This window comes from Eleutherodactylus coqui, chromosome 6, assembly GCF_035609145.1.
Source record: "Eleutherodactylus coqui strain aEleCoq1 chromosome 6, aEleCoq1.hap1, whole genome shotgun sequence".
Taxonomy (NCBI): Eukaryota; Metazoa; Chordata; class Amphibia; order Anura; family Eleutherodactylidae; genus Eleutherodactylus; species Eleutherodactylus coqui.
This window is the reverse complement of record NC_089842.1, coordinates 175,496,521-175,640,699: the sequence shown is the minus strand read 5'-3', so window position 1 is coordinate 175,640,699 and position 144,179 is coordinate 175,496,521. Positions and strand designations below refer to the sequence as shown.

General features: G+C 42.2%; 1 protein-coding gene and 1 long non-coding RNA gene across 2 annotated transcripts; one reads left to right on the top strand and one right to left on the bottom strand.

Moving 5' to 3' along the window:
- Window positions 1-31,216: 31,216 nt before the first annotated feature.
- LOC136632952 (uncharacterized) lies at window positions 31,217-41,425 on the bottom strand. The gene is made up of 3 exons (XR_010793208.1): window positions 41,298-41,425; window positions 40,574-40,776; window positions 31,217-31,398 (listed from the first exon to the last, which is right to left on the bottom strand). It is a non-coding gene; the product is annotated as an uncharacterized lncRNA (long non-coding RNA).
- TMEM260 (transmembrane protein 260) lies at window positions 41,386-138,088 on the top strand. The gene is made up of 17 exons (XM_066608259.1): window positions 41,386-41,466; window positions 56,449-56,677; window positions 65,135-65,166; window positions 67,411-67,562; window positions 102,025-102,202; window positions 105,021-105,134; window positions 108,591-108,770; window positions 111,355-111,395; window positions 111,916-112,006; window positions 113,688-113,795; window positions 117,253-117,425; window positions 120,974-121,145; window positions 125,895-126,043; window positions 129,489-129,665; window positions 134,085-134,138; window positions 134,469-134,559; window positions 137,106-138,088. The coding sequence occupies exons 2-17, from the start codon at window positions 56,518-56,520 to the stop codon at window positions 137,364-137,366; spliced, it is 2,133 nt and encodes a 710-aa protein (XP_066464356.1). The 5' UTR covers window positions 41,386-41,466; window positions 56,449-56,517; the 3' UTR covers window positions 137,367-138,088.
- The last annotated feature ends 6,091 nt before the right edge of the window (window positions 138,089-144,179 follow it).

Sequence of the window (144,179 nt, the reverse complement as noted above, 5' to 3'; positions counted from 1 at the left end):
TTTTTTTTTAAGTAGTATTACATAAAAATACTATATAAACTTGCTATCACTGTAATTGTACTGGGCCACAGAATAAAGATAAGATGTCATATTTGCTGTACCATAAACGTTGTAAAAGCAAACCATTCTAAAGCCCCCTTCACACAAGTGTATGAGCATTTGTGGCACCTCAGCGCAATTTTTTTGCGCACTGAACGAGGCTGTTTTGTGCGAGTATCAGCATATTTAACTGTACTTTTCCTGCCCACAAGGCATGTTCATTTGTGCACAGCAAACAAACACCCAGTGGTTGCAATGGCCAAGTCTAAAGATGCGGGTTTTTTTTCCTGCACAATTATGCAGCATATTATGCATCTGCTTGCATATTGCACACGCATTAGCGCACTCCTTATTAGCTTCTATGGGGACCTTTGGTGAGCAAATGCGCAGGAAAATAGAGAATACTGCAGTTTTTTTTGTGCAACTGAAATGCGCAGGATAATATGTTCTGAATATTGCGTGTACAAATGTTATGTACACCTGTGTCAACGGGACCATAGAAATGGTGAAATTGCATTTTTTATTAATTATAATAATTAATTTATAATATTATTTTGCATGTTGAATGGCATAATTGAAAATACAACTCATCCTAAAAAAAGCCCTCATGTTGGCAGAAAAAAAAAAAAAAGATTAATTTTTTGAAAGTGTGGAAGAAAAAATGAAAATGACAAAAACAAAAATGGTTGCAGTGGGAAGGGATTAACTTAACTGGAAAGTAGTGGGAGGAACTGGCTTTTCTGCACCCCCTACAACAGGCACGTTCCCTACCAGCCGAATAATCTTGGTTTGAGACTTTGCGCCCATTCCAGATCATTTTCTGAATCCCTTAAAAATGAATGCGATACACAGCCAAAAGAAAAAGTCATAGCCACTGTAATACAGATCATCTGAAAACATAAGAAAGGGTCTTCCTAGGATGAGGCAATGCTGACTACCATTTCTCAATTAATTGCCATGACAAAAACAGAGACAACTTAATTGCACATTTAACAATATTCATTCGGAAAGGACAATTTTGTAGTTCAAAGTAAAGTGCAACCGAAGTCAAGATACTGATTAGACTTGTGATTTTCTCACCAATGAGGCAGGAAAAGACCCTGTAGGTTAGTTTATAGTCTGCACTGTGTAATCTAACCAACAAGATTGATCCAGGTCAGGCATTAAGAGCTAAAATGGATTAAACAAAAGACATTCCCCTTGTAAGAAGACGGAAAAAACTTCAAAGATCGGATTTGTTTCTGTTATGACAAAGGAAGTGGATTTACTAAGTGCCTTAAGGCACACCCCTCTGTGGCTTTCAATTTGCTCAAGTCTGAATTAAGAGGTTGGACCACAAGAAAAATGTCCCCTGGGCAAGAACTTTAGGTTAACAAGATAAAATTTGAAATGTTTGTCTCATTACTAAATAGACAGATGAGAGCTTTCTATTGTTTGTTCTTGCAAAAAGCAACATATCCTAAAGACTTTTATATGAAAGCTTCAGCTGTAATCACTTCTGCAGGGGGTGTCCTCCTAACATGCATTAGGTCCTCTGGTATTACATTTTTGGACTTTTACTATATTCTATTCCCATTGTTATAATTAGGTATGCTTTATTCCTATTGACAAGTCTAGTTATGCCTTATTCACACTGCCACAGCTAGTTATGCCCTATTTACATACACATGGCTGTTATGCAAATTCCCATGAGCATGTGTCAAGACAGTGGATGTGATCCACTGTACTTCAAAATTGACATGACGTAGAGCTAGTCAGGGACGGTACCTGGGTTCCCCCATTTTTCACCCCTTAACATCAGCAATTGGGACCTAGTCTTCACTGCAGAGGACCCCAGACTGTTACCCCAGACACAGTAGCAAAAACATGAGCCTCAGCATTCATAGACCTGTAATAGCTGAATAAAACTAATATTACAGGTAAATCTGCACAACTGTTGTTTATACTAACCACATAAAAATGCACTGTTCTTAACACATATTTTGATCAAAGCATGTGGGCCCATCCGCCACGTTCAGGCAAACGCTATTGGACGGGTTCCTAGCTCCAAAATGCACCTCTCTTTGGGCCAAAGCCTTCCAATGAACTCAGGGAAAACAAGATACCTGGTTACAAACTATTGGGCTACCTGGGACAAATTGGTAAATGGAGGGCAAGACAGAAGTAAGGGCAGCCACCCCCCTCCCACCACCAGCAATGCATCGCATACAAAATACTAAGGTCAGCACTTTCAACAAATAAAATGTGAAGGTGCATGTAAGCAATGGCTCATGCATGCATTGCATTGGTGGGGGAGTGGCACTGGCAGCTGTGAAGTGGGTCCCTGGCGATTAACTATTGCTGACCTATACTGAGGATAGGTCCCCAATAGGTTTTGCCCAGAAAACACCTTTATTAACAATAGTATAGAAAAAGAACTACCGTATATACTCGAGTATTAGCCGACCCGAGTATAAGCCGAGACAATAAGTTTTCTCACAAAAAAGTGGGAAAACGTATTGATTCGCGTATAAGCTGAGCTATACTCGAGTATATACTAGGTAAAAAAAAACAAAAAACAAACAACTCCATACTCACCTCCCAGCCGGCATCTGTGTCTGTGCGACAAGCTGCTTAAATCCTCCTTGCTGTCATCCCCCGCCGACCTCTCTGCTTGGCTCTGTCAGTGCTGTGTAAGTAAGCGCTGTGATTGGATTGAGCGCTAGCCAATCACAGCTGGCGCTCGATTCAATCACAGCGCTTACTTACACAGCACTGACGGCAGGGGATTTGAAAGCCAAGCAGGGAGAATTCTAAAGCAGCTGGATTGGCGGTGAATGATCGAGCAGTGGCTGTGATTGGCCGTCGCTCGATCCAATCACAGCTCTTCCTTACACAGCGCTGATGTCGGGGGATGGCAGAGATGAGCAAAGAGGATGGCAGGGGATGACAGTGGAGAGAATTCAAGCAGCCTGCCGCACCGCCGCCAGAGACACAGACGCCGGCTGGGAGGTGAGTAGGGAGTCTTTTCTTCTTAAAGCCTTCCTTGACTCGAGTATAAGCCGAGGGGGGCTTTTTTGGCACAAAAAAAAATATGCTGAAAAACTTTAAAATGTACAGTAAAAAATCGTTTACCTTTTTAAGGGGACACCTGGGCATGCTGCTTCTTGCACAAAATTTCAATCTGTGGCCCAATTTTTGATATCCAGATCTTGCCCATGTCAATCCCCCCCCCCCCCCACACACACACACACAAACACACCACAACCACTACCAGCAGTAATCCTCTTCAGGGCTCAAATCTCACACTTACCCACAAACAGTAGTCATGTTCAGGGTTTGATCATCACCCTCATCAAACCACCCAGCAGTAATACATGCCCAGGATGTACACAACCCTTCCCCGGTCCCCACCCCCCTATTCACCAGCAGTAGTCATCTTCATGGTTCACACACATTTCCTTCTCCAATCTCCATCGAAAATCATATTCAGGGCTCACACTCCCCTCCTCTCCCAATCGGCATCAGAAATCATGTTCAGGGCTCACATTCCCCACCCCCAATTGCCATCAGTCCATCAGTGATGTTCAGGGCTCAAAATCCACATCCCCAATTCCCATTAGTATTCCTGTTCAGGGCTTAAACTCCCCTCCTTCCCCAATCCACATCAGAAATCATGCTCAGAGCTCACACTCCCCTCTTCCCCCAATCCCTATAAGAAATCATGCTCAGGGCTCACACTCTCCTCCTCCCCCAATCCCTATAAGAAATCATGCTCAGGGCTCACACTCTCCTCCTCCCCCAATCCCTATAAGAAATCATGCTCAGGGCTCACACTCTCCTCCTCCCCCAATCACCATCAGCAATCATGCTCAGGGCTCACTCTCCTCTCCCCCAATCATCATCAGAAGTCATGTTCAGGCCTCACACTCCCCTCCACTCCCAATCCAAATCAGAAATCATGTTCAGGGCTCACACTCTCCCAATCTCCATCAGTAATCCTATTCAGGGCTCACATTCCCCTCCAGTCCAAATCCCCATCAGAAGTCATGTTCAGGGCTCACACTCTGCTCCCCCAATCACCATCAGAAGTCATGTTCAGGCCTCACACTCCCCTCCACTCCCAATCCAAATCAGAAATCATGTTCAGGGCTCACACTCTCCCAATCTCCATCAGTAATCATGCTCACCGTTCACATTTCCCTCCACTCCCAATACCCATCAGAAATCATGTTCAGGGCTCACACTCCCCCAATGTCCATCAGTAAACATGTTCGGGGCTCACATTGCGCTACTTCCCCAGTCTCTATAAGTAATCATATTCATGGCTCATACATCCCCAATCCCCATAAGAAATCATATTCAGGACTCCAAATTCCCCTCCTCAATCCCCATCAGTAATCATGTCCGGGCTCACCCCCCCCCCAATGTCCATCATTAATTATGTTAAGGGCTCACACTCCCACAATGTCTATCAGTAATCCTGTTCAAGGCTCACACTCCCCCTCCTTCCACATCTCCATCAAAAATCATGTTCAGGGTTCACACTCCCCACATTCCCCAATCCCCATCAGAAATCATATTCAGGGCTCACACATTCCCTCCTCCCCCAAACCTCATCTGAAATCATGTGCAGGGCTCATACATTCCCTCCCCCCCCCCCCCCATCCCCATCAGAAATCATGTCTAGGGCTCATACATTCCCTCTTTCCCCAATCCCCATCAGAAATCATATTCAGGTCTCACACTCTCCTCCCTCAATCCCCTTCAGTAATCATATTCAGGTCTCACACTACCCTCCCCAATCTCCATCAGAAATCATGTCTAGGGCTCACACATTCCCTTCTCCCCCAATCCCCACCAGAAATCATGTTTAGGGCTCACACATTCCCTCCTCCCCCAATCCCCATCAGAAATCATGTTTAGGGCTCACACATACCATCCTCCCCCAATCTCCTTCAGTAATCATGTTCAGGGCTCACACTCCCCCAATGTCCATCAGTAAACATGTTCGGGGCTCACATTGCGCTACTTCCCCAGTCTCTATAAGTAATCATATTCATGGCTCATACATCCCCAATCCCCATAAGAAATCATATTCAGGCCTCCAAATTCCCCTCCTCAATCCCCATCAGTAATCATGTCCGGGCTCACACTCCCCCAATGTCCATCATTAATTATGTTAAGGGCTCAAACTCCCACAATGTCTATCAGTAATCCTGTTCAAGGCTCACACTCCCCCTCCTTCCACATCTCCATCAAAAATCATGTTCAGGGTTCACACTCCCCACATTCCCCAATCCCCATCAGAAATCACATTCAGGGCTCACACATTCCCTCCTCCCCCAAACCTCATCTGAAATCATGTGCAGGGCTCATACATTCCCTACCCCCCTATCCCCATCAGAAATCATGTCTAGGGCTCATACATTCCCTCTTCCCCCAATCCCCTTCAGTAATCATATTCAGGTCTCACACTACCCTCCCCAATCTCCATCAGAAATCATGTCTAGGGCTCACACATTCCCTTCTCCCCCAATCCCCACCAGAAATCATATTTAGGGCTCACACATTCCCTCCTCCCCCAATCCCCATCAGAAATCATGTTTAGGGCTCACACATACCATCCTCCCCCAATCCCCATCAGAAATCATATTCAGGTCTCACACTACCCTCCCCAATCTCCATCAGAAATCATGATCATGGCTGATACCCCCACCCCTTCCCTAATGCCCGTGAGAAATCATGTCCAAGGCTTACACTCCCCCACCGCCCCTCACCAACCCACCCCAATCTCCATCAGTAAACATGTTCAGGGCTCACACTGCGCTACTCCCCCAGTCTCCATAAGTAATCCTATTCAGGGCTCATACATCCCCAAATCCCATCTGTAATCATGTTCAGGGCTCACACTTTCCCAATCTCCATCAGTAATCCTGTTCAGGGCTCCCTCTACCCTCCCCAATTCCTATCAGATATCATGTTCAGGACTCACAATTCCCCCCTCCCTCAAACCCCATCAGTAATCATGTTCAGTGCTCCCACTCCTCCCAATTTTCATCAAAAATCATGTTCAGGGCTCACACTCTGCTCCCCCCAATGTCCATCAGTAATCATGTTCACATTAGGACCCAACAGCTGTTTCACAAACTACTGTCCGACTATCACTCAGGTGCTTTACACAGTAGCGATAGTCACTCAGTGAATAAAGGTGGAGTGGGTATGGAGATTGTTCATGCCCACCTGCTTCCATTCACAGTAAAGAGGCAGTCATTCATATCTGAAGACTGCCTGTTTACACGGCCCAACAGTTTTGGGGTTTTAGCGCTGCTAAAAACCAAGCGACTCCGACAAGTAAGAAATGTCTAGCTCAGTATCCTGTCAGCAGCTGTGCGTACACGGGACGATTATTGCCCAAATTTGCTTTTTCCGGTAATAATTCTGGCAATAACCGCCCTATGTAACAGTACCTTAAGCCAAAATTTGCTCGGGTACAACCAGAAAAATGGCTGCCTATATCATGTGTAGACTTGGTGCAACATTAGTTTTCATCATTTCTAAATACATAAAACTGTGGCAAGTACAGGTTATTTGGATTATGCCTAGAAACATCTATTATACTATAATTTGTGAAACAATAAGACGTCTATTCTGTACCAGCAGATGTCCATGCACTACTAATGTGCGACCGCAGGAGGCCATTCTCACAGGTGCTATTACCAAGAGGCGAAACTTAAATATTCCCGGTCACGTTATCATGTGTTGTTTAACGGTAATTATATCCATATCACAGACAGTAAATAATAAATGTACTTTCCCTAACATTTTATTCATGTTCAGTTTTTAATATGGCAAACTTAGAAGTCATTTAATCTCTCGGCAAATTGAGCTGGTGGGGGGTTCTCTACATAGAAGATTGGGAGTTATTAATTCTAGTCAGTCCTGCTTGTACAATTAGTCACTGTTTGCAGGCTGGGAAATGTTTTATTAATTTTCCATAGCGCTTGATTTTCCTCAGTTTTCTCAGTTTAAATTAAGCAGTATGAAATGCTGTTTTTTTCCCTCAAATAAATTTCCTTCTCACAAAAATACATGCTTCTGGCTATGTCAATTTTCCTCCTTGATTAAAGTGCCAGCGGGCAATTAATGACTTAATGCATTTTAAAGTACTTTTTTGGGAGAAGTAATTTGAATAGTCAGACCTGTACATTGAAATTGATTGTTGAAGAAGATTTAAAGCGCACTCCCGTAAATCACGGAACCATACAGAAAGGAAAAGAAAAAAAAAAAGTTAAATAAGAAGAGACTGTGTTTGTTGGACTGTAGAGCGTACGTTCTTGGCAAATAAACTACAACTTATCTTTTGCCTCTGAGGACAGTTGTAATGTGGAACGGCAGGCACAGTAATGTCTTCATAGACAGGTCTGTTCCATCAAATGTATGGGAGCTGAAAATTGCTTGTTATCTCTAAACAGTAATCCTGGGACAAGATGGCTTCTATCTGCATTACAAAAGCAGCTCGCTAATCAAGAATGAAATTTGTTGGAGTGTGTTGAGTTGGAGAGAAAGGTTGAATGTCAGAATTGAGAAATTTATGCAATTTTTTTTTCTTTTAGATGGTAAAAGTTTACAAGAGAAATACTATTGGTGTCGTGAATTGGAAGGTTTTGCATTGTGTGCATCTTATTTAAAAACCTTTCCAAAATACTAACGGAGTATTACTGGGCAGGGATGGGCTATTCATGGGTAGGAAATATTTAAAGGGTCTTATGAGATTGTTTCAACATGATAACTAGAGATGAGCAAGCACGCTCGGATAAAGCAGTTACTCGAGCGAGCATCGCTCTCCTCGAGTAACTGCTTACTGGTCCAAGCATGCTCGAGGGGGTGGCAGGGGTGAGCGGAGGACATCGGTGGTGAGCGGGGGGGAGAGCTTACCTCGCTGCGCGTGGCATGCAGCAAGTACCCAATGGCATTGCGTACTTGCTGCATGCTGCCAATCGGCATGCACTATCTTGGCGTAGATGTGCACGTAATACACACCAAGACGGTACATGCTGCATATTTTGCACAATTCGTGTGAACAGCAACATGGCCACCTACAAGAGATTGGTACAGTGTATTATGCTGCTCACACACAGCAGCGCGGCAAGGCAACGCAATTTTACTTTAGTTTTCAGCCGCAGGGCTTAGCACACCTCATCATTGATGAGGTGCCCTACATGCCAAAAAATAGAACGCCCGAAAAGCCACGATCGAGCGCATGTCTTCTGGCTCCATTGAAAACAATGCGAGCCTCTGACAAAGTTTACTGCTGCGCTAAAAGTGCATCGTTAAACACCGAAGAAAACGGCTGTGTGAGAGGGGCCTTATGTGTGCAAAACCTGCATGTGTAATACGCTGTGACCATAGGCCTGTGTGAATCCACCCTTAGGCTGAAAAAAGACATATGTCCATCTAGTTCAGCCTATTATCTCCCTAACTTTAGACCACCTTTTAGTTGGCCTTGTTTATTCCAAAAATTGGCTCAAAATTTTGCCACAATTTAGGTCCCGCTTCCTTTTTTGTACAAAAAAATACATACAAAATTTCAAAAAAGTCAGCACTTCCAACAAGAAAATTAAATGTGAAAGTGTGCATAAGCCATGGCTGCAACAAATGCAGTAACAGAAACACTCATACACATTTAATATCTGAATAAATATCTTGCAATCATTTAAGATCGTACAAATGAAAGTCCTCTACTTTACGAAGACAGCTTTTATTTGACTCTCTCCCTGTGTCAATCCTATCCATGGTCAAAAAAGGTTTCATATGTTGTATGACCTTTGATAAAGAAGGTTTAAGTCAATGGTCTAAAAATGATCAGGCTGCTACCAGTAAGACACCATCAATAATCAAGGGAATTCTTTCATCTGATGAGAAACCATGGAAAATTAGTTTTTGGTGTAAATGGGAATATAAAAGTCATGCATCCGCGGACAGTTCCAAAGGCAATGGAACAGGCCAGCCTCAGGTAGCTGGCATTTTGGGCAGTCAAACTTTCTGTCTGGGAAAATGGGATGTGAGGGAATGTCAAATGCCAAAACAGCTCTGTGAATGAGGCAAAAGCGAAACTTTCCACGTCTTATTCAAGACTTCCCTTTGTACTTTCCGCCTCCCTGAAAGTATAAGATCTAATACAGCCTCATTTTGTAAGATCTTTATCCAACACTTAAACAGAGAACCGGATATTGGTTAAAATGTCAGAGGCTAGGGAATATTTATCTAGGTGATTCAGGAAAAACAGCCATTGATCTAATATCACCAAAATTTGAATACAGCAGTTTGCAACTAGGGTTTGAACCGATGGGGATGCGAAAAAGTAATAAATAAGCGACCAAGAATTATGGGCATTCGAAAAGATGTTGACCTCGCCATACTTCTGCAAATCTGTTGCCTGAATTAAGCACAGGAGTTGTTTACCTCGTGAGTGTTGCCCCCTGATCTTCAGGGCCTTTCCTATCCTCAGTGGCTTCTACCATGATATTGAAGTCACCGCCGTCCATTTTATATTGCACCCCTTCAGAGTATACCTGGTTACTTAGGGACTGCATAAATGCTGCAACTGGACTATAAGGGCCAGAGACTGAATTCCTCCGATGGTGTTGAGAGATGTATACTCTGCAGACAACCCTCCCTATTCGACTCATCTCCAAGTATTGTGCAGGGGAACTGTTTATGAATAAGGATTTCCACCCCCGCTTTGTGATCCTTATATGTTCTTTAAAGTACCTAAGATGGCATAAGACCATACCCCCAGGAATGAGCTAGGAGTCCGTAGGGTCCAACAGCGCCTAGCTACTTTCTTGAACCAGGAACCAGGAGTATGACCCTAGTGGACTTTACACTTTTTTCCAAGATGCAGTCATGTCAAATATTTGAACCTTTGTATAACAGATGGCTATTAGAACAAGGCCAGAGAGCCTAAACAGTGAAACAAATCATGAATGGTAATACAACCAGGGCTCTCTGCAATCTGACAAAGGCCCCCTGGCCGAAATGCGTCCAGCATTCCTTGTACACTGTGAGCTATATGCTCTTTTAAAACAATAAAGAAGATTTAAAGCTGTTGAAGCTGTCCTCTTATCACATACATTTGGGACAGAAGGAAATACAGTAACATTTGTGTACCGTATACTCATGACCTAAAGGTCATTGAAAGTCAGGTAAATGCATCATTTCTTCTCACAGATTGCAGTGAACACTCCGGGATGGACTTTGTCCGAGGTCCCCAGAGTCTTTGGCCCACGTACCGTTTTTTCCAACAGGGAACCGCAGGAAGGAGGAGCATAGTCAGAGATTCTGCTGCGCCACAGGCGGTGTTGTGTGGGCAGAGAAGATTCTATTTGCGTGGAAGACCCGTTGAGTTGCTGAGTAGAGAAGTGAAAATGGATTTGCCATTTGTAGAGTGTAGTGCAAATGGAAGCAAAGGCTCTCGGACATCTGGAAACTTCTGCTGAGTAGTCGCCAATACTTTACAATCACCTGGGGAGGTTGTGGAGGCTGTTAAGCATTGAAAAACATGTTTTGAATAGGTCCCAGGCGGTGTGCTTGCTTCACCTTGCAGGGTGTAGCAAGACCTAGGAGTTTTGATTCCCATAATGCAAGCAGATCTTACTGGGGATTATTTTCAGGTATCCCCAAAATCTGCAGATTATTCCTCCACTCTATCCCAAAGACATTTACTCTCATCCGAAGAGTCCTGGAGCTGGAATTGTAAATGGTCGCATTCATCTTCCAAGCCCTGTAACCTCACTTCTTCCTGAAATTGCTGCAGTGAGGAGGATACGGTTGCCGTGAGAGCTTCTTGAAGATCTTTAGAAATTTTCTTTGCCACATCCACTGCATGTCTCTTGTATTCCAGGTGAGGTATGAATGCCTTAGAATAATGGTTTTGCTCGTGTTCAGCAAGGCCAGAGGACACATGCTCATGCTCCATCAGGTCCTCTGCCATGGGTACCACTCATGCCCTTGCCGGTTGCTGTTTAGGCTTTGAACTTTTGCCCATGTTAAGGACAAAGCGGTCCATTCAGTTGTTTGGACTGTGTTGCTAAGTCCACCTTAGAAAAATCTGAAGGCTGGTAGTAAAGTTGGGCAATTGAATCATGCAAGCACTGCCGGTACTTGGAGCTCTAGCTACATACGACTATCCATGATGGCACTGGAACTGGAACTCTGAACCTTTGTGTTAATGAATTCTCCAAGAGCCAACTGGCAAAAGGGTTTTTAATTAAGGAGATGAAATTGGTATTATGGATTTAATAGGTGCTTTGTGCTTTAAAGGCACACAATGCTAGATTACTGACAAAACTATTCTTCTCAAGAAAGACAGGTTAATGCAAACGAAGTTCATAACACCTTAGAAGAAATGCATCTCTATAACACAAAGCTGGAATAGGTTACAAAAACACTGTAAAAGATTTGAGGTTACATCAGTCCAAGGTTAGATAAATTATCTACAAAATCGAGAAAATTCAGGACTACTTTCCCTAAGGCTACATGTACACAAGTGAGAATCTCGCACAAGTTTTGTGCATTGCGAGATGCACAAAACGTGTGCAAACTCCATTCTTAAAAAAAATCACTGCAGGTCTTATCTTTTGCCATTCCCTCGGAACACCTCACCCATTGTTTTCAAGACATCTTATGGCACTCCCATGCCATAAGATGTGCATGCAAGTGCGATGTGATGTTTCCCATGGAAATCAATGGTACATAGTTGCGATCCTCTAGTGAGGCCCGTCTGACGTTTGCTCTAGACAACCTGGATGTTCCACAATGTTTTTGAGAAAAGGTCTATGGACAAATGAAACAAAAATGGAACTTTATAACACAAATACAGACACTATGTTTGCGACACACCTTGCGATCATTAAAGGAACAGGGAAGCAATCCATTAGGCTGAAAAGGCTTTACATGATGCAACAAGTCAATGACCCTAAGTACACAAGTTAAGCCACTAAAGAATGGTTGAAGGTTTGGGTGTTGGAATGGTCAAGTCAGAATGCAGACTTTAAATGACCACTAACTTTTCAAGAAGCTTGTGCTTTTGCGATAGCAAAATGTGACAACTAGCAAAAGTGCAAATGATGTTTTTGTGAAAAATCCCTCTACAGTGTTAGACATCAGGTGTCTCCCTATCTTCTAATTTGTTGTCCACTGCTTGTTGTCAAATAAAGTCTGTCTTTGGCAACAGAGATAATAAAATGGAGAATAGGAAATGGAGGAGGATGATGGCTCATGATATCCATAGAAGTTTTTGGAGAAAAGAGGGTGGAGGAGAAGGATAGAGAATCACAAAACATGTTACTGCCAATAGTGAGTTATTTACTATCTTACAGTTACACTGTTCAGTAATTCTCTAGTGATGCGGTTATTTATATCCGTGTGCTTTACAGAGAGACGTTTTCTCTATGTGCAGTGCATAAAAGACTGCCCTTCTACCACCTCGAGGATAACTGAAAATCTGACATACACCCTGCATAGTAAAGTGGTGAAAAAGCCATTTATAATGTACATACATGGAAGCTTATTCTGAAGAGTAAGGGTGGACACTCACTGGCGATATTTTCTTTCTTGCGCTGCGAGAGCACGAGAAAACTCTCGCCTCGCAGCGCAAGAAAGACGCCGGAATAGAATCGGCATATCGCTAGTGCTTTCAACGGGGCCAGCGGCAGCAGCGCTAACCCCATTGAAAACATAGGGAGAATGCCACGGACTTCTGCCACAGCTATGGCAGGAGTTTACTTCATCCCCGTGGGGATGAAAGAATCCTCTGCCACAGCTGTCGCAGAAGTCCGCGGCATTCTATCCCATTGCTAACATATAGCCATTCATGAATGAATAGCTAAGGGCTGTCATTGGCTGAGCACTCAGCCAATAGCTAAGCACTAGCTGCTATTGGTTGAGCCCTCAGCCAATCGGCAGGGGAGCCAGCCGGAGGACGCGTCTGAGCACCGGAGAGGTGAGTAATTTTTTATTTTTTTACCACTTATTGATTATTATCGGGGAAGGGCTTATATTTCAAGCCCTTCCCTGATAATCATACTGCGGGGCTTGGCAGAAAGCAGTGCTTTCAATGGGATCAGCAGCAGTGCCGATCCCATTGAAAGCAATGGGATAGCATGCCGCAGACTTCTGCCACAGCTGTCACAGAGGATTCCTTCATCCCCGCGGGGATGAAGGAAACTCCTGCCACAGCTGTGGCAGACGTCCGCGGCATTCTCCATCTCTTTTCAATGGGGCTAGCGCTACTGCCGCTGGCCCCATTGAAAAGACTGGCGATATCCCGGCGTGATGCCGTTTTTTTCCCTCACACTGCGCTGCGAGACTTTACCTTTACTCTCGCAGCGCAGTGGAGAAAAAAACGCCAGTGGGTGTTCACCCTTAGGTAGGTTTCTAATCCTATTGAGATGCTGTGGCATAACCTATAGAGCACTGTGCACGCAATGTATTCCAAAAACACCAATGAACCAAAAACACTTCCCGAGAGAAAAATGGTCCAAAATTCCTTTTTAATGTTGTGTAAATATTATTTGCAGCGACACAAAACGTTTGGTGGAAGGAATTGCTGTTAAAGGGGGATCTACAGGTTATTCAATTTGACTGCTCACTTACTTTGAACCTCTCCAGTGCAGAGAGTAAATCAATGCGTTCAATACAAGATATGAATGGTACAACTATTATGTAAGTCACAATTGTAGACAAACTCAATCTAACTAAACACCATACAAACATATTTTACTAGTATTTCATGCAGAAATTCATGACATTTTCAGGTTAAAAAGTTATTTTCTTGCAACTGTACATACATATATTGCATTTATTACTATGTACTATCTTGCGCCAGTACTGGACAGCCCCAATGTGATTAAAACACATGGATCTCCAACTACTGAACCAAATTTAGATCACAGGGTGTTCTAGTGATAAAAGGTTTGGCTTAGTAAAGTTGCAGGACAATAAAATGCTTCTGGCAAAACAGGGCTATGATTCGGTTTGAGGTTGCTTTTTCAGAAAGTGTGAGATAGGAGGATTTCAGGGTATAAAGGCATAGATCATTGGCACATATGATTTGGTGTGTTTAGGCTGTGCAGACACCTTTCTATAACTATTACCCTGTTTGAACCCTCTTAATACTTGGTTATAACCTGAATTAATGGATCTACTCACATTACCAATCCCTTCCTCTTTAGGACCGTGCCACCTTATCAGTGTTCTTTTTTCTGTTATGATCTTAGACTATGTTCTTCCATAATCCGACCTGCTCTCATCTCTGAGAATTCTCTCAAGCTGCATCAGTTCTCTGGAATGTGCTACCCTAGACAATCAAGCTAATCCCCTATACCCACAGTTTTAAGTGCTCCCTAAAAACACATCTGTTTAGGGAGGCCAATCACATTCCCCAATCTAACTCTTCATCTACCCTTCTTTTGCCTTTTTTCCTCAGAACCTAACTCCTCTCATCTAAAAGTATCCCCCACACTCCAAATGTGTCCTTACACAGATACTGGCCGATGACTGGCTCTTGCAGCTTATGTACACTATACAATTTAGTTAAATATGGTTGGACCATTGTAAAGAACAAGCACTTTTACCTCCCATCGCCTCTAGTTCCTCAAAAGATTGATGTTCTTGAACAGGTTTCTCACATCTATTATTCAAATAGTTTATTAGTTTAATAGTATATGTAATGTCTGATTTTGTCTGTGCATTTACCTTTGATTTGTAAAGTGCTGAGAAATATTTTGGCACTATATTAAAATTATTATTTGGAAAAAATAAAGCAAAAACAAAACCACTACACTACAACCAAATGTAGACCAACTATAGGAAATATTCTGTTTAGGAAATTGCTAATGAATGCACTACCAATGGTAAACCATCATATATGTACAGGATTCACCATTTGTTTCAAGCTGGTTGTACAAGAGACATCTGTATTGATTTTTATTAGGATGGAAAACTGAAAAGAAAATTGTAAAACACGAAGAACTTCTACTTCTCTTTCTACTGAAAATTGTTCTGAAGTCAAACAGTACCTACTGTATGTGCGAACCATTATTGGAAAATTCAGTAAAAAGAAAAGAATAGCCACAAGGAATCTCTTTGTGGTTACTTCAATAATACCATTCTGTCAACATATATGACAGGCTGTAGACAAAAACACACCATACCCAAATTGCTAATCCAACCCAATGCAAGGTAAGGCCAACTCATTAAAAAGGTTCCTCAGACAGATCCAGACTCTTAACCATTGGTCCTATGGGGACTCAGGGTTGTTTATGATTCACAAATAACCTATTAGACCTTTTTGATGATGTGTTGTGTGTGTGATAACAACGATGCAATTAAAAGGTAGGCATGCACACGTTCTGTATAGCTGGATTGGTGGGCCATCAGAATCATCACAAAAAGAACTCTAGTCTGACACCAGTAACGGGTGTACAACTGGAGATTTCTTCAACGTAATGTAAAAGCATTGAGTCACCAAAGATTAATGTATATATTAAAAACCATAGATTATTTTATGTAGTCTGAAGATCCAAAAGCAGCAGAACATAGAATATCCTAGAGGTATACTCTTCATATGTTTTGCAGGAATCAAAATAAACTCAACGACACAATAGAAAAAGAATAAATATGGTGAATATAATATGATGGTGAGAATTGTCCAGTCCATCACTGGAAGTAAAAGCCAAGGACAGTTCCTTCTAAACGGTTTTTGCTATGAGAAGCTGCCAGCAAACATGTTTTTCATGCTTAGGAGATGTTGCCGGGATTATAGACCCTGACACTGAGCTGATACGTCTTGACAGCCCTAATGTAGATATTGAAGCGACTGGTTACTCTCCGGAGAATACAACGGCCAGTGATGTGTATTGAGTATCACTGTCTGTTTCACACATCTAAGAGTGTAGTGTGTATACCAACTGAGCACCTCAATTCACTTAGTGCAAGATGAAATGGCAGCTGCTTTGGCTTGATAAAAAAAAAATCATGGAGTAATAGGATTAATGCTGACTATGACTGTGTAACAAAAAGGTCATTTTAACAAATGCCATTCTATGGCGAAGCAGGAAAACAGAAGGTGCTTTTTATTTGAATTTCTTGCAGAAAACTTTTTTTTTCCCTCATTGATTTTAATTATTTCAATTTTGCACTTTACTACAATAATGAAAATTATGATTGCATATCATTCTAATCAAGAGTACAAAAAATAAAATAAAACAGGAGCATATTGTATGGGAGAGTATTTTACGAGTCTGTCTCATGTTGAGCTTGATAGCAGTTCCATTCAAAAGACTTAATGGTTTATACGGTAGCAACAATATCACGAAAGAGCAAAAAGGAGTTAAAGAAAGAAAATGAGTGCAAGGCAAAGGGTGGCCAGTAAAAAAAAAAGATAAAAAACAAAGAAGACAATTTCACCAAAATGTTTCTATTGCGCACACAATTCAAAAATAAATAAAAAAAAATCTATTTTTTTAAAAATGTTTTTGTTTGCAAATGTTCCAAGAGGGATCTGTGTGTGGCGACTAGTGAAAATATTAATTGTGTGAAGACTAATTTAAGGGAAGTCATGCACTAAACAAAATAACAAAAGCTCTAATATACCTAGTATAATTAGGAAAAGCAACACTGCATGCACACAGTAGGCGTCAAAACGAAAATAAACATTGAGGCATTCTTCAATACGTGTTCCCCATAAGCAGAGCTGAAGAATTGAACTGAAAGATGATAAGACATTGAGTGATCTTGGTTTTATTAATCAGCCCCGTTCTAAAATCACTTGCATCGTCCTAATTAACATATTAATGAGGGCACACAGACTATTTCACTATGTAGGCACTCATCCAGAATACTTTCAAGGCCTAATTGCTTGACACTGTGATGTGCCGTGCAACTGTTCCTTTTGGACATGTTACAATATGAGTTAATTGCTGAATTTTCTAATATTCAGAAGGACTTTGCGGTCATTCATGCTAGTCTGTAAAACTGTATTTGACGTAGTGAAGTGTAAAGTGACACAAAGTCATATTTTTGCTTCCAAGTCTTTCCTACAAGGATTCCAGAAAAATATGTGAAGACGCAATGGAATGAAAATGTACTGTATGTGTTATGACTGCCTTATTACTATTTTTAATAATTACTGTTATTATCATGACGTATTGAGAAAAGAGAATAAAACCAGATTAGCCAATATTTTCCCTGGAACCAGAAAGCTAGGGCTGTCTGCTGTAGTCTGACAATACCTATAGATATACATAGTAACATGGTAACATGGTATGTAAGGCCGAATGAAGACAATGTCCATCTAGTCCAGCCTGTTATCCTCCCGTGTTGTTGAGGAAGGCAAAAAACCCCAAGAGCAGAAGCCAGATAGCCCTTTTGGGGGAAAAATTCCTTCCCGACTCCCTAATGGCAATCAGACTAATCCTGAACTACGGATTGCTAATCTTTTAGAATGGTCATGGCCGCCAGGTAACAGTCTCCTAAAATAAGTGATGCCCAAGCTGTGATCAAGACAAATAATGTTGTTAATGTAAATTTTGAAGAGGATTAATAATTAAGCATTTGTGGTTTCATAGAATGTAGTTGGAGAGAAATTGCGTTCTTTAGAAAGGTGTGTATGGACTTAGGTCGGGTTCCTATATACATGGCCATCTGGTGTTGTAGTGAAACTGATTACATAGCTTTCTATGGAGTAGTTCAAGGCATTCAGTGCATTAGTTTTGATGCTGGATAGAAAAACATTGTATACAGACCCTTTTTGTCTGGCTATGGACACAGGACTAGTGCAAAAAGTGCAACAAAAAAGGCATCACTTGTGTCCAACTCCAGCCATACACCACCAATTAATGGGAACCCAGTCTTAGTGAGAGACAGATGGGATAATGTGAATGATTGGTATGACCAGCTGAGAAACTATATTTATGTAGGTGGATGTCCTCTGTGAACTCAACTCATACAATTTATAGGTCTGGGAAAAAGTGGTGTAAAGAAAATGATCAGAAGAGGTCTTCACATCAAAAAGGTGGTAGTAGTTCTTTCCCTTAGCCAAACCAAAAGAAATAACCAATCCACAGAAACCATCTGAGCAAACTGGTGGGTCCTTAACAAGAGGGTTGACACTTCTGCCTCATGACAAGCGGGTCAACACTTCTGGTTATGGACCTGAAGTCTCGACCCTCTTGTTATGGACCAGAAGGTCATAAGTTTTGGTACAAAAATGGGTCAATAGTTTTTTTTCCCTAGAAGAGAATCAGCAGTTTTGATTCCGAACAAGATCTAGAATATAGAGCAATAACATAAAGGAAGTAATTTCACAAAAGTATACACAAAGAGCTAAACAAGGCACATACCTGAATAATACACTGTGCCTTTATAATTGACCTCATACAGTTTAATAAGCACTTTATTCTTTCCATTAAATCACAATTACTAAGTCGTACGTGGGAAAAAAATTCACGTCCTTGTGCAGCGCGTTTTGAGACAAGGCTTTTGCTCTTATGAGACATTTGACCAAAACTCTTTCATATTTATGTCTGTTAAATGGATTTTTGCCCTTTTCTGAAACATTTCTGATCACATTTCATGGTATTCAGAATCTTATGTAATGTCCTTATCATATTGTTATGTACATTTAGAAATAACTTACTGTGAGCTTTTCTGGTTTAATACAGCGCCTTGAGCAGTAGTAAGTTAATTATCTCTCCTTTTGGTGTTATAAATGGCTGTTCAATGACACTGTCAGTAAGTGGAATGATCCAAATTACTTTAATTATGGAGTAATTGCACAAAGTGATGGTAATTAAATCTTGATCAGTTTAAGTAAGTGAGAGAATTAATTGCTCCAACTTAGAATGCATAACACAACAGTTTAGTTCTTATCGTTGATATAATGCAGGCAGTTAATGAGTTTTCTGTTTTGCTGTCACCTTAGAGGAAGGTAGGACGGAGAGCATGCTGGGAGAAGATTGCTTTTATAACAGGATGACATCAAGTAAATCCCTTGTGTGCATTTAGCCAACTTAATTGTGATAAAGTTATCGCATTTGTCTATACGAATGCAAAATTCATCTTGGAGCACATTGTATGGTATAGATGCCCAGACTCTACCTGTCTTAGAGCATGCTTAAAAATATTATTCTAAGTGAAATTCTACCTTTAGGGCTCCTTTAAGAATTTTATTATGAAACTGTATAAATAACAATTCCCCATTAAAAAAGTATTTTTGAGGTTTGTAATCCCTTAAGGAATTTCTAAGTAGAAGGGGGATCCGCCGATCAAGACCCTCATCTATTAGCCAGAACCTAGAGTGGCTACCTAGTGTGCCTCTGTTTCTGATGGACTCTGCCCATCTGTGCATTAGACAGCCAACTGATTTCAGTAGGCACTGGGTAATATGTCATCTGTGGTGGAGCCGTAGGAAACTCAACACTTGCTGTTATGTTTGGAGCACATTTAGGGGCAAATCAAGACTTGATTTTCTGACTTTTAGTTCAAAATGTGACAAATTTATCAGGAGGTTAGTAAATTTGGAGAAAATCATTCCAACAACATTCTTTACTTACATTATCATAAAATAAACTAGTCTTAGTAAATGTGGGCCAAAGTGCTTTATTATTTATGATTTATCTACATCATCCTATAAAAACCACTTTAAAGTGATAGCTAGGCAAAAGCTGTCAAAAAAAGCTATTGCCCACATAATGGAGGTGCCAATCCCCACCACAAAATCCTATCTACGTGGCGCCTGTCGACCCTGAGATGCATAGGATAGGAAATGTCTCACTGCACACGCAGAATTTTTTAATTGAGTTATCACAAATTAAATGCTCCTTAAAATGTACCTCAGTTTTCAACAAGTTTTCTAAAACATAAATTCTCCAAAAATATTAATTTGCTGCTGTTTATACTGTTTTTTAGGATACATGCACATGGATGAATAAAATGTTGCAAGCCAACATTCGTGGGTGCAACCTGCATCGGTCAGTATACAGACATCCCGTCCATGTGCTGTCTAATCGAGGTTATGGTCCGAAAAAAGGAGGAAAAAAAAAGTTCTCTGTGCTTAGTGGATCAGGAAAGAAGTTGCTACTATATTTAGGTAGTTAAGTGCTGTACGTTTATTAGCTATAGACATTTATACGGTGCAACGCGTTTCACTACAACAGAGCGCCCTTTTCAAGCACTGTATAAATCTCTATAGCTAATAAAAATGGAATACTTAACTAACTATAGTGACAACTTTGTTCCCGATCCACTGAGTGCAAAGACCTTTTTCCTTTACCCCCTTTTTGTATAATAACCTCGATATATGTAAATGCCCATTAAGTACCAGTGGGCAAACTCTCCTTCACGACTCTCCGGATTATCTGGATAAGGAAGGGATCCAAGTGCTGCTACCTCTAATACACAGTGAAGCGGGACCCAGAGGTGCTGGCGGGGTGTCCTTTCACAAGGAACCCCCGCCAGGCACCAGGTGAGTTCCCTCTTTATATGCACTGAATTCTTTTATATGCAATTTAACTAGATGTTACCATTGCACAAGGCACTGTTTGTTTGTTTTTGTGTGCTGTCTGATGTGTAGGAGACGACAAATTAAGATGTGCAATTCCCGTTTGAAAGTCAGGCAAGAATAGGACATGCTGTGATTTTTGCCATTTTTGATATATTTGTTAGAATAAAAAAAAGCCCATGTGCAGGTGTCTGAAAATTGGATGGAAAAAAAGGCTGTGTGCTTGTAGCCTTATCTGTAAGTTCTGCTTTTAAGGGTGGTCTTCCCAATTTTTCTGTTGCCCTGCTGTTTGCAATCCACTTTCAGGCAGGGTGCATTTAGCAAGCCTAGCATTCTGCCAGTAGTTCACTGTCCTGTACTTCCTTGCCCTGACTTCCCATGCTGGATTACATAGTCTGTGGTCAAATCAGTAGGGGGCAGTACCTGAATGTAAGCACTGCAGTCAGTCCATGATGTAGTTCAAATGCTGAGGTTCGACACAGTGGACTGCTGCAGTGCTTACAGCAGAGGGTTGTTTCTATATAACAATAGATAGATATGAGATAGACATTATTTCAATTGCTGTACTGCAGCCCCATTCTAGCAGTCTAATGACCTGAACTAACAGGTCAGACCAGCTCGAATGTTAATTCAGGTCATTAGATCAAGAGTTGAGCCAGAACTTGCGACTTTCGTAAGAACACTAAAAAAGGGGTCTGTCTGAATGAGTAGATAGATAGGTTTAATGGTGGGAGGATCTCTTTCATGAGTTCATCTTGTAAACCTAGGTACAAAAAAAGAGAGGAAAGTCTCCTGCTCTACAGGTATATTGATTGGTGCAGTGACCCATATGAGTGAGGCTGTCCTGTAGTGGAAGGTGAAGACATAGAATTAAATCAAAATATACATCAAGAACCTCACGTTTACAGGTATAGTAAATATAGTAGTAGTGCAATATAAAATAAAAACATTAGATCTGCATATAGCTTAATAGTGTGTTGTTCAGTCTTTGCTTGCTTTTGCATTACAGTTACAGCAGATGTGCACCTGCTCATTTATTCTACTTGGTTGGTGGTGCTGAGAAGCTTTGTTGTTTTGCAAGACCGATATGATAGTGACATCAGGAGACGGGCAGCAAGCTTCCTATATACGCTCATACAGAGCCACCTGCATGGGCTGCTGATCGGCTTCAGTAGAGCTCAGCTGGGCGCACTTTTGAGCAACCGCTTACTGGTTTAATGTGTGCCTGGCTGGTATCACTTGGAGCTGCTCAGCAGCTCTGCTCTGGTGTATCAGTACGAGTGTCAAAAGTAGTACATAAGAACTTCTCACAACCTCTTCTTCTTATGCACTTGACTTAGCGCTCATAATGAGTCTGACAGCCTGATACAAATTCAGTCTCACGCAAATGACCGAATTCAAAGCATGTAGCATCCTTTACAGGTCTCAGTGATGCATGTAGAGACTTTCCACAGGTTCCTTAGTGGGTCGCTGCCTGAGCCCATTGGCAGGATCAGCTTCCCAGGAGATCCCTGTGGATCCTCTGATCTGTAAGAACTAAAAGAGGAAGTGAGACTTTGGGAGCCTGAACATGCACATTTCCTCCTGGCGGGATTGGTGGAGAGATCTGGTGCCAGGTCACATGCTTATCGTTGGACCAATTCAGTATCTTCTTGTTGGCTCATGTCGTTCCATTATTGTATTAAATGTGAATTAATCACACCATATCTACGCCCATATCTCTAGATAGATCTATATATCAGGTATATCCAATTAGGAGCCTTTTAAATGTTGTGTTTCTATTGGCCAAGATTTTATTTGTGATGTATATATGTCTCTGTGTATCTGGGCTTTGGTGACTCGACAAAGGCAGCGGCGACAGCCGAAACGTTGGCATCAAGCCCTTGTGGCTTAAATAAAGATGAAATCCCTTTAATTCTATGCATTGACGTATTTGGGTACCCTGCTTTGCGGCTCCAACACATCATTCCCATTAGGAGCCTGATGAAGAAACCCAAGTGGTTTCAAAAGCCTTTTGTAACATTTCTTTTTTTAGCAATTAAAAATGTATCATTTCTCCCAGCTTAACTTGTTTCTCTTACTGAAAACAATCATATTTCTTCTAGGAAACATATTTTCTCTTTACCATCTATTCTATGCCACCATACTGTGCATCATAAAAAGTGAAATGGTAGTACGACATAAAAACTACATTGTAGATATATATTGACTTGTTTCTAATTTATGATGCTGTATCAGAATAGTTAGTGCATGAAAATTCACCAAAGTGGTCACTATACAGCGATCAAGAGATTGCTTCCCATTTTCGCACTCCTTTTTCTGCATATGGAAGGCAAGTGCTTCACTGACCTGACCCTGGTTCCTTAGGGAACCTCTCAATGTCTCCGCAAATCACCTCTAAGATCCTACTGTCCTTCCCGGCAGTTCTCAGATGAGTTTTAAATCATTCTACATTTGCATGTTAAGCCATTGTCGATTATTGTCATGCTCATTCTCACTAGCTTTGCTGCCGCCGTTGCTGTGAAATAAATATTAGTCCATTTTAAGAGATTAAATTCTGCTAAACTAAAACAGATTCAGTTGGTTCGTGACCCCTGCGATTTAACGAAAAAAGGCTCACTTCAACCTGCAATGTGCTAATACACAGCCAGAAGGTCTGTTATCCTTCCCGATGTTAAAAGAGAAATTGCAGAATGGATTATATCTCTATTAATCTGACATTAGTATTAAAAGTAGTATTTAATGCATTATTCTCCATTAAGGGAACATTAGGTTTAAGGGTTTTCCTAGTAGTATAGCATATGTTAAGTTTGCCTCAAGCACAAATGTAAAACTAGTCTTAAAAATCCTTGTAGATAAAGAGAGATGGCAGATTATTGATGGCACCGCTTTTTTTTTTTTTCAATTAGATGCAGGGAGGAGAGCTTTGATGGACATATATGAACTGATTAGAAGGACAGGAGATTAAAGAAATGGACTGGGTGTAGTGACAAACAGCCTTCGCGATGACACTGTTTACCTTGTCTGATCCGATGGAGCGCTGTAAAGCATCTGTCACTGGAAAGACTTCTATGCAACTGGAGGCGCTGCTTTGATATTGTGAAGTCAGTATTTGATTTATTCCTAATAGAGTCGTTTATTGAGCTCTGATTTGAAAAAAATAAAAAAACAAAGGATCCAATTTGGTCACCGCACTGTATATTCTAGCACCTGTCAAACAAAAGGATTAAATTGTAGCGTATTGATCTCCACATTCATAACGATATGTTTCAAGTCACTTTAAAAGGGGTTGTCCAGAATTAGAAAAACATGGTTACTTTGGTAACAGCACCACACCTGTCCGTAGGTTTTGTCTGGTATTGCAGCCCAGCTTCACTGAAGTGAATAAGGCCGAGCTGCAATATCACATATAAACTGTGGGCAGCTGTGGCACTGTTTTTCTAATCTGGAAGAATTTTTTTTTTTTAAAGGACTTTACTGGAGATTTGCATAAGTTTTAAATTCCCTTAAAAAATATAATAATAATAGTAATAATAAAAATACTCTTCATGTAAATTTGTCTGCATTTGCTTAATAATCGCCATCAGAAGAATACATTTGTAAGCACCTTGTATATCTGTGCTAAATACTCTAGCAGTTTTAAAGGGAACTTGTCACCTGCCTAAAGCACTATAAACTAACTTATGGTGCTGTTACGGGAGGCGACAGGGAGCCGAGTGCTATTTTTTTTTTTATACTCGCCCACTTCCTGGTTCCCGCCACTGAAGTCCACACACCAGCCAAAATTCTGACTTTTTCAAAATTCTGTCTGCGCGCTCCTCAACACAAGTCTATGGCAGAGAGCGTATATGGGACTCTGAAAAAGAGTCAGAATTTCATCCGGTGAATGGATTTCATGGCGGGAAGCAGAAAGTGGGCACCAGGCTCCCTGTCACCTCACCATGAGGTAGTTTGTGCTGCTAAAGGTCTCCTGCACATGAACGTATTTGCATTGTGGAGTCTGCGGCGGGCGTCCGCCTGCAGACTCCACAGCAAATACAGCCCATAGTACTCAATAGCAAAACACTATTCATCTCCACGAGCAAAAATAGATTGTGATTTTCCGCTTGCAGAGAGTAAATCGCAACATGTTGCGATTTTGTGTGGGTTACACATGGCGTTCCTTCATTTAAGTCAATGGAAGCCGTCCGTCCCAAGGCACTTCCGCATTAAGCACTGCAGACGTATTGCGGGATATGCGTCACCCCCCAGCGCCAGCGGCTACTGCACATGCGTGGAGTGCTGGCCGACACATCTGCAACATGTGCAGAAGCCGCCGGACAGGTGAGCTGGGGTCACCGGCCGGGCACTGGGTTGATCTCCGCTGTGGGAATCCCGCATGCGGGATCTGACCCGCCCGTGTGCAGGACGTCTTAGGAAAGTGACAGCTTCCCTTTAAATTAGTCGGAGAACCCGGCACATCAGTGCATTACACAGACAGCTCATTGCTTGCAGTGGGCACTGTGTAAGGGTATGTACACATGTGGCACATATGCTGTGAATTTTCTGGAACTACACAGCATTTTACAGTACAGACAATGTGGCTATGTTTGAATTCCTAGTCACATGCTGCAGAAAAAAAATTTGCAGTGTAAATGGACCTTTGGTGCAGATGTTAAATCCACATAATGTCAAATTTATGTTGTAATTCTTCACCGCAGATTTCACCTCCGCAAATGAGGGGGTGAAATCCGTGATAAATCTGTATCATTTGGCGGGGAATTTGCTGCTGAGGATTTTTGTTGCAGAAAACATGCAGTGGATTACAAACATGTACACATACATGAATGCTTATTTTCCATGGCTTTGGTGCTATAGGGCGATTGAACACTCGCTGCCAGCTCCCTACATACAACAGCAGAGGTAACCAGTTTTTTTTTGGAGTATTCTTGTAACTTAAAAAAGATTGTCCAAAATCAGGCAGACAATCACCTTCTAGAGCTTGTCCGAGACAAAAAATGTTGTGCATAGTTAAATGTAGTCCATAATTATAAACATTTTTTGCATCTACACTTATAAAAATGTTTCTATCCCCAGATATTCCAGGACTAATGCTAGAATAGCGCCTCCTTCTGTCTCTAGTCTACATCCAAATCAGTAATTGCACCACCTGCTCAGTCTTGCTTTCCTCTCTGCTCCCCTGGGTATGTGGAGGGATCCCTGGGTGAGGTGAGCGGCTGACGTTGCTACATCTTCTCTTGTATCAGAAGAGATGCTGAGCAAAAGATAAGAAAGTGAGTTACTGCAGAGAAGACAGACTGAGTGACCACCTTGGAACATTTATGGTGGCGGAGAGGACACAGAATGACTCTTCAATAGAAACAGCAGGAAGTACTACGCAAGCATTAGTTACTGGATTATCTGGCAATAGAAACTTTTTTAATAAGCATAAATTCAAAAAAATGTTTATAATTATGGTCTGTATTTAAGTATACACAATATTTTTTGTGGGACAACCCCTTTAATCAATCTTTTATTTGACCGTCACATGATATGCCCAATATTTATTGGGAGGCAAGTCTCATACTATGGATGCTGTCACACTGAAGCAGAACACAACCTCGCTCTAAAACATCACATGGCCGAGTTTGATGTCACTTGGATGACTGATATTAGTTCCCCAGAGATCTAAACAGGAGTTTTTTGGGAAAGTTCTTTCTAGATGTCAAACCCCAATGTAAAGTATACGGCCAGTTTTATTTTTTGCTTCCATATAGTCTAAGTTGCCACAGCTCAAATCATGAGGCTACCTTGGGACAAAGAAATGTGGCGCTGGTTTTGATTTTCTGTTGATTACATGGGTTGAATATGTATTAAACATAAAAATGGCCATATATTATGAACATAACTATAGTTGTAGCAGCTGCTATGAGGTCGAGAGACTCAAATGGTCCACTCAAAAAGGAAGTGCAGCCATACTAGTAATCACCTCTGAATTAGCTCCCCAACTACATTGCCTCTTTCTTGTGGAATATAGTGACAAAATGGCATTCGGTCACTGGTTTCAGACAAGCTAATTAAAAAATGACAGTAGGTCTGTACATTATGTTGTCACTTTTATAAACATGTTATTGAAAGTGCTTTAAAGAGCCAAGACTGTGGCGTGACCTGATGGCAAATGCAGACTCAGAAAATGCAGCTGATTATGTGGATAGAAAGATTATATGTCTTGTTTTGATCCAACTGGTTCAAAATAAAGCATATACTCTCTTAATCTACATAATAGGCTCCGTTCTTCCTCCATGTTGGCATTTGCCAACAGGTGGTCCCAGAGTCCTAGCTCTATAAACCACTTTCAATAACAACATCTAACCTGACCGTTGGTCGACCAGCGTACCAGGCTGTCAGTACCTTCTCTACAACGTTCTCTTGTTCACAGGATGTAAATGTACTATCTTTGTCGTGGATACCCTTTTTGGGTTGCTGTGCTCAGAACTCTTTTTTTCATCTCACCTAACACATTTGCAAAAATGGCCACTGACACAAAATGGAAAAATAACAATACTTTTAACGGGTTTATTCTTGCTTAAAAAAAAAATCCTAAGGGGTGTTCCCCTTTTGTAAAGAAAGGGAAACATCCTATACTCACATCTCCTGGCTCTCCACAGCTCCTGCACCAGAGCTCCATTCTTCATCCCAGGTCTGTGTTGACAGGCTGCAGTCAGCCTGTTATGGGACATCACAGTTACTGCATCCAATGACAGACCTTAATGTTTGTGTGCTGAGGCCTGTCATTGGCTGCAGCAGCATAAAACATTCTGTACACAGGCTGACTGAAGCTGTGGGGCTGGAGCTCCAGGGGAGCCAGAAGAATTAAGTATATGATGTTTCACTATCCTACACATGGGAGAATTAATTTTAAGAAAAAAAAATATAACTAGGACAACCCCTTTAAGTAAAAGAAACATAACTAGCACCCTGGGTAACTGCTCTAACACAGAACAACGGTGAGCTTCATACATGATAGTTGCCTGATTTGTGATACAAAGGGAAGGGGACCATGAGCTAACTAGAAAGTTGACTGCTTTTCTCTTGATTTTCTAAAATTATATATGTAGAGGAGAAGGTCATTAAGCGGTCGTTAATCTATTAGGACATATAGACATTATAATGGAGGCCCCCTGCTTAGGACTACTCTCTTTATGTCAGAATGGAGAGTGAACTTTGGAAGTGGCTACTACAGGGGAATTGTCTAACCAGATCCAGCTTCCTTCAGCGATAGTATTTGATTTCCGGAAGCTATAGGAGCTGCGCCAATCAGCCGAGTACTACAACAGATTCTACTTAAAAAAATATAAAATTTGACAAACCCTTTAATTCATCTAATCTTCCCCTTCTGATTGACACCAACATCTGTATCCTAAGAAATTCTGTCTTTACACAGTTAACTTTTCGTATTACAATTTACACTTCCTTATAGCACAATTTAAACCAATTTCAAATAGCCATTGAAAACCTTTTATGATCATACATTCCCTTTCATCCTATAATTAACCATGTATTCTCTATGCCTTCAGAGGCAAGTTATGCTTCACTTAATGTTTAAATGATTCTGACATTATATTGTTCCTTTTTTTGCTTTTCTTTTTGATCACCATTACATTTTACATAACAATCAATTTGACTATATAGAATATGTAAAGCTTGTCCCTTTCTAATGCTAACCAAGTTAAAGTACCTAAATGTATTTAAATGAATCAGTTACGTAAATGCGGTTGAAAAAAAAAATACATAGTAAATTAGTTCTTTTTTTTTTGTATTATCCTTATCAATAAAGAAGCAAAAGTAAAGTTTAACTAAAGCTTAGAGCTAATTGAACAGTATTTTCTCAGGCGGAATCGGTTCTGGTACATTGTTTTTATTTATTTACAATAACTGTGTTCATTCAAGTTTGTAATGACACTGCTACGGGTGAACAGAATTTGCTTTAAGTATTACTACCCCAATAAAGTCTCACAGGAGTAAATATGCGAAAAAGCATATTAAAAAGAGCACTTGACTAATGGCTGGGATTAGAAAACTCACTTTCTTTATGTTGTCAACCATATTTCTCATGAATTTATAGAAGTTAATTTGTCTTTTTTTAAGGAACCACTTAAAATGCATTCACTCATTATAACATTTTCATCCTAAAAATAAATTCAAGTTGATTAAAAATTTATATTACAGAACAATGATCCCTGTAGAAAAAGGAAATCTTTGTCTAAAAGTTTTAAAATAAAATATATAAATTACTACTATTGTTGCCGATTTAATTTGGTTCATTTTTTTTCTGTAAAACCATAGCTTCCGAGCTACTAGAGTAATAGGCCTGGCAATTTCTATGGGTCCTAGCAGGTCAAGTTAGTGGTCATAGTATTGTCGCTAGAAAAGAGATGGAATCTCGATGATGCATGCAAAGAGCAATGGAGAATGGAAGGTAGATTGATGAAAGTTCGAGAAAAATGGGAAAAACAAAAAGGAATAGAATAAAAATCATAACCTTTCCATTAAATGAATACTGCTGATTTGAGATGAGCGAGCATGCTCGGTTAAAGCAAATATTCAAGCAAGCATCACTCTTCTTGAGTAACTGCACACTTGTCCGAGCAAATGCGGTCAGGCGGCGGGGGGAGCAGGTGGGAGAAAGAGAGAAAGAGATCTCCTCCGCTCCCCTCCTTTACCCCCCGCTGCCACCCCGTTTTTGCTCAGACGTGTCTACAGTTACTCAAGAAGAGTGATGCTCACTCGAGTATCTGCCATTACCGAGCGTGCTCTCTCATCTCTACTGCTGATGTGAGTGATGGAAGTGTCGAACTCCATTTGAACTAGTTGTCCTATCTTAGACATGCATGGCATATAAAAAGGCAACAGACAAAGCAGTAGAGAGCTGATTTAACGAAACTGTCGTGAGCAAGGATGAGTGCAATGTGTACTCCCCGGAGGCAGACTGCCAAAAAGAGAACAAGGATATGCCATCAGTTGACTGGTGGGAGTCTGACCAATGGGACCACAGTCAAAGCCAAGAACAATCTGGTGGTCCCTTCACTGGAAAAAAAAAGACCTGAAAAAGAGATCCGGCACTCCAATATAAGCATCTAATACACTTCATTCAGCAGCCAGGACCCTTTGAGAAAAATAACTTTCAAAGTCAATATATACAATAGTTATGGCATTTTTCACCCGAAAGAGATCAGCCGAAGCTAGAAAATGTTTAAAATACTCCAGAAGAGGAAATTTGGCAATTAAAGCTTCATATTCATTAGAACTCATTTTAAAGAATGCACGATCACAGGCACAGTGGATGTTCAGCAGCGAGGCATTTCAGATTTTAGCATAGCATGAAAAAATATGAAGCTTTTATTGCCAGGTTTCTTCTGCTGAAGTTTCTTTTTCCATAATTCTAAAATAAATGGTGCCAGACTGCACAAAAAACCTCAAAGTGTACCACTGTACCATCCATTATAACATGGGGCAATGTACAATTTTAAATAATATATGGGCTGGATCCAGTATGCAGCAGTACTGATTAGATATGCAGAGGTTCATCTGAGGTCTTCTCTGCAAAGGTCAGTCTCCTGGGGCACAAAGATCATCTAATACCAACCAAGCATTATAGGAAGCTTATGAGATTATTAGTGTCCTACACGGAGAAAGTTCTCCCATTGAACTGGAAGCTCCACAGTGTCACTCTTACCCTCTACAAACCAAGTCATATCACTAGTTACCCCAATTAGGTCTACATTTCTTCGAGTTCTCGGCATCATGCACAAGGCACATAGGCATAGCCAGACAATAGGCATTTTCCAAGATTCAAACAAAACCCCCATATTAGCAAATTAAAAAACTTCCAAAAATACTGTACGTTTGGCACTTTGGGTACGTTAAAAACACTTTCTGCTGTGGGGTCTGATGCAACTTTGCTGCAAAATCCATGGGATAGCCATGTGGATTTTTTGCTGCTAGGACTTTACTTGCATTACACCATAATTTGACAATGATTTGTAGTATGGAATATGCCCTGAAAATCAGGAAAAAAATGTGAAGCATCTGAACATTCTCTACATATTAAATGACAAAAACCCACATCACAGGGAACTGTGATAGGTGAATGTGAATATGTGACACAATGCCACTGTATAGCAAAATACATACAAAAAATGGCGAACACGCTCCAAGGTATAAATGGCAAAATAGGGACAGTTTATTGCAGACCCAAGCAGATTTGTAGCAATTGCAACGTTTTGGGCAAAGACCTTTTCTCAAGCAGGTGAAGGAACAAGGAAAAGGGACCAAAGATCACCTTTTTTTTGCTTCTTCGTTTGTTTGAAAAACAGTTTAGCCCAAAATGTTGCAATTTCTACAAATCTGCTTGTGTCTGCAATAAACCGTCCCTATTGCTGCATCTATGAGTATGTGCTTGCCATTTTTCTGTATGCCATTTTGACACGAGCTATTGACATAGCACCAGACTTTTAAAGCCAGAAGGGATAATGCTGCCATTTGGTCGCATTGCTCTAAATAGTGAAATACATACTCAGTAAGAGGGGGCATGATGGGGAGAAGGAGTACTAAATGAGAGAAGATTTCTATAATCATGTCATAGATGTCATTTTATTCACATTTTGTTGGTTTGCATTTATCACATAATGTAAAAGTTTCCAATACACTTTCTGTATCAATTCTTCATGATTTCCAACATTGCTGCTTGCTGTTATTATGTAACAACTTTCATTGTTTGCTTCCATCGGATGTCATCATGTGCCGGCTAGTAGGTACGGTTCACAGAATTCTGTCTTCTCCCCGTTTAGTACAAAACAAACGTGAGATAATTGGAATATAATAGGTATAGTAAGCAACATATAATCCACAAACACACAATTTAAGTCCTATATTTGAAGGACCTCCTGCATCAGTGGAAGTAGAAAGAGTCAGGGACTTTCATTGCAAACTTCATTGCATTTGAATAGCAGAATGGTGACACCGTGTGACTTCAGTCTTGCACTGGGTATTAGGGCAGTTTATTGCCTTGCTGCAGGCTTAAAAAATAAATTCTACAATAGCTGCCCAGGGCTTGCTGGAATGATTCTGAAATTTTGTCCGGAAGCCATCTCCCACTTTATGCCACTAGAGTATGCTATAGTGTCACCAATCTGCCCCTCTTCTTCGGTATAATTAACTTCTGGGGAAGGATCCTAATCCCAGACTCTAAAAGATCAAAGAATTTTAGGCTCCAAATATTTAAGGAAAATGCATTTAATCTAGTTCTAGGCACAGGCCATTGTGCTTCAAATATAATAGTGCATGTTTCAATTAACCCGATGCAGCTCTCCATAGCAAGAGCACAATATAAGTGATAAGGAAGTCAAAAGTTACCCAATAGCCTGTTTAATGTAATTACAACTTATTGCCTTGTTCATTCTCCTGTGCATACTGATAGGACAACACTCTTCACTTTCAGCGCAGGTTAATGAAAAGTTCGCTAGATGTCATAAAAATACTGTAATGTGACCATTGTCAGCTGCCGTAATTAGTTTTTGCTGTACATAGACAATGCTTCATGTTGAAAGACATTCAGTTCTCTCTGAAGAATAAAGGGATTGTTGGAGAATAGACATTAGTGCATATTGCTAGGATATGCCAGGATCATTGTCCTTATGCAATGGCTGATCATTGGAGGGCTGACCTGATACTCCTCCGATCACTAAAATTGGCAGCTGCCTAGGAAAGTGATGCAACACTTTAACTAAAGGTACCTTTACATGGGACAACTGTCGGGTGCATAAGTGCCCAACAGCTGTCCTAACGACTCTTGCTCTTGAGCTTTCACGTAGGAGAAACAGTCGTTCAGTGAATGGAGGTGGAGCACGCTGAAGATCTCTTCCGGCCGCCCGCCTCCATTCACTGCAAACTGGCAGATTGAACGCCTCCTGTTTAGAATGCATGAGAAATTGCTCGTTAGTCACTCTGTTTCCGTAAGTTGAAACAAAGTGACTAGCAACTACTGAGCGATTTCTCACTTAGTGCCCTGCTAGTGGCTGTGTGTACATAAGCCAACTATCGCCGAAAATCATTGTTTCCAAGCAGAGGCGTAACGTAAAGCTCCTGGGCCCCAGTGCAAAACCTGTAACAGGGCCCCAACTATAATGCTTTATTCATAGTACTGGGCTCCCAATATGGAGAAGAGAGGCCTTATGGCCCCCTAAGGCTCCTGGGCCCGGGTGCAACCGCATCCCCTGCACCCTCTATAGTTACGCCCCTCTTTCCAAGTTATTATTTGGGTGATAATTGCTCTGCATAAAAGGTACCTTAAGGCTGGGTTCACGCAGGGCAAATCTGCCGCGGAAATTCGGTGCGGAATTTAGCTGCAGCAAATTGGCCTGCGGACGCTAATCCAGAGACTAGCCAGCCATGTGGACGAGTTTTGTCAAAAATCTCGTCCCCATGAGAAAGCCAATCCGTCGCGGCAAAGCTGGATTTCCTGGCCGTAGCATGTCTTTTGCTACGGACGCTCCAAAACCCACGGGTAAGTGCAGCGGGTTTTGAAGCGGTGCTTTCCCAGTGGAAATCTCATGTTTTTCGCTGCGGCAAAACCGCAAGATTTCTAGCGGGATTCCGCCCTGTGTGAACCCAGCCTAACACCTCTTGGCTCTGCTAGGTGTTCTCAAGAGGCTGTCCGATTGACTCTTTATAGTCATTGACCAACCACAGATGAAAAAATTGAGCAAAGCCAACAGAAGACAAAGTAGTACAATGTTTTTATTGCTTTGCTGCTTTGTTCTATCTGGTCTCATCGGCTGAACATCGACTAGACATTGATTAAATATACCACCAATGTCTGAAGGTGACCCCTTTTAACCCTTTCCAATCCACTGTCTGACCTCTAAAGACATTATGATTTAAGGCTGTAGAGCTGCGATGTTGGAAGACATCCGTTGGGGTTCTCTTACTGTATATTGTCAGCCTCTTTGCTGTGGGAGCCTATCCAACGTATCACTTCATGCAGTACTGGCTTTAGCCAGCAGATAGCACCATTGTATAATGACAGAAGAAGAGTAAGCCCCCCTAGGAAAACCAGAATACAAATTGAATAGGAAAGGGTTAAATACTGTGATCTTTTGTGCTTCAAGTACCAATGTCACTTTTTTTTGGATGATCAGTCATTTTTTCTCTTCCGACGTAGTACAAAAACCATGAGAAGGAAGCGGATAAAAAAAACAGACTGATCCTAGGAATTTCGTAGGTTCACTTTTGTGCGTAGTGGACTACTTTAGAAGTCAGATATAGAAATGCTGTAAGCAGCCCTTCTCTATACTGTCAGCCAGGTGTACAGTGCACAATTGTCCCATCAGCTTTGTCCAGTTTTTTTTCTTCTTAGTTTTCTCAATATATCTATATTGTGGTGACTGTATGGAAGGTCATTTTGTGGTGAGTTTTTTTACATCAATTAATTTCATTTTTTGCGCTTTTTTTTGTGTGTAAAATTAAAATTTATAAAGAACAGCACAGAATGGAAAACTAAAAATAAATTAGCCTAGCACAAAAGGGCTAGACTGCAAACTAAGTTCCTGGCATACAAGTGTATGACAATAGACGGGCACATAATCTTAGCGAAGGAGAAAAGAATATTGATTACAGTTAAATGTGGGTGAAGGAATCCACTTGAAAAGGGCTTAGCTCTTGCAAGCGGCACACAGACAATGGGCTACATTTATTGACGCTGGTGTTTCACTGAGCTGTATGCCAGTCTAATAAGAGTACCCTGTTTTCACCATTACGGTGCATGCTACTGAACAATGCCAGTTTCCACCTGGCATTAATTTAACATCACTGTTTTCTTTAGCGAAAATCTCCTTCAAAGTGTACACAAATAAGTACAGCTAGAGATTATGCCAATGCCATTCCTAGGACAGGGCACCAGGGGCACGTGCCCTAGGTCTACCGCCCAGTGCCCGTTTGCAACTTTCCTGATACAAAAATAATAGAATATTGGCTAGCAGGGACGCAATCATGACATTACATTTACTTACTTATTTATGACAGGGCCACATCTAAAAAGAGCTATGCATTTTCATTAACATGGATCATAAATACAGATGTGTGAATGCGCCCTTTGACCATATATTTTTGATCCGTATTTAAAGGGTTTGGACTCAGGACAGGCCTCACGTAGACGTTTGGGTAGATTTACCAGAAAGGGGGACATGGAGTTCTGGAGTCGGAAATTTTCCAAAGTCTAGAGCATGAAGGCAGCTCACAAGCCTGTCTCTGCAACATTCGGTAAGTTGGCACATACCCCTTCATGGCCCACATATATGCTTGCTAAAAACTTCTTTTAACTAAAATTCGTCATGCATTGTTTCCGCACTTCTACTTGGTAACCCGATTCACTGATGTTAGATGCCAGTCGGCAGGTCACGCAGGGACACAGTCTCAGTAATTTTATGCAGCTCAAATAATCATTTAATCATCAAACTCAGTGGCAGCACACAGAACTACCTTCGCCCTTCTGTCCAAATTGCTGAGTCATAGAACTCATTTCAGACTGTACACGAAGCTGACATACCCTGGGCCTGCCCTAATTTCTGGCGGTAACGCCTGTTGCCACATCCCTGCAAAACACCTTTATGAACATTTACCTAAAATTACAGTAACATTAAATACTCAACACAACTTAAACACCGAAAACGGCCATATACTTACTGACACAGGAGGGCAAACATGTGCACCAACCTCAGCATACAGGCAGCCATACTGCCAAATGAGGGAGCCAATTACACCTGTGGAGGACACCGATAAGACAGCCACTCACACAACTTCCTATACAGAGGCGAGTGGCTGTTTGGTGTATACTCCTACAGAGTGGATACCAAGTAAGTATATATCCGTTTTCAGTATTTGTTTGTTTTTATATTTCCCTTTCTGTGATACATTTATATTAGTGTAGGGACTCACAAAACGTGAGGAGCCTTGATGATTGGCTTGCGAGCTCAAGTATTTTGGCCAAAATCCAACTGATACCTCGCATTTATTATGTATTATTCACAAGCAATGTGGCATTAAATGCCGGGGGAGCCCAGGGTGACAGTACCAATGTGGTTCATTTTCAAGGTGCAGGGTAGCCTGCCGAACGATCATGGAGTCATTTATAAGTTGCATGGTGCAGTACATGTATCAGGATGGTCTGACACTTTGTATGTACCCTGTGTAGAAGTATACACCAAGCAGCCACCCCCTTCTATATAGCAGCCACCACCCTTGGTTAGGGAGCATTATGAATTCTTATTCATATCTTGCGTCTTTTCTACGGCAGTTTTTGCTCATTAATTTCAATAAGGGAAAAAAAAAAAAGTAATACTGATAAGCAAATCTAAAAACACTTCTTTATGAAGGAAAATCTAAGACAATAATAGCTAAAACACATATTAAAGACCATTTCTTGTAGCTCTTCCCTCCTCTATGAACCTGGCCTTTACAAGAACAAACACCAAAAATATCGAATGTAAGAATAACTAGAATGAATGCACGGTAATTAACACTGCAACATTTAATTAGGAAACATATGAGCGTAAACATGAGGCCATTAAGGCACAATTAGCCTGAGGCTCTGTTGTTTTCCTCCTGGTCTACATTTTTCTGAATCATGGGCATTAATGAGGGGGTTCCGGAAACTGCAATTGAACATGGAGTTTTTTAACCGTATTTTTTCTCCCTTTCTTAAGTACCATCTGGTACCCAGTGTTGTTTTAGTTACATAAAAGACCTGTTCTTGCACACTTAAACTGATGAAGGGACATAAAGACAAAGCAGAAGTAGCAGCGGACCCAAGTACTGGACACATTATTTAAACCCCTACCTGGTATATCTCAATTTCTTATTTCCTGAAGGCTGCCTGCCCACGGGCGTTGCCATATCCCGTAGCATCCCCAAATTTCTATGAAAAACTCCTTGGAACACCTATGAATGGGCTTGTACTTGTAGCACGTGTAAGGATTTCTGCAAGCGCCACTCAGATGAGCGGGACACTCACAGAAAGTTTTGAAACAAATCTGCTACCTGTTAACTTACCCTTAGGCCAGTTTCAGACAAGCGTATTGTCACACCTCCGTAATACGGGTTCATAGTGCGGATGTGTTAAAAAGACATTGCAACCGTATGTCATCAGTATTTGCAGTCGTTGGTTTTATATTCTACAGGGCAAATATGGATCCACGGTTGAACAATTAAAAAATAATACCAATAAATGCAAATACGGACAGATAGGTCATGCTGCGTTTTAAAAATACCAATCCCACCACAGCTTTTGCCATAAGCTGAAACCCACAGTTGCGTCATCAGGGGTATATAGCTCTTATACCCCTGATGACGCCAAAGTTCGGGTGAAACTAGTTGGGGGAGCGTTTTTTGTTTTTTTTTAGCACAAAGCCTCATGTTGTCTTTCTCGCTATGCTTATGTCAGACTCTGTTTATCTGGCAGCATTTATGCACATGCAGTCACTTCATGCAGGGATCTAATCACTTGCTGAATCTTCAGTCTATAGCAGTGTACTGCTGCATTTGCAGCAACTGTTAGTCGTGAACCTGATATTTGTGCATAATCAGCAAGGCAGGATATTGTTTCTCTTAGACCGCTTTTGTCTATTGCATACATGGGCGTAACTATAGAGGATGCAGGGGATGCGGTTGCACCCGGGCCCAGGAGCCTTAGGGGGCCCATAAGGCCTCTCTTCTCCATATAGGGAGCCCAGTACTATCAATAAAGCATTATAGTTGGGGGCCCTGTTACAGGTTTTGCATTGGGGCCCAGGAGCTTCAAGTTATGTCTCTGTGCAGCATGGTTTAGGTATGGGTACGGGTACAGATACAGATAGAGGAGGGGCCCCAGCTCACGTTTTGCATCAGGGCCCCTGAGTCTTTAGTTACGCCCCTGATTGCATACATTCCCTCACATTACATTGAGACTCAGATCTTTTTAATTCATTGCTACTCTAATATATTTTATTACATATCAATAAAAGTGGATTTCAGCTTATGACAAAGGGAGTGGTGGGATTAGTTATACTTTAACGCTAGTGGGCCCTTAAGCCCCGCAAATTTTTGTTTGCGTTTTTAAAATACGACTATGTGTACAGACAAAACACGGACCAAATATGGAATTAAAACATACTTGTCTGAAACCGGCCTTAAGGTGGTTTTGTATGCAATGCTTTTTGAAAAAAGTTTTTACTGGCAGGATCTAGGCAAAAAAAAAAAATCACACAGACCAAATGTTGAGCTCTGTTCACATCTGCGTTGCATCTTTCTGTTTTACTGTTTCATCATAGGAACAGAAAACGGTATGACAGCCAGATACAGATCTGTTCTAGGACGGGAACCAATGATGCTATACGGGGGTCCATTGGGTTTCCGGTATGCTGCCCAGCATTTTCCTGGAGACTCCAATGCAGATGTGAACAGAGTATAAACTTTAAGTCAATAGGGAAATAAGTGCGTTACAAACTATTTTGGTGGCTTCTTTTCTCGATCAGAGGCTTAGGCTGTAGGTTTGGAGTTGTTTAGACATCTTTCCATAGGGAAAGAAATTGTATAAAAACTGTATGAAAAAAAGATCAAACCCGCCACAACAAAACCCTCTAAAAATGCAAGAATTTTATTGTGTGTTTTAGAACACCAAAAAAACTGCCATACAAAAAATGTCTGTGTCTTATGCTAGTATCTGAAATCTATGATTCCGAGACCTAGGTAATGTAGCTATGTGCACTCTAGAGGTAGAACATGCCACTAGGAGCAAGTAAACACCAGGATTACAGGGGTTGTCCAGTTGTAAACTATTGATAAATAGCAGATTGGGGGCTTCTGCTGCCCAAGGTCCCAGCCTATTGGCTGCTCGCCAGGCCGGTGCGCTTGTGCGTTGAATTGATTTCTGTAGGCAGTGCAGTGATGAAGCTTTGTATTACAGGCTAAATTTCCATTGGAGTGCACCGATGCAGCGAACAGCTACTGCTACTAATGTTTACAAATGGACAACTCCTTTAATGGTGTATTTCCCATTAAGCAATATTACTACCATATTTTCCCGATAGTAAGACCTACCCCGATTTTCTGGGGAGGCTTGAAATATAACCCCACCACCTGAAAATAAGCCCTAGCTAGGCTACATGTTAAAAAAAAAACAAAAAAAAACAATACTCACCTACCACCGGCGTTCCGGTCCTCGTGCTGGTCCCCATTGCTGCTGCAGGCTGCCGCGTCCTCATTCAAGCCCACAGAGCAGTTCTTCCTGGAAGTGGGGCTTAAATACCCCGCCTCCAGAAAGCAAATGCTCTGATTGGTTAATCCAGCGACACGTCAGCCAATCAAAGCCGGCAATGGATTAACCAATCTGGGATGATTTAGTAAATCCTGCACTGAGCAGGGGGTTGGACCCGATGACCCTGTAGGTCCCTTCCAGCTCTACTATTCTATGATACAACCATACTTTAGTATTCATATCACTGCTGCAATACTAAAGGCCCTTTGACACGACAAGATTTTTTGGGTAGGTGTCTATCAACATGGCACATCTTGACTTGGCATATTTTGACTTGGCAATCTTTGCCCACTCTTCCTTGCAAAAGCGCTCCAAATCTGTCAGACTGTGAGGGCACCTTGTGTGTAGCGCCCTCTTCAGGTCAACCCACAGATCTTCAATGGGATTCAACTATAGTGACTGCAACCTTATGATTTTTTTTCTAAAATGTTTACTTTTAAGGCTGCTTTCACGCGGTCACAATATGAGCACAAGTTTAGTGTCTGTATTATGGCTGCAATAACCGGAAATCTCATTGTGTTACAGAGCTGAATTCAGACTAGTAATACAGTTGAACTCTACTATTTATATTACGCTAGCGCTACGCGGTGACTTTAGCCATAAATTAAGAAATTGGAGTACAACACTTCAATCTGGCAACCTCCAAAGTCAATGCAGTCACACAGCTACTTGCAAGTAGCAGAGACCTCTTTCTGCAGATCTTAACAAATCTAATAAGATTGCCAAAGTTTCCACTGCAGTCTCCCCCTATCAGCCGTCAGCCGCCACCAGTACAGCGGCTTCCAGCTAGAAGTCCCGTCCTCGGCAGAGCCACCTACTGTAAGTCTGCTCCTCGCCATATCTGGTAACATGCAGCCACTGTAAGGCATAGCTGCCCAGGAGGGGCTTCCAGCTGACAGTCCCATCCTCGCCATTGATGGACAGCGCCGGAGCCAGGACATCTGTCACGCTACTGGGGCGTAACCTAGGTGTTCCCTGTCACTGTGGTCGCCCAACCCATGTCTCCACCCATACGTCCGGTGCACACATAATGCACCAGTACCCAACTGGCCCACTACTGATCGATACAAACCATGCTTTGACTTAATGACAGTCTTCTCATAAGTGAGAGTATCATTATGGAAAATAATTGCTGAAAGATAACTGCCTGCTCTGTGATGTGTATGCGGTAATTTTAATGGTACAAATAGTGCAATGGAGTATGGGATAATTTGGGCAATAATCTTGAGTAGCTGAATGTCTAGCAACTAATTTGGTCATTGAAGTGCATAACTATGGATCACTTATGAGGCGGTATGCCTGCCGATGTTGCTGGTAAAGGTTGCATTCGGCTCCAGTGATTCCTCTCAACAAGTTGTTCGTTTTTTCGCCTATTTTCTGACGGATGATTCATACAAATGTGTGAACAATGTTCATTTGTTTCTTTGATGTGAGAGGGATAGTGCACTCAAAATTTATTTTAAAAAAGGGTCAAACAGTGAATGAAAAGTTTTCATCTGAAAGTTTTAAAAAGGTTGCGTCACAAAACACGGAGAAAACGTCCCGCTTTGTGGCAAGCAGGTGATGGTTCTTCCATCCTGACAACGCGCCTGCCTACACAGCGCTGAGTGTAAGGCTGGTCTCACGCGAACGGGTCGGAATCTTCATGCGTCTGTGCTTACCTGAATTTAACTGTACTGCGGATGCGTCGGTCGACTCGCCATCGGACATGCGCAGCACAAATTGTTTTCTCAAATCTCTTTTGCCTCCGGTGCCATCGCTAGGCAATGATGCGGGATCTGTGACCTTTCTGTTATGTCAATTGCAGAAGGGCCGTGGGTCGGATGGCTATCATTGGCTTCAATGCAAGCCGTCAGCACGTAATCTACGAAAAAAATAGAACATGCTGCAATTTAATTTCCACAAGCGAAAAATTGCAATGGCTGTCCACTCATGCAAGCGGACATGCAAATGTTATTTGTTAGAATGTGTGCGGAATCCCGTGGAACGTCTGAGCGGGTGACATTCGCGGATTCTGCAATTTACGCTCGGTCATGAGAGACCAGCCTTAAGAAAATTTTGACGAAAAGCTGCATGCCCCCCTTGCCTCACTCTCCATATTCACACAGTGTTGCTCTGTGCAACTTTTTTTTTTTTTTTACTTCCTCGAGTTAAAAGAGACCTCAAAGAAAAACGTTTTGCTGATATTGAAGAGGTGAAACAACAACAAAAAAAGGCACAAATACTAAAACACAACAATAAGTTTGACTAGTTTAAAAAAAGCTTTGCGCAGTGTGTGTGTATGTATATATATATATATATATATATATATATATATATATATATATAAATAAAACTGCATGTGATGAGTGAACAGGAACAATATCAATTGAAAAATGTACTTGCCTTTAGCATTTTATCATAGAAATACAGCAACAGATGAAAGCAGCAGATGAGACTTAATTTGGTCCTCCCCGGACACCGTAGAGGAGGAAGCGGCTGCTAGACACTTGGAGAGGGAGACGCTGCTCCCAGACAACAGGTCACGTGACTGGCACAGGGACGGACGGCGGCTGTAAGTGATCATTGCCGCTTATTCCTCAATGGGGCTGGGCTCTGCAGAGCGGCGGGTTGCAGTGGGTAAACCCCGCGGTGTAGGGGTCCCGCGCTGGGTCATTACAAACGTATCTTTCCCACATTATTATCCACCCAATGTGCTTCCTGCGCTGCAACTGTGCAGTGCAGCTATAGATCAGCGGCCTGTTTTTTTTAAAATAATTAAAGATAGTGTGGAACTACAACCCCCAGCATGTCCTGACAGTCAGTGGATGCCAGGGCTTGCTGGGAGTTGTAGTTTCACAACAGCAGGGAAACCAAAGAGTGCAGATAACGGCTGTAGCCCATTATGTCAGTGACCACAAGCCCAAGACTGGCGTCTACAGGGGTGTTAACGTGTTTATGCACACATTTGCGCGATGGGCGTTGTGTGTATATTTTACTGTATTCTTTGCGTCCGCATGTTGTGCCCATTTGTGCGTGCAAAAAATATGCAGGCATGGTCCCATTGATTTCAGTGCTGTTTTCGTGCGCAGTACACCTGAAAATAGAACACGCGGCATATTATTTTGCATGAACATAATGTACGCCCATTTGAATGAGCATACTGAAATCAATAGTTTCTGTTCACTGAATATTACGTGCGCAAATTTTGCACACGTAATACACAGCAGAAATGTGCTCATGTGAATAAGCCTTTAATAAGATGTTATTGCAAAGGGGCTGTTTTGGACCCCTGAACGCTGATTGGAAGATTTAAATTTTGACAGCGGCATCATTTAAAGGGTTAATAGCGACTATTAGCGTCAGCGCCGATCACGGCTGTTGTGGCCGGGTTCCCGCTGTCAAAGACAACTGGCACCCGCTGCGTATGGAGCAGGAGCGGCTCCTAATCCCACTGAATGCTAAGCTCGTTAACCCCTCAACAACCGCCGATACGTCTTTTGACAGCCTGTATGGGCGGTCTATGTATAAAGAGAGATTGTGGGCAATGGCCGTTTCTTACAGCTGACACCCGGCAGCAACAGCTTCGATCAGACGCACGTAGCTGTTAATTCTTTAAATACCGCGGCATTTAAGCCCCCCAAACGTTATTCAGGGGTCCCGCACAGAGAGATCACAGGGAGCCGTGCGGGTGTCATGGCAGCCGGGGGCCTTCTGAAAGGCATTCTGCCGTGACAGCCCTGGGGCCTATCAAGCCATGCCCGTAGGGTGGCTTGATAGACCGCCTGTCTGATAGCAGTATGATGTAATGCACAAAAAAAGTAAAAATAAGAAGAATAAAGTTTTACTGATTATTAAAAAAAAAATAAATAAAAGTTAAAAAAAACCCTTGCCATATTTATAATAAAAGAATCTAAATAATAAAACAAAAATACATATTTGGTATCGCTGCGTCCATCAAAGTTCGATCTATCAAATTTACGCATTATTTACCCTGCGGGATGAACGTCGTCAGAATAAAAAAGAAAAAAACGCCAGGAATGCCCTTTTTTGGGCACCCTGTCTCCAAGAAAAAATGCTAGAAAAAGCAATCAAAAAGGGTCTGTAGAAATGAGCGGGCATGCTCTGATAAGTCAGTTACTCGAGCCAGCCTCGCTCTTCTCAAGTAACTGCATTCTTGTCCAAGGGGGCCGCGGTGGGTAGCAGGGGGGGGAGAGAGAGAAAGATCTCTCACTCTCTCCGCTGCTATCCCCCGCTGCCCCCCGCGCATATTTGGTATTTCAGCCGCACTTAAGCAGCGCTGCTGATTAGAGCCACCTGATTGGCTCTTCGGCACCACGTGACTACACTGCGTGCACGCGGATTGCCTTAAGCAGCCGTGCACTACACACTACACTTAAGCAGCCGTGCACAGACCCCCCCTTTGGAGATGTGCACGAGTGCTACTTCACGAGATCCGCGGGGGGTTAGGGTTTAGGGTTGGGTTAGGGGTAGGTTTAGGGTTAGCACGGCTCATCGTGCACGGCTGCTTAAGTGTAGTGTGTAGTGCACGGCTGCTTAACTGTAGTGTGTAGTGCACCCGGCTGCTGAAGGCAATCCGCGTGCACGCTGTGTAGTCATGTGGTGCAGAAGAGCCAATCAGGTGGCTCTAATCAGCAGCGCCGCTTAACTGCGGCTGAAATACCAAATATGCCCCCCCCCTGCGCTATACCCCGTCGCCCCCCCGAGCACACTCGAACAAGAATGCAGTTACTTGCTCAAGTAACTGACTTATCCGAGCGTGCTCGCTCATCTCTAGTTGTCTGTATTCCAAAGTGGAACCAACGGAAACTACAGGACGCCCCGTAAAAAATGAGCTCTTGCACAACTACGTCGACAGAAAAATAAAAAAGCTATTGCGCGCAGAAGGTGGCGGCAGAAAAATTAAATATCTATGAAAAAAAATACAAAAGTAGTACAGCAAAAAAACTTATCTAAGTTTGGTATGGTAGTAAGCGTACAGACTCGTAGAATAAAGTTATCGTGTCATTTTTGTTGCACTTTGTGCGCCGTAGAAACAAGATGCACTGAAAGATGGCGGAATATCATTTCCCCCCATTTCTCTCCACTTAGAATATGGCTCATTCCATTTAAAGAGGGAATTTTTGAAAAAAAATCAAAATATATTTGTTAATATTTTTTGATGATTTATGTTTTTATGACTCTTAGGCCGCCTGCACACGGGCGGAAATCCCGCGGCGGGATTTCCCACGGGATTTCCGCCACTGAAAGCCTGCATAGGAGTGCATTACAATACGCACTCCTATGCAGACGGCCGCGGTTTGTCCGCGCGAAATCTCGCGCGGTAAACAAACCGCAGCATGTTCTATTTTTGTGCGGGGCTCGCAGAGCCTCGCACAGAAACGTCACTCACCCGGCCGCAGGCTCTGGTCTGCGCATGCGCCGGCAGCCGGCACATGAAAGAGCCGGGGCCGCCGGGCGCGGGTGAGTACGCGCTCGTCTCTGCAGGCGCTCGGGTCGGGTCCCGCGCCGAGAATTCTCGCCGCCGGATCCGACCCGCTCGTCTGCAGGCGGCCTTAGAGAGTATATTTTACTATTCTCAAACATTTCTTCTAACACAATCATATCTAATACTGCACTCAAACTAGACCATGCAAGTTTCCACAAGTTTTGACAGATTGAAGGGAAAGATTTATTCAGGCTGCATTTCAGTATAAAAGTGAATAGATGTTTTTAACTAACACATGTGACCAAAAATAAGCCAGTGAGGTAATGTAACTTATTATATTTGTTATATTATGTAATTTAGAGTAGAATCAATAGCCCAACAACTAGATGTCCTGTCTGTTACCAAGAAAGTGTAAATAATTGTTCTGTTAGTTAATGGTCATTATAATTTACAACAAAAGTTCTTCATTTAAATCTTATAAGGTTCATATATATTGCAGTTACCTGTTACTGAATAAAACATCTAAAAAAATGATTATTCCTATTTTTAGTAAGTTTACATTCAAACACGTACTGTCTGTTACCCGTACGTCCTGTCTGTTACCATATGAAAAAATAAATTAGGGGTGTTTTTTTAGATCAGAACAAGCACAAAACAGACAATCTTTTAAGAGTATACTGAAAATAATGTGAAAGAGTCTTGATTATATATTAACTAGGAGAACAGAAATTTTGGAAAAAAACAAGCATTTTGCAATGGCTATTCATTTGCATATTCTGTCTGTTACTAAAAGTAACATGTCACTTACTAAAAGTTGATGGAAAGTTAGGAGGTAGGTATGACATAGATACATTTCTCACATTGCATAGTTTAACTACCTCAGGGCGCCCACCCACTGGCGTTTGCAATTTTCATGCGTGTTTTTCCCGCATTTTTCGCGGCGTTTTTTGCCGCGTTTTCGCGGCGTTTTCGCGGCTTTTCCATTAATTTCCATTGACTTTCATGGGTGCATTAGGAGAAAAATAAGGACACATATGCAACTGACAGTTCCTATGTTAAAAAACGCAACGCAACGCAAAACGCCAGTGGACAGGAGTACATTCAATTCTAATGGCTCTGCAGGAAAAACGCAAAACGCAAAGAAAAAAAAATCGCCAGTGGGTGGGCGCCCTAAGGGTGACTACCCACTAGTTTTTTTTCACTGCGAAATTCGCAGCGTTTTTTTTCCTGCAGGGGTCTATAGGACTTGTAATGTTCAAATCGCAATTGCGCAAAATCGCAATTTTGCGGTAAATTGCGATTTTGCGCAATCGCGATTTTAATATTACAGGTTTCATAGACCCCTGCAGAAAAAAAAGCTGTGAATTTCGCAGTGAAAAAAAAACTGTAGTGGGTAGTCACCCTTAAGCTATTTTTAAAGTTTCAGACAAAAATATATTTAAAAAAAATGAAAAATGTGGAAAAATTTGCTTCTGCGTATCCTGTCCGTTACCATGGAATGCACCATATTTGAAAAGTTTTTTTAGTGCATTATATGGTACATTAAATAGTACCATTCAAAAATACAACTCGTCCCGCAAAAAACAAGCCCTCATACAGCTACACCGATGGATAAATAAAAGAGTTACGATTTTGTAAAGGAAAAGTACTAAAAAGTCTTGGTCACTAAGGGGTTAATTGTATGTCATTTTGCATGAAGAGGTGAACCCTTTCCAAACTAGTGAGTGACCTCGTCCAACATTGGGATTTTTCTGCATAGCTTCCATGTAGGACAAGGTCTGACCTGTTTCTAACACTATGTAGGAGAGAGGCCCATCAGAGTTCTCTTCGGTATATGTATATTACTGTATGTAGGAGACAGGTCCGACATCCAACCCGTCCTCTGTATATGTACATTATTGTATGTGGGAGAGAGGTCTGACATCCAACCCGTCGTCTGCCTATGTATATTTCTGTATGTGGGAGAGAGGTCTGATGTCCAACCTGTCCTCTGTATATTACTGTATGTAGGAGAGGGCCCGACGTCCAACCTCTCCTCTGTATATGTATATTACTGTATGTTGGAGAGAGGTTCGATGTCCAACCCCTCCTCTGTATATTATTGTATGCAGAAGAGAGGTCCGACGTCCAACACCTCCTCTGTATATGTATATTACTGTATGCGGGAGAGAGTTCAGATGTCCAACCCCTCTTCTGTATATGTATATTACTGTATGTAGGAGAGAGGCCCGACATCCATCTACGTCCTCTGTATATTACTGTATGTAGGAGAGAGGGCCATCGTCCAACCCCTCCTCTGTATATGTATATTACTGTATGTGGGAGACAGGTCCGACGTCCAACCCTTCCTCTGTATATGTATATTACTGTATCTGGGAGACAGGTACGACGTCCAACCCCTCCTCTGTATATGTATATTACTGTATGTGGGAGACAGGTCCGACGTCCAACCCTTCCTCTGTATATGTATATTACTGTATGTGGGAGACAGGTACGACGTCCAACCCCTCCTCTGTATATGTATATTACTGTATGCAGAAGAGAGGTCCGACGTCCAACCCGTCCTCTGTATATGTATATTACTGCATGTGGGAGAGAGGTCCGAGGTCCAACCCATCCTCTGTATATGTATATTACTGTAGGCAGAAGAGAGGTTCGATGTCCAACCCGTCCTCTGTATATGTATATTACTGTATGTTGGAGAGAGGTCCGACGTCCAACCCCTCCTCTGTATATGTACATTACTGTATGTGGGAGAGAGGCCCGACGTCCAACCCATCCTCTGTATATGTATATTACTGTATGTGGGAGACAGGTCCGACATCCTTCACCTCCTCTGTATATGTATATTACTGTATGCGGGAGAGAGGTCAGATGTCCAACCCCTCCTCTGTATATGTATATTACTGTATGTAGGAGAGAGGGCCATCGTCCAACCCCTCCTCTGTATATGTATATTACTGTATCTGGGAGACAGGTCCGACGTCCAACCCCTCCTCTGTATATGTACATTACTGTATGTGGGAGAGAGGCCCGACGTCCATCCCCTCCTCTGTATATGTATATTACTGTATGCAGAAGAGAGGTCCGATGTCCAACCCGTCCTCTGTATATGTATATTACTGCATGTGGGAGAGAGGTCCGAGGTCCAACCCGTCCTCTGTATATGTATATTACTGTATGTAGGAGAGAGGTCCGAGGTCCAACCCATCCTCTGTATATGTATATTACTGTATGTAGGAGAGAGGTCCGACGTCCAACCCATTCTCTGTATATGTACATTACTGTATGTAGGAGAGGGGTCCGACATCCAACCCCTCCTCTGTATATGTATATTACTGTATGCGGGAGAGAGGTCCGACGTCCAACACCTCCTCTGTATATGTATATTACTGTATGTGGAAGAGAGGTCCGACATCCAACCCCTCCTCTGTATATGTATATTACTGCATGTGGGAGAGAGGTCCGATGTCCAACCCGTCCTCTGTATATATATATTACTCTATGTTGGAGAGAGGTTCGATGTCCAACCCTTCCTCTGTATATGTATATTACTGTATGTGGGAGACAGGTCCGACGTCCAACCCCTCCTCTGTAAATGTACATTACTGTATGTGGGTGACAGGTCCGACGTCCAACCCCTCCTCTGTATATGGACATTACTGTATGTGGGAGAGAGGCCCGACGTCCATCCCCTCCTCTGTATATGTATATTACTGTATGCAGGAGAGAGGTCCGAGGTCCAACCCGTCCTCTGTATATGTATATTACTGCATGTGGGAGAGAGGTCCGAGGTCCAACCCATCCTCTGTATATGTATATTACTGTATATGGGTGAGAGGCCCGACGTCCAACCCCTCCTCTGTATATGTATATTACTGTATGCGGGAGAGAGGTCCGAGGGCCAACCCGTCCTCTGTATATGTATATTACTGTATGTGGGAGAGAGTTCTGACATCCAACCCGTCGTCTGCCAATGTATATTACTGTATGTAGTAGAGAGGTCCGACGTCCAACCCCTCCTCTGTATATGTATATTACTGTATGTGGGAGAGAGGTCCGACATCCAAACTCTCCTCTGTATATGTATATTACTGTAAGTGGGAGAGAGGTCCGACGTCCAACCCCTCCTCTGTATATGTACATTACTGTATGTGGGAGACAGGTCCGACGTCCAACACCTCCTCTGTATATGTACATTACTGTATGTGGGAGAGGGGTCCGACATCCAACCCCTCCTCTGTATATGTATATTACTGTATGTGGGAGAGTGGCCCGACATCCAACCCCTCCTCTGTATATGTACATTACTGTATGTGGGAGACAGGTCCGACGTCCAACCCATCCTCTGTATATGTATATTACTGTATGTGGGAGAGAGGCCCGACATCCAACCCATCCTCTGTATATGTATATTACTGTATGTGGGAAAGAGGTCCGACGTCCAACCCCTCCTCTGTATATGTATATTACTGTATGTGGGAGAGAGGCCCGACATCCATCTCCGTCCTCTGTATATTACTGTATGTAGGAGAGAGGGCCATTGTCCAACCCCTCCTCTGTATATGTATATTACTGTATGTGGGAGACAGGTCCGACGTCCAACCCTTCCTCTGTATATGTATATTACTGTATGTGGGAGAGAGGTCCGACATCCAACCCCTCCTCTGTATATGTATATTACTGTATGTGGGAGAGAGGTCCGACATCCAACCCCTCCTCTGTATATGTATATTACTGTATGTGGGAGAGAGGTCCGACATCCAACCCGTCCTCTGTATATGTATATTACTGTATGCGGGAGAGAGGCCCGACATCCATCTCCGTCCTCTGTATATTACTGTATGTAGGAGAGAGGGCCATCGTCCAACCCCTCCTCTGTATATGTATATTACTGTATGTGGGAGACAGGTCCGACGTCCAACCCTTCCTCTGTATATGTATATTACTGTATGTGGGAGAGAGGTCCGACATCCAACCCCTCCTCTGTATATGTATATTACTGTATGTGGGAGAGAGGTCCGACATCCAACCCCTCCTCTGTATATGTATATTACTGTATGTGGGAGACAGGTCCGACATCCAACCCGTCCTCTGTATATGTATATTACTGTATGCGGGAGAGAGGCCCGACATCCATCTCCGTCCTCTGTATATTACTGTATGTAGGAGAGAGGGCCATCGTCCAACCCCTCCTCTGTAAATGTATATTACTGTATGTGGGAGACAGGTCCGACGTCCAACCCCTCCTCTGTATATGTACATTACTGTATGTGGGAGAGAGGCCCGACATCCAACCCATCCTCTGTATATGTATATTACTGTATGCAGGAGAGAGGTCTGATGTGCAACCCGTCCCCTGTATGTACAACTGTAGGTATATTCATCATTGCATTCTGAGCATTCTTGGAGTGTGGAAAACATGTAGTCCACTTCTCCTCACTTCTGGTTTCCATGCTCTGAATAAAATGATGAATGTGCCCTTTATAAAGTGTGTCGTCATTACAGAGTATGAAGGCACTGAGCATGCCTGACCAGTAAATCAGAGGAGCGTACAGGTCATAACAACTGAATACCAATGAAGGACTAAGCAAGTGGGGAGACCACATGTTAAGGAATATCTCTGCAGCTTTGGTGTACTATATTGCAAAATTACATTCTATCGCCTTATTAAGTAAATAACTTTCACTTCAAATCACCGAAATACCCTCATATATCCGAACTCTAGGGCTTATTTTCAGTGTAGGGCTCATATATTTCAAGCACTCCTGAAAATTCCCAGCTTAGTATCTTGCAGAATTCCTGCAGTTTTACAATCCAAAAGCTGAAATTAACAGCAAAATCCACATTGTTCCTCTTCTGGACTCTTCTCATCACTAGGAGAAGCTGCATGAGACCCCATATGTCTCTACAGTGGAAATGCAGTATTACCTGCTTCCCGTTAAGATAGGTCCTCCAGGGCAGGAGCTACCCTCTGTATAATAATGGTTTGGGGGTCCTCTGCCATAACATCCATATACCCTAATACAATTCTGCATGTTCTGTTCGCACCTTCATCTAACGGTGACCACACGATCTATACCATCTGATAGTAGCAGTAACTATGGTCACTGGTAGTTATCCTGTGCAGTACAATGAACTGCCCAAGATATAGCAAAATGAGGAGTATATCCGGATTCACACGAGCTTATGTGTATTTGTGTGCGCATGAGCACAGTATTTTTGTGCAACATATGTTGCTTTTTTTGCGTGTACATCAGTGTTTTTGCGCATGCAAAAAAATACGTACTGATTCTCCGAGCTATAATTGATAATATAATAAACTTTATTTGTATAGCGCCAACATATTCCGCAGCGATTACATAGACAGGGGGAATACAGAAAGACAAAAAAAAAAAAAATACAACAATTACAGAACCACGGTTACATAGTAATCAGTTGATGGAAACAATGGGGGTGAGGGTCCTGCTCTAACGAGCTTACATACTACAAGTGATGGGTCAATATAGAAGGTAATGGGGTGGAGATGTGCATGGTATGGCGAGGTGGAGAGTGAGGGATTCTATACACATAGACAATGGTCAATCATTTGGCCGTGTGACGGCAGAATTGGTATGACTACAGGATCGGTTTATGATGGCTAGCAGGGATTGCAGTCAATATGTCAGGGAGCATGTTATCAGGGGGAGTACAGAGGGGTTTGTTTAGGGTATGCGGTATGCCTCACTGAAGAGGTGAGTTTTTAGAGCACGCCTGAATTTCTGCGAGCCCTGGATTGCCCGGGTAGCCTTTGGTAGTGCGTTCAAGAGGACCGATGCTGCTCTGGAGAAGTCTTGGAGGCGGGAATGGAAAGTTCGAATTAAAGGGGAGTTCAGTCTGGTTTCGTTAGCAGAGCTAAGAGCCCGGGCTGGGTGATAGATTGAGATGAGGGAGGCAATATAGGGGGGCGCTGCGCTGTGAAGGACTTTGTGGATGAGGGTAGTGAGTTTAAATTGAATTCTGTATTTAACGGGCAGCCAGTGCAGTGACCGGCACAGGGCAGAGGCGTCCGAGTAGCGACTGAACAGGAAGATGAGTCTGGCTGTCGCATTCAGGATTGGTTGGAGAGGGTAGAGTCTGGTGTAGAGGGGGCCGATCAGCAACGAGTTGCAATAATGGAGCCGAGAATGGATGAGGGCAACAGTAAGCGTTTTTAGTGTGTCTACAGTGAGAAAAAAGCGGATTCTTGCGATATTCTTGATGTGCAACTGGCATGTCTGAGACAGAGATTGGATGTAGGCGCTAAATGAGAGATCAGAGTCGAATATGACCCCAAGGCAGAGGGCATGCTGTCTGGGAGTTAAGATGGCGCCACACACTGAGATGGAGATGTCAGTATGAGGTCGGTTAGTGGAGGGTGGAAATACCAGTAAGTCAGTTTTAGAGAGCTTTAGTTTTGGGTAGAGAGAGGACATAGTGTTAGAGACAGCGGACAGACAGTCAGTGATGTTTTGGAGGAAGGGTGCAGAGATGTCACGCGAAGAGGTGTATAACTGGCTGTTGTCAGCATACTGGTGGTATTGGAGGCCAAATCTGATGGTTTGTCCAATAGGGGCTGTGTAGATACAGAAAAGGAGGAGGCTGAGGACCGAGCCCTGTGGGACCCCAACAGCAAGGGGAAGAGGAGGGGAGGTAGAGCCAGCAAAGGAGACGCTGAAAGAGCGGTCAGATAGGAAGGAGGAGAACCAGGAGAGAGCAGTGTCCTTTAGGCCGATGGAGCGAAGCATACTGAGGAGGAGTTTGTGGTCAACAGTGTCAAATGCTGCGGAGAGGTCGAGGAGGATCAGTAGGGAGTAATCGCCCCTCGATTTGGCTGTCAGTAGGTCATTGGATACCCTTGTAAGGGCAGTTTTTTGTTGAGTGTTAGGGTCAGAAGCCAGGCTGTAGGGGTTCTAGGAGAGAGGTCTCTGATAGATAGCTTGCAAGGCGGCAGTAAACTAGGCGTTCTAGTAGTTTGGAGATGAAGGGGAGATTAGAGATGGGTCGGTAGTTGACAGCATCAGTCACGTCAAGAGTCGGCTTCTTTAGCAGTGGGGATATGATGGCATGTTTGAAAGAAGAGGGAAAGAGGCCAGAGGTCAGAGAGTGGTTGAATATAGTGGTGAGATGAGAGATGACCACTGGGGAGAGGGATCGGAGGAGGTGTGAGGGGAGAGGGTCGCTAGTGCATGTGGTGGGGCGAGCAGAAAAGAGCAATTTGGAGACTTCTTCCTCTGTTGTTTGTCTGAGTACAGACAGTGAGCAGGAGCTAGATGCAGTGCTGACAAGTCTAGGGTCAGGGCTAGTCTGGGATTGGAAAGTTATTTCCTGACGAATGTCATCAATTTTCTTTTTGAAGTAAGCAGCCACCTCTACAGCACTGAGATCCATCACAAGGGACTGCGGTTTAGGGCTGAGAAGGGAGTGAAACGTATCAGAGCCATTTAGGGTTGTGCAATAGTGAGGAGACTAGAGAGGTGAAGTAGACTTGTTTGGAGTAATGGAGGGCGAGGTTGTAGGTTCTGAGCATGAATTTGTAGTGGAGGAAGTCTGTGGACGTTTGCGACTTCCTCTACAGCCGTTCAGCACTTCTAGAGCACCGTCGGATGAAGCGTGTTTGAGGCGTGAGCCAGGGTTGCCGCGTTCTACATCGCATGGCTCTGGTCATGGGGAGCACCGCTTCATCCAAGACATGTTTGAGAGCGGTGTTGTAGTGAGTGGCAGCCAGGTTGGGGCAGGAGAGGAGAGAGATAGGGACAGAGGACTGTAGAGAGAGCAAAGTCCTGGGTGTGAATGGTCTTAAGGTTCCTGTAGGTATGGTAGGTAGGTGGGTCTGGAGAGATGTTAGGGAGCATGACAGAGAAAGAGAGAAGGTTATGATCTGAGAGCGGGAGAGGGGAGTTAGTGAAGTTGGAAGCAGAGCAGAGACGGAGGAAGACCAAATCAATAGTGTTTCCAACCCTGTGAGTGGGAGAGGCTGTGAGTTGAGAGAGACCAAGGGAGGAGGTGAGCGAAAGAAGCTGAGAGGCAGATGGAGAGTTGGGGTCATTAGTGGGGATGTTAAAATCACCTAAGATGAGGGTTGGAATTTTGCAGGATAGGAAGTGGGGGAGCCAGGCAGCAAAGTGGTCCAAAAACAGGCGAGGAGCACCTGGGGGGTGGTAGATAACTGCTACTCGCATGGACAGCGGACGAAAAAGCCGTAGTGTATGTACCTCAAATGATGAATGAGGGTACAGGTGGGATGACCTGGTACATTTCGGTGAGAGAAGAGCACCTACTCCTCCAACAGCGCCTGTCATCTGGTTTGGGGGTATGGGACAACTGCAGGCCACTGTAAGACAGTGCAGCAGGGAAGGCCGTGTCAGACTGCTGTATCCATGTTTCTGTGAGAGCGAGCAGATTTAAAGATTTAGCAGTAAAAAAGTCGTGGATGGTGGGGAGTTTATTACATGTTGACAGGCAGTTCCAGAGCGCACATTTAAAGAAGTCAGGGGAGGGTATGCATGGGCTAACAGTTGGGCTTGGGGATTTTATTAGTGAGTCAGGTAGAGGGTGATAGCTAGGAGCAGTGGAGGGTGGGCCAGGATTGGGAGAGATATCTCAAGCAGCTAGTAGCAGCAGGATAGCGAGGGTTCGCAGATGGTTAGGAGATTTTATGAGGGCGACTGCTATGCTTGTTAGTGGCATTAGGGGGTTTGAGGCTAAGCAAGAAGGTAAAGAGTGCATGCGAGCTGTGCATAGGTGAGGACAGGAGAGAGGGGCTAATGTGAATAGAGTGCCCCAGAGGTGGGCACAAGAAAGAAGTTCTGAAACTGACAGCAAGGATGAGAACAGAGGTGACCGCATTAGCGATAGCTTTGAAGTGTAAAGCATTTAGGCAGAGTTTGAAGCCTACCTGTCAAACTGCCTCATACTTCATCCAGCTTATATTCGTGTGGCAGCCACCCGCGTGGCATACATGCTTACACTAATATTATAGTGAAAGTTAAAATGTACAACTAGGAAACAGCTGGGAGTGGCTAATCAGGTTCCAATTGACTAGCCAGCTGACTTTAGCATTGCAAACCTAGTGACCAAAAGTAGGAGGGGGGAATTTATTGCTCTCCTTAGATAAGGCAAGCATCTCAACAAGGATGGGTGAAAGATGCTATTTGGGGGAGGTGGATTACAGAAATTACTAAAAGTAAAATTTCATTTAGCCAGTAAAACGTATCAATGCAAACAGATGAAATGCAAAACACACAATTCACAGCAAGCAAGCAGTGAAGATGATTCAGGCAGAGTGGAATAGCAGAACAGGTTCCGCTTAGGGTGCATTCCCACGAACGTATATCGGCTCGGTTTTCACGCCGCGCCGATGTACGTTGTCCTCGTGTGCAGGGGGGGGGGAGGATGGAAGAGCCAGGAGCAGGCACTGAGCTCCCGCTCCCTCTCTGCCTCCTCTCCGCCCCTCTGCACTATTTGCAATGGGGAGAGGTGGGGCGGGGCTAATTCTCAGCAATTAGCCCCGCCCCTGTCCCACCCCCTTTCATTGCAAACAGTGCAGAGGGGCAGAGAGGAGGCAGAGAGGGGGCGGGAGCTCAGTTCCTGCTCCTGGCTCTTCCATCCTCCCCCCACGCATACGAGGACAACGTATATCGGCTCGGCGTGAAAACTAAGCCGATATACGTTCGTGGGAATGCAGCCCACGAGTGGGGTGGTGCAGAAATGAGAGACAGAGAAGGTATAATTAGTCGAATGTGGTCAAGATGTGTTCTTTTTCCTGTGCAATTACACAGTGTTTCACGCATCTCCTAGCGTATTGCGCCTGTATTTGTGCATTCCCATTGACTTCTATAGGGACTTTTGGTGCGCAAAAGCGCATGAAAATAGAGCATGCTGCATTTTTTTAGCGCAACTGAAATGCACAGGAAAATTTCTCACGTGATTAAGCCCATTGAAAACAATGGGTTCTATTCACTGTGTATTGTGTGCGCGTGAATCCGATTTACAGGTGGTTTTACACGGGTCACCTATCAATAAAAAATGGTTCAAACGAGTGATTTTGAGTGATGGTTGTCCCATGTAAGCGCAAGACCTAATGGTACTGAGTGACAAATCGCTTAGTAATCACTTTGTTTCAGCTCATCCTAAGAGACAACCCTAGGGTCATTGAGTAAGGAGGACCCGCGCAAAATATAGGAGGAAGAACAATCCAATTAAAAATGGAAATTTTTGTACTACTAGGAAAAACATTTATTTAAGACCAGTGTTTTATATTCAAATCTCAGATAAGCAACACTGGAGTAAGATGTATCGAATGTATTAGGAGGTGCACGCCTCTTAATTTGACATTTCAGGGCCACCTGTGCGCCTCCGCCTGAAATCTACTACAGGTAAAACCTGACACAGATTTCCACCATAATTTGCACCAGCTTCTATCATGAATTATTGCAAATTAATCAGGCCACAGGCAGCCCACAGCTTCCCGCTAAGCCCTGCCCACTATTTACAGAGGTGATGAGGGTGGGAAAAAAATACCAAAATTCTGGTATAAACACATTTATGAATTTACCCTTCAGTTTCTAATTGTGGCTTTCGTTTAAACCGGTTCTCCGCAACGTTTGCTATTGATAACCTATTCTCTGGATATGTCATAAATAGTTGATCAGTGTGGGTCCGCCAGCGGGGATTTCCACTGATCAGCTGATCCCCAGGCCGCTGTCAGTGCTGACAACATTGGAAGCCGATAGTGCTGTTCGTATGCAATGGCCAAATTTGGTACTGCAAGCATAGCTCCCATTGGATTCAACTGGAGTTGTGTCTCTATTACCAAACCAAGCTGCTGCAATGTTGACAATCGCTATCTGCTTCTGGCGCTGTCCACACTGACTGTGAGCCGGGGGATCAGCTGATTGGTGAGGATTCTGAGAGTGGACTCCCACGATCAACTACTGATGAACTATCCTGGGGGAACTTTTACTATTGATGACCTACCCTCAGGATAAATAGGTCATCCATAGTAAAAGTCCTAGAGTACCCCTTTAATACATTTTGTGTACATGTGCTACATAAGACAGATCACATGCTTATCCCTTCCTCTTATAGTGACATGAGGGGAACTGGAACTGCCGTCTCTTGCTGAATGACGGAAAAGACTGTAGTTCACTTCTTACAATGGGGAAGATGAAGACTGTGAAACCTGCAAGTAAACCCTGCAGTGACCCTGGAGGACAGGAAGAACAGCACCATGGCACCTGGAGCCTTGCAGTGTTCACTTGTGTATTTGCTGTATATATCAAGACTTTACATCCATCTGTAGCAGGAGGAGATTCAGGTACAGTGCATGCCATGGGGGCGCAGATACTTAACAAACTCTTCGACATAGGCGGGTGACAGACCAGCGTATGCCAGCCACATTTATGTTTCTCTAATTTGGGTGATTCTCACTGCCCAACCGCGGGTGTTATTACTGTTATTGGTATCATGTACTAATATCTATATTTACACATCCGTCCAATCCCAATGAAATAATTAGTTAAAAGAGTTGAGCCAAGATCCACAGAATATGGAATAACTTTATAATCGATAGGGGTCTGACTGCTGGTACCCATACCAGTCCTGAGAATGAGGATCCTAAAGGTCGCTGCATGAATGGACGACAATTGTACATGTGCGCTACCTCTCCATTCATTTCAGTGGGAGTGCCAGAGGTTACTGAGCGCTCGTTACTGGCAATTTCTGGCACTCTCACTGAAATCAATAGATCATTTTATTACGGCCCCTTAAGGTACAAGAAGATGACAATGTGACTCTCACACCAAAAAAGGTTATGCACCCCGGAACAAGAGCATTAATATCCAGATCTAAGCTCGACTCTTATAGTCTAGTTGTAGCAAGTGTTTTAAGGGGCTTTCGTGTCTTAAGATGTCAGAGTGGAAACACTGGATTATAGCGAAACTACTTGGCGGTTCCACGCTGAAGGGATGTACAGTTCAGTGCTCATCTGAGCCGTGTTGGCTAAAGCCTCTGCTGCCATTATCATGGCGGAATTAGCTGAGTTTAGTCTACCTGCCGAATGGCATATACACCAATCATTTGGAAATCAGGCCAACTTTCTGCATGCACAATAGCACTCGTACTACCCCACAAGTTCCTGAGCCATAGTAGGATATGAGGCAGGCCATTTAGAAGTCTGTATTGGACAAGTCTACAGGAACTGGTATGTTTACGTTGACCTGCCTCTGTGATGATGTATGGGCCCAACTTGTCCCACTTTCCTCTCTTTCAACAATGTTGCGGTATGTATATATGTGTGTATAGACGTGCCTGCACTAACCTCAACTTACTGCATATAACCTGCTGGTAGATTATAGAGGCCATAGTAGTGCAGTACTGTGCCCAAGAGCTGACAGTCTCTCTTACACATAGAGGATATAGGTGTTCTTACAGAAAAAGGGAAAAAACACATTATTAGGCACGCATGTTGAGCCCTCTCTTCATCTTCTATTGGTGTTGCCCAGCTGCCCTGGTCCTATGGTAAGGTAAAGTCCCCTGATGCAAGCACCAAGTCATGACTGACTCTAAGGGTGACGTCATGTTTTCTTGACTGTTTTTTTTGAGTTTGCCATTGCCTTCCCCAGTCATTTTTTACCCCCCAGCAAGGTGAAACCCTCACCAATCAGACTCTTATTACTAAAATAAGTCATTTTAGGTACAACCCCTTTAATGTAGGTGCTGTCTGGTTCACTGCTCTCTTTTAATGGTGCAGAATATAAGTTGTTTTAGAAAAGTAAGGGGCTCACTCATGAACTTTTTGCACTGTGCCCACCAGTGTATTAAAATGGCCCTGTGTATCGACCACCTCTCCATTCATACATACTACTTCTCACCGCTGAGACCCCGACCAATCCTGAGAACTTAGGCCTTGTTTCTCTCATCCTCCTCATTCCAGACTCTCTCTACCCCCAGCAGTGTGAAGGAGATGGAATGGAGAGCTGGTTGCGCATGCACGGTGCGGCTTTATTCATTTTCAATGGGGGTGCCAGAAGTAGCCAGATACAAGTGATCGGCTATTTCTGTCAGCCCTATTGAAATTAATGGAGTGGCGACCGTGCATGTGTGGCCAATCTGATGTCGCTGAACTTTGAAGAAGCAATCCTGCAGTGTTGAGAAGCAGAGGACACAGATTCCTTTTTCTCTGAATCGGTGGAGGTCACCACTGAGACCCCCACCGATCAGAATTTTATCACCTCTCCTGTAAAAGTTACTTCTTGTACAAGTGTGTATGCGCTCTGGCAGGCTTGTTGTCTTGCTGCCATCCATGTATATGGCACCTGCTCTTCCCTTCTCCCTCCATAGGAACAATATGTATACCATGTATATCCTGCGGAGCCTTATTTGTTGTTAATGGGGATGGGGGGGGGGGGGAATTTTGGCCTAAAGTTATCCCATTTACAGGGGGCAGCTTTACACCAAAGACTAAGGGCTAATGCCCATGGCCGGCTTTATGCGACATTTTACGCGGTAAAAATCCGCAGCGTTACCCCAGAGCTATTAGGTTCTATTTAACCTAATAGCTCAATGTTTAGCTGCGGAATTCCACTGATTTCCATAGTAGTCAATGGAAGCTGGCCGTCACGCTATACTTCCGCTGTAGCACTGCGGAAGTATCGCATGAATACGTGGCCCCGTCCACCACCGGCTGCATCATCTGACACTGCCAGCTCGTCACGCGCTGTACTGCGCGTGTGCACTGGCCCTCCATGGGGGATGCGTACAGCAGATCTGGAGTGGTAAGTATGGGGGGCGCTGTGGCGGACTTCGCTGTGATATTCCGCTGGCGGAGTCCAGATATATGTAACCTACAGCACAAATGGAATAACCCTTCACAAGGGGAGGTTTCTGCTGCTGCACCTCCACAAATAGAAGATGGACTTCTTTCTTCCTTTAAAAGCGTCCCAATAATAGATGAAGTGACAGTAACAGGGATCCAGGTGCAATAAAACAGGTTCTCTTTATTTCATCAGTAAAACACGCGACGTTTCGGCCACTGCAATGGCCTTTCTCAAGCTTGCAATAATACCAATATAGCCCCCTTATATACTTAAAACACAGGTCTTGTCTGGTGGTCATTGGTTGCAACATAGCCATTCCTCATTACAAAGCTGTATCACATTAAATAATAATTAGTACATAGTACCATCATATGTTAATACGTGAGAGCACCACTCGGTATCCGTCCTCCATTTTGGCACCTGAACACATATCTGCACCTGTGTGAACCTAATGACGCGTCAGCAACTACGCCGCTCGCCGCCACGTCACTTCCAAGCGACACCTCCAACTACTAACATACTACTGTCTCCCTCAGTGATGCATACCATATCCGTGTCGGCTCCCGGGGTGGAGCCAACCACCCGCTTCCTCATAGCGTTGCGTCACCATGTCGGAGCCGACCTCGTCATGACCATGTGACCACGTCTTAGCAAACCGCGTCATAATCACGTGGTCCTCACTGGCGGAGTCCGTCACGGCTGTGGGCACGAGCCCTAAATCTTATCTTGGGGTTCTTTTAGGCTGGATGATTGTCAAGTGCTTAAGAGCTCAACAGTTGTCCCAGCGGTTATCGCGCCCATGCTTTCACGCAGTACATGGAGGCAGAGCTTCTGAAGATTGCTTCTGGCCGCCTTCCTCCTTCCAGAGTAAACAGGCAGTTGTTCGTAGATGAATGACTGCTTGTTTACATGGACCGATCGTCATTTGGTTTTCATGCCTGCCTAAACTGAACGATAAGCGAGTGTTCATTGCTCCGTTTCTGGCACTGTTGACACTGAACAATCATTCAGTTTCGCACAATCCCAGTTCCAACTAAAAGGGCCCCTCATACTTCATAATACATGAACATTTGAAAAGCGGTGAACAATTGATTTTGTCCTTGAAATCAGATTTTTCTCTCTTCAGATATTTATAATTTAATCCTATACGAAGCACGAACTGTTCCCTCTCATAGACTGCAATAATGTTTAAATACAAAAAAAAAAAATCCATAAAATGATTTCACGCCTGTTTTTATTCTGTTTGAGGTATTCAGAAGGAGTGTTTTTTTTTATTGGGGGTTGGTTATACCATGCAACTAATTTGCTGGAAATCATTGTGGCTATAACAACAGCTTTCTGCTATTGAAAAAATATTACTGTATGTCAATATTCGCGGCGTACAAAAGAGCAGGCCACTTTTGTGTTTTCAGCGGTAATGATTAACATTACGTTTATTTAAATAATGCATAATTACCGTGAAGTAGAAAGACGTTACCTGGAAAGAGCCTTAGAGAAAATTGTCGCTGGTGGTGTATTGTTTACGTACATTAAGTCTAGAGTTTCTCTATCCACTTGCCAGGCGCACAGATAATTACTGCCTACAGCACTATACAATCTTTGCCGCATCCGGCTTCATTTTTCTTTGCAATTTCTGGTAGTGGAACTTCTTGCTAGCTCTTTGGAGCAACTGCCCACCCCTCTTTTTTTACCAAATTGTAATAAAATAAAATTAGCAATTTGGCTGCAGTGTGCTGAGAAGAGTCCCGTTTCTCTTCCGCGACTCTGCTCGTAGCAATCTAATTAAACCCCAATGTCTGTTCTAATTGCGATTACATTATTCTCTGCTCTCTTTTCACATATTGTTTACTGGCCCCCTACCCACTCATAATACCTGCTGCTATTATTGTTTTATAAAGAGCAGGTGCTGGCAATAAGAAAATGACTTATTAGCAAGGAGACTAAGAGACGGGGTTTACCTTTTTTTTTTTTTTTTTGTAGCATGAAATACAATATTTTAATCCGTAGAAATAGATGCAAAACATATAATTGCATTGGTTAATTAAAGGGATTGTTCCAGGATATAAACCTATAAGTGTCTGCCCGCTGGGACCCCCACTGATTACAAGAATAAGGGTCCCATCTCCCTCTGTATGAATTGAGTGGTGCCCAGTATTCGTCCCCTAGAGGACAGTCAATGAGAAGCAGAGTGCCACGCTCTGCTGTCTCTTTAGAGATGAATGGGGTAGCTGTCTAAAGGGGATAAGTTCAATCTTGGGACGACCCCTATGTGGAGCATCTCATCTCTAAAAATAAAAATTTAAAAAAGGACTGTTGAAAGGGTTTTCCCGGCATTTTATTATTGGTGATCTATCCTCAGGATAGGTCATCAAAAGTTGATCACCCGGAGTCCACCTATAGGGATTTCCACTGATCATCTGATCCTACAGGGCACTGTTAGTGCAGCTGAGTCAGACATCTGAAAAGGGAACTGAGCCGGAAGTGTAATAGAAGACTTCACTCCCGTTGAGATTAATGGGAGCGATGCCTTCCTTTACACCCGCAGATCTTCAGAGGTCAGAGCTGGGAATAGGCTTTGCTCCTATAGGAGCAATACCTTCTCCTATTACACCTCCAGCTCCAACCCCAATGTGGATGTCCATTTCAGCAGCACAGACAGAGGGCTCGAGGACCAGATGATTGGTGGGGATCCCAACCGGTGGACCCCCGCTGATCAACTATCGATTATCTATCCTGAGGATAGGGCATCAATGGTAAATGCCTGGAAACCCCCTTTAGATATGGCCATCCTCTTCTGATAAGTTGTTCTATCTGTTTTGTGAAAGCTGGGTAATAATTAGTGGATACAACAGGAGGACCAGATATGGAGGGAAGTTTATTAAGACCTGGATCGTTGAGGTTCCTAAAAGTTTGCCCCAGACCAATCACAAAATGATGGCATATTCTAGTGATATGTGATCACTTTAGTAGATGGAAATAACCATTTATTGCTCATGAAAAATTTTGTTTATCACATTTTGACATGTATCCTCTTTTCGAAAGGATGTTTTTCCCATCAATTCCCTGATGCTAAAGCAGCAGACAAAAATGCATGTGAAGTAATAGAAAGTCGTCCACAACTAAATGGGTTCTTTTCAAAATAGCTTTATTTATTTCAAGCATTAAGGACAGTGGGCATATCTGTAACATGCATGCAGGCATGTCTTATGCAGCTTGTTTTCACATATCTGTAACACGCATGCAGGTGTGTCTTATGCAGCTTGTTTTTTATGTTTTATCCCATGGTTCCTAAATAAAGTTGTTTTGAAAAGAAGCCATTCAGCGCTGGGTGAATTTCATTTAATTGGAAACTCGCCCCCAGGGGCGGGCACACAGTGCAGAGAGCCCCTGTGCAAAGAATACGCCTGGACCCCCCCCCCCCTACCACAATAATAAAAAACACACACACATATATATATATATATATATATATATATATATATATATATAGAGAGAGAGAGAGACAGAGAGACACAAGCAGACACTAGTAAGACAACACAAGGGTGGGCTTAGATATAGTGGCTAAGCTCAAGTATAAGTCTAAAATAACCGTCAGATATAAGTATAAGTCACCAAATAACAGTCAGATAACCGTTCTCAGTGATTGTGATTGCTGTTCCGTTACCTCCAGTGATTGCAGGAGTTGTTGTCTCTGATTGGTGACTTCTGTTTTTCATTCTTATATCTGAGTCCAGACCACCATAAAGACGTCTTCCAGTCATGACTGTCACTGCAGAGACTCTGCATCCTGTCATCATCCCCCCCCCACCCCCCAGTGTCCCTATAGGGTAATAGTACCACCTCCTCTTGGTTTCCCTACAAAGTAATAGTGCCTCTTCTGTCACCCTGCAAAGTTATAGTGTCCTCTTTTAGCCCCTCAAAGTACTATTACCTCTTCAAACTAACAGTGGCATTTTCGTGTCCTCGCAAAGCAAAAGTGCACCATCTGTGGCCCTACAAAGTAGTAGTGCCCCCTTCTCTTGGTGTCCTTTCAGATTAGTAGTGTCCTTTCAAAGTAGTAGTGCCCCCTCTCAGGCCCCACTCAGGGTGCCCCCCTGTGTAGCACCTGGCTAGTAATCTAGTACTAGTCTCTCCCTTGCATCAGCAATCTGCAGTCTCAGTTCTTCTTTCACTGCTGCAGGTTAGAGGACAATCTTCTCTTTGTTGATGCTCCCCGGTCTATGCAGTGTGCACAGACTAACTCCTTCCCCGCCTCCTGCACACGTTGTACCAGAAGCTGAAGGTGGTGGAGGAGTTAAGCTGCGCTGTGAGGACTGTGGGAGCCGAGGAGATGGTTGCTCAGACAGTTACTGCTGCGGGAGATCAGAGAGCAGCGATGTGGTGGGATAGGGGGCGGAGCCATTTGATCACAGGACCCCCCTCTTTTTCTGGGTACACAGGCGGTAAGTCCACCCATTCTCACCTCTGCTGTAATTTAGTTCATGCATCTGTCTGGAGCTCCCAGTGGCTTTTGAGCAGGTCTCCCCCTACATGTACTTTTTGGGACACACCTTTAACCTGCAGCAAAGGGACGTAAATTGTTACTTACTGCCTATTCGTTTAATAGCTGACCATGTAATACAAGCGTCAGTCTGTGCATCCACCTTCCTGTTCATAGGAGGTTGCTAATCAGGGTAAACGCGAATATTATCTTTATATGCACTAAAAGGACTACTCCTATCCATATGTTCTACCTGACTTTTGTGTGGATTTTCTTCTACATGCTAAGTACATGCTGCTAGGTGAAATTGTAGATATGAGCCGAAATGGGAATGGCGAGTTATTTACAGAATAAATACATTTGGTATAACCCCTTTTAATCATGGTATGACTCCCATTATGTAACTAGCTCCCATTATATATAATTCAGCCAGTATTACCTCAGTCAGTTATACCATTCCATCTGAAGCTTCCTGGCCTCTTTCTCGTCAGATAGTGATGGGATCTCATTCTGACCAGCTCAGATTTTTTTGGCTTTATGTTTCTCCCAAAAAGTCAGTTTTTCAGTCAGCATAATTCCTGTGTGATGGACCCTACCGCACAAGCTCTTTACTGGGAGCACAGACACTTCTATCACAGTTATTGATACTGATTTAGATGCTCTTGTCACACTCTTATACTAAAGGTGCTAAGCGTTCAGCCTCCTGACCATATATTTATAGTCTGTAGCTTTTTTTTTAGGTTAATATAGAGTACAGATGGTAATGGCAGTGTCCTCCCAGCAGACAGAGATGGTACATGCTCTATCTATCTGTGATATTGTGCTGATGCATCATGGGATTTGTAGCACACATCAAGATGGTGCCTCATAATTATCAGACAGGACACTGTACTGCACGGAAGTGACTGTAGTATACATAGGACACGTCCAGAGTGTGACAGACAATAAAGTGAGGGTGCAAGAATGGAAAAGTATGTTTTTCCCAGAGCAGCCTATTAAATTATCAGAGCACAAATAGAACATTCAGGAAAACACCCTGGAATTAAAAAAAGACTAAAATCTCCAAATGTAATGATTCTCAGAATTTCTTATACATGTCTTATTCCAGTCTTCTTTCTGGTGGTCTGAGAGTCCAGATGTTATTGCATTTCTATGGCACATTATCAGCAGTTCTGAAATACTAGATGTCAGATTAAAGGAATTCTCCAATATAGAATCAAAACGTTATTTCATTCCAGTGTGATTTAATCGCAAGAGCAATAAAACGCACATTATGTTTATGAAATGATTTTCTGTGTAACTAAATCGAAAGTGGGAGGAATTTCTGAGAAAATTTCATGCTGCTAAATCTCTCTAGATTTATTTTTATCAAGTCAAATTAATGCAAAATCCCAGCGCAAGCCTTTGAATTTGGGAAACTTTGGAGGAGGGTCATTCCCTAATGGTAATTATTGGTTTTACATTTATTTTTTCACAGGGGAGCTGATCACAGCCGCCTATGAGCTCGGAGTAAGTATTAATTTTATTGTTTAATCAATGCTCTCATTAACAGTTTTAGGAATTAGGGAAGTTTAATTAAGCATGGAGTAAAGTAGATTAATTTATTTTCAAACCACAGTTTTACTAACTTATAAGTACAGTATGCGACAATTTACTTTAAGTTTTAAATCCAATTAAACAAAATTATAAAGCAAGGCTTTTACTGTATATACAGTGGCATGGCTTATTATCAACCCAAAATTTGGATAAGCTGGGGAGAATGAAATAAATCGGGTTAACAGTTTTAATAAGTTTTATTATTTAATAAACTTAATTATGGTGTCATGATCCCTTTAGGTAAGACCGAAAGTCTGTTAGGCTGGCACTAATCTGGAGACCGTGTGGTCTACGCATCTATCAATCAATATAGATTTTGGAAAGGGACGACCCCCTTTCTGTTGACTGATATGACTCGAAATTTTTTAAAAGCATTTTACTCTAAAATTATGAGATTACTAGTAAATAGAAGTAATTTTCCCCCGTTCTGGCAAGTGATTAACTTCCCTATTTTTAGCTGTTTCTTAGTGACATCTGTTATGAGAAAGCTGGCTGATGGCCAGTATGGTTACCATTACATGTCCAATATGGGTTGTCACTATAAGATATAAGTTCTTACACTGTATCACTGCATAGCTATACAAATATGTCATCCAAGACCCTAGGAACCCTCATTAGAGACCCAGAGTAACTGGCCACCCAGAAATGTATGTAATTTCGAAGCATCTTTTTGTCATTTCTGCACAGCAGCGGAAGCATGTACGCTTATATTATATTGCAATGGTTTACTGTATTTATTATATTGCATATCGGTTTAAGATTAGTTTTCTTCGGCACTATAGCGCTAGAGCTACCGCTTCGGTCCTCTTTGTTTACTTGGCTGCAGTAGTGATGTTGTGTATACATATGTTACCACTGCAGCGAATCGCCGAACTCAGTGGTATATGGCTTGAGAACTCTGAGGCCAGTGATTAGCTGCAGTGGTCATTTGTATATACGGAACGTCACCGCTGTAGTTTGTGAACAAAGAGTGGTTCGGAAGACAGTGGTGGTGATGCTGGACTAGCGGAGTATTGGAGAACTCAGTATAGCTAACATGGGATAGCTGTTAGGCAGCTTTCACACAGAAGCGATAATCGCTCACTGAATGGATGCGGAGTGCTCCAGAGATCTCTTATTCCACCACCCTCCATTCACAGTAAACAGGCAGTTGTTCATAGATAAATGACTGCCTGTTCATACGGGCTGACAGCAACTTGGTTTTCAGGTGTGTTAAAAAACAAGTGATTCTGAAAAGCGAACGATTCAAGCTCAATTTTCCCTGTCTGGTGACTTGGTACGCGGAATGGCAGTCACCCATGAGCACTCTTGCAGGCATATACATCGGTGACTATTAGCCTGTTAAGCCACCCTTTGTTTACTATTTTTAACCATTTCCTGCTCCCTCTCCAATTTTTCATTAGTTTGGAAAAACCGTTAAAAATTGCGGAGACACTGCCATACTTTGCCCACATAAGATGTCAATGGGACTTTTTTAATGTTAAGATCGCATCGCACAAAAATTGCAGAAGCGCCAACTTGCGATGTTTGTGCGATGTGATTTTAACATTAGAAAGTCCCATTGACATTTGCATTAAAAAAACGCAGCGATATCGCAGCATTAAAAAAACGCTAGTGGGTAAAAACCCTAAAGTTCTCAAGTGCTCATTCTGTAACTATGTAGTGCTCTACAGCGCCTAGGGAATGCAATTTGTTTCTAGAATTGATACATATTGTCCATACAATGCCCATGGGATTCCAAACAGTGCCTATTGAGCACCATACTTTGTACACATAGTACTAGACTCTGCCACATTGTGCTAATTCTTTGCCACATTGTGCCTGAAAAGGCTATAATTTGCCCAGATTTTAGTACTTTCAGTGCCCACATATTTGTGTAGTCCTATAGTTCTTCTATCCCCCATTACAAAACACCTCTTATCTCTCCCTTGTTCACGCCGAGTGCGTGTGAGTGATGCTGGCCTTACTAGTTGTATTGTATTTCTGAGTCTAAAACATCAGGACTTGCCATGATGAATAAGGGGCATTTGTGAGGCATTACGTAGATTTGAGCTCTTACCAACCAATTTGTATACCTCGAAATGTTATAGAAATAATTTTGAGAGCTCTTCAGCATTTCCTCAGTGTTTTAATGCTGTGTTCTTTCATGTTTGTCAGGTTGCTCACCCTCCTGGGTATCCGTTGTTTACTTTGCTGGCCAAACTGGGGATGGTCCTGCTACCGATTGGGTCCATTGCTTATCGGGTCAACCTTCTCTGCAGCTTTTTTGGAGCAGTTGCAGCCTCTCTGCTGTTTAGTACAACTGCCAGGTAATTGCTCATTTTTTCATTTATTGTAATAAGCCTTAGATGCATAGTGTACTAAATTATATATTTTTTAGAATTTCAAGAAAGTTAAAGTGGGACCCCAAAGATCACCTAAGACCTTAACCTGTTCCCGCGTTTTCATTACTCCATCCGCACTTTTAAAAAAAGCGTAACTTAAAAAAAAAATTCCTGTGACACAGCTTCATGAGGGCTTGTTTTTTTACCCAGATGAGCTGCGGTTTTCAATTGACTGTAACTAGCGATCGTTTGATCACTTATACAATATACTGCAATACTTCAGCATTGCACTAAATTGTATTTGTGCAGGCATTCTATTAAGCCATGCCACAGACATGGCTTAATAGGCAGAAATACATGGCAGCTCTGAGGTCCTTCACAAGACTCCAGACTGCCTTAACAAATGAACGTTAGCCTGTGATCTTGATGTGGGTGAGTTATTTGAGTGGCATAGGGTGCCCTCCCCCTCTATTAGGCCTTTTAAATGCCACTCTTGGAACTGACAATAGCATTTTAAGAGTTAACTGCCACAATCTGAGTTATGTATGATTCTGGCAGTTGTGGCCGAGGTCAGATGTCAAAGACAGCCGACACCTGCTATGGATAGAACAGACTCTGCTTCCAAGTCTATTTTATATAGTGGCACACAACATCCACCATACATATACAGCGGACATCACAAAGGAGTTAAAAGAGTTGTCTGAACATTGGAAAAAAAGGTTTGACTTCTTTGGAGAAACAGTAGTTTTCTTGTCCATGGATTGTGTATATAACTAGCATCAAGAAACGGAAAGTGTTGGCCCTTTAAAAAGTAATGGGGGAAAAATAGTAGAGGGTGATGAGGAGAAAGCAAATCTGTTAAATACCTTTTTCACCAGTGTATTAATTTAAGAAATTGAAATGTCAGCTGAAATGCAGTGAAAAAGTTAACTTTCCATTAAATGTCACCAATCTAAGGCCGGCTTCACATGGACTTAAAAGTACAGTAAAATACGTTGCACCAAGTTGCATGCAGTTTTGCTTACGCTTGTGTGAAGCCGGTCTAACTCAAGAAGATGTGCAGAGTTGCCTTAAAAAGATAAAAATAGACAAATCGCTGGGTCCTGATAGCATACATCCCCAGGTTCTAAGAGAATTAAGTATTGTGATAAGACAGACCGTTGTTTCTTATATTTAAGGGCTAAATAGTGATGGGGACTGTTTCACTAGATTGGTGCATAGCAAGTGTGGTGCCGATATTCAAGAAGCGAACCTAGAAACTATAGAATCGTAAGTCTAAGGCATTTTTAGACAGAACTATTTATCATTCGCACAAGCAAATGATTCCAGAGTTCGCTCATGCAGCCTGTTTATACAGGCAGATAAATCGTTCACTCACTAAGTCGTTCAGTCATTCACATTCACTGTATACATGAATGAGAACAACTTAATGATTGCTATATAAAACAAACAATTAGCAAACAAGCCAATGATGAATTTCATGCTTGTGTGAAATGAAAGATAAGCAAACGAATTATCATTCAAATTTAAACGATCTAGGTTGGTTTTTTTTTTGGCCAATGGTTCCATCTAAACGCACTTTTTGCTATTGTGGGTAAAATGTTTTAAGGGTTTCTAAGAGATGCTATCCTGAAGTACTTCAAGGAGAATAGCTGTTTGACTTCACATCAGCATGGGTTTATGAGGTGTGGCTCCTGTCAAACCAACCTAATCAACTTCTACAAGGAGGTAAGTTCTAGACTGGACTTGGGAGAGTCAATGGATCTTGTATATCTTGATTTTTCCAAAGCATATGTAAAATGAGAATACTTGGTCTGGGTGAGAATGTGTGTAAGTGGGTAAGTAACTGGCTCAGTGATAGAAAGCAGAGGGGGGTTAATAATGTACATACTCTGATTGGGTCACCATTACTAGTGGGGTACCACAAAGGGGCAGTACTGGGCCCCATTCTCCTTTTAATATATTTATTAATGACCTGGTAGGATTGTACAGTAAATTATCAATATTTGCAGATGATACAAAACAAGTTACATGAGAGGATGCCAGGCGGCTGCAAATGGATCTGAATAAGTTTGTGGCTTGGGCAGAAAAGTGGCAAATGAGGTTTAACACTGATAAATGTAAGGTAAAACACATGGGCAGGGAAAATATATGTCACCATTACACACTTAATGGGAAATCACTGGGTACGAACAACCCCCCCAAAAATTGAGCGAACTACACAATGAGGAAACGTGGTAATGAGGTTCACAATGTGTATAACTTGCAGAGAAAAGGACGCAACTGAAAATAAAAGAGCTGTCAGTAACACCAGCACTCTAGAAAATATGAATGAATATCATATGCAAAATGTTATTGAAATAAATACCAAAAGGAAGCAAACATACAAAAACGTCACAGAACACCCTAAATCTATACATTTTATTAAATACAATAAAAACAAGGGTTTGGAACCAAAAAAAGATAAACAGCATGTAGCCTATTGTAGAGATACTATGAGGTAGGGCGACTACGAGGTAGGGCGACTCAATCATAGTTGTGTACTGAGTTCGCCCTCACTCGGTATCAAGGGTAGGCCAAAATATGAGTTCAAAATATTTTTTCCCCTATTTTCTTCCTCTAAAGCCTAGGTGCATCCTATCGTCAGGTGCGTCTTATAGAGTGAAAAATATAGTATTTCAATAACGTTTTGCATGTGATACTCATTCATATTTTCTAGAGTGCTAGTGTTTTTTGCTTGTAGCCGTTTTCTTTTCATTTGGGAAACCACTGGGTAACACTGACATGGAAAAGGACTTGGAGATTTTAGTTAACTGTAAACCTAACTGAAGCAACCAATGTCAGGCAGCTGCTGCCAAAGCAAATAGGATCATGTAGTGCATCGAAAGAGGTCTAGGGGCACATGATGAGATCATTGTTCTTCCTCTTTACAAGTGACTGGTCAGACCACACATGGAATATTGTGTACAGTTTTGGGCACCTGTGCTCAAGAAAGATATAGCAGAGCCTGAACGGGTTCAAAGATGGGCAACTAAAGTAATAAATGGAATGGGTGTACTACATTACCCAGAGAGGTTATCAAAATTGGAGTTATTTAGTTTAGAAAAAAGACAGCTGAGAAGGGACCTAATAACTATTTATAAATATATCAGGGGACAATGCAGAGATTTCTCCCATCATCTATTTATACTCAGGACTGTGACTGTAACAAGGGGGCATCCTCTACATCTAGAGGAAAGAAGGTTTTTATACCAACATAGAAAGGGGTTCTTTACTGTAAGAGCAGTGAGACTATGTACTAAATTCGCCCACATTTGGTATCAAGGGTAGGCCATTCAAACAATACAGGCCCTTAATTTGTGTAAACTAAGTACAAACCTCCAGGAATAAAAGGAAAGTCTATAAGAAATTTTAGTAGCACAAAATCACCCTTAAAGGGGTTGTCTCGCGGCAGCAAGTGGGGTTATACACTTCTGTATGGCCATATTAATGCACTTTGTAATGTACATCGTGCATTAAATATGAGCCATACAGAAGTTATTCACTTACCTGCTCCGTTGCTAGCGACCCCGTCGCCATGGATCCGTCTAATTCTGATGTCTTCTTGCTTTTTTAGACGCGCTTGCGCTGTGCGGTCTTCTTCCTGGTGAATGGGGCCGCGCGTGCCGGAGAGCTGGTCCTCGTAGCTCCGCCCCGTCACGTGTGCCGATTCCAGCCAATCAGGAGGCTGGAATCGGCAATGGACCACACAGAGCCCACGGTGCACCATGGGAGAAGACCCGCGGTGCATCGTGGGTGAAGATCCCGGCGGCCATCTTGGTGAAGGAAGAAGAAGGAAGACGTCGCAGAGCGGGGATTCGGGTAAGTAATAAAATTTATTTTTTTTTAACACATCCTTTGGGGTTGTCCTGCGCCGAACGGGGGGCCTATGGAAAAAAAAAACCCGTTTCGGCGCGACACAACCCTTTTAAGGGTCCTCACAAGGGAGGAAAAAAGAAAAAAATATCAGAGGTCCAGATATGCAGTAACCTCAATAGGTTTAGTGAAGAAAATATAATTAATGAGATTGTCGAGACCGGACCCCAAAGAGCAACGGCAGCCCACAGATATGATGTGGAGGTTCATGTAGGTAAATTCTAATTAAAGGATGCCCAACATGAACTCCTATTCGCTGCCACTATGCTTATACGGTCTCCTGTCTCAAAGCGCCAATCATACGTGATGGTGCGTAGGGTTACAAAACGCAGATATATGCCGTATCACCTAAGCCACATTTAAGAAAGACACACAGCACTAATAGCTGAAATGTGTGAAGTGTAGCAAAGCAGCACGCAATTAGTAAAATTGCTCTTGGGTTCCATTCACACAGAACAAAGTCAAAAAGGTACCCAACACATTTCTCAGGCGAGCCGTAGCCATATCGGGGCAAGATGGTAAAAAGTTTTTTCCTCTTTTGGTACTTGCTTTTCCTGAATATATTTACGCATTATTACCATCTTGTGAATTGATAATAGATCCCAGTGGACAGCGTTTGCCATCCTCTGTTCTTTCTCTCCTTTTAATGATGGATGCCACTGCTTCTTTTCTATCATCTGCTACTCAGCTCTTCTGTTCTGGAAAGTATTCCATTCATCGCCCATCCAGGTGGTGCTTTTGGGCTCCCATCTGTTGTGGTGTGTTCTCCATTCTGTTCAAAGCGAAATATACCAGAACGATTGCTAAGAAAGTGCCACCAGAATAAAAAGTGAAGCAAGGATATTTCTAAAGAGAGCAATGAAGGCTACATGTGGTCAACCTATTCTATGTGTATTGCCAGCAGATGCCACCCCTGATTAAGCTAGGTATATTTTGTGTGTTTCAAATGGTTTTAATGTGTCTTGTCCCTTTTGGTAGTTACTGTATTTTTCGCTCTATAAGATCACCCCCCCACCCCCCCCCCCTCTTCCCCCAAGTGGAGGGGAAAAGTCAGTGCGTCATATAAGGCGAATGTGTCGAAATTCAAGCTGGCCAGCATTATTGCAGGATCGCACATCCAGCCAGGTCCACTACATAGCAAGAGAGGGGAGTAGTTCTCTTTCTCCTCTGCCTCCCGTATGTACCGCTGATTGGTGGTGAGTGCCGTCGTGAACTACTGCTACTTCCCCACCTATACCAACCAGCTTACTCCCTCCGCTGTTACAAAGCTCCTCTATTCCTTCTGTGGAAGAGAAAGAAAAAGAGTTATAGTGGCCCTCTGTCGCCCTGCACTGTCACTTAAAGTCCCTAGGTGAGTTCAAAGTATTTTTTCCCTATTTTCTTCCTCTAAAACCTAGGTGCGTCCTATCGTCAGGTTCGTCTTATAGAGTGAAAAATATAGTAGTTCAATAAAATTTTGCCTGGGATATTCATTCATATTTTCTAGAGTGCTAGTGTTACTTGCTTGCAGCCTTTTTCTTTTCATTTGGAAAACCACTGGGTAACACTGACATGAAAAAGGATTTGGAGATTTTAGTTAACTGTAAACTTAAGTGAAATTACCAAAGCAAATAGGATCATGTAGTGCATCGAAAGAGGTCTAGGGGCACATGATGAGATCATTGTTCTTCCTCTTTACAAGTGACTGGTCAGACCACACATGGAATATTGTGTACAGTTTTGGGCACCTGTGATCAAGAAAGATATAGCAGAGCTTGAGCGGGTTCAAAGACGGGCAACTAAAGTAATAAATGGAATGGGTGTACTACATTACCCAGAGAGGTTATCAAAATTGGAGTTATTTAGTTTAGAAAAAAGATAGTTAAAGGGCGACCTAATAAATATGTCTAAATATATCAGGGGACAATACAGAGATCTCTCCCACCATTTATTTATACTCAGGGCTGTGACTATAACAAGGGGGCATCCTCTACGTCTAGAAGAAAGAAGGTTTCTACACCAACATAGAAGGGGGTTCTTTACTGTAAGAGCAGTGAGACTATAGAGTTCTCTGCCTGAGGACATGGTGATGGCGATCTTAATAAAAGAGTTTAAGAGGGGCCTGGACTTTCTTGAGTGTTATACTATTACATGTTATAGTTACTGATTACTTCAGAAGAGTCGGTGATCCAGGGATTATTCTGATCATGAGCTTGGAGTTGAGAAGGAATTTTTTTTCCCCCTATAGTAATGAAATTGGTTTCTACCTTATGTTTTTTTTTTTTGCCTACCTCTGGAAAGACATTGTGGCGATAATACCTAGATTTTTGTGTACTCACCATAAAATCTCTTTCTTGCTTCGTTCATTGGAGGGCACCGCGTGACCATGGGTATATAGCAACTGCTGACTGGAGGCGGACACTAAGTAGACAAAAGAATTGGCTCCTTCCTCTTGCTATATACGCTCTGCAGACACTCAGCTATTCAGCTTGTAAGCAAGCGGTAGGAGGGCCCAAACCGGGCTTTATTACAAAAAATAGTAGTGCCTGAAATAACCAAGGAGTCACCCGGACCAGGGGAAGAACGCAAAGCACGACTAGAAAACCAAAAAAGAACCCTTTCTTGGGTGGGTGGGTGCTGACCCCCCCCCCCCCTCCTTCCCAATGAACGAAGCGAGAAAGAGATTTTATAGCGAGTAAATCTAGTTTTCTCGTTCATGTCATTAGGAAACACCGCTTGCGTTCTAGAGCAGTCCCCCGGGCTGGTAAATATCCTCCTGAGATTCCTCAGAACACTCCCTGGCCATCTGTAGGACTACTTGGCCAAGGGAGTCGTCGGCAGATGCAAAGGTCTACACCTGATAAAACTTAAGAGAAGGTGTGCAACGACAACCAGGTCGCGCTTTACAAATCATATCCGCAGAGGCCCCATTCCGCATTGCCCATGAGGCCCCCAATGCCCGAGTGGAGTGAGCCGTGACATGGCCAGGCAGGGGTTCTTCCTTGGCCTGATATGCCTCTACCACCGCAGACCGAATTCATCGAGCTATGGTCCCCTTGAATGTGGTGAGAACACACCTTGGCCCATCCAGTACTACAAACAGAGACTCAGAGCGCGGCCAAGAGGCCGTCCTAGACAAAAATTCTGAAGCACCAAATCCAATTTATGCAGGGCCTGCTCTTCTGGCAGAACGGCCCTGGGAAAGAACTATGTCAACACAATCTCCCCATTAAGATGAAAAGCTGAGACCACCTTTGGTAAAAAAGCCGAATTAGCAGCACTACCTTGCCTTGGTGAAACCCCAGTGAAGGGAGGACACGAGGCGAGAGCAGCGAGTTCCAAAACCTGCCGTAAGAAGGTAACCGCCACCAACAAAACTACCTTGAAAGTCAACAAACGTAGAGGTATAGTTTCCAGGGGCTCAAATGAATGAGACTGAAAGGCTCCTAATACTAGGTTAAGGTCCCAAGGGGGCACCGGGAATTGAAAAGGAGGAGCAACATGCGCCACTCCTTGCAAAAAAAAACTGAACGTCCACTTCAGTAGCCAACGGACGCTGAAAGAAAACTGATAGGGTGGACACTTGCCCTTTAAAGAACTAAGACTTAAGCCTAGTTCCAGGCCATCCTGAAAAAAGGACAGAAGACGAGACAATGAGAAATCAAAGGGGTGAAGCTATGGCTCTCACACCAGGAAAAAAACTTTTTCCAGACACGGTAGTAGACTGGGGAAGATTAAGGCTTCCTAACCTTCATCATCGACCGGACTACTGAGTCGGGGAATCCACGTTTCTTCAGCTCCCTGGTCTCGAGCTATGCCGTCAAATAGAGGCAAGACATATCGGGATGATGAAGGGGACCCTGAGAGAGGAGGTCGGCCCTCTCTCTTTTTTTTTAGAAGTCTAAAAAAAAAGATTTTTTCAATTTTATTTACAGTTGTTTATTTTTAAAATTTAGTATATTAACGCTAAAATAAAGTATGCAAATAGGTTCTTTTTTTTTTTTTTTATAATTATTTAATAATTTTTTAAAACTTCTTTTTGTAACCATTTTTTTTATCATCTATGTTCCCCAAGATCTCAAAGAAAACCCCTGGGGGTCGTTCACATTGTATTTTTTTTATTTCATACCTTTCCACTGTAGCTGGGGCATCCATAGGAGCCCGAGCTACAAGCAAAACATCCCCCTGTAGTGTCAATAGTCACTGGCAGAGCAGATTAGGGTATGCTAGGACTCTGCAGCTCTGCTGTGACAGAGCACATCCGGCGGTCTCGTGATTATCGGGTCACATAGTGAAAGTCATACTTCCAGTTTCACTTTTTAGTACATAGCGCTCACACCACGGCTCTTGTACAGGGGCTGTATATGGTATTGCAGCTGAGCTCTATTGTTGAATGGGACTATGCTGAGTTAACCGATATGGTTCACGTACAACTTTGCCGCGGTTTGTAGCAGGAAGCAGCCATGTTTCTCTAAGCTTATACAACAGCCTTGGAAATTCATTGTAGTTTTAATGTGAAAGGCATTGATTTATGTGAAAACAAACCCAATAAAATCTTAAAATAATAGGGAATATATACCTTAGGATGATAAAATGTGTTGGAATTTATTAGTTTATTTTCCACCCACTGTTAAGGTTTATGCACATTTCTCCCTGTGTGTGAACAAACAGAGAACTTTGAAGGCAGTAGATACGTTAGTTTATCGCCACATTAGCCAGTCTTACTAATTGGGTTTATAGCTTTGATGGTGCTTTTAGTTGACTGCCAAGACACCCTTGCGAGCCGCCACAAATGCCAGTTTTACTGTCTCTGTGATGTGCACATTTACTGACCCATGAAAAGTAGATCTTTCTGAACTTTTGTTTTAAACTTCGTCTGAACTTGACCACCCACTACAATAAGTATGTCTTCAGTTGACAGATTCCTACACACTGCCAAAACCCCAGTGTACTTTAGGGCTCAAAGTATATGTTGTGTTTTTTTCCCTTACGGAACTTTTTAGGAGGAAAATCAGAAGCTACTTCAAAAAGATTTATACAGTTTATGCTGTACTACACTGGGAAGGGATGCACTGATGCTTACGTTTCTAAATGGGATTCTATAGATTTATAGCAGGAGTGCACAACCTTTTTATGTCCAGGGTACACATTGTCATATGATTAAAAGTCAAAGGGCCTTAATGAAACTTTTCAAAACCTTTCGGGAGCCATAAAATTTTTTGCCATTTGCATACATATATGAGGGCTTCTGAGGATGAATTGTGTTATCTAATTGCACCACTTTGGAGGACCTACCGTATGTTTAACTTTTACAACTTCTTTTGCCTTTTTTTACATTATTTGCTGGCAGGGGTTGGCGATGGGAGGCCAAAGAGTAGCAGGTAATAATAATTAGTGCACTTGAAATTGGTCACCAGTAGGGCCCCCAAGTTGCAGGTATGTGATGGCACAGCAGCTGACAGATGCAGACAGATATTTTGTTTTTTAATAAATGTCCACAAGCGGATTTGAATTGTGGAATCCGAAGTTCAAGCCACCCATAGGGAAACATGGGCATCCAGAACTGAATTAAAGCATGCAGATTTGATTTGCAGAACTTTAGGTGCGGAAATTAAATCACAGCATGCCCCATTTCAGTGCATTTTCCGCATGGACGGCTTCCATTGAAGTCAATGGAAGCCGTCTGATCTTCAGCCTGTCCGCAATTGAAATTGTAGAAGGGCCCCGGATTCTGGCGGGAAAGCAGGAGTTTGAAAAAAAAAAACTCTACTGCACACATCTGCAGTAGAACAAAAAAGCAGACCTGGACAGGTAAGTAGGGTCCTCTGCCCTGCAGCCAGGGTTGGATTCTGCTGCGGATTCTCGCATGCGGAATCTGATGTGCCTTAGGCCTCCCTCACACAGGAGTTTTTGTACAGCATTTAGCGCTGCTTTTTTAGCGCTGCGCTAAACGCTGTACAACACTCCCATTCATTTCAATGGGGCTGCTCACACAGGGCTGAAAATGCAGCGTCTTCAACACTGCGCTTTGACAGCGTTGCATGTTCTATTTTAGGCCGTTTTCAGCCCAGTCTTGCCCATTGAAATGAATTGGCAGCGAAAACGTGGCACAACTTGGTACCACACTTTTGGCAGCACTAAACGCCCTAGCTACATTGCCTGAGTCAAAAAAAAATCAATACTCCCCTTGCAGGTGATGTCGCTTCCCCGGCGGCGCTCTTGAGACTTGTCAGCCGGCAGGGGAACTTTTTTCCTCTGATGACGGGGATTCTCCAACGAAAGATTGCTCTGATTGGCTGAGCGCCGTTGAATGACAGCCCACTCAGCCAATCACAGCCAGCGCTGGATGCATCCAATCACAGCCATTCATTCATTGAATGGCTGTGATTGGACACATCCAGTGCTGGCTCTGATTGGCTCAGCAAGCTGTCACTCAACGGCGCTTAGCAAATCAGAGTAATCAGCCAGCTTCACAAGGTCTCAAAAGCATTGCCGTGGATAGTGACTTCACCAGCTAGGTAAGTAGTGATTTTTTTTTTATCAGCAGCACAGATGAAAACGCACCCAAAATGCTGGCATAACGCATGCCAGCGCTGCTGAAACCGGGCGGAATCTGCAGTAAACGCTTTGTTGAAAAATGCTGCGTTTCTGCCAACGCCTGTGTGAGGGAGGCCTTACTAAACATGCATAAGGGCTTTGTATCACTCTGTAGGAGGGTAAATCATACTTAAACGTTATGGAATATTAACTGAAAATGTCCTTTTTACATGTATATAATTGAATTGAAATATCGGAACCAGGCACTTTTGTCTTCACTTATACTTCATCATCATGAGTAAACCTGATCATACTTGATACTATATTTTCAAAGTTCTGGAGCATTATACCCATCTTGTAGCCTAACACACTGTAGGTGCAAATGTCTGCACAAAAATACAGTCCGTCACTCCTGTCTACTTAGTTTACTGTAATTTAGGAGCTCGGTGGCAGGAAACAACATAGCAAACTCAACAAACCATTGGTGCATAAAGTACATCTCCCATATGTCATTCTCGCCTCATGTATACTTCCATCGGTGCATCACGCCACTACTACAAGTGCCTTTTCACCCCGCTACAACAATATCTTTATACAGCATCTCTTCTGCATATTGCGTCATTTACCAATTCACTTAACTAAATGATATATTTTCATACCCCGTTGTTTAGTAACACAGTTAACTTAAGGGTTGCATCACAGTTTCTGTATCACAACGATTTTTTGGGGGGAAATACTCCCGCAGTTCGTATATGTTCTTCATAGTCCCTGCAATGTCCACATGCTAACATGTCATTGAACCAGTCTCGCATTTCTTGTAGCTTGTCCTTTTTCTGGAACATGATGGCACTGTCATCCTCTTCCGGGACCAAGTCCTGTACAAAAAGGGAGACTCCCTCTCCTTCCACATGGCTTGTTGCTGTTTCCATTATCATCAGCCCCCTGGATCATCAGAGCCTTCTGGTTCTTTCTGGGCCTCTAGTCACTTGGCCCCTGACCTCCCCCAGCATGGAGTCCAGTCGCACTTGCAGCTGGCGCCACTTTCAGTCTTTTAAACAGTCTCATGGCTTCTCCCCAGTATGGGGAGATGACTGCTTTCGAGACTCTCCTTAACAGGAGCCCCTGCCACTTCTGCTGGCTCTGTGTTGCTGCTCCTTTGTCATACTGTGTGACTGTCTTTCTCTCTGCTGCATTCCTACTAAAAAAGTTGGTGTCACAATCCCAAGATGGCCGCTAGCCCTTCCCCGCTTTGTCACATGAGGCTACACAGCCAATCAAAGCCCTTTTCTTGAAGCTTCCCATTGTTTTTTAATAGCTCTATTGAGTTCTATGAGCAATAACCTCTGCTTGTGTTAGAGATCCGTCTTGTGGCCAACTTCGACAGCACAGTCTGTAACGTAAATCTAGAGTTCCACCCAGAATGCCACAGAGTGGCTGAGCCATGATTATAAGTAAGAGGTTAGCAGGGCACTGCTCACCCCCCTTACACACAATATGCAAAAGCTCTCTGTTAGGAGAAGAGGACAAGGGCACTGCAAAAAAAGAACCAGGAGAACATAGGGTTATTTTTTAGAGCACTTGAAATGATAATGAGGAAGTCTATTTTGAATGGTAAATGTGCATGCACGAAATTGGTTACATTGGGACTGGTTTAGCATTGAAAATTCAGCAGTTTTCTGGTGCATATTGCAGCAAGAATCTGTCTTGCCTATTTTGCACCACATATACATGTTTTAGACTTTTTTGGTTTTGTTGCCAAAATTTTGGCAAAAAACTGCAATAAACTACATGAAAATAAAAAAATAAATCTTGGTATTTGTATAGCGCCAACTTATTCTGCAGCGCTTTCAGGTAATTATTATTATTACCCCCCACCAAGCTGGGTTCTCATTTTACCAACCTCGGAAGGATGGAAGGCTGAGTCAACCTTGAGCTGGCTACCTGAATCACGCGGGGATTGAACTTGCAACCTTCAGGACGTGAAAAAATAAGTAGTATAACATTAAAGGGGTTGCCTTAAAACCTGTCATGAGACAATCCCTTAAAGTCTGAGTATGCACCAATTACAAAAGATTTCATGACACTAGCGAAATTTCAAAGGTGAGTATGTTGTCTTTTATGTTTGTGTAGCTGGGATTCCAGCATGGACCAGGAAAACTGGAGCAGAAAAGGGGAATCCTCTGGCCGAACTGGTCCATCTTATGATGGAATAAAACTGTGCCGAATGGACCTCATTGACTATAATGGGGTCTCTTCGGTTTCCATTCAACTGACCGGCATCTTACCGGAAGAAAAAGCACTGCATGGAGGTTCCAGGTTATTAGACACATTACTTTTAAGCAAGTTCAGAAACAAAAAAAAGGTGCAATATGTCCAGAGTGCGAAAGGGTCACTTAAAGGGTTTATCCAGTTTTAAACTGCTGATTGCCTATCCTCAGGATAGGTTATCAATAGTAGATCGGTGGCTGCCTGTCACCTGGGAAGCCTCTGATCAGCTATTCACCGGGTCGGTGGGCTCATGTACTGAGCTGATTTCTGCATGTAGCAGACAGCTCTGTTTTCTCTGTAGTGGTCAGGATTGGTATTGCAGGCAAAGTTCCTATTCACTTCACTGCTTTCAATACTAGGCCTAGCACCTGCAGTAGGAACGGTACTGTCTGCTTCCTGCAAAAATCAGCTAAGTGTACGAACATACCAGCTCAGTAATCATTTTACTGGTGAGGGTCCAGTGCAGCAGACCCTTGCCAATCTACTATTGGTGACCTATTCTGAGGATAGACCATCAAAAGTTTTCAACTGGACAACTACTTTAATACACACAACATGAAGTTGTCTCATATTGCATCGCCACTTAGCTAGTGTTCTCCATAGAACAGACTCCATAGAACAGAATTGGTGTTTAAGATAAAAGTGCCATGGGATCCTATAAATTCTATTTTTGGATGCAAACCAGTCCTAAGAGGGCTAAAAGAAAATTATTTTCTTGCCCTCAATAGATTAATGATGGCTCGAAGAATAATGATAAAGCAGAAAGCTGAGATTCTGTCAGCATTGCAGTCTTGGGATCACCAGAAGAATAACTTAATGTATGCAAAAAGAGCCCAAGGAATATTCAAGGGCCAGTTGGAAATGTAATAAGCAATGGTCTTTGTGGGCTAGCCGAAAACCTTGGAGCATGGATGATAAAAATTACTTTTTCCTCTCTCTCTCTTTTTTTCTTTTTTTTTCTTCTTCTCCTGCAGTCCTTAGAAGAGAGTGTCTTGGGGGTGGAGTGGGAGATATACCATGTTGTGCTTTTGAAAAATATGTTGTTGAATCTGCTATTAGCAGCTGTAAAATAAAGAGTGATTTTGGAAAAAATAAATCTCATAGGGACTCCTTTAGTGGAGGGGCGTCTGCGACATGTCAGGATCTTTGTGCAGTAGATGAGGGAATCCCAAGGATTCCATGAGTGGCAGTGAGGTAGAGTTGTGGATAGAAGTATACAAAGTGGCAGGGCTCTGGAGGAATGGAGAAGGAGATCATATGGTTGCATGTTCTTTGTGGGGATAATAGGGGTCAGGGCTGACACAAAGTGATAGGGAATCTGTAGTGATAGGAGGGACAGAAACGAGGTTCACAAAAAAAAAACTAATGGACATTGAACTGCATTTCTCCCTCTCTTTGGGGTAACTGGTGATGAGCACCCCCTTCTTCAGCAAAGAGCGTATGTATTAGGGGATACTACATAGTGAGCTTAGGATCAAAGTTCAGTCTGTTAGCTGGGGATCAAGCAACCTACAGTGTTGCTTCTCTGCAGCCAGACCCTTCCCAATCTCTAGGTTTTACATTTAGGGTCCCTTGGTTCTTTGCTGCTGTGTACTCATGTCAGTTCTGATGACTCCTTTGTGCAGTCTGCTCAGTCTCAGGGCTGCTAGTCTCTTTCACCTGGCCTCTTAGGAGGTCCTCTCATCTTGCATTTCCTGAGTTCATCTTTCTTGCCACACTTTTGTACAGGCTCCTGAGTACTCTGCTTGGTTCCATTGCCTTGCTCAACCATCACTCTATTTATGCGGGGACCTTCAGACCCCCCTCTCGGGATCGGTCGGGGGACTTGTGGTTGGACCCCCACAGATATGAACCTTATCCCTTACAAAATAGCACAATCCCTTTTTATGTGTTTCTTGAATATACCGTAACTACACAGATCTCTGTATATGGCCGCCTGCAGACGAGCGGAAATCCCGCCGCGGGATTTCCCGCGGGATTTCCGCCGCTGAAAGTCTGCATAGGAGTGCATTACAATACGCACTCCTATGCAGACGGCCGCGGTTTGGCCGCGCGAAATCTCGCGCGGCAAACAAACCGCGGCATGTTCTAATTTTCTGCGGGGCACGCATTCACCTGGCCGCCGGCTCCGGTCTGCACATGCGCCGGCTGCGCGGCAGCCGGCACATCAAAGAGCCGGGGCCGCCAGGCGCGGGTGAGTACGCGCTCGTCCCTGCAGGCTCTGGGGTCGGATCGCGCGGCGAGATTTCTCGCTGCCGGATCCGACCCGCTCGTCTGCAGGCGGCCTAAATCAATAAAAAATAATTTATAGTTTTACTTACATGCAGATCCCTCCAAATTACAGCTATTGTCCTTATGTTAATTTTTACATGGAGCTATAAAGTTCCTTTTATGTATGCGATCTTTGATTATTTTGGGGGGGGGGGGATTTCTTAGTTTTTTTGGTTCAAAATTTGGATGTATGACCTATATTTTATTTACTTTATTTTTTTTCTCTTGCCTTCACATAGGGGCTGTCGTGTTGCCTGAGCTGAGGAAGAATGTTTTATGCAGCTTTTAGAGATAGGCTTTATAGCAGAGATCATGGGCTATTCACACATGGGCAGTAGCTGACCCATTGGCTTTTATGGAAGAGTATTTTAGGCATGCTCTGTCACCTGTGCAGGGAAGGAGCTTAGAGGGGCCTTGACCATCATCCATGAATGATGGATCCTATGTTATCTATATGTAGGTGTCACCTTTCATTTTAATTCTGTTGTGATGATAATGATATGACTACAGAACAGGAATTGTCAGACTCCTTATTAGGCTCAGTGGTCAGTGTGAAAACTGCGGGATTTTTAAGATTTAAAATATGGACTGTGACATTGGAAATTAAATTTAAAAAAAATAATTCTTTAAAAATATTTAACTTAAAACTTGATTGATATGACAGGTCATTTTTTGATGCCATATTATTCGACATTGGCTTATCAAGATGAGGTAGCCCCTTTTATTGCATTTTTAAAGCTGCTCCAAAGTTGGAGCCTTACGTTACTTTATCAGTTTTGTCTTAAACACTATCACAAACTTTATCCACAGATTTTTAATTTCTGGTGGGTTCACGTTTTGACCAGGGTCTCTGTGGGCACCTTAAGGACTGAACTGGTACATTAGAAAGATAATCTCTATATTTAATGTACTAGAGAGTGGGCATAGAAACCGCACCAAAGTACTGTTATTGCAGAAGAACGGGGGTTTAGTGCAGGGATTATTTAAAGTGGAAATGCCTTATACAGATAAAAGCACATTTCAGCTAATGCGTGTTATGATCCACAACATATAATGTTCCCACATTGTCAATTCTTCAGTTTTTTGGCCAATACTCTATCCCTTATCTGCCTACATCAGCAGGTTTGGTATCCACTTCCAAAAAAAAGATTTGTTCAAAGCCTCTGTTTACCAGGATTTGCTATATGTATGATTTACCAAAAATACCCTTTAGGTCTGCTGCATGCATTACAAATACAAAGAAAAAATCCAGAGAGTGGATTTAGCAGGTTTTTCAGATCTATAAGGACTCTGTAGCTTTGAAGTTTTCTAATACAATGTGTGAACCACGACTTTAACTGTGCTGTGCTCGATGTGGGCTTCACTTTGCCGCTAATATATATATATATATATATATATATATATATATATATATATATATATTTGTTATACGTTTTCTTGATAAGCTTCCTGTTTGAGTAGCTGGATAAGCAGAGGGACATAGATATATGTATAGATATGAGAGAGATACATGGATGGGTATATGATATATAGAAGTATTTACAGAAACATATGAGTGAGAGAGAAGTAGATGGACAGAAATATGAGGGAATGGATAAGAAAGAGTGTTTTAGGTCAGTGGATACGAATATGAGAGAGAAGAATGGATATACAAGAAGATAGCTGAATCAATATACAAGAAAATAGGCTTGACAAAGACCATACAGGTCGAAACGTTGTCCGTCCTTCCTAATTTAGGTTTGATAAAAAAGTTTCTTCTACCTTTAAATGCTGCCGTATCTCTATTTGACATTGGGATTGATCAGGGGTATTTTTGTTCATTGACCCCATATGGCTCTGCATGAACTTTCCTCCCTATCCGATTTTGTGGATCTCATTATTTGCAAGTGTGCTGTTGGACTCTATATCTATATAGTCCATACAAGAAAATAGATGGCTATGAGATAGAAAGAATGATCTCAGTCAGACTAAGTACCTCCATAATTCAAACTTCCCTCAAACTGTGCTACTTGACTAGAATATGCTACCCCAGACAGTAAGATTAAAGGGGTTGGACGGAGAATGACTTTAATAATCTATCCACAGGATAGGTGAGGAAAGTCTGATGGGTGGGGTCTCACTACTGAGACTCCACCGATCCCGGGAATGGAGCTCCCGTTTCCCCCTCCTCTTCGTGGTGAGCACGTAGGGAGGAGAAGATTGAATTGAGTGGCGCTGTTCCATTCACTTTCAATGGGACTGCTGAAAATAGCCAAGCACTTGCACTCAGCTATTTCCATCAGCTCCATTGAAATGAATGGAGCTGCACCTCGCATTTGCAACTGGCTCTTTATTCAATCTGACGTCACTGCAAAGGGGTGCAGCAAGCCCACACTGACAGAAGAGTGGACCTGAGAGAGTGAGACCCCCAATGATCAGACTTTTATCACCTTTGCTACGGATAGGTGATAGAAGTCAATCTTGGTAGAACCCCTTTAATCCCCAATATTCACAGGTTTAATTGTGCCCTAAATACACATCTCGTTAGGGTGGTCTACCACGCCTCCTAAACTAACTCTACTCCTTTTAGATTGTAAGCTCTTGCAAGCAGGCCCCTTACTTCCATTATTCAAATTATTATAATTTCCTATGTAATGTCTGATTGTACCAGAAATGCACTGTGGAATATATTGACGCTATATAACTAAAGATTATTGTGAGATAGATAGACAGTAGCACTTCAATACCCTTCCATCAACAGCAGCAGGGATTTCTGAAACGACAGCCTATGAAATATTACTCCTGCAATCTTAATGACCTATGTAGAGATGCAGGACCCAACAATTGACCCTTTCATTGTGGGGTTAGAAAAAGGGTTATGTGAGGTTAGAAATGGTGCTTGTTGAAGAGACGGTCTGAAATTACAGCTTGCCTGTTTGTCATAGAAAATTGAATAGCAGTGCTATTTATTAGACTAATCTCTGTTAATTTTTCAAGGCCAATCCCTCCAAATTAAAAGGAAAAAAAAAAGTTAGTAAATAATTTCACCTATTGAAATTCGTGCTATCACTCTAGGGAAATAATGACCTAATCGCAAAAAAATAGATTCTTTGGCTTCTTATGAAATTGGTCCTACCCGTAGTAGTATGGGATAAGAAAATTAGATCGTGAGCCCCGTTGGGGACAGGGATTGATGTGATTAATTACAATCTCTGTACAGCACCACAGAATGTGTTGGCGCTATATATATATATATATATATATATATATGTATATGTATATATATATATATATAAGCCATGGGAAATAAGTACATTGAGAAGATGTCGTCTTCAGTTAGCAGAAACGATCAGCTGAATTATAGGCACTGTGCACGTCTTAGCATTTTCCGAATTCCCTCTCAGTGACTTGTCTGATGGGTTTGGTGATGTTGTAAATTGTTCTTTTTTGGACAGCTAACCCCCCTTGCAAAAAGAAAACAATTTGAATCACATGATCTTGGGATTTTGTTAACCTTGCTCCGCTTTGATGTGGACATTTTTCAGACTTCCTAACCCTAGCCTGACCCGTATTTGAGAGGATTATCGTGCAAGATACAAACAATTTCTAATTCCTTTATGCTGCTCAAAGTAGGGCATAGATTATACAGGAATGCCTGCCACATAAATCTTCTATTGGCTGGTTATTTACAACAAAATGTGCTTTTTGTTATGTTTTTTTTTTTTCATTGTTCGGGGAGAAAATGAGAAACATTTATATGAATTTTTAAAAATCTAATGAAGCCGGAGATGATGGTTCTCATCGTAGCTCATCGCATACAGCATATTACATGGTCAAGACCTATCGGATAAATTGTAACACTATACAACAAGCTTTAAACATATGACCATTTATGTTACTATATGGAGTCAATGAGAGTACCGCATAATAATATTTAGATATATTTTTTTGCAAATGTAGAAGTATTGTTTTATACTTTCTAGGGCTTTTTATTATTTTTTTATGATAACTGTACTATTATTATTATATTACACTATAATTTTACTATTCTACTTCTAATTTTTATGTATGCCCCACTGATAATTCTTTCTACAAATGTCGGTGCGCACTCTTATTTATTATTGTTTTTTACATTTTATTATGTACCTTTTGATTTTCCTTTTGAAGCGATGCATGTAAACTGATCAGATAACTGGTGTTGTGCGAGACACCTCCTTTGTCCAACCTGACAACAATTGATAACGCAATGTCTCCTGCAGATTTAAATATGAAAAAAAGAAATAGTTTAAGTATGCAGAATACAAATAATTGATGAAGTACATGTCCTTGGGGAACATCACAGTTCAAGTGGCAAATTTGTCTTGTCAAACAAAGAGAGCCCTTGGTAAAGAGCAAGCCATCTCTATGGTAATAGTGCTAACAGTGCCCTATTGATTGAGTGGAAGAAGACATTATACAATGTCAGTTGTGTTGTTACAATTTAATTTGTCTTGTGACGTGAACTTAACCTCTGCAACCTTTCTACTGGGAACATAAATTTTACCAGCAGGGCACGTTCGCTGTAGTCACTACAGTCGAAGTCTTGAAACTATAAAAAAAAGTTTAAAAAAACAACTATTTTTCTATATTTAGTATTATAACTGTACCTTTTACATCAGTGGTAGCTTTCTTACGTGCTGCAGTTCATAAAATCGTACAAAATTTGGCAGGCAACACCGGAGAGCCTGGAAAATAATTATATACCAGAATGGAGTCTTGTCGCATATAATAGCTTTTTTTCCCCCCCTCTTTGGGCGATGGAGAGGAGGGACAGGGATATGCATCATAGTATATTCTTCAAATGATCTAAAAGAGAAAAATAGAATTATACCTCTTTAGATATCATTAGGTTTATTACCTGAAATGAATGCATATGACATCAGTAGATATGATGTTCTTCTTGCTGTCCTAGAAGTTGATTACAAAGGGATTTCACATTGATCTGTTAGACTCCTCTAAGCATCCGAGCATAAAATCTGAAATAGTTAAAGTTTCAGATTATGAGGCAGAAATACATCTGCATGTATTAAATGGTATACTAATATATATATAATATATATATAAAGTGTATGTGTATATGCGTATGTATGTGTGTGTATATGCATATATATGTATAATATACTCTTATGATGGCTAATTCTCTCTAGTTTATTGTAATTGATATATTGATATATGCAGGGTAAGTAAAATGTCAGAATCAGCCAAATATAATTTGTATTGGACAAGTTATGTCCAGGATGGGGACTTACATGAAGGTAGAAGAGTACGACTTCACATACACTTTATTTAAGTATATATAACAATATAACACATGCACACATACATACCTGCACGTACACACTATATATATATGACTGCGCTCCACACATGTACATGCCCACTATAAGGCACTTGATGCCAGCAGGTGTGACATATGAGCTCGTACTCTTCTACCTTCATATATAATATAATAGATCTCATTCTTTCAAGTTTATTTTAGATGTAATTTGCAAAATAACAAGAAAATCTAGACCTTCTGTATAGTGATATATGTACAAGGTAAATAAATAGTACAAGAACTAGCAATATATCATTTGTATTGGTCAAGTTGTGTCCAGAATGGTGACTTACATGAAGATGGAAGAGTACCCGCTGGCATTTAGTGCCTTACAATGTATTTATATACATACACATACATAAGCAGACACACAGACCCATATTTTGGTTACATATATATAGTGTACACACACAATTCTATATTATTAGTTATAGAACTTTCCTTGCTCTGCCATATATAAGAATCTGTTAGGACTTAGTATAGGATGTAAGACTGTTGTTAGCAGTGAAAACGATACTCTGTTTCAAAAGCTCCATTTTATCAGTGGAAAGAAATATTTATTTTCCTTTTTATTTTTTTCATTCATGTATTTTTTTTTTTATTGCAGAACTACCGATAATGCCGGAGGTTGAAAGTTATTATGCTTATATCTCTTAAAATAATATTATTATTAAAGACGACCCGCTTTATATTAAATATTATGCTACTGGCAGAGAAAAGAATAGAAGCTAGTCTTCTAAAAGTTTCCTTTTTAAAATGTAATATTTCATTCCCCCGTAACTAATTAATCTTTTTTTTATCCATATTAAAAATACATCCAGCCTGTTTTCAGTACATTAAAAAAAGCGCGGTTAATTTACATAATATTCTAAAGTAGACTCCTGATAGCACTTCAATTTGATGAATTAAAAAAAAACATGGTATACAAACTCTTTAGAAATATGGAGTCTCTGCTGACAGCTAGTCAGCGTTAAAATTAGTTCAAGAAAATGTTAATAACGCGCTGCCTGGCCTAATCCCTTTGATATCACCAGGTATCCTCCTGCTCACGGGTTAATTGCTTTAAAAAGCAAAGGCAATATTCTGAACGGTGGGCCGCTTCACCTTTTCACAGCTGTTACCATTGAGTGACAACTAAATCCCATGTGTAAGATGAGGAAGAGCTCAATCTCCAGTTGGGAGAAAATTTATGTAAACCGCAATCCCTTCAGAATGTGCGGAAGTCATAGACTTTCTTGATTTACTCTGCTTTTTCCGAAAAGCTCTATTGTTCCCTTCCCTAAGTCCCATCAACCCTTTGTAGCAGAATATCACAGTGGCTGCAGATAGCTAAAATATATAAATGCTATCATCGCTGCGATTAATGGCAGTGCTTATGAGTCAAGTCTGATAACGGCGCAGCTCTCCACTCAATTTCAGATACTGCTAATGGAATCTGTCTTCTCCAATTGTAATATGAGAAGGCCTAATTTGCTATGGAGCTTGGAGCTGTCATCAGTAGGGGATTGTGGGGTCAGCTGGGAGCTGCCAGGTTTTTGCCCCGCAGCTTGTATCTTTCTCTTTGAATAGCACAGCCCCCTGCCTGCCAGTTAGCTGATAGGCCGCCATGGGGTTTATGCCACTTCATACAATAGGACAGGGCTGCACAGGCTGACTTTATAATTGTGAAGTGATCTCATATTTCCACAGCCACTGTGCTGCATAATTTCTAATAAGTGGTTTTAAGAAATGTCAGATTATGAAAAGTTTCCTCAATTACAAAAACTTATAAAACATTTAAATTGCTAAATCTGTTCCCTGCAGAGTTTTTTGCTGCTGGAGCTGCACATTATTTATCGTGGTAATGGAGATAATGCATACATTTGTGAAAAGGTTTCTTTTTTTTTTTTTTTCCTCTCTCCCCTAATTACTAATATACAAATAAAATGAGACCTCGAGGCTAGTGCGGAATTCGCTACGCCGGAACAGTTGTACTAAATCTGGCATAGGAGGGTAGGAAGTTTTTTTTATTACAATTTTCAATTTGGTGCCGCTTAAGTGAACATTTCAATTAAATCATTCAGATGAATAAGGTAGTAGGGAGTATCCTGCAGATACTGTGGCTGATTGATAAGGCATGTACAGTACCTGATTTTTTTGCGGAGGGCTACTATTGTGTGAGTCAGGAGAGACGTATAACAAATGAATTTTTATGTGACTGTGCACTCTCTAGCTGATGATTGCATTGAGTCTGTAGGATCACACTGGCCCACCGGAGGCTTTCGGCTCTGACTTGATTCTCAACTATTCTTAAAGGGGTTTTATTACTTTTTTACTCTTTGCTCAGGATAGGTCATCAATAGTAGGTCGAGGGGATCTGCCAATCAGGATATGCACTGACCAGCTGATCCTGAGTGCAGCAGGGCTGGATGTCCGCATCGGTGATCAGGGATGGAATTGTAATAGACTGCTTCACATCCATTGACATCAGTGTAAGTGAAGCTGTCTGGATCTGACCAGCTGGGCCAGACATCTGCATTGTGATCAGAGCCGGAAGTGTAACAGTAGGCATTGCGCTAATTGATTTCAATGGGAGTGAAGCCAGCTATTACACTTCCAGCTCTAATTACCAATGACAACATCTGGCCCCACTGCACTGACGACAGGCAGGAGGATCAGCTGATCAGCAGGGATCCCGAGCGCCGGCCAATGTATATATACACATGACCGTTCCAAATGGAATGTCATCCAGTGACTTACCATTTCCAGGGCTAGAAGTCTGCTTCTTTCCCTGTATATGGTGCATCATTGGGCCAGGAGGCGGCAGTGCTATCACAGGTTATGTGACACACCACCAGAACAAGAAGAGGTCGATCTTCAGAGAGGCAAGTATATTCCGAAAGGGCTGTCTGAGAGAACTACTGTAATTGAATAAAGATATATTCTGGACAACCCCTTTAAATACTTTGTATAGATCGAGGCCCTCGGAATAATTTCATCAGGTGGATCAAGGAGCTCTAGTCTTACGGTGAAACTCTGGATATCATTTTTGGATGATTTTCTCGGAGCATTTATTCCCCTGGTAAATATTAAGTCCTTGAGTTAAAAATCCATATTTTATTGTATTTTAAGTCAGGGCATTTTATAGCACAGGGTGTGTAATAATCTCATTGATTTCAATGGAAGCAAAGGCTTTTATTACACTTCCGGCTTCGACCCCAATACAACCATTCAGCTTGGCCACACTAATAGCAGGTCAGAGGATCAGATGATTGGTAGGGATCCTGAGTAGGGATGAGCGAACGTACTCGGACGAAAAAGATTCGGGGGGCGCGGGGGGTTGCAGAGGGGAGTGGGGGGGGGGAAGAGAGAGCTCCCCCCTGTTCCCCACTGCTACTCCCCGCTCCACCACGCGCCCCCCGAATCTTTTCGTCCGAGTAGTCAGTTACTCGGAAAAAGCGGTGCTCAAGTCCAAAAACACCCAAACCGAGTACGTTCACTCATCTCTAATCCTGAGTGGAAGACAACCACCAATAAACTATTGATAACCCCTTTAAGGTGGCCATACCCATTAGACTAAAGTTGATGATTTACACCAACATTTTTTGAATTATAGCAATGAATATTATTTTAGCCTACCGAGGACAGATCGTCTGGAGAGAAGTCTGCCGTATTTGAAATTTTCAACTGCCTGTCAAATGAAACGTCTTCAGTCTAAGGATCTTTTCGTGAAAGAATGTTCCCAGAAAATCGTTTGAAAGAAGGTTTCCAGACAGATCGTTCATCGCCCGTGTCACTGAATATGGAAGGCCAGTGTATTAGCTGCGTCTGCAAAATGAATGTTCACCAGACACTCAACCTACTTATATATGACGTGTATGGCTACTTTTAGACACTGGGTTAGCCACATATCAAATTTGTTGGCAACTGAAAGGCTCCATATTATTTTCAGCTTGTCACAGCTGAATAGCCTACTGTATACAGTAATGTCTAGTTGTTGGTCATATTGATATTATGCTAACCTGTGAGTTGATTTGCTGCTACTGGTTGTATATGATTAGAGATGAGCGAGTATACTCACTAAGGCACATTACCCGCTTGTCTCTAAAGATTCGGGGGGCGGCGCAGGTGACAGGTGAGTTGCGGGGGGGAGAAAGGGAGAGAGAGATCTCCCCTCCGTTCCTCCCCGCTCTCCCCCGCTGCTCCCGGCCCCCGAATCTTTAGAGACGAGCCGGAAGATACTCAGCTAAGGCACTACTCGCTCGAGTAATGTGCCTTAGCGAGTATACTTGCTCATCTCTATATATGATGTATCAGATTGCCCACTCTTTTTTTTCATCCATGCACTGATACATTGGTTGACCAAAAGTCACAGTAGGTTATGTCAGACTCTGCAATTGACCAGAATCTTGAGCAAGTTGTTCCAATCCAAATAACATCTTCTCTAACTGAGGAACTTCTGATTGTTAGCTGCTCATCCTTGTTCTAAAAGACGAAGCCCCCACCAATTATGTGTTCTAGTTTAGAGAAACTGCAGATGGTGTTATATGGTGCCCATGCAAATGAATGAATGACCATGTAGTAGAATCACTTTGATTCTGCCAGTGCAGGAGCTGCTCTTTCTTGTAGCTATGGCCACTCTCCGACAGGCGGTTTTTATAGTGTTTTAGTTCAAATTATTCTGTTCTGTATTAGTGCGTTGCGGCTCTTTTTAATGCACCACATCACCCATGGCAATGATGGGTGCATTAAAACCGCCGTCAAACGCTGTTCCAAAACACTATGAAACGCCACATTTGTAAAAATGCTGTGTTTTTAAGCACCTGTTTGAGACTGACCTTATTGCTCTTGCAAATAGAGGGAGTGTTCTTTGCACTGGCTCTTTTCTATGGTGAAAAGAGTCGGCTCCTGATTGGGGACCCATCCCTGTATGATGGCCATATATCCCAATAGGTCATATAGGTCCTAATTAAAGATGAGCGAACGTGTTCGGCTCCGCCCCTTTTCGCCCGAACACCGAACTTTGCGAGCAATTCCGTGCTCGGGCGAAAAAAGTTCGGGGGTCGCCGTGGCAGCGCGGGGGGGTGCGGCGGGGAGTGGGGGGGAGAGGGAGAGAGAGAGGGCTCCCCCCTGTTCCCCGCTGCTGCCGCCCGCGCCGCCGCGCCTCTCCCCGCCCCCCGGCGCCCGCCGAAGCTTTACGCGCGGACACTGAAGTCCTCGGCAAAGCCGGTGTCCGGGTGCGTAAGTGTTCGTTAAGAACACGTTCGCTCAACTCTAGTCCTAATGTGTCAACACCCCCCTTATGTCTGTGAAACATTTCGATTTGCATTTCCCTGCTTAGTTGCAGGATAGACAATCTGTTGTATGATGCCTTGTGTAGGAGGCTTGTGATGTATGACTGTGATTTTCTGGAGTTGCATTTCAAGACGAGTCAGTATAGTGTTGAAGGAGATTTGCATTGTGTTTGACTGTGATCTGTATGTGCTACTACTATACTGCCCAAAAGTTGAATACGCCTTTTAGCCCATAACTGTGGGACTCGTATTGTGTGGCCTTTTGTAACTCTATGGGGTTTACACTACCAGCTAGATCTTTATCCTACTTTTTTTTTTGGATCTTTTTGATTTTACACACTTGAGGCACTTGTGAAAGAAGAGTGTTCTACCTTGGAGATGCAGGCTCCAAGTTGGTTTATTACATAATATGGAGGTACAGACATCTGTGGGAACATTGTTCAGTATATAGACTGTTATGGACTGTGGGGATTTAGGAGATTCAGTTGGCTTTGTGATTTGATCTTGGGTTTTGATCCATTTGTTTAAGTATGTGACTGTATTACTGTTTTTAATATTACAATGATCTACAACCTTGTTTGTCTCTTTATAAAAACATACGTGGTTTTATCTGGATAAGACTTCTGAGTCTTGAAACACAATAGCCGTTCCCCACACACGTGTATGTGAGTTTTTATTTTGCGTTAAATGGTTTGCACTTAGATTATCAAGAACAAACCTACTTGAAATCTCCCTAGGACTGATAACCTTATTGTATACTGTAGCTAATAGCCATGGCTTTGTTTCCAAGTCCTGTGCATTGTACATGGGTAGCCATAGAAAGTGCAGGTTGGCAAGGAACCAAGTCTGAGACATATAAGCATTAATAGCTGTGCCTTCAAGAGGAGTCATAGTGCCACATTAAGCATCGAGAGAGTGCTATAGGAGAAATTAACCTGACTCACTCCATGCCTTTCAGACAGGCACAATAGAAGTGGTAAAGGGAATAACATTAGGAGATCCATAACTATTATTATGCTGGAGGGCTGGGCATTTTGTATTTTAATAAATCCCAGCTAAAATGTGATATACAAATGCATGCATTACCATTTTTTCCATTTTAAACTCTAAATACAGACATTGTATTCTGACCTTGATTTACTTGAAATCTGGATTAATACAATTAGGGTCATTATGTTAGATTGTATTGAACTTTGTAAGAAGAATTTTTATTTTTGGAAAAACTTCAGAAATACATTTAAAGCGTACCTAACTTTTCAGATGAGTTTTCAGAATAAGCTGACGTGTGTACTCCCTCCATGTTTTTTGGTTTTGCACTGCTTCTTTCAGTTGTGTGATATCCATGCCAGTATCAGCCATTGTGTTCTTTGGCGGACGGGTCTTCTTTTACCACTGATCTGTCCAAGCATTATAGATTTTTTTTTTCTTGCGACTCTGCTCGCATTACATGGCGAAAATCCGTGAGTCTGATCATCTTGTCCTCCAGTGATATATCAGGTCTTATACGATTCAGGACTTCTCTGTTACTCTCGTCGTCCAGGGTATACGCAGCAGTTTTCGCCATAACCACAGCTCAAACACATCGATCCTCCTTCTATCAGGTTTTTTCGCAGTCCAGCTTTCACATCCATACGTGGCTATGAGGAAAACTGTGGTTTCCTGAATTCTGTTGCGTTACCGATATCCCTACGTGTCCAGATTTTGTCCATGTTTAGCATTACGCTTCGTCCTAATGCTATCCTACGTTTTATCTCAGGTGAAGATTCTCCATCCTGGTTAATTTTCGAACCAAAGAAGATGAAGTCTCGCATGCATTCTGCGTTCTTGCTGTTGATTTTGACTTGAATTTGGACATTTTTTGCAGGTGTCATAATTTTTGTCTTCTTTAAATTCAGGTAGAGGCCCATATTTTCACTTTCAGTTTTAATCTTACATATCAGCTGTTTCAGACCTGTTTCTGTAAGCAGTGTTGTGTCTTCCGCGTAACGGAAATTGTTGATGTTTCTGCCACCTATTCTCACCCCAGTTTCCAATTTGTCTAGCTCCATTTTGTGCATGGTCACTTCTGCATATAGGTTAAACAAGAAGGGTGAGAGGGTGCAGTCCTGTCTTACACCTTTGCCGATCCAAACCAATCTGTGTCCCGATACTGTGTTCTCACAGTGGTTTCTTGATTAGTATAAAGTGATTTTATCAGCTTGACTTGATGTGCGGATATGCCCAGCTTTTGTAGGCTGTGCCACAGTTTGTCATGGTCAATGCAATCAAAGGCCTTTATGTGGTTGATGAAGCACATGTATTCTTTTCGTATTTGGTATTTTCCTCCTCTGCAGGGTGTACATCTGATTCTCAATTGTCTTAGAACTGGTGGAAGCTTGCTCTTATGATATGCTCTATATATACATCTCTGTATATTCTTCTTTTTGTCTGTAACACATACACACAGACATAGCATCATAATGTAAAGCAGGACTGAGCAGTGTAGATGTGATTAAATAGCAGCAAATCACTATTAGCACATCTGTGTATCTCTTACTGTCCCTCCCCCTCTCCTCTGCTCTCATAAACTTCAATGAACAGGATGACTCATCCACATCTTACACTTCCTGCTCTGCCATCTTGCTGTCTCTAATAACAGAGATAAGCTCACTTGACAACCGGTAGTGGGCAGCATATTAGAAGGATGGGTAACCCCTAGTAGCCAACACTTTGACATTTTTGTGTTTGAAAGATCACTTCATTTTAGATACCTAGCAAAATTTTCATTTAGAATATCACACTGGCTATCACATAAGTACAAGTTGCTTGAAACGTTAGTGACCGTTTAACCCTTTCAGTGGCAGGTTTAGGTAGTCTTCAGCACATTTGAACACTGATTTTTAGGGGATTTTCTGGGCGTGCCACTAAAGGGGTTAAGCCACATTTTCATGTATGTTATTTGCTGTACATTTTGAGACAATGATTCTCTATCATATTACCATCTTGGAAGCTCTCCTGGGTAACCCCTAATCCCACCTTAAGTTGACAAGATGTTTGGGCTAGTAATGCATTCCATAATTCTCAACTAGTGTTGTGTTTTGGCTGAGGTTTGTTGACTCATTCGCCGCCTTCCACATAAAGCATCTTCAAGCAGGCTGAATGCCATTCTTATTGTAAATGTGACATTTTTGGTCCTTGCTATCGTCCAAAGAACCCTTCACCAGGTTCCAAGAAACACCACATAACTCTGCTTGGTAAATACTATTCTAAAATTGGGTGCTATGATGACCACCTGTACCGTGATGACTAAATTTAAGAGTTTTGTTACGCACTGCATGAAGTTCTAGTGAGTATATTTTGCAGCGAAGAACAGAAAAGTCTTCTGAAGGTGCCAAATATGCACTTCTGCGACTTATGCTGACTTTTATTGCTGATCCTGTTTGAACCATATTGAGGAGGGCAAAGTTTGGTTGGAGATGTCAGGGACCAACCACACAACTACAACAAGATTAAGTTTATTGTAAGCTGTAGTGGATAATAGATGCTTTGTCATGTCCTGCGTTGAGAAGGCATTACCATAGAATTACCTGAAAAATCCAGTTTTATGCTCCTATCAGAACAAGAACAATGGAAAATTGATCTATGAAGATATGTTTGAGTAGAAACTGGAAATAAAACCATTGCCTTAGAATTGAATTGTAACAGTACATCACAATGAACTGGGATCCTACTGAGTTGACACATACAGCTTTTGTCCAAAGTACTGACTCTATTAGTAGAGGAAGCCTTGATAGACATCTGTCATGAAAGACAACTAGGTGGCATTGTTTATTGACTACCTTCTCTACTGTACCTTTATGTTCTTACTTGGCCTGTTTTACTGTTGGTGCATCATTATTGTACATTATAAGCAAAGGGATAAATTAACCATTTTTTGGATTCATCAATGGAGTTGAAGATATACCAGTAACATTCAAGTTGGTAGTATCATTTGTTGACTTACGTACTTGGTAGGAAAATCTGAATTCGAATAGAGTTTTCACAATTGTACTACATTATAATATGACCTACGACCTGAAGGTTGCAAGTTCAATCCACGCATGACTCAGGTAGCCAGCTCAAGGTTGACTCAGCCTCAATATCCAATATCCAATTGTTTCTACAATCTTAAATATTGGTGTCTCCACTGCTTGGCTGAGTATACATGTTTACTTAAATGGAGAGAAAGGAACAAGCTGTTACCAAACACCTTCTCGGAAATCCAACATGACTTATCTTTATTCACCCTAGTCCAATAGCAAAATTAAATTGCGGATTCCGCGGGTGAAATTTTGTCCATAGGAATATCATTGGCCATCTGCAGTCAATTAAATTGAATTTTGCACCTGCAAATGGCATTTTAATTGATTTGCGTTTATCAGGCGCGGAAAAAAAACGCAGCATGCTCCATTTTAGTGCGGATTCCGCGCAGATCGGCCACATTGCTGTCACATTGCTATCAATAGGTGCGGATATCCGCATTAAAAAAAATACCATTTAAAGCAAAAACGTGCGGAATCTTGCAGAAATCTGTGCGGATTGTATTTTTCTAGTGGACATGAGGCCTAAATCCACTGTTGGGAATGGTCAACAGGAACTGATACTCACGATCATTGGACCCCTTCAAGGAAATGAGACCAAGTTGCTATTCCATACAGAACCTTTTCTGGGATAAAAAGACTTTCTTCTATTCTCATGCAAACCCTCTTTAACCCTTTGCAATCCATTTATTTTTTCTCATCCATTCTCCGAAGATCCAAATAAATTGGAGCTGGGGACAATGGATGAGAAAAAATACATTTTCCCTGCACCCTCCTGAACTGACATAGTTCAGGAGGGTGCAGGTGCTCATTGCACCGTGGAGGGACCTGCTTACCTGTCCGGCGTCTTCCACATTCTCCTTCTGCCTCCTGGCTCGGCGATCATGTGACCGCTGGGGTCAGGTGGCACCTGGCATTCACATGATTGCCGAGCCGGGAGGCAGAAGGAGAATGCGCAAGACGCCGGTCAGATAAGCAGGTCCCCCCACGGTGCAGGCTTCCGGCTTGGCGTTCATGTGACTGCTGGGAGTCAGGTAACACCGGCGGTCACCTGATCGCTGGCCGGAATCTCTGTGCATTACATAGCGCTAATTGAGCGCTATGTAATGTGTAAAGGAGAAGGCAGAAAGGGTTAAAAACCCTTTCTGCCTTCTCCTCGGGGGTCCTCGATGAGGACTAGTGCAGGAGTGCATCTGCACCCGATGTGTCTGATGATCGGGTGCAGATGCACTCCTGCACTGCAGTGTCGGGCCTGTCCCGACATCGGAGCTGTGGAGGGAAATGATGATGTCGGGGCAGGCCCGACATTGGATTGGAAAGGGTTAATACATTTGGGCTGTGGAAATGATAGAAAAGTACTCCAATCTTTGCCAAGGAAAATTGCTGTCCCTGGGGCCCTTTTACACAGGCAAATGCCTGACAGGCCGTGCCGGCGATAATCGTTCCTGTGGTTTTACACAGGAACACTCATCACTCAGGTGAATAGAGGTGGAGAAGGTTGGGGATGGGAACGTCCCTTTTAACATATCTGATAATATCATTATGGGTTTAAGAAATTAATTTTGGCATACATTTGCTGTTCTATTAAGTCCGATGATCAAGGCTGATTACAGTACTGATCTGTACATGACTAGTTTAAATCTATATACTACCGTATTTGCTCTGGGTAGACACAATTCCTGCAATACATAATCCATTTTTTAGAAGAGTAGTGAAATATGACATTGTAGGGTACAGTTAGTTAATTTTGTTTACAGATTTAAGGTTTCATGGAGTGAAAAAAATGAGCTTTTGTCCTACAGGCTTGGCAGACTGGAATACTATAAATGCAAGGATGTTTCAATTCTTGTGTATTTTGGACCCTGAGGGGAAACATTTATGACGGTATGTGATCATAGGAAAAGATGTGAAAGTCAAGATTATGGATTGGGACCCAAGACCAGTTTTCTCCAGAATCAGTGGTGCATTACATATTTATTATCCTGCTCCAAACGGCATTACAGCCTAAAGTATACTTGTCATCTGTGCATAGTTACCAGTTTATATATGCAGTTTAAATAGATGAAAGTAAATGTCATGAACGTCATGGGTGATCAAATGTATTCAGATTTATGGGAATATATTTATACATGTTTGTTTTGTTCATCAGACATGCAAGCATTTATGACTGCATACAAGAGTAAAATATAAGAAAACGGCGCTCCGTTGCATAGCACAATCAAGATTAGGAATGCAAAGGCAAACTAGAATAATCATACCTGAGGGGGTTTGGCTAGCGGCACAACACGACAGAAAGCTTGTCAGAGAGCAGTAGTCACCCCAAATGGAGCAGCAGTGGCAATTCTCTGGGTGCTTAAAAATTAACAGGGGAGAGTTGGCGCACTTGACCAAGGTTGCCAAGTCTCCCCTGTTATTTTCAAGCTCACAGTGCATACAGGAGAGTTGGACTCTGAAGATACCTGGGGCACTGGTAGAGAAGTAGACATAGACAGTGGCGTCTCAATAGGAGATAAGGGGGCACAGGCCACCTCCTACTACTGCATGAGACAGCGCAACATCCTCTTCCTCTGTCTCCTGCTCTCAGAGTAATCTGATGCTGGCGTGGAGGAGTCAGGATACCCTCCTAGAAGAGGCTGAGCAGCTCTTAACAAATTGCAGATTGAGGTGAGCAAGCAGGATAAGGGCAGAAAGCTGCAGCAGGAGGGTCAGATAGGGCTGCGGGTGCAGATAAATAAACCCGACCAGAAGTGTGGAAATCGCATACCATTTTTAAACACTCTGACTTGGGACCTGTTTTTCAGACAACCATGTGGGTTCTCCGGTATGCAGTACACAGACGGAACACCATATAAAGTTAGAGCAGACTCGCTGTACTCCCCATCGACTTGTGCTTTTTGGCTGTTGCTGAGATGAGAATTTTAACTTCTCTTAGTACAGTGACATCCTCAGTAGAGATGAGCGAGCGTACTCGGATAAGCACTACTCGCTCGAGTAATTGGCTTTATCCGAGTATCGCTGAGCTCGGGTCTAAAGATTCGGGTGCCGCTGCGGCTGACAGGTGAGTCGCAGGGGGGAGCAGGGGAGAGCGGACGGGAGAGAAGGAGAGAAAGATCTTACCTCCGTTCCTCCCCGCTCTCCCCTGCAGCTCCCCGCTCCGTGCCGGCACCCGAATCTTTAGACCCGAGCACAGCGATACTCGGATAAAGCCAATTACTCGAGCGAGTAGTGCTTATCCGAGTACGCTCGCTCATCTCTAATCCTCAGTTCTCTTGTACTATTGGCACCCTGTGGGCAGGAGGTAGGTCATTATTATTATGGGGGGAGTAAAGGAGGCATTATTACTTTGTGGGGGACATAAAGGATACATCTTTACTGTGTATGGGCATAAACGAGAAACCATCAAATTTTTAGGGACACAATGTGGGTGGTATTACTGAATATGTGTGTGTACAAATGAGGGGACTATTACTGTCGGACATAGATGGTATTATTTTGTAGTGAGCATAATAAAGGACTTATTACTGTGAGGACAATGTGTTGGGGAACACAAAAGAGGGCACTATTACTGTGTAAAGGCAGTGAGCATAGCAGCAGGATGGGGAGTTTGTGTGCAGAGTCAAGTTGTGGCTTAAAATTCATTGTGGTGGCCTGGGTTGGATGGAGTATAAAGGGAAAAGTGGAAGACTAGAAGCAAAGAAGGCATAATCTGAGTGTCACTGGAGGTAACTGTACTGTATTCATCAGAAAGAGTCTTGAATTTCTGTGTAATACACCATCCCATAAGGCCTTTTACAGTGTATAATACCATGTATCTGCTTTTCTCAGAATGTTTCTTTAATTTATCTGTCATCTGATATTCTAGAATTTTTTTCTTAGATAAAACTGACAAACCACTATCTCATAAATCAAGATAAAACAGGACTCAGTATAATGAAAGGAAAAAGCCACCTATTAGGGCAAAGACACCCTACTGAGTCCACTATGTAAAGTACGAGTGGAGAAGACTTGGTGTAAAACAATCTACAGAACATGTATAATACAGAGCATGTTTAATACAGAGCATGTATAATACTTTCTCACATCCTAAAACGTGATTAGACCGTTCTTGTTCGGAGACATAATGTTACATGAGACTTTCTATTGTGTGTATGAGCTGTAAGGTTACAACTAGTAAGTGGTATCTGGAGAGTAAAAAGCCTTTCTGAACTCGAAAGAAAGTGTATTTCACTCCGTAGGTTTTCCTTCTACATAAATTGGCTTCTTTTATAGTCAATTAATTATAAAAGAGCTACCAAACCAGTGAGTAACCTGGCAGTGGTAGTTCCGCAAGGATTCGAAACCCACAGGCAGCATACTCCTATTGTGTAATATACTATCTGGAAACATGGGACAACTGGAGGACAAAGGCAGTCATTCAATGATCTCCCTTTCTTCCATGTGACATTGAATCTGCCTGTTCGCCATACACTAGGAGCCATTGTTCTCTTCCTATTTTATTTTAACATTACAGGCTTGTCACTCGCTGCGGACGCTGTTTTCATTCAATCTGGCAATGGTCTTGAAAGCTTAGAACTTCCTATTCTACCTTAAGGGGCATGCCATGTGTAGTAGGACATGAAACAGTTGCTCTCACTTACCGTTATTGTGTCCTTTTTTTCTAATTAATATTGTCATGAATTGGTTTGTGGAAATATTACATACCAAACTGATAGCTCTTGGTAGCAAGAGCCGATTGTAGCTATAATATAAAATGCATAACAAACAGTTCTATTTTGTAGCAAAAGGAGATTTCCTGTTATCTGTGTTTGCAGGCTTTCTGGCTCCTATACGGCAGGAATCCTTGCTGCAGGGTTATATTCATTTTCACGTCTAACATGGCAGTGGTCCATTGCAGCCGAGGTTTTCAGCCTGAACAATCTGTTTGTGGTGATGCTGATGGGTCTTGCAGTGGAGTTTCACAAGGCAAAAACTGACAGCAAGAGATCAAAGGTAATTTCGTCTCGTTGGACACATGGAGCAATGCCAAGTGAAATGTAACATTTCTGTCTCAATAACTAAAGAGATTTATTTATTTATTGATTTGTGATTTTTAGAAGTTCAGGATGTAACTGAAGTCAGGCATTTAACGGCCATTTTTAAAGAGCATTTCCCCTTAAGATCATAGAGGAGAAGGTGTCTTGCTACAAGAGTGCAAAAAAAAAATCTCACGCATGGGGCAAACTTCCAAAAAATGATGTTTTGACAAAATGTGGAGTATAAAAACTTATTTATTGATGAATCTGCATGAGACTAGTATATAACGTGTTTCGAGCTGTGGGGATGCCGGCTAGATGTAGTTTTATCAACAAGCCTGACCTTTTGCCCTAAACAGGATCCGCTAACTGCTCTCACGGCTTAGTTGTCCTCAACCCCAACTTAACTGAAGAAGAGGTCCTCTGCCTCCAAACACTTTTTATGCTTGTTTTTATGTTGATTCAGCAATAAAGACATTTTTATTCTGCACTTGCTATCATAACATTATCCCTTGGAAGGTTGTGCCATATGGCAGATTTTTTTCTACACACTACTGTCTGTATGTTAGTCCATGGCTACCACCAGTAAGACATGCATCTGGCTAGCACTACGTCTACTAGCCCATCGTCTTAAATCTTACAGTGTCACTCTAAACCTTTAGGCACCACCACAGGGTCGCTCCACCCATCTTTTATCCTTCTAGTCCTCCATAATAAAAGTAGGCTGGTTGAGGAGTCTGGGAAAGCTTTGTGACAACTTTTTGTAGTAGTTGCACCATATTGGCTCTCCCTTACTTTTCCCAGAAAGTCATATAACTAAGTTGGATTATTATTAACTTGCCCCAAAGCCATTTTAGAGTTCTGCTTCATTTCAATGGGCATTATATAATACTACGTTCTTTCTGCACGCACTTATTTAGGGATAATGTATGGCAAGTTAAATATTTTGTGATCGCCGTTTTCAGCTGTTGGACCTGCATTTATACCCTTTAAAAGGAATTTTCTGGCTCTAAATAACCTCAGGATAGGTCATCAATAGCTGATTGATGGGGGTCCATAAATGGGAAACCCCACCAATCAGTTGCTTCAGTATACAGAGTTAGAAGCGGACTGCTCCATACATTGTGCAGCAGCCCAGCATAGTAGTACAGGCACAGATTCAGATTTTAGGGTCCACTACTGTATTCTGTAAGCTCACTACTAAGTTTAGAAGAAAATGACTCAGGTGTTAGATTCCCAAAGACACGTCTTTGTGGATAGGTCTGTTGGACCTCACCAGTAGAGATCTGATTGGCTGCGTGACATGCTTTAACAAAATGACGACAATTCTTTTGGGAGATGGATGAGCTATATTTCTTCATATCCCAGGGAGCCGTGCCTAAAGTCTCTATACCTTGATTTAGCCTCCTTGAGCATCAGTACTCCACTGCTGATGGGTTTAAAGGGAATTACCCTTTTAATACACTACAGTTTAAATAATAAATCAAATAGTGTAAACGGCTTCGCATAATCCAGAAATATGTCTGTAAAGTTCTCTGCTAATTTAATTCTACACAGTTCATAGATAAACAGACTGTAGACTGTGTTTGCAGGAGTGGCAGACCGTCCCAAATAAGGGTCTAGAAGGAGGAAATGAAGATGCCAGTATCAGCCTTAGGGCTCCTACACACTTGTGTTTTTCTTGCACATTTTTTTCACACAATATCGCTGCGTGTTTTTCACACGATTGTCAATGGGACTTTCTAATGTTGAAAAACACAGCGCACAAAAATTGCAAAGCATTAACATTAGAGATGAGCGAGCGTACTCGCTAAGGGCAAATACTCGCGCGAGTATTGCCTTTTGCGAGTACCTGTCCGTTCGTCTCAAAAGATTAGGGTGCCGGCGGGGAGAGGCGGGTGAGAGTGGGGAGGAACGGGGGAGAGATCTGCTCTCTCTCTCCTGCTCTCTCTCTCCTGCTCGCTCGCTCTCTCTCTCTCTCCTGCTCGCTCGCTCGCTCTCTCTCTCTCTCTCTCTCTCTCTCTCTCTCTCTCTCCTGCTCGCTTTCTCTCTCCTGCTCACTCCCGCAACTCACCGCTCTCCCCCCCGTTGCCACCTGAATCTTTTGAGATGTGTGGGCAGGTACTCGTAAAAGGCAACACTTGCTCGCTCATCTCTAATTAACATGTGATGTGTTTTTAACATTAGAAAGTCCCATTGACAATCGCATGAAAAAAATACGCAAGAAAAACGCAAGTGTGCAGGAGCCCTTAGGGCTCTCACACACACAAGAGAGTGCTTTGTTGCACTCTGTGGGCGTATCTTGAGTGTGGGAGTATGCAACAAATACGCAATAAAAAATGTGTACTTGCTGCGTGCCGACAGTCCCCGTACATTGTTTTGGCATGTACGCACATGTAATATGCACCAAGATATTGCATTCCGCGATCTGTTTCATGTGCTGTGTGTGAGAGGCACCATTGAAAGTCAATGTGAGATTGATACAGCATTTTACGCGCGCAAAACCTGCACACATATTAGGGTAATAAATAGTGTTGTAGAATCAGTTAATCAATAAGGTGCAAGGCAATGAATATTCAAGTTTTTTCTTGAAAGCTGACATCTCAAGATCAGCTGATGATTGTTTGCACTCCACTAGCCCTTTGCATATAACAAGCCGCATGGACTGGGTAAGGCAATAAAAAGCTGAGATTTTATAGTCCATTTTCTTTTCTAAAACCGTTTTGCGTTCTTGAACAAAATACTTCTGGATCACATCTTTGAAATAATTTTTTTTGTCACTTTTTTTTTCTTAGATTTCTCTGTATGGAGCATTTTGCTGCGGACTTAGTTTGTGTAACCAGCACACTATTGTACTGTATATAATATGCATTGTGGTATGGGTTCTGGGACATCAGTTCATGCACAAGGTTTGTATGCATATTCATATACACATATCCCCAAGCAGCGTGGGGTGATGTTATTAGGAAGAAGGAAATTTTGGGTGCAAAATATATAATAAATGTAAACATACCAGTAATCTATTTGAATCCTATTAGGATATGCACCTTTTAAAGAGGTATTCCCAGCAAATCATTTCTTGGCACAGATGAGAAGCCCGTGGCTGTTCCCCAACCACCTCACCAGGGGATACGGAAACAGTCCAGGCGGCAGCCTTACACTGTTGAAGTAAATGGGAGTTGCGAAAATGGCGTAGCACGCTATGGTGTTTCTGTAACTTCCGTGTTATGGGAACAGTGTAGCTCAGCATGCTACATTTTTACTGTAACACCTATTCACTTCAATGGGAGTTATGAAAAAAGCGTAAGGCTGCTGCCTCAACTGTTTCCAAAACAGTCATTGATTATTCATGTCAGCCATGAAAACTGAGATGGGAATACAGTTTTTAACCCTTTCCAATCCACTGTCTGACCTGTGAAGACATTATGAATTAAGGCTGTACAGCTCCGATGTTGGTAGACATACATCAGGGTTCTCTTACTGTATATTGCCGGCCTCTCTGCTGTTGGAGCCTATCCAATGTGTCACCTCATGCAGTACTGGCTTTAGCCAGTATATAGCGCCGTTGTATAACGGCAGAAAAAAGTAAGCCCCCTAGGAAAACCAGGATACAAATTGGATTGGAAAGGGTTAATGCGTAAATTCAAGTTTATAATTTAGAATGAAAAAGTAATCCGGTATCCTGTTAGTTAGCATCATTTACTCACATGCTGTACACCTCATTCATTTCAATATGGGGAAAGGAAGAGACACTTGAGGTACTGCAGCTCTCATTTCTTCTCTAATGATAAAGAGAATATATCACCAATTTTTTTTATTAATTAAATCCAGATAGAGAAACACATTCCATTTTTCTAATCTGTTTTTTATTTTATGATTGTTGATTTTGTTTATTCTGCTGTCTATACATGACTATGTGGGTGTCCATAATCCCTGAGCTACATTTAACAGCATTTAGAGAGGAGCTTTACAGCAGCTTCATGGGCTATTCACACAACAGACAGGAGCTGACCCATTGACTTTGTATGCAAGACTGTTCTAGGTATGCTGTGTGACCTGTGCAGAGGTATTTAGCTGGGAGGTGGAGTAGATGGTCATAGCTGGTCATCAACTGTGAATTGTGAATCCTGTGTTATCTGTATATCGGTGTTATCTCAGGCAGGATTCCACTGAAAGGTGTTAGTGAGAAGACTGCTGCAAAGCTTTCTCTACAGATCAGGAAGTATCAGTCACTTATTATTAAGCTCTGTGGTCCGTGTGAAAAATGCAGGATTTTAGGAATTTTTTTTAGATTATCAACAAAAATTCCTAAAAGATGGGATTTACATAATAGGTAATTTGCTGATGACACATTCCCTTTAGGTGCAAAAGCAGATTGAGATATAGCTCAAATAACTTGAATATATTATGAGTCTTGTGATCACAGCAGCCTCAGCACAGATTCAAGTAGGCACTCTTTCCAATGCAAGAGAGGGGAGAAGAGGAGTGGCAATTGTAGTGTGGGTAAACGAACTTGTGGAGAAATTGACTATGACCAGGCTGCCACTTCACTGTGTGTATTTTACTAAATAGGAGTAATTTTTTATTTTTTTTAGAAAGGATATTATCCTGAAAGAAATGAGAAGACCTAGTTAAGAAATAATAAATGTTTTTATGATGGCACAGATGATTAGGTGCATTCATTGTTCAACTTTATACATTTTGCATGACCCTTTAAATATTTAATGATAATTCTATAAGTCCTAGTAAGACGTGAATCAGGAGTCTGAGCAGATGAAGTTATCGAATAGAAAATCCCACCCATTCAACCAATTATATGCTTGCAGTATGCAGTGTTGTAAGTTTTTCATTTTATACTGCACAGTAATTTACATTATTCTGCATGTCTTTTTGGAGGATGACTACTAGAGATGAGCGAGCATACTCGATAAGGCAAACTACTCGAGACAGTAGTGCCTTATTCGAGTACCTGCCCGCTCGTCTCTAAAGATTCGGGTGCCGGCAGGGGGCGGGGAGCGGCAGGGGAGAGCGGGGAGGAACGGAGATCCCTCTCTCCCTCCTGCTCACCGCCGCAACTCACCTGTCACCCGCGCCGGCAGCTGAATCTTTACAGACGAGCGGGCAGGTACTCAAATAAGGCACTTCTCGCTTGAGTAGTTTGCCTTATCGAGTATGCTTGCTCATCTCTAATGTCTACCCTAAAAGAACATTTTTCTTACTTTTCTATCTTTAAGGTTCACATCTGGTTTGCTTTAACACCCTCCATATGTAAATCCTATAAAAAGTCTTGGGCCAAAATTAGTTATTTACACTTGTCCAAAAAAATACTAAGAATACGCGAGCTCCAACAGGTAGTGTTTTTAGTCCATTCTTTAATTCCTATTCAGATAATTGGAGAATTACTGCATGTATGTCTGTGTCTCCCTAGAGTGTTGGAACCGATCATTTCGAATTGGCTTGCCTTTTGAACATGCATACACAATTTTTAGGACAACCTCGAACATCTTTTGCTTGACCCTTGATTTCTGTAGAAGAATATTAACCTCAGTGAAGCCCAGTCTCTATATCTCTTTTGCTCTTCACCCCTCGTATGCTCTTCCACTTCTTTCATTTTTTGCTTTCTTTGATTTTACTGTTTCTACTTGTCCCCATGCCACCTATTCAACCCTCTTCTCCCTACAATGTTTGTCTACTTCTCCATTTTGCTAATTTCCACTTTTTTCTTTCTCTTTAAACATGAACCTATTTATGTAATGGAGGAGCGAACATTAGTCATGGGTTCGTTCTCCTGCAGATTTTTAATACCGGTTCTTTTAGTTGTTTAGTTCCTTATTCAAATACTAATTTCTTTTATGGAAACCAAGTTCTTGTTGAAACCATGTGTTTAAAATGAAATAGTCTGAGGGATTACTAAATTTGTAAATAATCTTGCTGTTCTTACCGTAGCTCTTCCTAAGCCTATTGATGGACACCCTTTTTTAATGGTGTCCTAATTTTGTTGAGGAGTACAGGATATTCTGTAAAATACACTTATCAGCCTCATCCTTAGAATTTTCGAGTGGGTTATCTCAGCCTTGCAGTTCCTACCTATAGATATCAGAAAAATGATTTCAGCACAGGCAATGCAGGTTATGATACTCAAGAGTCTGGGCTAATAATATTGGCTTCACTTACATTCTCACTCTGCCATGCAAAAGAGATCAGTTTGAAGCAATTTCTAAATAATCCCTAAAGTCAGGAGATTTGACAGCATTCCCAGAGACTTGTTACAAATTGGGAAATCATCTATGTGTAAAATATTATTTGATGTTTGCCAGCCTCTTGTAAAAGTTGGTCGGCAGTAACGCTCAATGTTTTCTGTACAGGAATTGTCCTTGAATTATTTACTGAAGCTAGTTCTCTACTTCACCATGGGGCTCTTACCTTATTCTTACCTAATTGTTTCCTCGTACTTCAATCAAGCACAGTGGACCTGGGGAGACCAGACGACCATTCAAGGGCTCCTGACTCATTTACTTCGAGAGGAGTATGGGACATTCAGTCTGGTAAAACTCCCTCTTGTTTCCTCTCCTTTGAAGTTCAGTAGAAGTTTAAACGCAATATTATCAGAAATTCCTTTCGTTCTCTTGTTCAAGTGCTTAATCTGTTATTTAACTGAATACAGTGACTAGAATTAAATCCCTACCTTTGATTAATTTTGTTTAAAGAACAGTTTAAGAAGTTCCTCTTTTTATTCTCTTTTTCTTTTTTCTTTTATTGCTTTAATAACCAACCCAAAAAGTAATCAGGATGACTTAATATAAAGTGATTGGACTGGCAGAACCAAGGAGATACTTGAATCTGTACTATTCTTGTCTCTCTCATTGGTTGCATTACATGTAGGCTCCATGTCTTAACATTGTCGTCCTATACAGATGAACATAAAACCAAAACACCAGTAAATACCCTATATGGCATTGAATTGTTCCCTTCCCTTTAAGGAATTATAGGGTAAAATGTCTCCAAAAGACCCACTCGTTAAGACCGTACCTTTATCTAGACTAGGTTTTCTATGACAAATTTCATTTATACTACACTTGCTAGCCATGTATCATGAGAGGAACATTCTCCTAGAAGACCTCTTTTCATTGCAATTATTTTTTTTTGGGGGGGGAGGGGGCGGGGGATGAGGGTAAATCATCTCAAAGAAAGTTTCACTGTATTCTGCAGTTTCTTTTTAATATATATATTTCTGGTTAATGACCTACATAGCCACCATTATAATTCTAACCGGTTTACTAGAGTTATTATTGGAAAATTTGGTGGATGTATTATTACATCATAAGTTAAAGTTGTTTTATAGGATTCTATCGACAACTAAAGAGGGTTTTCTGAAACAGAATTAAAAAAGTTTAAAATGAAAGTATAATACAAAGTACCTTGACATGCCAAAAGTTATGGGACAGGAACTAATATAGTGTAGGACCCCCTCTAGCCAGGTGAAGCGCATCAAATCCACATTACATCGATTCCACAAGTGGACAGAAGATGTCTGGAGGTATGTTGAACTATGTCCTCCCACCCACAGCTTTGTGGAATTTGTAGGTGCAGGATCTCTGGTGCGAATGATCCTCTGCACCGAATCCTATAAATCCTTGATTGGGTGAATGCGCAGGCCAAACCATCCATAAGAACTCTGTAGAAAGCTCCTCGAAACACTTCTGGACAACTGAGGCCCAAAGGCATGGTGCATTATACTGTTAGAATATCCCATCATTGTGAGGGTACATGAGATCAATAAAGGACTGCAAATGGTCACCAAGCAGGAAAATGTAGCAGGTATTGACGTGTTTAGGTGAACCAGTTGACCCAAACCATGCTATGAGAACATACTCCACACTAGTATGGAACTACCATCAGCCTGCACAATGCCTTGTGACTACTGGGATCCATGGCTTCATGGGGCCTGCACCACACACATACCCTACCATTAGCCCAAAACAATTGGTATCATGACTCATTTTACCAGTCCAGGCATCTATGATGAGATTAGCAACCTCATGAGCCTAGATGTGGCACTGTGTTTGGTGTTGTAGTGTTAACAGAGACAATCTAGTAGGTATTCTCCTCTCATGTCCAATGAAAGCTAAAGAACGATTCACTGACTTGCGGGACATGCATGTGGGACCTCTGCATTTAATATAAATGTCATCTTTGTTGGACTTGCTTGTAGGCGGCAATGTTTTCAATAACTTGGTCCCGGTACACATGTGACATTGTGGATCAAGGAATGTTAAATCCAGCACAACTTCAGAAATAGAATGTCCAATCCATCTGGCACGATCATGCCTTGTCCAAACTTTAATAATTCCCATCACCTTGCCATGAGCACGCTGGCCAGTGGTCATCCTCACTTACAAGAAAGTACCTCACAACTTACACAAGTATGGGTGTTCCCAAGCCATTACCTGAGTTAACGCCACTTCATAATCAATTTGCACACTGCTATTCCTTGACTTTTGGCATGTCATTGTAGTTAGCATTCTGTCCCCTTCTTGCCATTATTAAAACACTGTCTTGAGCTTGTGGCATGCTACCATCTGCATTATGGCGTGCACAGTACTTACACTGGACAGAGTGTTTGAATGTGGGCAGAATCTTGACTGGAGAATATATAGGTAATTGGCTGATTTTATTTTATGTTGATTTTTGTAAAAAAGAAAATGTATTCCTCACACAGAAACCCTCTTAACCATTTCCAATCCACTGTCTGACGTCTGAAGACATTCTGACTGAAGGCTGTACAGCTCTGACGTCGGAAGATGTCCGACAGGGTATTCTTACCGTATATTACTGGTTGCTCTATTGTTGGGGGCCTCTCAAGCATGTCCCATACCGCAGTACCAGCAGATGGTGCCATTGTATAATGGCAGAAAGAGAAAGCCCCCTAGGAAAACCCTGAATCCAAAATTGGATTGCAAAGGGTTAAAGTCTGTTGTAGTTGTCATGTTGGTCGTATTGGATGTCACACTTGCTGTCCAGAAACAAATATTCATACCCCTATTTTCCTTTGACTATTATTGAAGTTTTTGTTGTATTGTTATTTTTTCTTGAGTAGACTACAAATGTAACACATTTTTGTACCACTAGGCAAAATCAGAAACAGGACTCAGTGTGGGAGAGATTCTGATGTAAGAACGTAACTATATTTAATCACTTGTAATATGGGTTCTCTGGACAGTACAGAATATGTCTTCAAATACTGCTAAGAATTACATTTAAGCAACTCTCTGTGTCCTTGACATACACCTAGTATGGTGGCCAGAATATATGTATGGTCCACTGTGTATGCTTGGCACTGAAGATAAGCGAATTATAGACTGGCAAGCTTCTACTATGGAGCTACATTTCCCTTGTATAGAACAACTGATGCCAAAATAGGAATCTGTATTACATTATTTCAGCCCACATTGTCCTATTTGCAGGAAATAGAGCTCTGTAATAAGGAAATCCTCTTCCAGTGAATAAAAATGTCATATTCACACTTTTTGGCTTTACAGCACACTGTGTTTGACATTTAAAGTTACTAAAGTTATTCCTCTAGCTGTAGCTTTATCCCAGTCATTACTATATAGATGATAGAATTCTGCATATAAGTTTGGTACTCGTATATATTTCTGTATTTATGTATGATTTTATTTTTTGGTCTAGGTTTCAAATCAACCACATGTTTATAGAAATGACCCCCGTGGTTCAGGGCTTGGCTGTTTTATCTTTATTGCTATGTTTTGCTAACAGGAAAGTATTAATATTTTACAGTTATTTTTTATATGATAGTTCATATACTACATGTGTACAGTACACCCTGATGTTAGAAGTCACCTTTAAATTTCTCCACCTGTATAAATCAGTTAAAGAGTCACTCCGATAATTTTTTTTTTCATTCATTATGAAACTAGTTCTCCAGTGTGTGTCTGTGTGTGTATGTATGTATGTATGTATGTATGTGTATTTATATATTTAGACACCATGATTATCGCACAAAATTCACTCAAAAGCCATCTTTTGAGCGATAATCGTTTCGTGTAAATGACAGATCTCCGTTCGGCTTGAAATCCGTCATTCAGCAGAATAGCTGATAAGACGGACCACACACTGTGCTCTGCCCTGGGAGCGTTGAGAGCAGATGATTGCATTGTCTCAGCTGTTGGCCCCACCGACAGGAAAAAAAGGAATTTATTTAGAGAACAGTGGGCGGTCCTCTGAATAAATTCAATTCCTGGCGGCTCACACGCTACTAATTGGTACTGATAGGCATTAGTACCAATTAGTAGTTTATGCAAAATGATTGTTCAAAAGCCATCTTTTCAGTGATCATCTTTGTGTCTAAACACACCCTAAGCCAGTATTACCGTGCTAAGTCAATCCTTTCAATCTGAAACTTCCTGAAGTCCTACTTTTCAAGTAGGTTATGTGATCCTATTGTGACCACCTGACTTTTACTTGGCTTTTTGTTCTCACAAAAAGTCAGTTTTTCAGTCCTGTGTGATGGACCATATCATACAAGCTCTTTAGAGGGAACACAGAAATGCCTATTGCAGTTTTTGCTGATGAATAGAAGTTCCTGTCACACAGTTATATTGAAGGAGATTACAGTTCTCCCTATATTGAAGGAAATTACAGTATACTTTATCATCTGTAGCTTATTTAGGTGACTATAGAAGGTAATGATAATTACACTGTCCTTCTAGCAGGCATAAAATGGTACAGGCTCTGGATGATCATATAATGTTGCGCTGATGTATCATAGGATTGATAGCATAGAATAGTGAAAGTGAAAGCATGGAGCAATCCAACATTACGATGGTACCTGATACGCATTGGACAGGAGTCTGCACTGCATGAAATTGAGTGCAATATACACAGGAAATGTCCAGAGTGTAACAGGCAATCAGACGGGGTGCAGAGAGGGAAAAATGTGTTTTAGTCGGAGTGGTCCTTTAACATAACTCTCTTCAATGACTTTAGATTACATTTCCTGCTGTTTTTATATCATTGCATATACTGAATATGCAAACACTGGTGCTTCAAAGGAGCTATATTAAACTAAATGAAAAGATCTGCTTTTTTGTAGAAACAGTGCCACTTAAATGCTGGAATACCAGATTCAGCCCATCGCCAAGAGTGGCGCTTTCTATAAAACAAGCACGAAAAAACTAAAGGAACGGAAATGAATCTGATCTAGCTATAGGCTTATAGCAGGTCCTACTAGAGAACCCCTTGGTCATATATTTCTTTGTAGGGGCTCTTTGCTCTGGCATCCTCATGGAAGGATGTTGTATCATGACTAATTAACAATTAATATGATTTGTCATTATTCAGGACGTCTTAGCATGTAGTGCCTGCATAGCTGAAATTGCATTAGCTCCCCTAAAAATGTATATTTTTGTAACATACCTTTTGTTTCTTCCTGTTGCAGAGAGTGCAGTGTTTCGATTGTTTCCCTGTTTATCACAATGTTGTTTGGCTATTCATTATTTTTCTCCTGGAGAGCAAATTTAGACATTACTAAGCCTTTGTTCCTGGGTGTGGTAAGTTCACTATTTCGTAGCTACATTCTGGATTTATAAAATGATTGGCATAAATGAAATTATGATTAAAGCTGTTCATGACCAACTCAACCAAAAACTGATAGTTCAGATGACCGTTCCTCCTCTTACCCTTCCTGGTGTCCGTGATCCCGAGGCAAGTGGAGTCTTGATGTGACCAAAACTCAACATTTTTGTCCCAACCTGTAGTGGCATCTGTTTCCTTATAAGTTACAGTATGTCAAGATGGGTACAAATTCTAGCAGAGGTGACTGGTTAAGAATTTTTTTTGCCCCCTTCTAGGATCTGAATCTGTTTTTTTTTTTTGTTTAGTATGTAATTGAATACTAGCTTATATATAACTGTGGAAACAAGGACTTGAAGGGGTATTCCAGTTATGCAAAGTTGCTGTGAATTGAAAAATAACCCTGTGCAGATAGGCGTCTTATAGTAACTGTAGTGCGCTGAATTCAGATATGATATCCGTTTTTTTCTGCCACATAAGGTTTTCCCGTTATGCGGAATAATGTAATCCAGTTGCCGTTGTATTGTATTTTTTGGAAATATGCCTATACAATTAATCCAATAGGCTCTCCATTACCCTTGCTTAATAAAAAAAAAAATAACAATAGTGATTGCGCAACTATTTCGCAATCACTGTTATGCACCGCATGCTGACTGAACACTATAAGGGTAGGTTTATGTAATATATAAGGTATGTTTCCACATGGCGGAAATGCTGCGGATCATCCACCAGTAAGTTGTAATTAATGAACTGTGTTTTTACAGGTCATTGGTTAGACTAAAAGAGTCAAAATCATAAAACAAAAATAGATGTTTAGTATCGCTGCGTCAGTAAAAGTCCAATCTATCAGAGTAATGCATTATTTACCCCGCACGGTAAATGTCGTGTGGAAAAAATATTTAAAATGCCAGAAATGCGCTTTTTTGGTCATTCAGTCTCCAAGAAAAAATGCAATAAAAGGTGATCCAAAAGTCGTATGTATTCCAAAAGTACCAAAGCAAACTACAGGTCGTCCTGCAAGAAATGAGCCCTCACACAACTATGTGGACGGAAAAATAAAAAACTTATTGCGCGCAGAAGATGGCCGCAGAAAAACGTAAAAAAAAAATTAAATGTCTATTACTAAAAATAAAAGTTGTACAGCAAAAACAAAACAAAACATGGAATCGTAGCAATCGTACTGACCCATAGAATAAAGTTATTCATTTTTGTTGCAGTTTGTGCGCCGTAGAAACAAGACGCACTGAAAGATGGCTGAATTTTATTTTTTTTTCATTTTACTCCACTTTTTAAAAGTTTTTCAGTACATTATGTGGTACTTCAAAATAGTATCATTGAAAAATACAACTTGTCCCACAAAAAACAAGCCCTCATACAGCGACGGTGATGGATAAATAAAGGAGTTACAATTTTTTAAAACGAAAAAAAAAAAATGCCTGGTCACTAAAAGGGGTTAAATAACTTGAAAATGAGACGTACTGCTATTATTCAGCATGTTTTAATTTTACAGAAACCTCTCAATTACTTTGTTTTACAAAAATATTTTAAAAATTTGTTTCCCAGTGTTATTAAAAGTTATTAAAGTTTGCAATGTGGTTCTGCTTTGGATTTTGTATCTGTAGCTCTAGAAACCATTACTTTCTCCTGGCACTTCAAAGGTGGCCCCTATATATGGCCTGTAGGTATTTCAGCACTATCGGGCTTGCTAGTGATGACCAGGGATGGCTTTTTTCCCTCTTCAGCTCTTGGGAGCAGATTGCTGACCAATAGCAGGGCAACGCTTGGTGGGGACATAGGAAGGAATTATAGAGTGAGGAATTGTGCGAAATGTAGTTTCAAGCTGCATATCGTCAGGGATGTGGTGGCCATCTTAGAAAATAGTGTTGCAGGTAAACATCAGAATCAGAGGACAGGATAACAAGGTAATGGCTGCTTGATTTATACCCATAACTGGATGTGCATGAACATGGTACAAACACCTTTCATATCTGGAATTTTTGAAAATTTGCTTCTCAACCCGAATATCTCTCTCTCAAAAAAAAAGTCTGTAACTAAGATCACTTTAGGTTCTAGTATATAGATAAATGAAGATAGAGATTAGATAGATTAAGTAAATCTAATAGCACCCGCTGAAAGGTGCCCCTGGTCAGTTCTACATTCTATGCCTGAGTAATGAGGTTTTTCTTCTCCCTATAAGCTTCTGATTCCGACGTTGGAGGAGTAGCTTTACCCAATTCTGCACAAACTCCACCTTATTGTATACCTGCCTTGGTAGCAATCTGTAACTTGTACTGCAAAGACTGACTTTGACTCTTGTCTAAGAACTTGGTACCTAAGATTTTCACCTAATCATCAGCTCGCAGTAAGATTATCCAGTTGGTAAAGTCTTTACCTCCTTTATTAGGGTTAAGATTAGAGATGAGCGAATCTACTCGTTTAGGGCGTTTTTGCACTCGAGCAGCGCTTTTTCTGAGTAACTGACTACTCGGACGAAAAGGTTCGGGGGCGCGGGGGGTTGCAGAATGGAGTGGGGGGGGGGGGGGGGGAGAGAGAGCTCCTCCCTGCTCCCCACTGCTACCCCCCGCTCCACCACGCCGCCCCCTGAATCTTTTCGTCCGAATAGTCAGTTACTCTGAAAAAGCGCTGCTCGAGTGCAAAAACGCCCTAAACGAGTAGATTCGCTCATCTCTAGTTAAGATCCATTTACACAGACCGACAATTAGTTGATTTAAATTAGCACCAATCAATGAGGTCAGCACTTGTTTAATACCTTTCCATAGTCCAATGACTGAGGAATTGGAGATGAACGATCATTAATATGATCGTTCATCTCCATTATAGTATAATCAATGTTGGCAGCACATTCTCCATTCTATTGGGAAGATTTGCTACTGAGAGCAATGAATTTTTTCACTGGCAAGACTAACCCAATCGTCCAGTGAATGAATGTTTGCCCATACGACGGCTGATTGTTGCCCGGTTTACATGGGGCAATGATCGAGTAATTAAGCCTTCTAATGAACGCTTGTTCACAATCATTGCCTTGTGTAAATGGGCCTTAATGGTCATCATTACGAAGTCAAAAAAGTCCTCTTTCTAGCAGGTGAAAACACTATGCACAATAGCAGTAGGATCACTCAAGGAGACTGAGTTGGTAGATTCCTTTGTGAAGAAACCAAGTGAATCCTCTTCCAAGTGTTTACAACTAAGAATAATGTACATATAAGTATTTCAATAGTAAAATGCAAATGAAGAAAACATCAGGTTTCCAACTTGTGTTAAAAGTAGAGCTATGCTTTGGTCATAGTGCAACTTTAAAGTGTTCCTATTCTCTAAGCTAATAAAATTCATCCAGTGTGGCACTTTCCATTGCTTTTGTCAACTGCATGTTAACCTGATAAGCTTTGTTAATACAGGTGTCATTCTGTCCCATAGGTGGAGAGGTTTTGGATGCAGAGCAATATTGTGGTATGTGCTCTGGCAGGACATGGCTTGGCCTTATTGATGCGCAGCATAAGAACAAAATTGCCAAACAAAGACTTCATTCTCTGCATAGAATGGATTTTCACAATTGCAGTCGTTGCTCATCAAATTCAAACGAACTACAGGTAGGCCTATTTTGGGTACTATGGTACAATGAAGTTCAGTAGGATAGCATCTATGTAACTTATGTCAGTCTAGCTCAGAGGTTCCCATAGTGGTCTATATGGATCCCCAGGGGTCAATTTTGGCTTACTGGGGGTCCATGTCAGCAAGAAAAAAAATTTGGAGGTGCAAAAGATGTAAATGGGGTCCACGTGAGCGGACTACATTTAGGCAGGTTATCAACATTTAGGCGTTCTATAAATGACATAATACTCCTTACACAGATTGTGTACATAATACTTGTAATAGACATAGAAATTACTTACCTCTTTGATATTTCATAAAATTGTTTATAATTTTACCTATAAAGTTTGTACTGCACATCGTTTTCACATGGTCTGCCAGAGCCCAAGAAGTTTTACGTGAACTATACCAATCTGCTTTGTGGTGTGCTATGTCAAGTTTTTAGAAATTGTCATACCGTCAGCAACGCATCATACGCGTACCTGTTGCATATCCTGCATTCTGGACTATCGCAAAAAGTTTTTGATAGCTTTTCTATCTTCATATGTTGTGATAAGAGGTTTTATCGCAGTTGCCAATTTTCAGTCATTCGAAGTCCACACCCTACGACTCTGCAGCCCACTGTCCCTGCGAGTCGCAGTTATCTACCGGCCCCCAGGTTCCCCAGGTTCCACCTACCTGTTCCTAGACCACTTAGCCGCCTGGCTCCCCCACTTCCTAGCCTGTGAAATCCCAACCCTCATCCTTGGCGATTTTAATATCCCTGCTAATGACCCCAGCTCCTCATCTGTCTCCCAGGGTTTAACGCTTACTTCCTCCTTCAGCCTATCACAAATTTCAGACTCCCCCACTCACAGAGACAGCAATACTCTCGATTTAATATTCCTCCGCCTCTGCTCTGCCTCTCACTTTACTAACTCCCCCCTTCCACTCTCGGATCACAACCTTCTCTCTTTCTCCATCAGGCACCCTAGCATCTCCTGTGATCCTTCTATCTATCGCACCTCTATGAACCTTCAGTCCGTTCGCACCCAACAGTTAGCTGAGACCATCCAGTCATCCCTGTCCCCTGTCTCTCTTTTCCCCTACCCTAACCTGGCAGCCGAACACTACCACACCACCCTCAGACGTGCCCTGGATGAAGCGACACGACCCGTGACCTGAGCCGTCAACCACAGACCACAGCAACCTTGGTTCACGTCCCAAATGCGCTTCATCTGGCGGTGCTATAGGTGTGCCTAGCGGCTGCAGAGGAGATCAAAGCTCCGTACAGACTTCCTCCACTTCAAATTCATGCTTAAAACTTATAACCTAGCCCTTCACCACGCCAAACAAGTTTATTTCACCTCCCTTGTTTCCTCACTATCCCACAACCCCAAACGACTCTTCGACACCTTCCACTCCCTCCTCAGCCCCAGGGAACAGGCCCCCATGGTGGATCTCAGTGCAAGAGAACTAGCTGACTATTTCAACTAAAAAATCGTCAACATCCGAAAACAAATCTTGGAAAACTGCATGGCTAGCCCCGATCCCAGTCTCCTCAGCACTGCATCCAGCACCCACTCACTTTCTATGTTAGAACCAACAACAGAGGAAGAAGTCTCTAGGTTGCTTTCTGACGCTCACCCCCTTCCTGCGCTAGCGATCCACTTACCTCCTCCAGTCCCTTTCTCCAGCTGTCATTACCCACCTTACCACCATCTACAACCTCGCCCTAACCGCTGGCACCTTCTCCTCCTCATTCAAACACTCCATCATATCCCCTCTGCTAAAGAAAACATACCTTGACCCACCTGATGCCACCAACTACCGATCCGTCTCAAACCTCCTTTTCATCCCCAAATTACTAGAACGCCTCGTCTACTCCCACCTCACACGCTTTTTGTCTGACAACTCTCTCCTCGACCCCACCCTCCCAGCCTGGTTTCTACTCTACACTCAACCGAAACCACTCTCAGAAAAGTTTCAAATGACCTGATGACGGCAAAGTTGAGAGGCGACTACTCCATACTAATCCCCCTTGACCCCTCTGCTGCATTTGACACTGCTGACCATGACCCCCTTTTCACTATGCTCTACTCTATTGGCCTAAAGGACACTGCTCTCCTGGTTCTCCTCCTACCTTTCTGACCGCTCTTTCAGCATCTCCTTCACTGGTTTCATCTCAAAAGCAAATATTTACTTGCATTTTGTATCTTTTCAATAAAGATCTGAATAAAAATTGTTCATGTGTTTTGTTTTTTATTGTTTATTTTTTTTACAATTCTGCACTCTACAAAAACCCCTATCTTAGGCCCAATGTCCACGGACAAATTTGAGTTGCGGGGCAACCGCGCAGACTATGATTCAAGCTGCCCATAGGTAGACAAGGGCGTCTGCAGCTTAAAGGGGTTGTCCCGTGCCGAAACGGGGGTTTTTTTTTTTCAAGCCCCCCCCCCCCGTTCGGCGCGAGATAACCCCGATGCAGGGGTTAAAAAAGAAAACCGGACAGTGCTTACCTGAATCCCCGCGCTCCGGTGACTTCTTACTTACCTGCTGAAGATGGCCGCCGGGATCTTCTCTCTCGGTGGACCGCAGGGCTTCTGTGCGGTCCATTGCCGATTCCAGCCTCCTGATTGGCTGCAATCGGCACGTGACGGGGCGGAGCTACAAGGAGCCGCTCTCCGGCACGAGCGGCCCCATTCAGAAAAGAAGAAGACCCGGACTGCGCAAGCGCGTCTAATCTGGCGATTAGACGCTGAAAATTAGACGGCTCCATGGAAACAAGGACGCTAGCAACGGAGCAGGTAAGTGAAAAATTTCTTATAACTTCTGTATGGCTCATAATTAATGCACAATGTACATTACAAAGTGCATTAATATGGCCATACAGAAGTGTATAGACCCACTTGCTTTCGCGGGACAACCCCTTTAATTAAAGCATGTGGACTTGTTTTGCGGACCTTCATGCTCCATTATGCTGCGGTTCCCGCTGGACAGCTTCTATTGAAGTCAATAGAAGCCATCTGATCCGTGGCCCACAGGAAGGCGGGAGATTTGAAAAAAAAAAATCTCTACTGCGCATGTGCGGTGGCGTGCCAGCCTGTTCTTCCGCACACATTCACAGTGAAGGCTCTGACAGGTAAGCGCGGTTTTCGGCTGCGGGCAGGGTCGGACTGCATTGCGGGCTCCCTCGTGGGGATTCCGACCCGCATGTGGGCATGAGGCCTAAGTGAGCAGCACTGTGTCAGCTGTCAAAAACCCATTTGACTTGAATAAGTTAAGAAAAATTTAATATTAGGCAGGCAGGCAGGGGGTCTATGAAAACAAAAAAAATTGACAAGTGGTCTACAGGGCAAAAAATTTTGGGAACCTCTGGTCTAGATCATAGGGTATATGTGTTTAGGACTCGGGAGCAAGCAGAAGGTATCCAGATTAAAGGTCCAGGATTCGACTGTCCTCTGCTTGATGGTCCTGTTTTGTACACCCACAGGTTTGGGCTTAAAGAAATTGTAGTATTTCTTTGTCTATCTAATGAGTAATTCTTCCTTTTTCACACTTTTTCTAGCGTTTGTGACCAAAGCAGCAATTATGTGGTAGACAACTTTGCAAGGAATATTTTGTCCTCTATGCCCCAGAATGCTATCATTTTACTGAGAGGTGATCTGCCTGGCAATTCTTTACGTTATCTTCATTACTGTGAGGGACTTCGTGCTGACCTGTCTTTAGTGGATCAAGAGGTGGGTGAAGAGATCTATCATGCATGCAATGCAAATGTGATATAGGGGTCTTGTGGTATCATTTACCGGTGGTAATCATCATTTTTAGGAAGCCTTCGACTATACAAAATTTTTTGAGACTGCATTCAGGTGAAGTTCCACTAAACAGGCCTGCATGTAATGAGCCATAACCACCTTGAATTCATAAGAAATCTTGTGTATTTGACTGGTGTATTAGCAGCAAGCATCTAAATTCAGTAAGGGTGGTTTCACATTTATCAAGCAGGTGAATCTGTTTCCTCCATCCAGTAACAATAAGTCTGTTGGATAGGTACAAGTGGCCAACATGTGAACATTGGTCTTATAGTTGCACCTGTAAGAACATGGCATGCCACCTCGGGAAGTGTGTCCATCACTGAGCTTCCACCAATCTCCACCATTATAATCTAGAAACACCAGCTCAATCAGTAGTACCACAGTTGCAATATCTCATACGATGGGGGCTGAATTCAATGAATGGCTGAGCGCTGCCTCTGATTGGCTGAGCGCAGGGACCAATCACAGGCAGCGCTCAGCTGTCATTCAATGGCTGATTTCTGCCTCTGGTCACAGCACTCAGCCAATCAGAGGCAGAGTTTTCTTCTGGCAGGGATTTTTAAATCCTCTGCCAGAAGAAAATGCTTTAATACAGTGCCAGCTTCACAGAAAGATGTGCCTGACCCTGGACAGCACCGCTAGGTTATGTATTACATTTTTTTTCTTTCACCTAGAGCTTATTTTCAGAGAAGGGCTTGTATTTCAAGCCGTTTCCCAAAAATCCCTGCGGGTGATGCTAGCATCTCACTGCTTTCAATGGAGCCGGCTCCATTGTATTCAATGGGATAGCACTGTGAGCCTCTGCCACAGCTGGTGACAGTTGTGGCAGGGGAATTCTTCATCCCTGCGGGGAGTCTCCTTGTCCTGGAACAGTGTGATATTGCTGGGACTCCCAACGTAGATGAAGAAATCCTCTGCTACAGCTGTCACAGCTGTGGCAGAGGATCATGATCTTCTCTGTGTGTTGTCAATGGGGCTGCCGCCGGCCCCATTGACCACAAGGGGAAACCCCGGGATGTGACAGCATTCAGGGGTTCCACGTCCAATGAATCCCCTGCTGCAGCTGTCACAGCCGCAGCAGGGAATAGCGATGGCACCACACTTTATGTGCATATTTTGAACACACCCAAGTGCGGGTCTTTTTCGTTGTTTTTTTTTTATAGAATGCGCCGCGCATTTCGGTCATGCAAATTTTTGATGCATGCGTTTTGCGTTCATTTCACGCCAAAAATGCACACACAAAAAACGCCCGTCTGCCTGAGGCCCGAAGCATGAGTTTGCAATGATCAGACATTTAACCCCAATCCTGTAGATAGGGGATATACAGTACTGTGCAAAAGTTATAGTCAGGTGTGGGAAAAAGTGCTGCAAAGTAAGAATGCTTTCAAAAATAGAAGCGTTAATAGTTTGCATTTTGTTAATTGACAAGATTAAAACAAAAATAATGTGAGTGAACAAAAGAGACATCTAAATCAAAGGGATATTTGGTGTGACCGCCCATTGCCTTTAAAACTTTACATGCAAAACAGCATCAATACACTTGCACACAGTTTTTGAAGGAGCTTGGACCCCAACATATCACTTCCAGGACTCCTTGTTCTATATTGTTCTATGCTAAAGTCAATTGTTAATGACATTAGTTCCAAATTTATTCTGCAGCAGGCCAACCACCCCAGACATACAGCCAATCAGACACCACCTAATGCTATTGCATAAGTATCTGCTGCAGCATTGAGGACACCATGAATCCTGACCAAATCTCCAACTCCATTTGCTAAAAATCAGCCCCAAACGTGCAAGAAACCTCCACCATACTTCACTGCTGCCTGCAGACACTCATTATTATACCGCTCTCCAGCCCTTCGGCAAACAAACTGCTTGTGTTACAGCAAAATATTAAAAATTTGACTCCTTAGCCCAGAGCGCCTGCTGCCATTTTTTTTACACCCTCTGTTTGGTATAATTGGCTGATCATACACCTGACTGTAATCCTACAAAATCCCTGACTTTTTGCAAGTGTATGTAGAAGAACTGATGTTGTTTTAAAGACAAATGAAGGTCACACCAAATATCAATTTGATTTAGATTTTTTTCTTGTTCATTCACTTTGCATTTTGTCAATTGACAAAAATAAACTATTAACACTTCTGGCTTTGAAAGCATTCTTACCTTGCAGCATTTTTCTACACCTGCATAAAGGCCCATTTAGACACAACTATTATCACTCAAAAGATGTCTTTTGAGCGACTTTTGAGTGATAATTGTTGTGTCTGATTACAGAGTAAGGTGATCGCTAAAACTTTGAGCGATCACCTTGCGCTCTGAGCAGGGGATGCAGAAGACAAGCGAGACCGCTTGTCTTCTGCATCCAGCCGTTCTCTGCATGGAGCGCCCGGCTGTTATACAGCCGAGCGCTGCGAGCGGAGAATGCAGAAGACAAGCGGGGTGTCGCTGCTTGTCTTCTGCATCGAGCTGTTCCCCGCTCGGAGCGCCTGGCTGTTCTACAGCTGAGCGCTATGAGCGGAGGATGCCGAAGACAAGCGGGGTCGCCCCACTTGTCTACTGCATCCAGCTGTTCTCTGCACGGAGAAGCGGGTATGGAGAACAGAGCTGGACCACTGTATCCTTCATACCCAGCCTGTGTTCAGGGAGCGAGATACAGCTGAAACAATAGTATCAGCTGTATCCCACTGTGAATCCCTGATAAGGCTCATTGTTCTCTTCCAGCACGCTGAAAGACTAAGGCCTCATGTCCACGGGGAAAATCAGATCCGCTGCAGATTCTCCATGGAGAATCTGCAGCGGGTCCCTCCTGCCCCGCGGACATGAGCGCTGAAAATAGGAATTTAAAAGCATTTACCCATCCGTAGCGGGCGGGGAAAGCCTTCTCTTCCTCACGGCCGGATCTTCTTTTCCGGCTGGCGGATGAATTCGTCACGCCGGCGGCACGTCGCCGACGTGCCGCGCGCATGCGCCGGGCACATCCGCCGAGCCGAAGCAAGAAAGATCCGGCCGTGAGGAAGAGAAGGCTTTCCCCGCCCGCTCCGGGTGAGTAATTCTTTTAAATTCCTATTTTAGGTCTCCCGCGGATCCGGACGGCTTCCATAGGCTTCAATAGAAGCCCGCGGGAGACCCGCATGAAAATGGAGCATGGTCCGGATTTTTTCATGCTCCATTTTTTTTTAAATCCCTTTTATTGACGATCCGCGGGTATTTATCTACCCCGCGGGTGGTCAATGCATCCCTATGGGATGCGGATCCGCGGGCAGAAGAAGAGTTAAAATCCGCTGCGGATTTTAATTCTTATTTTGCCCGTGGACATGAGGCCTAAGATAAGCGACGGCTTAACGAAAACTGCACGATGTCAGTGCAGTTAGACATAACGACTATCACTCAAAAGACGGCTTTTGAGCGATAATCGTTGTGTATAAATGGGCCTTAAGACTTTTGCACAGTACTGTATGTTGTTAGTGGGAACAACTCTGTAAGGTAAATGGGGTCAGTGGAGAGGTTAAATGTGTGAGGTGTGATAACAGAGGGCTGGAAGTGATTCACAAGTTCTGGAGATGTCTGAAGTTGGTTAGATGTTGCATGGACATTGAAAATAATGACATTACAAATACATTACGTGACATGTACACAATACAAATTTCCATCATTTTCAATATATATGTATTAGGGGAGGATAGGGCTGTTCCATATATACATTGTCAAATAAGGCTAATCAAATTATAGCCTTTTTCTTGACTGGAAAGGAAATTGCATATGATTGTAGGAAATGTGACCCATCATCTCTATCAGTCTGGCCTCAGCTTATGAGAAAAGAAGTTATATGGGAATTAATTACAGATAAATAAAAAAAAAATTTTTTAATTCAAATATTTTTATTTATTGAATTTTCTTCATCCAAACACGTTTAAACAAACAATACCAAAAACACCCCAACCAAACATTTTCCAATAAGTCTCTCTTGTACTGCGCAAAAAAAGTTCTATGTGTTCCTTTTCTGTTCTTTTGTCAAATATGGGTTCCTCATGTAGTGGTAACCTATCATATCTTGCAATTCAGAGATTAATAAATAAATCTTGTTATATGTATAGCGCCAACTTATTCCGCAGTGCTTTCAGGTAAGTTGTTACCCCCCACCAAGCTGGGTACTCATTTTACCCACCTTGGAAGGCTGAGTCAACCCTGAGCCAGCTATCTGAACCAAGCAGGAATTGAGCCTGCAACCTTCAGCTTGTGAGCAAGAGCTTAGGACTGCATTTCTGCTGCCTTAACACTCTGCGCCACAAATATTATTTGGCATTTTTTAAAGTCCTCCCTTCTCCAATAGGTTTAGGGCAGGCTGAGATACTGTTATAAGGCAATTTTTCAAACCTCCTATAGATTAGAATGGAGAGTGCTGTGCATAAGAGTGGCTGACTTTCCATTTCTCTTCCTTTTTGTGGCCCACCCAATGGGGGTCATGGGACCATTTTTCTCAAAACAGTCAATTCTTTCATCATCTGGACCCACATCTATCAGACATGTATGGCAGATCCTTGGGATATGCAATACATGTGTATTACTGTAATACTCCTTCAAATTTAGTAGCAAGCAGGTTTAGATATGCATTCTTTTCAGTCCCTCCGTTAATTAAAGGAACTTTACATGTATGCGTTTATTCTGCAGATGATGACATATGAGTGGTATCTACCAAAGACAGCAAAACACTTGGCAGGCGTCCATTTTCCTGGGACTAAGTGGAATCCAGTGTCAACAAAACATCCAGATGGAACTGTTACCTTTAACCTTCAGCATTTTCTCAAAGTAAATGAAAAGTAAGGGTTAATTGTTCCTTGATGGGTCTATCTGATGTCTGGTAAGGACAAATGGATTGTAAGCTGTTTTGGGCTAGGCACTCTTCTATTGTGTCCTCTTTCTTAACACACCAGGTATCCGGATCCTGATTTGGACAGCATAAAACTAGACCAGGCAGGCAGAAGATAAACCCATTTCATCACAGTGGTTCACGCTGTGCGAGTTGGCGCATCTTGATAGATATTTTAGACAATTTTCTCTTTTTTACGACACCTCTTGTTCGGCTTACTTTAGACCAAAGTTTTGCACCGGAACCGTGACACATCTCCTATTTTGTAACTCCCTTTAGTCGTGATACCTTTTTTAGACACTTTTCAAAACTGTGTAGTGAGGCACAAAAGTTAATAATAAATTTGGTACACCGCATGTAAGCTAGTTTTTTGGCACATTATATGCCATAGACTGACGCGTTTCGCTTTGTAAATCTGCTCCTTTTTTAAAAAAAAGAATTTAGTTTGTCAGGGATAAACGTAAAGGCAACCTGTCACATATTTTATGCTGCCAAGGCTTCGTGCAGCACAGTATAGTGACATACATGTTGATTTTAGTGGAATCCGTTTGTTCAGCACTTTTTTTTTTATTTTCATTTAAAAATGTGCATCATGTGGCCAGTGCTGCTAGAGAATAGTCCAATGACACTCACTGATATTCATGTATGCTTGCTCTGCTCGCCAGCATCCTCCACCCTCTAGCCATCAATTAACGGATCACCCCATATGCACAGTAATATGGAGATACCTGCCAATCAGAGGCTGGAGGGAAGGGGGCGTGTATACATGAATATGAATGACTCTTCTCAATCTGCATGCTGTACACTTAAAAATATAATTTTTTTTAAACTGCTGAATGGCTCAATATAAGTTACAGGCCACTGAAATCCACTTCTTTGCCACTGTGCTGCCTGCAGTCAGGGCAGGATAAGGGACCTGATCGGTTCACTTCAACCCATTTAGGCACTGTAAATTTACAGTGCCTAATCCAGGCCTTAAAGCCCAGCCGTACGTAAAATTACGGCTGGGATTTAAGCTTCCTGTCTCTGCAATCAATCAGAGGCAGGACGGGTTGTCAGCTGATAACCTGGGAGAGAAGGCAGGAGGGGTTTTTAACCCTTTCTGTCTTCTCCTCTCCTGAGTACACAGCGCTCAATGAGCGTTGTGTACTGAAAAGTGAAAGTGGAAGTATAACTTCCACTATGGGAGGCATATTAGCTTTTTACTCGCCACTTCTACATGAGCCAAACCAAATAACCAATCACCATGAAACAGCCAAACCAAATAACCAATCACCGTGAATCAGCCAACTGAAGTAACCAATCACTGTGAATCAGCCAAACCAAATAACCAATCACCGGGAATAAGTAAATCCAAACAACCAATCAGGTTGCGAATTGTGTGGATTTGGGGAGTAATATAGATATATGCCTATGGGAGCCCGAGGTCATATGACCGCCAGGATTTCCTGCTGCAGCAGAGCTACAGGGTCCCAGGAGATCCTGATTACCTCTGCCAGTGACTATTGTCACCACAGGGGATGTTTTTTCCTGTAACTTGGGCTCCTATGGATGCCCCAGCTACAGTGGAAAAATGTCAAATAAAAAAAAACATGACATCATGGGGGACATAGATAGTAAAAAAAAAACCACATAATTACATACATCAGTAAATAAAAATTACAGAATAAAACAACACTATATACATAAGAAAATAACGCAAAGCAGACGCCAACCAAAACCGTCGTCGTATGCGCTCTGAAAACCAAAACCATACATATAGCAAAACGTCCGAAACAAAATGACGAACCCGTTCCCGTACTTTATTTTAGCATAAATATACTAATTTTAAAAAAAACTATATATGTTTAAAAAAAATCTTTTTTTTAGCTTTTTACACCCTATAAAACTAAAAGAACAGGAAAAAAAGTCAGTAAAAAACATATTTAAAAAAACCCTATATGTCACGGGAAAAAAAAAACGCAGCAAAAATTTTGGTAGCTGAATAAAAAAAAAAATAGGGCTGTAAAACTACCACATGGGTAAAATCCCTAAAAAGTTGTCTGGTCCTTAAAGGGGTTGTCCCGCGAAAGCAAGTGGGTCTATACACTTCTGTATGGCCATATTAATGCACTTTGTAATATACATTGTGCATTAATTATGAGCCATACAGAAGTTATCAGAAGTTATTCACTTACCTGTTCCGTTGCTAGCGTCCTCGTCTCCATGGTGCCGTCTAATTTTCAGCGTCTAATCGCCGGATTAAACGCGCTTGCGCAGTCCCGGTCTTCTTCTTTTCTGAATGGGGCCGCTCGTGCCGGAGAGCGGCTCCTGGTAGCTCCGCCCCGTCACGTGCCGATTCCAGCCAATCAGGAGGCTGGAATCGGCAATGGACCGCACAGAAGCCCTGCGGTCCACCGAGGGAGAAGATCCCGGCGGCCATCTTCAACCGGTAAGTAAGAAGTCACCGGAGCGCGGGGATTCAGGTAAGCGCTGTGCGTTTTTTTTTTTAAGTCCCTGCATCGGGTTTGTCTCGCGCCGAACGGGGGGGCTGTTGAAAAAAAAAAAACACGTTTCGGCGCGGGACAACCCCTTTAAGGTACAAAACAGCCTGGTCCTTAAGGGGTTAAAAAAATGTCCCAGGGTGTAATTACTGTATCTGTGCATAAGCAATCAGCTGTAATCTGTGAGTAAACCTGCCTGTAAGTGTTCACTTTCCCTGCAGTGCCTCCTTAGGTAAAATAAAGTATTACACATTTTCAATTGAAGCAAATGGGCTTTCCATGTAATGTATGGACATCCCAGCTTCAGAGTGAGAGACATGTCTTGTAGCTACTCTGCCTAAAAGATGAAGGTCCTGAACTGAGATTCCCCATAAAGTAACTCAGAGTTTTCTAAACCTGCCATTTTCAGTTCTTTCTTCAGGTTCTCTGATTTACTTCCTTGCTCCACAAATACTGATAAATACTAAATTAGATTGTGAGCCCTACTGATGAAAGGGATGAAACATCCCCTTTAATGTCTATGGGGCATGGCTGAGCCTAAGCTGCAGGTTGCTATAGCTATATTGTTTCTGCCAATTCCTTGATTTCCCTGGGAGATGAGCAGTGCCAAAGGTGTCTATCAGCTGCTTATCTCCCCTGCTCCACACAAATAGCATGCATACATATTAACAAGTAATTTGGCAGGTTTAGGGTTATTTTGCTCCGTAGCAGTTTTACAGGTTACAGATTCCCTTGCTGTGTTCTACTGTGTAATTAGTGAATAGAGAAATCACTGAGCCATTAAAATATATATTTATCCTCCATGAAAAGGTATTTTGCAACACTGTAAAGCCATTGTGATACATTTCTTTTGTGAAGTCTTAAATTGAGTCTCAAATGTTTGTTTTCATGTGTTTTTATTTTTGTTTCCAGTAGGGAAACATTTGTATGCATAGGACTGAATGAAGGGGATCCAACATGGAAGAAAACACATTCACTGTGGCCGTGGGGATGCTGTGAGAAGCTTGTCTCAAAAAACGCAGTTTTTAATGCTGAGGAATGGATTGCTTTGACTAGCAATCTGTATAACTGGACAGAGCAGCATGGGAAGTATGTGTAGCACCACGCATTGACTATTTACCTCTCTTAAAGGTATTTTCCAAGATTTCAAAAAAATGTATGGGTGGGGAATAAAAAATAAAATAAAAAATAAGCCTTAAGCCAAATGCACATGACCGGGTCAGGGTCCGCATGCGGGATCACACAGTGGAATCCGACCTGGTGCCTGGCCAGTGAGCCCTGCGTACCTGTCCGGATGCTTTTTCTTCTATACTGTGAATGTGCCGGCAGTCGCTAGGCGATGATGCAGATCACGCGGCCTTTCTGCAATGATGATTGTAGAAGGGCCGCAGGACAGGCGGCTTCCATTAAATTCAATGGAAGCCATCTGCATGGAATCCTGCTCAAAATAGAACAAGCTGCGATTTTCCCCCCGCAAGTGGAAAATTGCAATAAATTTCCTCTCGTGGGAATAAGAACCCACTTTTACATTGCATGCTATGGCAGGTATTTGCTGCGGAATCCAGAGGTGGACACCCGTTCCGAATTCCGTAATGCAAATCCGTCCATGTGCATTGGGCCTTACCCAACTGATAGATTTTCCCTGGTCCAGCGCAGGAGCCCCCGTCCTCACCATTCCAGTCCTAGGAGAAGCTGCGGTGGCCACATGGCATTCATTGTACACGTGACTGCTCAGCGAGTCACTGGCTCAATGGTGATACAGCCATGAACAGCACGTGACTGCTGAAACCAGTGATCAGGTGTCAAATGAACAGCACTTGACCTCTGCAGCTGCTTCCAGTATCAGAACAGTGGGGACCCAGGTTAAGTCTCCTGTGCCAGACCAGGGGGAAATCTATCCAACAGCATGGGTTGTTTTTTTTCCTGGACCATCCAATTTTTTGTTACTGAATCTTGGAAAACCCCTTTAATACAAACAGCATTATATATGTATGCATGTGTGTATATAGATGTAGAAAATATATATATTAAAAAATGTTCCAATTTTCTTGGCCATGCTAATGCCTGTTAAAGGTTATATGATGACCTTGCAAGGTAAGTGATTAGTTATGTCATAACCTTGATATGCTAGCCTCGGTGGGAGTAGTCATTGGTTGTACAGGGGATAGAGCTATTGTATTTACATTTTGTGGAAGAGACATTCGAGTATGTGCACTTTTGTAACTAATGTGTTTACTAGTACTCCAAAGTATCTAAAATAAGAAATGAAGCAAGTTTACATATAGAATCAATTACATATATCCCATGTTATGTGATCCCCATCTATGAAGACTCATTCATCTCCATGTTTACAGACAGGATGGTAGTTTGACTGCAGGATCAGACTACACAGGGTTGGTTTGTAGTCTGTAGTCATGGAGACAGATTCGTCTGCGTGGAACCTGCAGAAAAAGTATGGTAATTATTTTGAGGAGAGAGAGAAAACTAGTCACCTGTTGGCCACTGTTGTTAATGCCCAGCATGGATTGACATATATTCACCAGTTCAAGACCAGGGAGGGAAATGTAGTGAAGGATATGCCCACTATTCTACGTACTGTCAGTCAATTTTATTCTAGTCCGTATCAGTGGAGAGAGGCATATGACTCAATTTCTTTAGAGTCTCATCTGGGTAATGCATCCTTACTGCAGGTGACAAGTAGTGATAGGACATGGTTAGATGAACCTATAACATTGTATGAGGTATAGGAGGTAGTGGGAGAGATGGCTAATGATAAAGCACCAGGGGTTCATGGCTTACCAATTGAAGTTTACAAAATATATGCTGAAGATCTGGCTTTTAAATTACATGCTACGTATATGGATGCTTTTAATAAAGGGTCACTGCCTGCATCCTTATATAAAGCCATTATTGTGGTCTTGCCCAAGCCAGATAAGGATCTAAAATTTCCCAACTGATACAGACTAATATCCCTTCTTAACGTTGATGTTAAAATTCTGGCAAATATATTGAATAAGGTGATCGCCTCAATGATACACCCAGATTAATCCAGGTTTATGCCCTCCAGATCTACTGCTATTATTATTAGAAGGCTGTTTCTTAATCTCCAGATGGCCCCGGGGCTTGGACAACAAGACTATATTGTCTATAGATTCCACAAAGGCTCTTGACAGTGTTGAATGGTTATACCTGTGGGCCGTCTTGAGGGAAATGGGGTTTGGACCTAATTTTTTGGACCCTGCAGACTAGCATTTGGGCTAATGTTGCTACTTCATCTTCCTTTATATTTGAAAGGGTAACTCTGCAAGGGTGTCCCCTTTCCCTACTGTTTGCAATTGCGATTGAGCCACTAGCTTCTTTGTTGCGGTTGACTGGCAGAGTGAGGGGATTCCGCTATGGAGACCATGAGGAAAGAGTCGCTCTGTATACTGACAACCTCCTGTTGTTTGTAAATAATATTGGGTTGCGTTTTGGGAATATTATGGAGATTATAGATCACTTTGGGAAATATTTGGGCCCACTTATCAATAAGACTAAGTTTGCACTATTGCCCATCAGATCGGAGTAGGTGGTGGCGCAGATTGGCTCAGTTGTAGATGTTCCGTGTGCAGAAATTTAAATGTTTGAGTGTTTAGATGAGTAGGAATGAACAGTATTACATGGTGTAGAAGAGGTGTATCAAACTCAATTTCTTTGATGGACACATCAGCCTTTTGGTTGCCTTTAAAGGGCCGATGGTAATTGTACAGTTAGGGCGTGTTCACATGGGCATATTTGCTCAGCGTAATACGCAATGAATAGAGCCCATTGATTTTAATGGGTTAGTTCACATGAGTGAGTGTATTTTTTGACACTGTGCAAATGAGCAAGAAAATGAAGTGAATTTTTACAACCGAAATATGCTTATACCTGAGTGAACATGCCCTATTTGTGACCCCCATAATACCCGCAGTAGTTCTAGTGACCCCCATAGTAGCTGCAGTAGGAATAGTGAACCCTATAATGGTCCCAGTAGTAATAGTGCCCCCATAACGGTCCACATATAATAAGGCAGATTCAGCCCGCAGGCCTTGTGTTTGACATCTGAGGCGTAAAATGTACACCCTTTACTTGATAAAGTGAAGTGTAAGATTGTTGTATGGGTTAAGCTGCCATTATGAGTGATAGGAAGAGCTAATATACCATGTTTCCCTGAAAATAAGACACTGTCTTATATTAATTTTTGCCCCAAAAGAGGCACGGTGTGTTATTTTCGGGGAAGGGGGGGGACGACTTATACTCACCTGGTCCGCCTCGACCTGGTGCCTCGTGCTGCTGGTCTCCCGCGGTGATGCGGCAGTCTGCAGTGTCCTCCGCTCTGAGATATCCTCTTCTTTCTGGTAATGGGTTTTGATTACCCCGCCTCCAGCAAAGCGAGCGCTGTGATTGGGTTAAGCGCCAGCCAATAAGTGTCGGCGCTCAATGAACTAATCACAGCTATTCAGTTATGTCATTTACTGAATGGCTGTGAATGATCGAGCGCCGGCTCTGATTGGCTGGCGCTCGATCCAATCACAGCGCTCGCTTTGCTGGAGCCCCATCACCAGAAACAAGAGGATATCTCAGATTGGAGGACAGAAGAGGAGATATCAGTTCAGAAGACACGGCAGCTTGCACCGTGGGCCATGTGAGTATTTATGTTATTAAAAAAAAAATTTAACATGTACTTTAGCTAGGGGTTATTTTCGGGGGAGGGCTTATATTTCAAGCCTCCCCCGAAAACCAGGGTAGGGATTACTTTCGGGGTAGGTCTTTTGTTCGGAGAAAAACGGTAATTGAGATGATTATAATGCCACAGGTTCTATATATTTTTCATAACTCAGCGGTGTGGATTCTATATAATCTTATACCAAGCCTTGAAAACCATAGCAAGACACTGGATGCAACCAGCCGCACCCACCCCGGAGGAGCTGAACAGACCTTTAATTCTGTGATTTTCGTGGAAAAGGGATCTATCAAAAAAGACGTAATGGGGCCAAGTTTTCCTGATGGATAGCTTTCCCAGGCTTGGTATCCTCAGCATTGGTTAGACGACCATTAAGGAGATGTAGGCTTGATAACAAAAGATGGGTGTTTCTTGAAGATTTGAAGAGTTCCTTCTTAATCTCTGCCTGTGGTACTTGACTTCTCTTTCTCCACATAGTAAGATATGGCGGCATTGGATGATTTTCTTTCACTAGACTCTGTGTATCCAGTGAGGGGGAGATAGTGTGGGGACGTGTGCTCATTGTGCAGGAGGGAGGGGGAGGGTGTTGGGTGGGTTTTTCCAAGTGTGCTTTTCTTTTTGTGTATTGTATTGTATTGTTCTATTGCAAAAACTCAGTAAAACTTGTTTGATTAAAAAAAAAACAGTAGGGTAGAATAATTTTAATTGAGACTATTTGCACTAAATATTAATTATATTTGCAACAATGAGCGTCCCATTTAAATTATCCTAAAATATATAATTCAGACTTGTTTTTCTAACAGGTTTGAACTTTCCTCATGGGAAGCAGTAGCAAATGAAGAAATGTGGGAAGCAAGGTATGTTGCAATGTATATTAAAGGGAATTGAGGTTGCACTATGACTGTGGCTGTGTTGGTGAATTATTTAGCACTGAGTAGCGTAAAGCAGTAAAGGGTTTTTCCTGCAAAAAAAAAAACTGCTGTAGCATATCAACTAGATATATAAAAGCTTGATTTGTTCATGGCCAAACCACTGTGTTGCACAAGGGTGAATGTCCTATATCGAAATGAGACTGTGGTCCGAGAAACTTTTATGCTAATTAGTTGATGTTCATTAATAATTTAAAGTGGTGAACCACCTTTAAGTTGCAAGCAAGAGATTAACACATCCGTTACTTCACGTTTCAGAGTGAAAACTGCTTTTTTTATATTTGACCTCGCTGAATCTCCACATTTGACCCCATCTGTCAAAAATCAGCTGTACTTCTATTCTTACCAGGTAAAGTATTATCTTATGGATGAAGCCATATATATATATAATATATTGCGCTGCTGTTTTATCAGGAGTGGGATCAGCTCCCTTGTTGTCCCCCTCAACTTTGGTCCCAGAAGTTCAGCTTTATAGTTGTTGAGCAAACAGTCCCCCCTATACATTGAATTTGGAAAGTTTTCAGACTCTCACTTTTTATGTTGTGTTGTATAGTTTTGCCAATTAAAAAAAAATGTAAAAACAAAAAGCTGACATTTTGAATTGACATAAGTATTCAGACCTTTTGGTATGACACTTGAAATTTAGCTCTAGGGGCCTCCTACTTCTCTTGATCATCTTTGAGATGTTTCTACACCGTGATTGGAGTCCATTTGTAGTAAAGTCAGTTGATTAGACATTGGATTGACCCCTTAGGGACCAAGCACAGTATATTTACAACGCCTGGTCCTGGGCTTTAATCATGGCCGATAGTAAAAAAAAAAAAAAATACGGCACAGGATTAAAGCTCCAGCTCATGCAATGCAGCATGGGCAGGTCGGGTACTCGGTTGTTAGTCACAGCCGAGAACTCAGAGGAGAAGGCAGAGGTTGTTTTTAACCACTCCTGCCTTCTCCATTTACAGGCTACATAGTACTCAATGAGCACTATGTAGTGAAGAGAGAAAGCAAAAGTGTTATTTCCGCTACTTAACTCAGCGATCATGTGACCGCCTTGTGCCACCTGCCACAGCAGAGCTGCTGAGTCCTTGCTGACTCTGATCAGCTCTGTTAGTGACTACGATAACTATAGGGGGATGTTTTCTTCTGTAACTGAGGCACCTATGGATGCCCCAGCTACATTGAAAAAAAATGTTGTTTTTGTTTGTTTGTTTTTTTATTTCAATGTGAATGACATATAGAAGTCTTATATGAGGTCATGGGGGACGTAGCTGTATATATATATATATATATATATATATATATATATATATATATATATATATATAAAATGACTCACCGCTGTTGCCAACCAAAACCGTCACCATATGCGCCCTGTAATCAAGACTATATGAATCATATATCTAAACATTCAAATCCTGCACTTTATTTTAACGTAAATAAACAACTATAAATTTTTAAAAATCGTGTTTTTGTTTTTTTTTTAGCTTTTTACCTCTAATAAAGCTGAAAATCAGAAAACAAATCTGTAAAAAAATAGCCCTGTATGGCCGCCTGCAGACGAGCGGGTCGGATCCGGCAGCGAGAATTCTCGCCGCGGGACCCGACCCGAGAGCCTGCAGGGACGAGCGCGTACTCACCCGCGCCTGGCGACCCCAGCTCTTTCATGTGCCGGCTGCCCCGCAGCTGGCGCATGCGCAGACCGGAGCCAGCGGCCGGGTGAGTGCGTGCCCTGCACAAAAATAGGACATGCCGCTGTTTGTTTGCCGCACGAGATTTCGCGCGGCCAAACCGCGGCCGCCTGCATAGGAGTGCGTATTGTAATGCACTCCTATGCAAACTTTCAGTGGCGGAAATCCCGCGGCGGGATTTCCGCCCGTGTGCAGGCGGCCTTAGTCACAGAAAACAAAAACACTGCAAAAATAATTTTTGCAACTGAAGGCAAAAAAAAATAGGGAGGTAAACCGACCACATGGGTAAAATTCGTAAAAAGTGTCTGGCCCTTTAGGACCAAAACACCCTGGTCCTGAACGGGTTAAAAGACACACCCCTCTCTATATAGTCTTACAGCTTATAACGCACATCAGAGCCCAAACCAAGCCATGAGGAGGAAATAACTACCTGTAGAGCTCAGAGGCAGGATTGTGTGGAGGCACAGGTCTGGAGAAGGCTACAAAAAATCTACTGCACTGAAAGCAGCCTCCATAATTCTTAAATGGAAGAATATTGGAGCAACCTATACTCTTCCTAGAGCTGCCAATCCACCTAACTATGTAATTGGGGGAAAAGAGAATAGTAAGAGAAGTGACCACGAACCCAATGGTCACTGAGCGCTGAAGATCCTGTGTACAGATGGGAGAAACTTCCAGTGCAGTGATAGGTCAACTGTCACTGCACTATCCTGTTTTTAGAATACCTAATTAGTAAAATTTGTTTGAATCTTGACCACACTGAAATGTGTAGTAAGATGAAATATTGTGACATAAACCATAAAGCATTGCACACCATGGCTGTCCCCCATTCCAGCAGCATCCTGCGATGGTGTAGGTTTAACGGATTATTGTTCTTACTCTAACTTTGTATTTTAATATTGCATGTTTTCTATACAAACTTATCCCATCTGGCTATAACCTTGTGACGTTTTGTGTAAAATTGTACAATATTTGTGAACAATCTGGATTTCTACTGAATCAAGTAGAATTTAATAGATTAGAATGGTGAACAGAGCCGGAGGAGCAAATTACTGCACTACCTTCGCGGCTGTCACCTATGGGCTGCCATGTTGGCGCACAGTTGCTACTGTTTCCTCTACAATTTCTCCAACTAAACTGATGCTGTCATTGAGAGACGAAAAGGGAAATCTCATATGTCCCCCTTACTTTGTCTAATTTTTTTCAGCTGTACAAGAAGTCAATAGACAAACATGAAAATCACCCCATTAACTGGCACAAAAACTATGCCATTGCCTGTGAACGAATGCTGCGCCAACATAGAGCGGACATTAATCCAGAACGTCTTCTAAAGGACATTATTAAACACTTTTCTGCTTATGCCAGTAAGGCTACGACTGACGGCCAGATAGAGGCCATACTGCAAGCTGTCGACTACTTCAAAGATGAACTCCTGCGGCTTAAGAGACTAAAGGGCGATGTCAGATGAAATACGTAATATCTTCTCATTCTGTTACTCCAATCGCCCAAACACTGTGGTGAACTTCTACCTTGAACACGCTGGACGCACATATTTTTTTGACATGAGGTAATTGTAATTTGGATGCGACCTTATCATTTCCACTGGTGCAGTATGGACAAGCCGAAGCTGGGAAGCAATGTTGGTGCTATACCTTGACTTTCACATTGTGTTATTTTGTATCTATTAGTGGTATTCGTGAACGAAGGATATTTGAGCCAGTAGAAGTTGATCAGTCAAATATTATTAAAGGGGTTGTCCCGCGGCAGCAAGTGGGTCTATACACTTCTGTATGGCCATATTAATGCACTTTGTAATGTACATTGTGCATTAATTATGAGCCATACAGAAGTTATAAGAAGTTTTTCACTTACCTGCTCCGTTGCTAGCGTCCTCGTTTCCATGGAGCCCGTCTAATTTTCGGCGTCTAATGGCCAAATTAGACGCGCTTGCGCAGTCCGGGTCTTCTTCTTTCCTCAATGGGGCCGCTCATGCTGGATGCCGGCTCCGTGTAGCTCCGCCCCGTCACGTGCCGATTCCAGCCAATCAGGAGGCTGGAATCGGCAATGGACCGCACAGAAGCCCTGCGGTCCACCGAGGGAGAAGATCCCGGCGGCCATCTTCAACCGGTAAGTAAGAAGTCACCGGAGCGCGGGGATTCAGGTAAGCACTCTCCGGTGTTCTTTTTTAACCCCTGCATCGGGGTTGTCTCGCGCCGAACAGGGGGGGGGGGGGGGTTTGAAAAAAAAAAAAACCCCGTTTCGGCGCGGGACAACCCCTTTAAAAACTATAACTATATAAAGACAGTTTGTAAGATATTAGGGAAAAAGTGACTACTTTGTAATCTGGAAAACGTGCCACGGATGAGTATAAAAACTATTTCACCTTGACTCCCTGTCGCATCCCCTAACATCACCGTAACTTAGTTTATGATGCTGTAGGGAGGTGACAGATTGCCTTTAACCCTTTGCAATCCAATTTTGGATTCAGGGTTTCCTAGGGGGTTTTCTCCTTCTGCCATTATACAAAGGCGCCACCTGCTGGCTAGTGCCAGAACTGCGGTATTGGACATGCTGGAGAGGCACCCAGCAACAGAGCGGCCAGTAATATACAGTAAGAATACCCTACCGGGCGTCTTCCGACATTGGAAGTTGTACAGCCTTCAATCGGAATGTCTTTAGACGTCAGACAGTGGATTGGAAAGGGTTAAGTTGAGGAAATGACATTAGAACTCACGTTTTGAAATTGTAAAATTGCAGTCCCACATTAAGCAGTGTTTTGGGCTGTATTCACATCTGTGTTTGTGCCCAACCGAGTCTGTGGTGGAGGCTCCAAACAGAGCATAGGAATGAATAGGGCTCTAGGCTATGTTCACACGGGGCAGAATTCGCTGCAGAGTGACCACAGTGGACATTCCACAGCAAACCAGTGTCAAGATCCGTATCATTTGGTGCAGATTTTGCCTTAGATTTTGATGTGGATTTTTTGTGCGGAATTCATCCCCCCTGAAGAGGTGGAATCCGCACCACAAATCCTCTACTATTAATAATATGCTGCATATCCAAAATTTGCTCTGCAGGTTGATTTCCACATGGATGTTGTCTGTATTTTTTCTGCAGTGTGTGGAAGAGATTTAAAAAAATCTCATCCAATTTGCTGCTACTGTAAGTGCCATGGATTTTCCATGCAGAATCCAGACGGACAATCCATGGGAAATCTGGTCCGTGTGAACTTAACCCTACAATTCAAATCCCTATAGTCATGTATATTTTAAAATATTTTTAATTATTGTTTTTGTAAAAATTTTGTAGTTCATATGCTTTTGCTTCCATAGCTGCTCAAACAATCCCTGCTGGCTGTACTGAGAAACCGACAGCAAGTGATCTCTGCTACTGTCAGACATGGAATATGACCAACAATCATGTAACCTAAAAGCTTTGGCCTCTTTTACATCACACTACGACTTCGGGGCTGCCCCTTGCTATTCATCTAGGGTTCCCATTTCACATACCAAAGATGGCATTCAGATAGAAGACTGGACAGAACCATTGCCTTTAATGGGTTAAATGGAGGGTACTTTGGTCTCCGCTTCACAAAGTTTTCGCCTTTTTAGCTGGATAGAAAAGTGTCATCCGCTAAACTTTTTTTTTTTTTAAAGGCTGACAAGGGTGGAAACCTTGTGAAGCAGAGACCAATGTGGTTTCTGTTTTACACATTAAGGCCACGTAAGCGCGTTTCAGTCTCACCACAGGTCTCCTGACCCGAACTCCAAGCATCATCATCGGAATGTGTGATGCTTGGAGTTCGGGTCAGGAGACATGCGGTCAGGCCAGTATGCACTTCTGTATGATGGACCAAAACAGCGGACACATTTTGTTAATGTGCTTACAGCCTTAACGCTATTGAGATTTCTGTCTCAATGCCGTTTCTGGCACGTGAGACGGAAACCCTGAGACGGAGAGCAGGGGCAGATATGAAATTGTAATGTGAAAGTAGCCTAACTGAACTCCCACAGAGAACTGCAATCTGGTAACAGGGACCCAGTATAATTCTGAACCTAAATATTAAAATGAATGGAGAAGGAAACTCAAACACTCATCATGAACTCAAAATATGTAACGCAGAGCACTAATAATATTTTATGTGGATTCTAACTTAGTTTTGAAGGTACATTGTAAAGGTATGAGTCAAAGAATGCCCCAGAATTGTTATATAATGGGTAATGCAAGTATTTGCTTAAACAGACATGTCAGGAGTGGTGATAGGATCTCCTTAATGAAGACTTGAATATCCCCAATTTTGAAGAACTTCATGACTCCTCAATTATAATTGTTCCAGTTAATATTATGATCATTAAATATGCCTTAACCCCTTGAGTGGCACGCCCGGAAAAGTTCCGTGACGAGCTCCACTGCTCATAGCAACATAGCCCGGAAGATTTCCGGGCTATGTATCACTATGGGAGCTGCAGAGCACAATGCCACAAGCTGTGACATTGTGCTCTGCCTGCACAGTCCCACAGAGAACAAAGCAAGGGCTTTGAAAAACCAGCAGAAGATATTGCCGACATGTCGGCAATGTCCTGCTTTGTTTACAGGTTGCCATAGAGACCATCGGCTTGTCAGAAGCAAGCCGATGGTCTCTGTGGCAGGGAGAGCTGGTTGTTAGCTGTCAGAGGACAGCTAGGTACTAGTTCTTACAGCAGAGATCAGAGAAAACCTCCGATCTCTGCTGTGTTAACCCTTTACATGCTGCAGTCTATGTGACTGCAGCATGTAAAGGGCTGTCACTGCAGCATGTAAAGGGCTGTCACCATCGGACCCCTGGAATGTGATCAGGGGTCCTGATGGGTCCCTGTGGAAGTCCCCTAAAGGGACAAAAAAAAATAAAAAATTTTAAAAAAAATTTTTTAAAAAAAAGTAAAAAAATTATTAAAAAAATAAAAAAAACACTTGTCTCCCTTTACTTTGTAAAAAATCAAAAATACAATCACACATGTGGTATCCATGTGCGTCGTAATGACCCAGAGAAGGAAGTTAATACATTATTTAACCCCTTAATGACATGGCCCCTTTTTTCTTTTTTCCCCATTTCTTTTTTTTCTCCCCCTGTTTAAAAAATCACAACTTGTCCTGCAAAAAACAAGCCCTTATATAGCCATGTCAATGGAAAAATAAAAAAGTTATGGCTCTTGAGACGCAACTGCAAAACTAGTTGAAATTCAATGAATAGACCATTTTAAAAAACCTGCCCTGGTGGGCACGACAGGGTGGTAGGAAACCTGCCACTCAAGGGGTTAAAGCAGTTGTCAACTTTGAACAATTCCTTGTCCTTAGAAGGCTTCCCTGACAAAAAAAATGTATCCCTCCTGCTGGGAACTCCAGCTATAATCAATAGTCTGTGGGTGGAATCTGGAAACAAGTATTCAGTTACTATGAAGTGCCCCCACAGGGGAAATGAAGCATTACACAGTTCACTTTGAAATTAGTCCTCCAGAGATATTCTTTGTATCTACTCTCTGCTCTGACTGAAGGCCCTTTTACACAAAACGATTATCGTTCAAAGAGTCGTTCAAACAAGTGAATGATAATAATCGTTTAGTCGAAATGCAGCCAACAATGGAACGAAAAATTGTTCATTTTTTGTTACTCGTTCATTTTATGGTAGCATAAAAATCATCGTTGGCTCGTTCACTTATCGTTTGGTGAATGTGAATGATGTACATGGGGTGGACAAAAATATGGTAACACCATCCGAAATGAATGGCTTAAAATTATTCTGTACATGTCTTATTGAAAGATGGTTTACAATTCCATGTAACTTAAGTGGAGGTAATATGCCACAGATGCTGTCGGGCAGAAGTGAACATCAGCCCGAGCAACAAGGTTCCATTGGTCAGAGGTTTGAGACATTCGGCTGCTGTTACCAGCTGGCTCCCCAAACAACCCAGAGCAGGGCAAGAGGTGAAGTAAACACAAATTTGGCAGGAAAGCTCTCAGCCAAGCAGGGGTCAAAGGGAAGCTCAGTGCTAATGAATAAAATCCCATGCATTTTGTACAGTGTTTCCATATTTTTGTCCACCCCCTGTATCTACCTGTATAAAAAGGCTGCATGAGTGAACTCTGACATCATTCTTTTGTTCGAATGAGAAATTTACTTATCTAAACAGACCCTAGGAGAAGCCCTAAATGGCGATTTTCTTCTAATCACAGAATTTTTTATTGGATGTTATATACCTCTTATTGTACTCAGGGATTAAAGGAGATGTCCCGCGCCGAAACGGGTTTTTTTTTTTTTAAACCCCCCCCCCCGTTCGGCGCGAGACAACCCCGATGCAGGGGTTAAAAAAACCACCCGCACAGCGCTTACCTGAATCCCGGCGAACCGGTGACTTCAATACTTACCGCTGAAGATGGCCGCCGGGATCTTCTACCTTCGTGGACCGCAGCTCTTCTGTGCGGTCCACTGCCGATTCCAGCCTCCTGATTGGCTGGAATCGGCACGTGACGGGGCGGAGCTACACGGAGCTACACGGAGCCCCATAGAGAAGAGGAGAAGACCCGGACTGCGCAAGCGCGGCTAATTTGGCCATCGGAGGCCAAAAATTAGTCGGCTCCATGGAGACGAGGACGCCAGCAACGGAGCAGGTAAGTATAAAACTTTTTATAACTTCTGTATGGCTCATAATTAATGCACAATGTACATTACAAAGTGCATTATTATGGCCATGCAGAAGTGTATAGACCCACTTGCTGCCTCGGGACATCTCCTTTAACTTCAGGTCATGTATTGAGTTAGTCAAAAACAGCATCTGAAAATCAAAAAGTTTTGTGTTTTGATACTAACATTTTCTTAAAGGGATCTTCCAGGCAGCGCTGGCCGTCCATACCAAGCTACATCGAGGTTCGAGTAGAAGCTGCTACCCCGACCCTATTTTAGTGGCCAGCGTTCGTCATTGCAGGAGCAGTTCTCATTGAAATCCCTGCCTTGAAAACCCCTTTAACTACCTCACAAACTTACATTTCTTGTCTACTGTCTTGAAGGGTCGTGTTTCACTTAAAGCAGTTGTCCAATTAAATGAAGTTCTTACTTATCCACAGGGACACTCAGTAATCAGGGAGCGGAACAGTGTCCGGGCTTTCACCAATTTAACTTCATAGGACTACCCCTCTAAGAAATGGCATTAATTTCAGACAAGTAATGACAGGGTGCAGCATTTCCTTTGGAATTTAAGTGTCTGATAGTTTGTTGATTATTGTACAGTTATCCAATTTTTATGCTGCTGTGATTTTTGTTTTTTATAATTACCACTCAACATTTTCATTTGAACTTTTTTCATATTTTTGTTATTTTTCTCAATACTGCAAACATCAGGGAAACCACTGTTATGGTTGGTTCATGTCAGCATTTGGAGGTTCCTTTCTACTGCTCCACTTGGGGAGCCAAAAAACGGCTCCCCGTGGCTGAATGGATCCACCTTATGACCATCATCTGTTGACCATAATAAGGTCCATTTGGCTTCCAACTTTTTACAGGACAAAATAGCACAGCCTGAGTTTTCAGCTATGGAACCTCCAATGCTGATGTGCACGAACCCTTAATATATTCCTTTTTTATCTATAAGAAAATGGTTGTTCATTACTGTCAACATGTTGTAAATTTGGAGAAGTGTGTTTGTATCTTTTTTTATTATATACATTTTTAATATTAAAAAAAACATATTTAAATTTTTTTTGTCTAGTTTAATCATGTTAAGAGAATATAGGGAGGCTGTATACTATCCAATTCATTTAATCAGTTTGACGGTCTACTAATCAGTCCTATCATTATTACCCCTACCTTGTTTGCATCCTCCTGTGCTAGAAGAGAAAAAAAAAATCCAATTTCTTGTTTGTTCATTGTGGCTGCAGAAAATTGTTGCCAAGTTCACGAAATCTTATATATTTTTTTTTTCTTAATCACTTTCATATTTATACTTCCGTCTATTTGTCCTCCTGTTGATAGTTCTAGTCCTAATAAACCTAGTCCTTATAATTAGCAAGCTCCTGCTGCCGCTGTATAAGAGTAGACTTCTGAGGCTCCTTTATACATGAATGTCGGTTTCAGGCATCTTTTATACGTATTGCTAAAGAGACCGTACAAGAGAAAATGCAAATAATTGTTCTTTATTTTATTATGACAGTTAATTAATAGCAACCTGTTTTAATGAATAAAGTCACTCCGAGTCCTTCAGCATTTCCTAAGTAGAAGGCAGAATCTGTAGGGATTCTTATTCTCCCAATT

Bases quoted from the DNA above. Each gene is read 5' to 3' on its own strand.
- TMEM260 (XM_066608259.1), top strand. From the start codon at position 56,518: ATGGGGAAGATGAAGACTGTGAAACCTGCAAGTAAACCCTGCAGTGAC. The intron at 102,203-105,020 runs GTAATTTCGTCT...TTTTTTTCTTAG, and splicing joins CTGACAGCAAGAGATCAAAG to ATTTCTCTGTATGGAGCATT. The intron at 112,007-113,687 runs GTATTAATATTT...TGTTGCAGAGAG, and splicing joins TATGTTTTGCTAACAGGAAA to TGCAGTGTTTCGATTGTTTC.